General features: G+C 41.6%; 2 protein-coding genes across 2 annotated transcripts; both read left to right on the top strand.

Annotated features, from left to right (window-relative positions):
• The first annotated feature begins 27,221 nt into the window (after nt 1–27,221).
• Nucleotides 27,222–33,933, top strand: LOC145409231 (uncharacterized). Its single transcript, XM_080279714.1, has 8 exons — nt 27,222–27,462; nt 27,801–27,938; nt 29,222–29,352; nt 31,367–31,622; nt 31,789–31,842; nt 32,258–32,370; nt 33,375–33,439; nt 33,792–33,933. Exons 1-8 carry the CDS (start codon nt 27,222–27,224, stop codon nt 33,931–33,933), a joined length of 1,140 nt encoding a protein of 379 aa, XP_080135840.1.
• Nucleotides 33,934–35,468: 1,535 nt separating this feature from the next.
• LOC145409230 (glycerophosphocholine cholinephosphodiesterase ENPP6-like) lies at nt 35,469–79,580 on the top strand. The gene is made up of 15 exons (XM_080279713.1): nt 35,469–35,519; nt 36,535–36,601; nt 40,729–40,800; nt 45,595–45,649; nt 49,211–49,356; nt 50,473–50,653; nt 52,708–52,849; nt 55,095–55,232; nt 56,009–56,170; nt 56,518–56,650; nt 59,185–59,313; nt 59,764–60,009; nt 75,472–75,527; nt 75,683–75,799; nt 79,434–79,580. Exons 1-15 carry the CDS (start codon nt 35,469–35,471, stop codon nt 79,578–79,580), a joined length of 1,842 nt encoding a protein of 613 aa, XP_080135839.1.
• The last annotated feature ends 54,902 nt before the right edge of the window (nt 79,581–134,482 follow it).

The raw sequence follows: 134,482 nt of genomic DNA, 5'->3' as shown, positions 1-134,482 counted from the left end.
TTACTTTACTATATATATATATATATATATATATATATATATAGAGAGAGAGAGAGAGAGAGAGAGAGAGAGAGATAGCAATATGCATTAAAATTTGCACAATGGACAATCAGATTCTTTCCCATATCTTCAGTTATATGAATATTTTCTCCTTGCAGTAGTATCTCTTGGTGCCGCCTTGCCGTCAGCCTCTACGTCTTTTCCCGGACGCAAAGTGCATCACTCCGGTATAATTCAGGGAGATACCATATGGCCTTTTCTACTTGTTTAAAATAGACCACCACCATACTATTTACTCATAGGAAGGAATCTAACTTGTAGTGAAGGGATTAATGATCGTTAAGCACTCCACTTCGAAAACCTCTCCTTACCTTAGTCGTCTGGTGACACGAAGTGTACGTTGAAAAAAACGTCCTATGATTATAAGGGTTAATGTATTTTCTACGGACAATTATTAACGCGTCAACTCACTGTCCATGTTCTGTGGTCCACATACGGGATGAAGTTTGCACTGATGTGCACCTTCAACATAGACACAGAAAGTAATGGCTACTGTACAAGGCAGTAGACATTAAAATTATTATTCGAAAATTAGTACCACTTACACAGGGTACTGCGTTAACAATTCTCCTTATATAAGTCTCTCTTTCTCTCCCTCTCTCTCAGCAACACACTGGCGGAAGAACTTATCCGGATCCTGGGCACTCATCTTTTGCGCCCCCGAAGGAGCAGATCTTGTAATCGAGCTGGTTTGTATGCATTTATCCATACACACACACACACATACATATCTATCTATCTATATCTATCTATTTATCTATCTATATATGCAGTTTAGCTTTCTGAAAATACTTTCTGGGCATGCTGTAAATAATTTTGGTGAAATTGTATCTCCCTGACGCACGCCCTTCTCCAACCATCCATCCATCATCCAATCCTACGTTGCCCCATGAGGAGCGTAGAAGCCCGGGGCTAGGCAAGTTGGTCCTGACATATAAGATGAGAGTGATCAGCCTCACTCATCCCTGAGTGGCATTATGTGAGCAATAAACCCCAACCATCCCTTGGATATAAATCTTCACCGGCTCAGTCCGATTGGAGTGCCTTCATTACCCACTAAACCACCAGGCGCCATAATTTGGTTATAAGGTTACCACCCAGAGTAGCAAATGGTTTCCTGGTGAATAGGAAACTATTCGGCTTGTCACTCAGTGTTGAGTCACTCACAGGCAGAAGGAAGAGGAAAGAATGAAAGAAAGAAAGACAGAGGAGGGAGGCAGAAGGACGTGGAAAGAATGAAGTAAAGAAAGACAGAAGAGGAAGGAAAGAATTGAGGGAGGAGAGGAAAGGGCAGACACCCGAGAGCAGCGCTATATCGGGTGAGTGGATGGTGAGCGCCCCCACCACGCCCATCTCAACCTTAATTTTTTCCTAGACTTTATGTACTTTAACTGTAGCAGTTCCTTCTTTATATATGTTTTCGAGCTGTTTTACAATGTTCTCATTTCCTCACTATTCTCGCAGTGAATTTACAATTGCTGTGTGCTCCACTGAGTCAAAAGCCTTTCCGTAATCAACAGAACCTTGGCACAGTGGTTTATTATGTTCTGTAGTTTTCTCAATTAGCTGATTCATTGTGTGTAAATGATCAGTAGTTGAATACCCCAGTCGGAGTCCTGTCTGTTCACGAGGTTGGTTTTCATCCAAATTTGTTGTTATTCGGCTCGTAAGGCCTTAAGTGAAGGGCTTGTACATGACTGATAATTATGGGTCGATAGTTACTCAAATCTTTTGAGTCGGCGTTTGTAAAGCAAAATAACTATTGCATTACACCACGTTTTGGGAATTTTCTTTTTTATACATTGAGTAAATAAGGTGGGAGAACCTATTTTGTACTTCTACTCCTGCATCCAACAGTAAATTTGGTACTATTCCAGCTTCTCTCGGAACTTTCCTTCTTTTCATGTTTTTAAGAGAAATGCTGACTTCGTCCGGTGATACCTCAGGTATTTCACGGGTGTCAACTGAAAAGTTACCTATTGGTACTATTGTTTTTGAGGCATACAGTTGTTTGTAAAATTCTTCAAGTCGCTTCACCCTGTTTTCTCTGCTTCTAATAATTTCACCTTTTTTGTCTTTCAGTGATATAATTTGTTACTTTCCTAGTGCCATTTTACTTAAGATCTGTTTAAAGATATGAGATGCGTAAGTTTCTTCGTCACATCAAGTTAGTATTCCTTTAAAGATTATAGTCATATTCCCCGAAAAAGGAGTATGTAAGTCCTATAAAGCAGAATGGGTACACTTACCCCCAAGAATGGGAGGAGACGCCATCACTTGACTAAGGAGGCTAAACGCGAACAAGTGAGAGCCATGGGGTCTCAGGATCTTTTGTTACTGGTTTCCTCATTTGTGCCTTGAGGCCCTCTGTATTCCACGGACAACGCCTCTTTCTCTTGCGCCTTCCGCCGCCGCGCCGCAGCCGCTCACCGCCTCTCATTTTCAAGGCGCCTTTTTTCGGCTTCCTTTAGCCTCTTCTTTTCAAGCTCCTTCATTCTGGCAGCAGCGGCTTTGTCTCGGAATTCAATATCCCGTCTGAGTTGATCTTCCTTCTTTTTTCGCTCCTCTTCAACCCTCCTCTGGGTTTCATTCCTCCTTTGCTGGGCCTTCCTCCTCTCTTCGAGCGCAGCATTACGCTTGCGTTCGGCCGCATGTCTTCTTTCCTACGCTTCTTTAAGCATTTGCTTCGCGTCCTTAACCCTGGTTGGGGCAAAAGCCGGGGACCTAGGACCTGCAGAGGAGGAGGAAGAGGGTGGGAGGCTCGACGACGAGGTCGAGGTAGAAGTGAAGTCGGATGGACCAAGGTGACGGTTTGGATAAGGACCACCCATTACAATGCGAGGCACAAAATGGGGAGGAGAAGTTGATGAGGATGAGGACGTAGAAGGAAGACATTCTCTCTCTCTTACCTCAGGGACTCAGGAGGAGGTGGTTGTGGGGGTGGGGATGGCGAAGGTGGGCGTGAAGGAAACCGTCTTCTCACGCCAATGCCGCACCCCGATGCGATCCGACAGGGAGTAAAGCTCCCGAGGATTCACAGTCTTACGCTCAATGGGGGTCTGGTCGCCCCTGGATCCCCACGACTTGGCTCCCGCTTGTCCACTTGCCCACTCCACACTCGACTCCGACACACACACACTCCCTGACCCACCCCTAATCCTACTCGGGTTCTCGCATGCCATTTTTTTACGTACAATAGTTTTCCTTTTTTTTTTTTTTTTTTAATCTGCTGCTAAGTTTTTGAAAGGCCTATGTCCTGCTGTGTAATGTCTGATGATTGAGTTGCATACACACACACAAATATATATATATATATATATATATATATATATATATATATATATATATATATATATATATATATATATATATATATATATATATATATATTTATATCTTTTGTGGTAGGTGGGGCGCTCACCATCCACTCACTCGACGTGTTGCTGCTTTGGGTGTCTGTCCTTTCCTGTCTTCCTTCCTTCCTCTTCTTTCTCTCCTTCATTTTTTCCTCTTCCTCCTACCTATGGGTGACGCTATACTGAGTGACAAACCAAATGGTTTCCTGTACTCCAGGAAACCATTTACTACGCTGCGTGGTAACTATTTAATTATGGCACCTGGTGGGTTAGGGAGTAAGGCACTCCAATCGGATTGTGCCGGTACAGGTTTTTGTCCAAGGAATGGTTGGGGTTTATTGTTCAAGTAATGCCACTTAGGGATGAGTGAGGCTGGTCACTCTCATCATAAATGTCTAGACCAACTTGCCTAGTCCCAGGCTCCTGCGTTCCTCATTGGGCAACATAGGATTGGATGATGGATAAATATATATATATATATATATATATATATATATATATATATATATCACTCCACATCTTTCACGAATCACATTATTTCGTATCCTATCCATTCTCTGTACTCCACATACATTCCTCAACATTCCAATCTCCACTGCTCTCACTCTTTACTTCATTTTCATGCCACACCATAGTCTCACAACCATAATGTTAAAGTTGGCACTAACGCTCCTTCATGTAAGCCTCGTGCAGCTTCAACACTCAAGCCTCTGTTTCTTATCAAGGTCTTCATTGCACCATCTACTTTTCTTCCTTGTGTCACTCTACTTTCTGCTTCTTTTGTACATATTTCTCTCTTCTCTATCAATGTACCCTGGTATTTGAACTCAGTCACCAATTCCAATCTCTCTCCGTTCACTGTAACATTGCAGAGGGAGTCACCCTTTTCAGTAACCATCAGTTTACTCTTTTCTACATTTACTCTCAAGGCACGACGCTCACAGACATCAACAAAACTCTGCACTAGTCTATCAAGTTCTTGTCCGGTATTTGCAAGTAGTACTGCATCATCAGCATACAACAAATTCGAGATACTCCATCCATCACCACTGACTGCATCCCCCTCTCCATTACTCGCGTTTTTACCTCTCTCATCACCCCATACATATATATATTGAACAACCATGGGGACATCACACAACCTTGTCAGAAGCCCACACCTATCGTGAACCATTCACTTTGATGCCCATTAACCCTTACACATGCTTCACCATTATCATAAAAACCTTGACGGCACCTAGTAGCTTACAATCTACACCGAACATGCGCAAAACCTTCCATAGTCCTTCTGTCTACTTTGTTGTATGTTTTTCCAGATCCATGAATGCCATAAACACCTTATAGTCCTTCTCATAAGCCTTCTCCACAATCTCTCTCACTGAAAATATTTGATTCACACATTCTCTACCACACCTGAAACCACCCTGTTCATCACTAACTAGGACTTCTGATTTCTCTTACTTTCTCTATAATAATTTTTCCATATACCTTCCCAACTACCCTCACTATATATATATATATATATATATATATATATATATATATATATATATGTGTGTGTGTGTGTGTGTGTGTGTGTGAGAGAGAGAGAGAGAGAGAGAGAGAGAGAGAGAGAGAGAGAGAGAGAGAGAGAGAGAGAGACCTTTAGTTGGCATGCAGTGTTTGCATTTTTAAAGTCTGTTTAAATTGCAACGAGAATGTAAAAAATGTCTTGTATTAACATGGTTAGACTAAAAATATAAAAGCTCTTACCCTCTTCGTAAACATTCACACCTAGGATACCCAAATATGTTACGCAATGAGTTTAAACTTGGCTGGTACTTGACGCTCAGACGTATTTTTAACTCTGGGTATTGCCAGTTACAGTGGGTCCCGGTCATAACTACACGAGCCGAAAATATGAAACATTTAATATGCTGGCCAAGAATTCTAGGCAGATTTAGCATGAGTAAACACGAGACATGAATGTCACGAGACAGCTGAACTTAGTCATGCAGGTTAAAGATGCAAGCAGAGATATATACAGATAGTACAGGGTATACCTCGTTTGAGTTAGTCCCTAAATCGTCAAGCCTTAGGAGGTTTCTCATTGGCGAAGGAAATTGTTACTAGAATAACAAGTCTGTAAGTCCTCATTTGTGGGTTTAGGGTTACAGCAACAATGTGTATGAATGAGTTACGTTTTTAAAACACTGTAGTAGGCGCTAAGCCTACTCAGTAAATCAGTGAATAACCCTTGCTACCAAAAGATTGTTTTCAACTTAGGGGAGACGCTGGCAACAACTAATTAAAAAATCGGGCGTTGCATGACCTGATCATGCATTTTATAGGTTACCCCAAAGTAGCCTGGATCCCTCCCCACCCCCAAGAATTTGGGTATGCACGATATATGAATGAATACTTAACCCCATCAGCACGGTTATCTTTTCCTCAAATTCTTGCTATCTCCAGGCAACTATTTCAGTTGATGGAAGACGTTTCGAACTGAAAAGATAAGGCATATTCTTCAGTTACGAGAAATAATCTCTCCTAAAGGAAATAGTATCGTTAGACGACAACAAGACTTAATTAGATATGACATCATCTGACTGAAGTGGTTAATGTAGAAATTTAACGAGGTCGGCGCCAGTGTTGCGGGCAGCGGCACTCGGCCTGTCACACCCTTTGCAATACCTCCTCCATCACCCTCGCACCTCACACCTCGCATCCATACACATCATTCCTCGCCCACTCATGATTTTTAAGCTCCCCCAGTGCCATTTACACGGGCGCTTGATGTTTGGGTGTTATGATACGAGTGGCAAAACATAACACTAGTGAAACTCTGGCGCCTGGTATGATAGCCTAACTCTGCACCTCGCCACACCACTCACTCTGCTACACTCCGACACACCGCCCTTCTAACATATAACCACGTGGAAATTATTTCAATTTATCACCTACCTAACCCGCTCCTCCTTTCCTCATGCATGTCTGTCTGTCTGTCTGTTTGTATGTATGTATGAATGTAGGCAGGTGGGTAGGTAGGTAGGTATGTTTATCTCTCTACTTACCTACATTTTGAACTGCATATGCATTATATGAATAAATAAATCACTAATATATATAAATACTGTATATGTCATCATCATCATCATCATCATCACGAATTCCTTGACTGGGCCAATCTTTGCCACGTTCTTTCTGCAAAATTCTCTATCTCATCTCTCCACCTCCTGTCTGGCCTTTTTCTGCTACGCTTACAATCTCTTGTTGTCCAGTCAGTCAACCTCTTGCTCCATCGATTATCCCTATTCTTGCTACATAGCCTGCCCACCTCCATTTCTGTTCTTTCACAATTTCTGTAATATCTTTGGCTTTAACTTGCTCTCTCACCCAAGTTGATGATTTCCTGTCTCTTAAAGATATTCCCAACATTGATCTTTCCATTGCTCTCTGACAACGGATTAATTTATTTCCCATCGATTTTGTCAGTCCAGGTCTCACAACCATACGTCATAACTGGAATTATACATTGGTTATATACTTTTCTTTTGATACAAACTGGCAAGCTACGTTTCATAATCTCTCGCTCACTCTCTCTCTCTCTCTCTCTCTCTCCATACCTCATATATATATAACGATGTAGCTATCAATGTTTCTATCTATCCACCTATCTCTATATATTTGTGTGTGTGTGTGTGTGTGTGTGTGTGTGTGTGTGTGTGTGTGTGTGTGTGTGTGTGTGTGTGTGTGTGTGTGTGTGTGTGTTGTAATATTCACAGGGGAAAAGAAAACCCGGAATTCTCCGAATGCTTTCGTGTATATATATATTTTCAGGGCTTCAGGGGAGAACAAAATGCATAGGACTGAGTACAACTGCAATATATACACAGAGAAAACAGGCAAATAAGCCCGTCTCCGGCTACACGCTTAAGGGGTCACCTCCTCACCCACGGACCCAGTTTCCTCCATAGACTTATTTTCACCGATAGAGTCATTTTCACCCCTGTCCCCATTTTTCCTACTAAACTAATTTCCCAGTCGACTTATTGTCTTCCATCGACCTATTTTCACCAACGACTTTCATCCCTCATGACCCCATTTTTCCAAGAACCTTTTTCTCCCCTGTACCTTATTTTACGTCATGGACCTATTTTTTCCTAAAGACCTATTTTACCCAAAGACTTATTTTCTCCAGGCAGCCGTACTAACTCATGAACGTATTCTCCCCTTGGATCATTTTTACTTTTGAACCCATTTTCCCCCCAAAGGCCTACTGTTCCCAGTGACCTATGTTCTCCATGGACCTATTTTGCTTGATCTATTTTTCCTCTGCAGACCTATTTTCTCCATGTACCAGTCTTTCCCCATGGACCCACGTTCTCCCCATGGGAACACGGCTAATCCCCACATGGACATACTTCTTCCATCACCCTGTTTTTCTATGGACCATTTTTTTTTTTTAACCTGTCGAAAAGAAGTTTCCACTTGCTGCCATTTCCCCCAAGGACATATTCCGGTATGGACATATTTTCATACGTGGACTCATTTCGAGTATGTACCAATTTACTTTATGGACCTCTTCCCCCGTGGACTTATTTTTCCCATCCACTCCAAAACCCATCTACCAGTATTTACCCACTTACCCATTGTAATAAGCCCGTTTCCTGCCTTAACATCCAGAAAACCACGCATTCACCTAAACACACATCCACCCAACCACGGATTCACAAAGGCCACCCACGCAATCATCCACAAAGCCTATCCACCCTGACCACCCATCCACCCACTCGCTTCAACCACCCACCCCACCTGCTCTGGCCACAGCACCTGTGCATCTGTCCACCCACCCAACCTCCAAGGTTGGACCACAAGCAGGATGACTTCTAAGTCTATACACACACACACACACACACACACACACACACACACACACACACACACACACACACACACACACACACACACACACACACACACACACACACACACACACACACACACACACACACACACACACACACACACACACACACACACACACGCACGCAGGCACACATGCATGCACGCACGCGCGCGCTAGGTGCGTTAGAGTTCAGGTTATCATAATAAGCAGACATGCAACAGTCCATGAATTTGCCATTCTAGGAAAGATCAAGCTAAGCTATCAGACAGATGACCAAACTGGTGGAGATGGTGGCGCACCTAGACCTTTACTTGAACCAGGTTATCTTGTTCGCTACGAACACGAGATCTCTATTTACTCGTTCTCTCTCCAGACAGTCTTTATCAAATTAAAAAGCTTTTAGGACTAGAGGCCTTAGACGTCTCCTGCATTAATAGATTCTTTATAGGAGCTGAATTCCAAGCTAATCTTTATCTTCTGAGAGAAAGAACATTTAAATGAATAAGAAGTCCTCAGTTGAAATGATTGATGCAGTTGTGTCAAGTTATGACAGGGTAGGGAAGGGGGGAGAGTAGCGCCGATCAGGTTACCCCATTAAGCAAACAATGATCAGCCTTGAATCTGCAGGACCAACACTGTATTTTAATGTAAAAATGCAGATGTGAATTGAGGAAGGTTCGTTGTACTCATGTATTCTCTACTTGCCCAGAACCAGTCTATGATATGGTGAATTATACCGTGCATGACATTCATTTATTCATAATACAGCTTAACCCTTATATTATCATCCAGCCTTCGCCACCACTATGCATTATTTGTGAACTATATTGTATAGGTCAACCATACTCTCATGTAATTTAGTCCTTATAATATTCACTTGTCCGACGAAGTATGTTGTGTGCAACAGTCATTGTACGACATAGCTTATTCAGAAAGAAGAAGAAGAAGAAGAAGAAGAAGACGAAGGCGAAGACGAAGAAGATGGAGGCTCCAGGAACGATGAATGATTCAGCACAAAAGAGGACGAACAGCATGCTTCATGAAATAGGCCACACAATAATTCACATATCATTCAGGTCTTCGAAACCCTGGATCTACCTGACACGCGTATCCATTGACACATTTTAAAATACTTGCTAATTTAAGCGTGAGTACCACATGCTTCAGTAACTCGTATCAGCATCCCACATATCGAATATTTCCACACTGTGATCGCCAACCTCATGATGATTAGACTGCCTTTATATCTACACAGTACGTATTATAATAATTAATGATTTTTGTAATCTCCCTTCATATCTGGCCAACAGAGGTCCCTGCCTAACCTATGTCATAAACATGAGAGCACCTCATCTGTATCTAAAGTAACCAAACTAAAAACCGTTTATCAAGGTAATTTTGAGAATGGATTCGTTCTGGCAAGCAAATGCCACTGACAGAGGTACTGTACTTTGGTTGAGATAGCAACCATAGGCATGGCGAAGAGTTTTCTGGCATCAGATCCTGTGCCAGCAGTAAGAGACAGTGTCGGATTTTGTTTCATCCATCTTTGAAAGATGCTGAATCACACACACACACACACACACACACACACACACACACACACACACACACACACACACACACACACACACACACACACACACACACACACACACACACACACACCAACCAACCATTGATATTTCTTTCTTTCTTTCTCACTATTCTTTTTTTGTGTGACTATTATTGTGCTCAGCAAAAGTTCTTGCCTTTCCAGCCAAGTATGTACCTTGTATCGTATTTTTGCCTATGCCTGGCGATATTATTCAGCTGAGGAGAGACCCCGTCCAGGTTTCTGTTCCCAATAAAGTGAGAAAAAAACCCACCCATACAAAGGCATGACTAAGTTTAAACTTATAAAGGCATGACTTGACCTAAACAGAGGCAATGAGAGCACCTCCAGACGCTGCCCTCCATAAATAAAGCTGCGGGGCCACTGTAGGCTATCAGGGTGGCCATCAGGGTGTGCTAGTGTTACCTGGCCTTCTTGGGCGCGGCTGGCATGCTACCGCCTCACTTCACCTCACCTCACCTCACCTCATCTCACCTCATCTCACAGTTGCCGGGGTGGCGGGTCGCAGGGGAGGGGGTCAGAAGGCTCTTGTCTCTCTCTCTCTCTCTCTCTCTCTCTCACACACACACACACACACACACACACACACACACACACACACACACACACACACACACAAACACACACACACCGAAACGCACTAACTGGTAGTCTATGGACACAGTGAGGTCCATACATCCACATTTAGGTTTATGCACATATAGTACACAAACACATATAGCAGCACGCAGAAATGCAGTTGCACAAACACAGATTCATAGTATAGAAACAAAAGCCTGCACAAATTCATGGTGTTCATACTGGGATTTATATCTTAAGATACTTAATCGAGGCCTTGTATGTATATTATGAAAATTTAATAATGAACATTTTCCATCAACAACACGCCGTTATAAATCCAAGGATATCTACAAAGTCTAGTTTGGAGGTTAGCAAAATTTGGTAATAGCTTTTTAGAATAATGGTTGGCAGGTGCAAAGCAATGGCGTTTAAAACAGGTATACAGACAATGTTGCATCAAGAACTGAGGCAGCAGAACTAATAATAATGGACGCAAAGAGGATAAAAAGCAGAAAAGTGAATATTTAGGAAGGTACATCCCAAGTAACTTAAGAGCAGTGATAACTAAAAAGCACTCAGAGAGCATACACTTCCGCCAATGCCATTGCCGTAATAATGAATCCGGATCTGGATGTCCGTGGAGATATTGTGTGGAATACCTAGGATCCGGATCCACCCCCAAATTTAAACAGTTCTTTTTTTGGCCCATCGCTCACCATTCCACCAAATTTCATTGCCATTCATTGAGAACTTATGGAGAAATCGTCTGGACAAACAGGCAGGCAAACATAAGCGAATACATAACCTCCTCCAACTTCGTTGGAGGAGATAACAAATAGAAGAGTAAACATGGAAGCAAAGATACTTATTAACAGTAAATTAAGTTCGTTCACCTTACTACTTTGTAGATTTTTGTTGATTTGCAGCAGATTCCACTCAGTTCGTCAGCAGAATCTGACAATACTTCTGTTCAACATCCTTCCCATAGTACTTTTTCATAACTCGCACCATATTCTAGGGATATTTTCTACCTACTGCTTAGCTTTCAAGATGGAGAATCGACAATTTTAGGTCGAGTGTGCGATTTAATTGGCATGCTGTTCTACCACTATAGTATTATTTCATTTTTCTGGCTTTCTGTACCCTACCTCACCCTACTTCCAGGTGAGAAAAAGAGGCAGGATGATGATGATGATGATAAAAATGCAAAAGAGTGTAGTTCCTTCGCTAAGTGGGTGGTGGCGGAGGAGCACAGCCTAATTAATATAGGTGTATGCGTACCAACAGCGCAAAGTCATTAAAGCAGATAGCTACTAAAGGTTTAAAACTGGAGGAGAGGGGTTTGTGCAACCTCCAACATCCTTTCTGGAGTACAAGAGTAAAGTAAGTTATCAAAAAAACACCTCTGAAGTAGAATGACTAGAAAGGAAAAGGGGACGAGCCTACTGAACTGATTGTTGGGGAATGTGATGTGTGGGATGATGGTTGGGTGATGGAAGGAAGAACGTAGTGTGGAGGAAGTTTAACCCTTTCACTACGATGACGTCTTGTAACAACTTGATCACTTTTACCTGGAAAATATGGAGAGGTTACATAGACTACAGCCTTCATCAACCAATGCATTACTTAAATGTTTTCTTAATGTGAACAAAATTAGTTGAATAAAATCGTCTGGCGTTAGCTGCAGTAGATTATTAAAGTTGAGCCGACCATATATAGGAAAAAAAGATACCTAAAAAAAGAAAAAAGTTTGATTAATAGGTCATTGCTATTCTAAGGATCCCAACTGAAGTGCCATGGAGTAAAGGTTGCAGCCAGCGTTTGACCTACTTTACTATGAATCATCGTGGCCTTTTAATTTGTTCTGACCCTGGCAAGGTGTCAAACGTCCAGGTTAGACACAACAACCACAGATGTGACCTTATTTAGCTGAACCAAGTGAAAGCTGCAGCTGATGCCGTGCTGTCATTTCGTTTAACACCTTTTGGCTACTATGATTCATTTTCAGCCGAATATTAACCTCTGGCGTTATCTGGAATAAAATGTTTGAGTTGGCCCTACCATGAAAGTGCTAATGACGCCAATATGAATACTCTCACTATTCCGTGACTCATTCGTAATTAAATATAACCATAGCTGGAAGAAAATATTACTGTTGTTCCGGAAAGGAAAAGATTAATTTCAGTCATTTAATTTCTTCTTATGAAACCTAATACACTAAGGAGCGTTTTCCAGAAATATACCTGCAGTTATTAAAAGTTATTACATCTCATACAACACCAAGGAAAGAAGCAATATGACACAGCGATTTCCGAATAAAATCATCATATTTGGGAGGTACTTGTGTTCACAATGTTCGTATCTGCGTCCAGACTTCTCTGTATATCGTCTTTCATATATTACTTATATAACCTTGCCTCTATATGAGAACATCAGAATTTCGTTAGACTGAGTACACGTTTTTCCGGCCTGTGGTTCCACATCGATTCGTAACTGTCATATAAACTGATCATTCAAAGCCTCAATCAAAAAGCATCGTTCATGAACAACCATCGGACATACTTCCCTCAGGAGATACCTTACACAAAGAGATTCAAGTGTTCTTAATCAGATTGTGATGCAGTCACTACCCTTCCTTGCTACAATATCAACACAGTATACATTTCACAGGTTATTCACAACGCCCGAGCTTCAGAGCGTCCTTGCACATCACAACACTCCTCACGCACCACACCATCAAACACAGACAATCCTTCAACATTGCCTCAACAAAAATCCTCTGGGAGCGACAGCTTGAAATGACTGGTTTCGTGCAGCACACTGGATTCAAAACGAGGTGGGTTGTAACAAGAAGAACAATAACAACAACCTACTTACAAAGCAGAGTTATGACAAGAGAGTAACACTTATTATGTATGTGCTGCTGGGTATTACGCAGAGTACTTTAAGAAACAGCTAACTAAAAAGTCATTAAAGAGTAATTTGACAAACTAATGTTTTGTGGCCACCTCTACCGGATCCTAACAAATATACAACCAAATCAGTAAAAAATCTGGCGATGTTTGGCAACTCCCTATTTCGTGAGAGTTGGTGACGCTTGGCAACTCCCGGACTGGAAGGAGACAGCTGAGTCCCACAAAGTGAAAAGCTTGTATATCTTGAAAACCGGGCCTCCTAGAGCAAAACCTTTGCCTGCTCCTTTCTGAAACTAACCCATCTGGTTTTGTTATCCTGTACACATTCCTAGAGGTTAAACTTCAATATCTCAGAATTCTATAACTTACATAATCTCACGACAATGAACGAGTCTCATGGTATGACATCAACCTATGTTTGGTGATGGGCGCCAGGCTAGCTGATGTAAGATAATTGGTCCTTAGAGACACGGTAACTCAGTTACTCAGTAAATCAGTAACTCACTGACTAAGGCATTTATAGAACTGACCTCTGAGGGGGTCTGGCAAAAACAGTTTGCTAAATTTTATAAATTTCTTAGGCCCACCACATATTGATCATTGATTATTTTATAATATTTTGGAATCGTTGTCTGAATATTAAATTGCTAAAAATTAATTTGTGGATGATAATCCTCGGAGAGATAGTTATGTCTTAAATAGTATTCTTTCCTAGACATGATATACCCGATATTATATATATATATATAAATATATAAATATATATATATATATATATATATATATATATATATATATATATATATATATATATATATATATATATATATATATATATAAAATGTTTATGCATTAGTCATGAAACTTCATCCCCTTTATCCTTTGGGACTGGAAATTACGGTTCAAAATAATTCAGAGTGTGAAAAATGAAATCGATTTACACATAATAAGCCTTCACTGGAGTACAATATTAAAACGAATTCCTGGATGATGTGCATCATAACTGGTGTTCACAATGTTGTCTCTGACAGAAATTTCTCAACTTCCATGAGCCCATATAAATTTACTTAGAACAACAACGACGAGTTAATTTTATGGGCTAGAACGAGATTCTAAGGAATAAAGAGAGAAAAGCACAAAGAAATAGATTTGGTCAGAAAGAAACTATTCCACTGATAATTGTATGTTTCTGTGTATTTCATCCATCCATCCATCATCCAATCGTATGTCGCCCCATGAAGAGCGTAGGAACCCGAGGCTAGGCAAGTTGGTCCTGACATTTAAGATGAGAGTGATCAGCCTCACTCATCCCTGAGTGGCATTATGTGAGCAATAAACCCCAACCATCCCGTGGATATAAACCTACACAGGCTCAATCCGACTGGAGCACCTTAATTGCCCAATAAACCCCAGGTGCCATAATGTACTTATATGGTCGCCTCCCAGCGTAGTAAATGGTTTCCTGGTGTACAGGAAACCATTTGGCTTGTCACTCAGTGTTGAGTAACCCATAGGCAGAGGGAAGAGGAAAGAAAGAAGGAAAGAAAGACAGAAGAAGGAGTGTAAAGTCACCCGTAGGCAGAAGAAAGAGGAAATAATGAAGGAAAGAAGGACAGAAGGGGAAGGAAAGATGAGAGGAAAGGGCAGACACTCAAAGCAGCACTACATCGCGTGAGTGGATGGTGAGCAACACCACCTACCACTATGTCCCTGTGTAACGCGACAAAATAAACAGATATAACAGAACGACTAAGAAAGGAGTGAGAGCAGCATTCATATTTTCCGAACAAAGTGGCACCCTCATTTGTTCAACATTGAGTATAGTGCACAAGTAGTTTTCCTTTAGCTAATGTGTGTGTGTGTGTGTGTGTGTGTGTGTGTGTGTGTGTGTGTGTGTGTGTGTGTGTGTGTGAGAGAGAGAGAGAGAGAGAGAGAGAGAGAGAGAGAGAGAGAGAGAGAGAGTTTGAACGTAACTAAACCACAGAGTTTCATTGTACAGGAAGCGAATTCATATCGGCCAGGAACTGTAGTGTTTGTTGAATAAGCAATTTCTCCATATGCAGGTATCTTCCTCCTTTTGAATAAATCACGACAATGAGTTTAAAACATATAAAAAATATTTTAAAATATCGGTAAAATCTTATTTAATTCTTCCCAAACCGTACGTTCATAATACACAAGTAAGGAGATAAATTTAAGATAATGTTGAAGCTCCTGCATATTTATTTACAGACCTGCAAATATCTTTCAGTACCCGAATGGACAAGAGCATTGACGCTGTAGTTTGCAGTAAAGGTACAAAAATATTAACTCAGCCAAAGCAGCACTGATCCATCACACGAACCACCGGCTGAGGAATACGTGTCGAGATTTAATAATGCCTCATGTTAATTCTGATGACCATCTGATAGGTTGTGTTGTATTGCATGGCATCATTCTTTTGCTAATCAAGGACACATCTTAAGCATACACTATTATTTTTGTCCTAATGAAGTGTCGCGGCAAAATCTACGAATGACGTCAGTGTGGAGCAATGCGGGGGCTTCTCATGCCACCTGTCCCACCTGACCTCTCTTGCTCACTCCTCCACTCTGCCGCTCCCTCACCCCACTCCAAAGCCCGTATTCTCGTCAGCTTAGGAGTTATTCTAGCACTTTCCTAGGTGCGCATTTTCGTTATATCTGATACTTGTCAAACAAAGCGTAATAAGTGATTATTAATCCTTTGAAAACAGTGACGTGTATCTTCAGTTTATTCTTGCTGCTTCCGTTAATCTTATTCGTCTCAGGAGAGACGTCTTGTAATGAAAGGGGTATAGAAAGTTATGACTAACACATCTAGTTAAAAAAAAAAAATCTCTCCGAACTTATTTAAATCGTCTGTTGGTATTAAAAAATAATGAGTCTGTGCAGCGAAGTTATTAACAGCTCATACACACAAGAAAATTCGTATGAAAGAGGTACTAAGGACCTCACTAAGGCCAAGAGAATGCACGTCCAAGACACACTCCACATACACCCCTTATTATCAAAGACTTACACAGCCCTCTCCCTTCCCCCCCAAATTTATCCAACACATGCATTATTGTCGACGTTATAATCTCCCATAATTACATGTTCAGTCCCATGGTCCTTATCAGCCCACTCCAAAACACTCTCCTCATACACCCCCCGTCCTGGGATTCTTCCTCACACATTTTGTTGTTCTTCTGATTTGTGATCTTCCCCAACTAAGCCTTCGCATCCTTTCTCTCCCTACATGGTTTTTTTCACCCCACTCTAAGACACTCTCCTCATCCACCTTCTTTTCTCCAACACTTTTTCACTGTATGAAATTCATTGTGTGTGCATGTGTACAGTATATATATATATATATATATATATATATATATATATATATGTGTGTGTGTGTGTGTGTGTGTGCGTGTGCATGTATATGAGAAACACACATTGCACGTGCGTACATATGAGAAAAGTCTTTGACACTCTAGCCGAGAATCGAACCCGGGATATCTAGACAGAAGCCAGGCACCGTTATCACTACTCCACGGCATAATGTAGTGATAACGTTGCCTCGGTTCTGTCCAGAGGTCTCGGGTTCGATTCCCGGCTAGAGCATCATCTCTCTCTCTCTCTCTCTCTCTCTCTGTATATATAATGTTCATTTTTGTGGTTCTTCTCTATTCGCCCTTGTCTAATAAACACTCCCTTGAGTGTTTAGTAGTGTTAGTTAAGAAGCTGTCAGCTAGATAATGACAGGGTTCAAAATCTGGTGAGGGCAGCTGGGCGTACGTCACCAGGAGCCCATCCACTCACTGTTGGTTTGTAGGTAACATGAATACCTAAGGTAATATTTAAGGGACGTTATTCTGGTAACCTGGGTGAAACTGTGCTCTTAAATCCCAGAACATCGTGTGAATAACCCGACAAATGATCAAAGACCTAAATTATGGAGATGGGCACAGGGGTTTGGCGCTTCATGAAGTCCCCTCTCACCTTTACCTTTTATGCATTCTTAGGCATACTTTCATAGCTACGTGTTCAGTCACATGGCCCATCCTCCCTCACCCAGTTTTCCTCATTCTTAGATAATTCCATCATCCACCCCGTTTCCTCCAAATTGAAAACTTACTCATACATTCTTTGATACAGTCTCCTACACTTACAGTACATATTCAGACCTGTGATAGTTCTCCTTGAATTCAGCTTTTCTTTGACCTACAGTCAACTGCATAACATTCCATGCCACGGCCCTCCCCACAGTTTTCAGTAATAGGGATAGATACCGACTAATCTTTTGTGTTTGCATTGGTGTATCATAATTCTGCCCTTCATAATTTGCCTCGTATATTTTTCATTATACGGTATCTCACACAATTACATTCTTTTCTTCTTAGCCTGCACCAAGAGTTTCGAGCACTTACATATCACACTTCCACTTTACTCTGTCCCACCTACCCTAAACACACACACACACACACACACACACACACACACACACACACACACACACACACACACACACACACACACTCTACCTTAATACCGCATTCTTCCACTCCCTCTTACTCCTAGAACTGGCTACCACTCCCATCCTTCTCCTTTCTCGTCAGATGGATGCGAGACGAGTGGCATGCCTTATAACCCCACCCATCTCACCCATCTGTTCCCCGTTGATTAAGTTATTCTGTCAGCGTATGACAGGAGTACATGTCATGCATTAGTCCTCTCAGTGTCATAGTTCACCGTCATTATTTAGAACCACAACACGAAGGAGTACCCAAACAGCACAGCACCCACTGACACCAACAGGACTAACAGCCGAGTTTTTTTTACTTTGCCCTATGACCATGACTTTCTACAGATTTCTATATAAATTTAAGTATTTAATTCTTGCCTTATCCTTAACACCTTCACAAAATTCGACTTAAATTTAAAAACTGTTTTAGGTGACTTTGCTTAGTAACCTTGACCTTTGATCTTTCCCTGTGACCTTGATCTTTGACTAATTGTTCTCAAAATCAAATCGCTTTATTCTTGTTTTAACTTGAAATCTTTGCTAAGGTATAGTCTGTTAAATAAGAACAGTTTAAGTTAACTTTGCCACGTGACCTTGACCTTTGACCTATTATTATAAAAAACAATAGATCAATCCTTTGGGTTATCCTCAGCCCAATCAGCACACTTGATTCAAATCAGATTAAAACTGTTTCAGTTATTTTGATCACACATCGACGGACGGGTTGACTTTGGTCTTGTCGTGTGAGCCTGACCTTTAATAAGTCGCTCATAAAACAGAATCCCTTAGTTTTTGCTTGACTTCAGTATTCACTCCAAGTCTGGCTCATATAAAATCAGAACTGAGTTGACCTTGCACTGTGGCCTTGGATTTCGACCCATCTCTGTAATCTTGATCTCCAGCAAATTTTCTAGAAACTGAATCCGTTTAGTCTTGCCTTAGCTTCAGCTATTCTACAAGGTTTGGTCAAAATCGGATGAAAACTGTTTAAGCTGATCTTGCCCTGTGAAGCTGACCTTTGACCTATTGATGTACAAAAAATGGACTTCCTGGCTGACCCTCAGCCCTTACACTAAGTTTGGTTACAATCGAATCATATTGAATTATTTTGTTAACAAGCACACACACACACTGATCGAACTTTGCTCTTGCCCTGTGACCTCGACCTTTGATTGAGTGTTCTCAAACTTAACTGCTTTTTGCCCTATCCTCAACTCTTGTAAGTCAAAATTGGATAAAAACTGTTAAACATAATTTTCCTACGTCTTTAATCCAGTATTGTGACACTCACCTTTGATTTACTGTTCTCAAAAACAAAAGGTTTGAACATCAGCCCTTCCACAAAGTTTGGTAAAAGACAAAACTGTTTGTTTCTTTTTTGTTAAAACACACACACACACACACACACACACACACACACACCGAGCGCGGGTGTAATAATGAAGTTGTTCGTTGTTCTGAAACTATTAATGTGCAGACAAAAGCCTGTGCAGACACAGAAGAGGTATGCTTACAGTATGTATCTTATGATAACCAACAAGTTAATTCAGAGGAATAAAATTTTTAGTATATCATGACATTCATACCACCAATGCCACTATCACCACCACCATCATCATCAGTATCATGATCATTATCATCATCCCTACCTCTTTCCTAACCCCAGAATGAGATGAGGTATGGTCCAAAGCTCAAGAAAAAATCCCTGGCCCTAGGCAGGTACAGAATCCATATCCAGAGAATAAGAAATAGAAAGTGGGGAATCCGTTGATCTTGGCCACCTCCTCCATTTTGCCAAGGTCCCCAGGGAATACATGAGTGTGTGTGTGTGTGTGTGTGTGTGTGTGTGTGTGTGTGTAGAAGGGGGGGAGCTTCTCTTTTACTCCTCGGTAAGCGTATTGTTTAAAGCATAATATAACTGAGTTCTCACCAGTTACTGTTAGCTTGATATATGCCTAGTCATCCTTCAGGGGGATAGAAAACCAGCTGGGGAAGAATTAAATGAAGACTTTCACACTTAAATATTCTCTTCTGAAGGGGGGAGTTGTACAGGACACAATCCTAGATGACAGCTTAAATTATGGCTAACAATGAACGAACAAGTGCATTCAGTCAACAAAGCTTCAGCTTCCTTTAGTATTTCTCCAGAATAAAAAGAAACCATCAAAGTATTAATAAAGAAAAGGAATGAAAGTCAGCAGAAGAACAAAAATCCACATAGTAGTAATGTAGCAAAATGTATGTGAATCCAGAATGAGAAAAAATCGTCATAGGAACGAATAGGTTAACGGCAAATGACTGATTCCGTCACCAAATGGGGGTCCTTCACAAGCTGAACCATAATCGCCTAGGAGTTAAGTAGATGAAATAAAGGTATCGTGTCATTGTAGTGAAGAAATAGCACGCCACAGGTTCTTCTCATTCCAGTTTGGTATAAGCTGCATGAAATGGGTTGCAGGTAAGATTAGCGAAGTATCTGATCCCTTACATTTTTTTTTTTTTTTTTTTTTTTTTTTTGCCTATCGACCATTGAGGCCGGAGCCCCTGGTCATTAAGGCAATTTATATATATATGTATATATATTCACACATATACATATATATATGAACATATATACATACATACATACATACATACACACACCCATGCATATGAACATACACACTTTCATGCACACGTACATACAGTATATATATAATAATTTTTATTTTATTATTTTGTTGTAATTTTATTTTTATTATTTTTTTTTAATAATTTTTCAATTTTTTTAACCTTATATTACTTATAAACTAAAATAGCTAATGTAAAGACCCTAAAACTAATCACCTAACAGACAAATCGCTAACCTATACTAAATCCTACAGAGACAAATAGCTAGACCTACACTAATGGTAAAAATACATCGACTAACAGAACACCATCGACTGCAGATATGTAATGCCTTTCTACATTACATACCTGCACTCATCACCTGGTGACTGTCAGTCGAGGCACAACCTAATATAGGGGACATCAATATATGAAAGAGAACCAGACGAGTCAGGAACATTTCCATATACGTCAGCTGTCAGCCCTAATTAGAAAAACTTAAGCAAGATGGTATAATGTATTTACATAATTTGTACAAAAAGTGAAGAACCTCGGCCAGCAGACCACCATCGACTGCAAGTGCCCAATACCTTTCTATATTGCACACTTGCACTCATCAGCTGGTGACTGTTAGTCGAGGAACTTGGCTTAATGTAGGGGACATCTATATTAGAAATAGATCAGTGGGAGGAGGAACTATTTCAAATATGTCAACTGTCAACCCTAATTAATATTACAATATATACATATTTACTGTTGATAAAAACCATAACCACACAGTAAAAAAGTCACATCACTCTGATCAGTCCGGTCTCTCTCAAGAAAGTCATCAATTTATCAGTCATATCAATGTCCCCATCTCCCAGGGTGGTGGAAAGGGTGAAGGGGACGTCTGCTGCACCGCAGTAATTTATAAGTGAAGTACGTTCACGAATAAATCGCCGACAGCGCAGGATGATATGACTGATAGATAACACCGCATCACAGATGTCACAGTGCGGTGGGAAGCGTCTTTCCATATAAGGTTTCATGTGTGTTACAACGGTGGCATTAAGCCGTAATCGTGCCAACACTTTTTCTTCCAGGCGACTGGGGCGGTTGGCGGTATCCCAGTCGCCCAGGTACGGCTTACAGGTTGGAATATTTAGTCTGATCCCTTACATGAAATTCTGATTCCTTTAAGCACGGCCGTTCCAGCAAATGTTTGATTTTATTAGTGTTATTATTTCATTATAATCATTATTATGCTTCGCCATATAAATGGCGATGATATTGTTTTCGTAAATATTATTATTATTTTCTTGGCACTTTTTTTTTCTTAGACTATACAGGAAGGTATCCCAGGGTAACGCAAGTACTTGTGTTAAATAAAAATGACCTTGACCTATTTTTAAAGGGCATATACTCATTTTCGGTGAGTACACTGCATATTTGAAACTGAAATATCTAAGCAACTAATTGAAATACAGCTATTCGGTTGAAAATCCTATGGTAAAAAAGTTTGCTGAGAATTTTGGCTGAGTATTTTGCCATTTAATCTACCGGGAAGTACCAAATTCAAATCTGCTCAGTTTTCTTTGAAGCACCTTTTACAGAAAACCACAAAAGTTGTGAAGCTGTAAGTTTACTGGATAATAGCTGCGATCCCTCTTATCATCTGAAGGAATATTGTTACAGTTAAACATGAAGTTAGGCAGTTTTTGCGACAAGTGCAAAATGTACCCATGCATTTTTCCACACCTTTGTCTTCAGATCATGTTGATATTACACAAGAAGCTACTTTAGGTTAATCTAAGTACATGTTCCAAATATGAATGACCTTGAACTACTTTGAAAGGTCACAGACTTGTTTATGATGCCAGAATTTCATACCTTAGATACCATAAATAGTTATGGCGAAGCTTCCTCATATATGGCTACCCATGGGTAACTGGTTATTGTTATTATTATTATTATTATTATTATTATTATTATTATTGATCTATTAATTTTTTCATTCACTCATTCATACCCTACTTTTATATTTCCTTATTTCCTTCTTGGGATGTGCAATCATACTGGCTGCCGAATAACCACATCCTCAAACCGTTCGTATTTCCAGACGCTATGTGCTTTTTTTTTTTTTTGGGGGGGGAGAAGGGAAAGGGATGAGGAAGAGTAGAGAATGGGTTGGGGTGGGAGGGGGTATGGCAATATATTACATTTCTCCCAAAGAATATGTGTAAAATTATCGGGTAGGTCAAAAACTTGGGCACAGTTTCTTTCTCCCTTATCTCTGTTAACTCAACATTGTATCTCCCGACGAGGATATAAATCAGACTATTGCGGATTGTGCTGTAAGAGGGGACTTCGACTTAAAAAAAAAAAAAAAAATGATTGACTTACACTTATATAATCGATAGGTATCGATCCTCCTTCTCCTGCTCATCTTTCTCCTTCACCCACTGTGCTACCCATAACTGTTGTCCTTAGTTTTGTCCTATAAGTGCGACTGAGGCCTAATATCAACAAAATAACATGCTATATGCATGAGTTTGAAGTGAGTCTTAGCAACGAATCTTTCACATTATTTTCTTCTTGATAACGTCACCCCTAGGCTACCAGATTTCCAGCTGGATACCTTCGGTACCTTGACGTTTTTGTCTTAGTCTATCCTTTCTTCCTTCAGGAAATATGATGTGGGTTTGGAGAGACGTCCGGTAGTGAACGGGTTAAAAACAAACTCCTTTAACCCATTGACTACACACACACACACACACACACATACACACACACACACACACACACACCGAATATATATATCAGGTGGTACTGCGAAGAAACTAAGATTCATTTTCCGGTTGCAGAGGATAACTACGGTACGCCTCAAACGGCAATTTTGCTTCTTCTTTTTTTTCGTAACTCAATTAATTATGATCCTTTAGTACATCCAAACGAAAGGATAATAGCGCATTATTGTGTACAGTAATCCAGTAATACCACCAATTTCACGCCAGAACACTCAAAACTTTAATTGTTGAACACTTCCGTGAAGAAATTAACTCTTCCACTTCATTGACGTCTCAAGCATGTTTTCGTCACCCAGCGACAATTTAATTAAGATTAAAGGAAACTTTTCGAACAGGAGAAGTTACATGTTTGCCTCCCTTACTTTCTTCTCTATGTGGATTATCTTCTAATGAGGATGTAAATAGTCTAGAGACACCAGAAATGTACTAAAAATGACGCCTTCTTATTCAAGCCGTAAACGAAAAAAAATAGTATGCAGAAGGGGCGGCTGTGTAGAGAGTGGTGTGGCTGTATTGAAAAACATTGTAGGGCAAAGGACGACTGGGTAGAAAGAGGCAAGTTGTGTAAAACGGAAAACAGCTGTGGAGGATTTAGGTCTGTATGTAAGAAGTGGGGCTTGTGTAGAAATGCCAGACGTATGAAAAGAGCTGACGGATTATGTAAATTAAAATAACATGCTATAATGTGGGCTGGGTTGAGAATGACAAAGCAATGTAATGAGAAGAAAGAATGTGTTCATAAAGGAAGGCTGTATAAGGGAGAGGTGTTGTGAAGAACTTATAATTGTATGCACGAAACAGGGCCTGTATAAATTAGTAGAGGGCAAAAGGATGATGTTGCTGGAAACGATGTACAAAGGACAGGAAATTTACACAGAATTCAGAACTATATAGAGAAAGGTAGAGGTACGTATAGAATACATGGGTTATGTAGAGAGAAGAGAGGCTGTATATAATGGGATAGAACTAAACTGAGGGATAGACCGAGTTTTGCAGAGGAGGTCATGGGTGGAGCAAAAGACTTGTGTGAAGAGAAAGAATTTTGCCTAGGGTCGGTTCTGAAACATAAACAGAATGTTATATAGACACGAAGTTATGCAAAGAAAGGTAAACGGTTGTTTGTGGTAATATGGGATTACATGGAGAGAAAGAAGTGTGAATAAAGGTTTACGTTGACAGACCTGTGATAATAGACATTTCTGTAATGAAAATAATGAGCTGTGTTAGAAGTGACAATGTTAACTAGAATGAAGAAAGATTAATATGAGGAATGGCTTTGTAGCAAGAGTTTTGGCTGGTTTATATACAATGAAATTATACTGACGATGGCGATTTTATCTGGAGTAAAATATCTCGTGACAGCATTAGAGACAATGGCAAGGAAACCACTCACCTATCTCGGGTGTGCGATTCATAAGTCAGTTTAACAGCCAAATACCTATGCACTGTTAGGTAAAGAGACACCAAGGAAACGACTCTCGACTCGACTGAATGTTTCGATGCTTTCCTTGTCAGTCACACATCATTTACATCAGAAAGGTATAGTTATATCTATTGATCTTTCCTGCATATAATCTAGAAAATATTGTCACCTAATATAATCCGTTGGTGGTAAGTTTTCGTCACCTGTCGGTTTATCACATTCTAGCCTACTCTGTTTTTTCCCTTCATAATTTGTTTCAAAATCATCATCATACTCATCCCAACCCTAATTTCAGTTTAAAAGATAAGACGAGTTAGAATTTAGAGGATAAGGTCGCGAAAACAGAAGTAGCAGAAACATCATACAGATAACAGAGCGAAATGGGCGACACGCAGATCATCAAGTCACCGGAATTCTGTTCCCTCTCGAAAACTTACGGTTAACGGAAAAAACAAAACGGTAACAGCCACTCCCTCATCACTGTTACTAGCTCATTACCCTTGTGAGGTTTAAGGATACAAGACGTGGCTATTCTAATCCAGAAAGTTGATGGTAAATGAGCCATTTGTTCCTCTGGTGACATAATATGATCGGAAAGCCTCCAGTCACTTCCTGATGATCTGAACCCATGGACAGCGCATCTGCGGGCGTATTGTCGTTAGTTGAGCAGCCTTTCTAACACCTCGTTCTTAGCGCTTTGTTTAGAACATTACACCTTGCTTTGAGCTTGTATGATACTTATGACTAATTTAAGACTGAATAAAACCGTACAAGAGAATATGAAACTGTCGTAGGAAGAAATAACGGGTAAGGAAAGGGTGTCGGGGAACTTCCTTAATCGACGAGAATACAGACCCTAACCTACACGTCGACTGGCGGGTTGGACCACTAGACCACCAGGCGTCCTACGCAGGATAATGATCAGTGACGTCAATCCCTGACCGAGAAGACGTCTCTTATTTTCTTCTTGATATCTCTAGACTTCACTCATATCAGGAGACACATTTCGGGGCATTTCGGGGTTGCGTTATTAGATGTAGCCTAAACTAACCCCTTCAGTACTAAATTACTCGCAGAAGCTCAAAAAATCCACTACACAGATGGTCTGTTAAGCTGGAAAAAAATGGTCAAGAAGCACCAAAATGACAAAAATTATGTCCTTAGGGTGAAGAGGCTGAATTATAGCGCTCCTTTGCCTCTCTTCTCAGAAAGTGACTGAGGAAAAAAATGTAGCATAAGACTAGATCCAAATGCTAAAACCTCAGCGAATTTCAGGTCACAGTAGCTGATATTCTGATGGAATAAAGAAACCAACATATCAGTTTGTGCAAAACTGGGACAGTCATTTAAACACAAACTCCATTAGACTTTACTTTCTCAGAAATCTCTGTTTCTATATTTCATTATTCATCACCACTTTCACGTTCTTTTTCTCGTACGTAGAACAACTAGCCTGAGCTATCAACCCTTCATTCATAAGGGATCACTCAGCTATTGAAAAAGTCTGACAGCCAGAAAAACACACAAAACACATCTGCAGACTAAAGAGGTTATCTATGGATTACCCATAAATCGTTGCTGCTCTTTTGGCATTAGCACTTACTGATCATAATCCTACCAAAGACAAGAGCAAGCACATGTTGACATAATTATGTTAATGACTGCAATGATGGGAAGTGCAAACACTTTTTTCTGTTAGATAAGTGTTTGAATCACTCGTGTTTTCAGTACTTACATCGCCTTCAGTATCACAAGCTTCCACTTGTACTTACAGATTTATAAAATTTGTCTACTGTGTAAAGCGAGTTAGATTTGAGCCAGCATGGGCCATTTTCATAGCAAAAACTACGCTAAATGCAACAATCTCGACAGAAAATGTAAAATAAAGAATGAAGAGTGACGTGAGCCGACATTTATAGCGATGAGACCAGTACTTTCATTACGGTGAAGGGGTGGGGTAGTGTGAGGTGGGGTTGGCTGGTGTGGTGTGATGCGGAGAGGAGTAGGGTGTGGTGTAGCCTGGTGTGATTTGTGTAGTGTTGTGTTGTGTTGAGGTGGTGTGGTGTGGCAAGGTGTGCTGCTGGGTTGACTGGTGAGGTGTAGTGTAATGCATAATGTGTGGTGTGGAATGGTGTGATGTGATGCTGTGTTGTAGTGTGGTGTGGTGTGGTGCAGTGTTGGGGTGGTGAATTACGGTGTGGGGTAATGTGGTGTTGTGTGATGATGGTGTGATTATGATGTGGCGTGGGTGGTGTGATGTGAAGTGGGTGGTATTGAGTGGTGGAAAACCGGTGTGGTGTGGTGTGGACAAGGTGTGGTTTGGTGTGAAACAGGTGTGGAGTGGTGTGAAATAGATGTGGTGTGGTGAAAAACAGATGTGATGTGGTGTGGCGTGGAGCAGATGTGGTGTGGTGGAGTTTAATATAGAGTAGATGTGGTGTGGTGTGGTATGGGTAATGTGATGTGATGTGCAACAGTTGTGGTGTGTAGCGGGGTGATCCAGTAATATGGACAAGTATCTCCCAGTCGCTGTTGGGTGGTCACCCTTGGGTCCGGGCCTGGTATGCCCTCCCGTTCCCATTGTTCCTTACCCCAGCCTTGCCCTCCACACCAGGACAATGAATGAATCCAGGTGGGTCCCATTCATTTTACGTGTGTGGGCGTGCCCGCAGGGAGCCTGGGGCTCCATGGACCGAGATGGGCCGAACTGGGCACGGCTGGTTGGAATTCTCTTCACAAAGGGAACAAGTGGGTGGGAAGGAGGGTGGCACCTCCCACTCACCGCCCCCTGCCTCAACTATTAGGAGCGGCGGCGCGACCCAGGTTCCAGTAGCTCTGCTCCCGTGGCCACACTCACGCTGCTTCCCACCAGCACAATCAACCTCCAGATTTATCTGTTATGGCCGGCCTCAGTCCTACCGCGATCTTGCTCCTGTTTTTCTTTCTGACATCCTCTCTGTTCTTGGGTACGGTACTTGCAACTTTCGGCCCTCGTACACACTTTATATGTATATGCCCACATATTTACGCACACGTACATATAGTATATTATATTGTACTAAGGTGCATATCATTACCTGTTGCAGCTGACGTGAATGGTGGAGGTGGTGACGTGAACGAGTTGTCCCTGGAGCCAGTCTTGCCACAGCCAGACGCCTCATCCAGAAGACAGACCTCAGGCTGCTGCGTCCGGGAAAGGAAGATGAAAAACGTAGGCCTATCAGGTACGCCATCAGGCTGCCTCACATCTTACAATACTGAGGAGCGTCCTGACCTCTTGGCACAGTGTTCCGTACTCCATTATTTGTGCCATGATCCCGTATATAGTTCTTGACATTCATTATGGAAATCATCCTGCACACGCCTGGAAAAAGAAAAAAAAACAAGATTTGTTAGGTTATTGGACTGCCCTCTGTTTCAGCGTCAAACATTTAACCCTTTAAAGACAATGACGACTTCTAGCCTTTTATTATAGCTACAACCATATTGCATTCAGGTCAGAGGACCCCCCTGTAGTGAAGGCATCAGAACAAGCTCCACGAACTCTATCGTTATGAAATGTCTCCAGTAAGCAAAAAGTAATCTTTTAGTCATTATCATCATCATCATCTAATCCAGTGTTGCCCCATGAGAAGCGTAGGAGCCCAGGGCTAGGCAAGTTAGTCCTAACATTTAAGATGTGAATGACCATTCTCACTCATCCCTGATTGGCACTACGTGAGCAATAAACCCCAACCACCCCCTGGATATAAACCTATACTGGCTCTACCCGACTGGAGCGCCCTAATTACCCATTAAATCACCAGGCTTCATAATTTGGTTGTATGGTTACTACCCAGGGTGATAAATGGTTTTCCTGGTGCACAGGAAACCATTCGGCTTGTCACTCAGTGCGGAGTCGCCCCTAACGGAAGGAATAGGAAAGAATGAAGGAAAGAAAGACAGAACAGGACAGAAAGATGGAAGGAAGAGAGGAAAAGACGGCATTCAAGAGCAGCACTACATCGAATAAGTGAATGATAAGTGCCCCCACCTACCACTCACAAGACGCTAATAGGATTAAATTCTACATGTTTCTTTTCCTTTTGTCTCCCATTGACAAACGATGTTAATCTTTTATGATAGGCTATGACTCATTTATCACACAGTACAGTTAGTTCCTCTACAAGAGCAAAAGAATGAACAGGTCTAGTCACCAACACATACTTGAATCAGACTTATCAAACTTCATCAGGATTTTAGATTGTCACAGATATGTGTATCTCGCGATGGTTTGCATTAACATAGCTAACCTTACCTACCATAAATATGAACCTCCTAATGCAGCCCCATTACTGGTAAAATCTTATTGTGACACTTGAAATATTCGGGCTGTTGGACCAGTTCGAATTATTATATTTTCCATGTAGTCAAATTATATAGGCAACGCATCACTTATGCATGGCATACAGAATCTGCTTCCAGCGGTAAAGTTTCACCCATCTCATTGGTGTTTTCCGTGTTTCAGAAGCCACAGGTGAAGACATCCTTGTGGACGTGGGTCACTGTCGCAGACGCTGTGGCGGCAAGAGGAGGCAGATGAAGAAAGACGAGTTGGAAAGCCTAATGCTGGAGAACCCAACAATGGATCCACGGTTGGTACGTCACTATCTCACCTGGAGAGTGTGGTATGAAAACTAAGAGAACTGAGTATCCTTCGGAGGTCTGGTGAGCATATCACAGAAAAGTCGAACCATTCAATTATAGTTTTGGCCATGATTTTCTATTTTCAATAATTTTTAGACAAAAAAAAAAAAAAAAAGAAACATTCTTGGTTACTGAATATATGGTTAACCCTTTCAGTCCTATTAGTGTAGTTTATTTTTGCTGATCCCAAGCGATTTCAAGCAGTGTGGCGGAACCTCGTATTAGTGTGTTAATGAAAACTTTAACAAACCCTCCTGCTTGAAAAGTTTCTCCAAAGCCAAATAAAATCTCTTGAACATAACAAGAATTTTATGAGAAACGTGTTTTCGGGCTGATAATATTAAAGGTTGAAGCTCCATGATTTAAGTTACTGTATCACCACGAACGCAAAAGTGACAATGTATCTCAGAGTGTTTGAAAAAAGAAAACGAATGAATTCACCCATTTGATCTAGCATTATAGCCTTGTAAGGACAACGTAACAACAGCATGCATCACCACTAGCCGAACAGATGTGAGGTGTAAATACGTACTAATCCAGTGCTATCTTCCGGAAGGATGACTAAGAATCCCTAAGTAACAGTCATACATGGATTTCCTTGCTGTCGAAGATTACCAAGGAAATGTGAGTGTGTGTGTGTGTGTGTGTGTGTGTGTGTGTGTGTGTGTGTGTGTGTGTGTGTGTGTGTGTGTGTGTGTGTGTGTGTGTGTGTGTGTGTGTGTGTGTGTGCGCGTGTGTGTGTGTATGTATTTTTGTGTCCACAGTTTTTGGTACACATACATTGTACCTGTAACAGTCCGTGTGTGGTCCACCGCAGGACTGAACTTTTTTTGTGAAGGAAGAGTGATAATCAAATCCAGAAGACACTCGTTGGTACATACAGTTGGCTTTGCTTTCTAGGAACACGAATTGCTTTGTTGTTAACAGCGTACAATTAAGGGTGAAGAGTAAAAACAAAGGTTTTTAGCGCCAGGGGTCACGCCATCCATAACTGGTCTTTGATGCATATCATATTCCACCTCCAGTACTGTCTACTGCACCTAACCGAGGTCAGTTTACAAGCAATACTCTAGCTCTTTCCGTGTTAACTATCGGTATGGTGTACGCGCGAATCAGTGAACTGAGAAATACTTGCATGTTTCTATGGCTGTTGCATTTTTTATGACAAAATGATTTTCTGCTCATCTGCGCCCTGGTGCAAAGAAGTGAGGATGAATATAAGACTATAATATGACGATTAATCAGTTTGTATACGACAATAAATTGAAGAACACTGGGAACATGTTGGGGAAGGGAAGTTTCAAGTGTTTTTTGTGTTGTTAAAGAAGTGTGATGCTGTGTAACGTGTGTAAGGGTAGCATGTCATATACTGAACTAGGGAGGATTATTTTGGAACGGTTAATGGATTAATGAACTAGTATATACATTCTCCGAAGTATGGTACTCTTAAGTTGTTGCATAACCGATTTCGATCTCGAATTAGTACTGTGGAATAAGGACGGTGCAGTGAGTATAACAACAAAAAGGTTACTAAAAATAATGTTAGGACAAAAGGTCCTTCTCTGTTAAGGGTAGTAAGATTAAAACGAGAATTCTGTGGCTGTAGATGGTAAACTTAGAATGACAAGTTCCTGTAGTGCGACAGGTCCTTAGTTGTGGTGGTAAGGTTAAAGCAATACATCTTTGGCTGCAGGTGGTAAGGTTAGAGCGACAGGTTCCTGACTGCAGGTGGTAATGTTGGAGCAAAAGATCTCTGGTTGTTGGTAGTAAGGAACAGGTCCCTGGTTGCAGATGGCATGGTTAGAGTGACAGGTCCCTGGTTGCAGGTGGTAGGGTTAGAGCGACAGGTCCTTGGTTGCAGTTGGTAAGGTTAAAGTGACAGGTCCCTGGTTGCAGGTGGTAAGGTTAGAGCGACAGGTCCCTGGTTGCAGGTGGTAAGGTTAGAGCGACAGGTTCCTGGTTGCAGCTGTTCTTGCTGCACTCTGGATCTCGGCGTGGGGTGGAGTCCTGTCCGGGGAACCAAGTGTGCGAGGAATCAGGGTGGCGGGTGGAGCGAGTGTCGACGACGGAGGGAGTGGTAAGTGTAACGGTGACGGAGGGGTGCCAGTGCCAGCCTCGACCACACTCCTGCAGCCGCCAGCCCAGGCCCGTCACCCTCCACAAGGGCACACCACTTCAAGCCACTCTGGACCTGGGACACTGTCAGGGGCACTGCCCGCAAGGTCAGTACATCTTTCATTACTTCAGTCTTCATAGGATGAAGCATAGACTTATTATCATATTCCAGTGATTTAAATGCTGTAAGTCAATGTAGGTTAATTATAGACGATAAAATGCAGTACGCTGACATTATCAGATAAATGAAATATAGCAATATATTACTTGCAGACTTAGGCTGTCGAGCGACCAAGTCGAGGACAGTGTCAGTGGATGGACCAAATGGTAAGTACAGCATCATCGCATTTGCTTTCCACTCGCATAGTTTATTGTTGATGTGCACTCTAAACTGAGTGCTTATATTTGTAACTACAAAGTAATTTGTATAATTCCTTAATTTAGCAGTTGACTGAGTTCAACTTATCTTAAAATTAGTTACATAATTTCATTTTTAATTGATATTTTTTTATCTGTATAACCAGCTTTTCCGTCTCCATTACTATCAGTACTTTTTTATTTTGCTTTTGTATGTCATAGATTCTTAGCTCAACATCAGGTAATGGTATTATGCTCCTTAGCCTTTCACATTATCTCATGGTTCTGTAGTCATTGCTATCTTCCTTTGCACAGTTATCTCTCTGAAAACAGAAAAATTGTTCCTCAGTTAAATATGTGTGTAGTATGTATATGTGTGTGCCAGGTGTGGAGTGCGTGAGTGTGGTGGAGGAGTGCGGGTGTGAGGGGGAGTGTTACCGTGCAACCAAGCTACTCCACGTCTACAACTACACCACACCTACTGTCCCCGAACCACAGGTATGTCAGAACTCCCACTAGTCTTGGCTTTCACTAATCATTCCCGCGTCATTAATCTCGGCAATTACTATTCTCGGTTGTGTACCTGGTCTTATCTATGTCAATAGTCTTGATTATGTTACTTTTCTTGGTTGTAACTAGTCTTATCTACCACTACTGTTAGCTCTGTCACTACTCTGGTCTATAGCACTACTCTTCACCTTATCTCTGCTCTTGGCAGAATCTCTACACTTGACATTATCATTACTTTGGCCATACCACTACATTTGGCCATGTCAGCATCCATTGCTGTATCACTGCTCTTGGCCGCCTTATCATTGTTGGCCATATCAATAATCTCGGTTGAATCACTAGTCTTGACTACATCACAATACTTGGCCGTATTATTGCTCATGGACTAATCACTACCTGGATTTGCTGTGTCACTACTCATGGCTGTCATTGGTTTTGAATATTAAAAAGTATCAGATTCACGTGAGTTAGTAGACTTAAAGGTACAGTAATTTCCAAAGTTGTGGGCGAGATTCCCGTATCAAGTTAGTTCCTATTCGCAGCACCATTTCCTTAGTATGTAAGATTCGTCATAATTCTTTAAGAGGAAACCTCTTAAGCCGAAATGAATGATCTGTCGGCTACAAGAAATAATTACTAGAAAATTTATCTTACTGAGTTAATATCGTTTATTTTCACTGTCTTGGGAAGCTCAGTCTTTCTTAATGGTCTTGGCTTCTTTCCAGTCCGGGCATAGTTCAGATCATTTCCATTTCTGACTAGTGTTAAATGATTTGTTTTGGAGGGGGGGGGGATCGATTAGCATTATGCATTTTCAACCAACAATACTACATTATTGCAGTTCAGTGCCCTCGTATCTTCTTAAAACGGAACTTTCAACGGTAAGTTCTAGTTTCCCAAATATTCAGACTCTCAACTAAATTAATACGATGATGAGCGTAGTAACACGATGTAGCATCGCTTTACTTAAATCACGTTGGTGTATTTATCAGGTAATCGACGTCGGCACGTGCATCGGACAGTGTGATACTGCGCCGGAGGACCAGTGCGTTGTCAGGTGAGAGCTACGTGCACTTAATTCTCAAGTTATGATCAAGGTCGGTAAGAGAAATCATAATGGTTCGCAGTGCTGATCCATTGGCGGTTACTGAAGAAAATGGAGTTGCCCATGCTTGAGTCTACAAAAGTGGACTAACAGATAGTTCTGTTTCCCGGAACTTACGCAAAAACTACTCTTAATAAGATACTGGTAGTTGGTATTACATCTTTAACATCTTAAACTATATTATTCCTTAAAAAGCAAAGTAAAGATGGCTTTTAACAGTCAATATTTTTTATCTCTTAAATTTAATTTTATGGGAAAGTCTTCCTATAGGGATGATTATAACTTTTTTTCCCCTCACTGACAGGGAGGTGAGTGGAGAGTGCCTGATGTCCCTTGTTAAGAAGAGTTCCAGATGTTCCCCCACTGGGCTGAGTCGAATTCAAGTGTTTGAGAGAGACGGTACCACCCGCACCCTCACCACCGTCACACACTGCGGCTGTCAGTAACACCATCATCCCCACGGCTTGGCTCTCCTGTTTTATTGGACGACCAAGGGCGTAACAAGGATTGTAGGACGGAACTGTTCCCATTATGTAACAATGTTCGGAAGGGGGATTTACAGAAAACAAAAGCGAAAAATCCTCTCCATATGCTCCTGGGACGTTCCGTTTTTTGCCCATACCCGGTCCTATTATTATCGGCGGTATTTATTGAACTGGAATATGCAGTAAAACTTTTATTTTTATTTTTTACTCCCTCCCCCCTCTTTGCAAGAAATGTCCCATGTGCATTCTTGCTTATCCGTAGTAGTTTGAAGAGAATTTATATATATTATGGTGATGCAAGCGTAAACTGATTCGTCATAAGTCCAAGACAGATCAACATCTGTAATACTTATGTTTTCTTTACAGCAATTTGTTCAATTTTTGTTAACCTTAAAGCTCATATTAAGGAAATACGTTATTCGGTACAACACTCCATGTTCTTACTTTTCCCCGTCGTTTTCTGCAACCTTCGAAACTGCGTCTTGATTATTAAATACACCATCGCATAACAGTCGATAACAAATGATAAAGTAAAAACAGTTCGTGTAATGATTAGAATCTGCACAGAATGAATATAGAGTATCAGTGAATTGGCGAGAACAGGGTCTTCGTATTCTTACGGAAGAAAATGTCACGCTGAACCTGAATTATGCTCAATGATCCTGTAGTGGAAAGCATTAAATGTACTGTACAGCACTTACGGATAGACATAATATTACATCTGAAGTAATAGTAGGCCTACAGTGAGAAAATTAAGTATCTTCTCAAAGTATTGTAGTTGCTTTGCGGGAAAAACAAAGCATCCGAAACACTATTGTTTCAGGACAGACTTTGGATATGCTTCGTTAATTTAAGTATTATGAATACAAAGCTGGGAGGATGGGTGATTCTCTCACTGTAAATTCCATTTTTCATCTCTTTTCGGTGGTGTTTTGCCAGCTAGATTACCGTTCACACCTGTTCCACCAATGACCATAGTTATTCGTAATCGGCCAAATCTGTGTGCGGTGCCCCAGTGGAGTCATGAGCATGTAGGTGGGTTGAATATTAATGTACCGTATTGTTATCAAGAAAAACAACTCAAAAATACTGGTTAAAAGATAAAAAAAAATTGCGTCTGTAAATATATGATGCATTTAATGCAAAAAACTCGCATATTAGGTTTATCTCAAATAAACTTCATGCACTCTTGGATCACCCTCAGTCAGAAACAACTTGCCTGCGTTGTAATGCAGGTTCTTTACTTGTAATGTGTAATGAATGAAAACAAATTGCCAAAATTAAATATATTAACTGTTCTAGGACCTGAAAAGTAAGCTTTCTCGGCAGTAAGCAATAGAAATACTGTACACTGTATCTTTCCGCACACGATCCATACAGAAGTCAAATGGCTTATCACATGCATGAACAAGGATTATTTATATTAGGTATGATTTCACGAGAGGGTAGGGTTCACTAAGGGCACCGCACTGGCCCCATTTGAGGCTACAGCCGTCATGATGCTAACCACACTTCTCTCCTCAGCAGCTCTCACCCCGCAGATTACGGTCTGCCCTTACACAGATTTGGATTTGCTGAACACAGATTTCATTTTTAGGAATGATGTTTTCAATTAGCCACCGGGATTTCTGAAAGCGTGATGTACTTGAACTATTGCTTGGTTTCCTGTACATTTGTATACGAGAAGCGCATCGTAACTTACACGCTGCCTATTCTCTCTCTCTCTCTCTCTGTAGTGATATAGAAGACACATCATTTTAGCAAGATATTAATCTGTGGTGGTGAGACCTGCAGAAGAGTTCAAGTGGCTTTAACAACAAAGAGGCTTATCTGTACAACACTGAAATTTACCAAATAAAATTATGAAGAATTTCCACACATTGTATCAGTCTTCCTACAGCAATAATATCCTCATCCTCATCATTATCATCATCATAATCATCATCATCATCGTTATCATCATCATACTTCCCCTTATACTCATCTGACAACAAAAAGATTAACCTGGCTATTGTTTAACCCTCTGACTGTCAAGCTTACTCCTAGCTCATGAAAATCACCTGGAATCAACCTGCATAAAACACACAAATTTCTCAATAACTGCGGGTGTGTAAAGATGCGAGGACCATAAACAAACTTGTGAAGATGAACTGGCCGGAGATGATTTTCGGCCATGATGATCTCCTTCTATCATGTACTGAGCAAGGACTTAAATGTACTGTATAATCGGTGGCAAAAATTTTGTTGCCCCTCCTGCTTCTCCCCCCCTCCCTCTCTCTCTCTTTCTCTCTCTCTCTCTCTCTCTCTCTGGACTTTGACAACCGGCTTCAAGAATCCACAGCAACCGACTGTATTACTACGACTACTGCAGCTACTACTACTATTACTACAGCTAGGTTCATCTGAAATTGGAACCCAGTAGACTGCAGGCTAAAGTTGCCCTTCTGTTATAACCCATCCTTCTCCTCTTGGGGAATAGAGACTGAATGAGACGTTTGTATAATCGGGCAATGGAACAACCTAGTTATATCAGTGCCATAGCGTGAAGGTGTATTTTTCCAGCACCGCGACCAACGCGGATGCGAAACAGCGGCGGTAACAACACTTAGTATCACTGCCCTTCATAAAGGTAATGGCAAAATGTAGGAATGAACGACTGACTCACTCACCAGTACGTAGTATGGAGAAAGAAGCCAGAGTGAGTGGAGGAGAGCTAAGCTGGAGCTGCGTTTTTGTTGGCTTCGGGATATTTCTAACACCTTTTCCTGAGCGATTTCTTTTTGCGTTATAGCTTTAAAATCCTCATGAATATCACTTACGTAAACTATGTCAATAACAAAGGAAATATAAATCAACCTACAACGAGAAAACAATAAGGTGTACTATATAACTCGAAGCCTGAGGTAAAGGGTGAAACTAAGAATTCCATGGGGACGAAAATACAGGCACTGTGGCATACCAATAAAAACAGAGAATTATATAATAAAAGCAAACTCTTCTAAGACAAAGAGTACAAAATTCGTAGATGAGAAATAACGCTTCTACCTCATTTAGCGCCTTCACTGTATCGCAGTTTTTATTTTATCCGTCCGACCCCTGTATGACTTTATTCAGCTTAAGAAAAACTCTTCTGACTAATTTTGTTATATATATTCTTAATTTACTCCTTCGCTGCTAGATGTCCTTCCTAAGTTGCATAAAATCGTCTGTCGGCAGGAAGAATAAATCGAACACAGACGTTATCGTAACTGCTCCTGCCAACTTCTACGAGACTTCTTATTAGAAATGAGTTGTTCAAAGCGGAGAGTTACATTCGCGGAATGATCCGAGAGAGACATTAGTTGAATGATCTGAGAGAGAGAGAGAGAGAGAATCAGTCAACCAACCAGCAAGGCGGAGAGACGGGGAGAAAGGATAAATTAATTATTGAGTCACAGAAGTCACGAAATAGAACAATACTTGCATTAATTACAGTGAGGAAGACAGACACAGCCAGTCAGCCAGCCAGAGCGAGAAACGTGGGAACGGTATAGGTCAATCCATGAGTCACTGAACTCACGAAATACTGCAGATCAATACTTGCATCGCTCAGAGGAAGGAGGCGAGAGTTCAATAGTTTCACGTCCCGAAGCACAGGGGTTCAGCACACCTCTCTCCTCCAGGTTCTCCTCCTCATATTCTTCCTCCTCCTCCTCTTCCTCCTCCTCTTCCTCTTCCTCCTCCTCTTCCTCTTCCTCCTCCTCTTCCTCCTCCTCCTCGTCTTCTTCCTCGTCTTACTCCTTCTCATCTTCCTATCTTTCATCATCTTAATTCTCCTTTTCCACAATCTTTCTTCTTAGAAACGTGGGTGATACTGACGGGAAGGAAGAACGTAGGAAAAAGCCGTTGTACCTCTTTAGAGATAAAAAGAAAAAAACTTTCTTCGTGATTAAGCAATTTTATATTTATACTTGTTATATATCTCTGAGTAACTATATTCTGCTTAAGGGAGAAGCTCTAACCTGGAGGACTTGGTTATAATCTTCCCGAAGCAAAATAAAACGGAGTAGAAAAAAAAAAAAAAAAAAAAAACTCCCTCTAATTGAGTAGATGGCACTTTTACCTATGCTCCACTTCTCAAAATTTTATCCATGATTTTCTTCCATTACCATCCTGCCCATAGTGATTAACGGACAATGCATGTTCTTGTTTTTGGAGGAAGGACGAACCCATTCAGGCAAAGGACGCAATTTTTAGTATATTCTTGCCATCTCCTGACGATTTTATTCACCACAGTACTGACTTTGAGAACTGGAGGACATAGGCTTCGTTGACCCTTTCCCTAGAAAACGTTGCCCTTAAGCTGAATAAAATAGTGTGACAATTGCAGGAATAAAATCTACAGTGCATCAACGTACAGAAAAGGTCAAGTGTTTTTGTAAGTGCTGACGTCATTGTACTATTCGAAACGTGCATTATTTTGGCTCACAGATGGCATGAAAATGGAAAAAAATTATTGTGAATTGTGAACTGAGTGGGAGAAATTATGACGATACAAGTGACAGGAATGATGGTGAAATAATTGGAGAGAATGACTGTGAAAGAAAAATGATGGTGAGCGAAATGAACTGCGAATGACGGTGAAATAAGTGATACGTAATCTGTTGAAGCGACTGATAAGGATGATAGGGGAGTAACTGATAAGAATGATGACCAACTATCCGACGCGTATCATGGTTAAATAAGAATGCTGGAGAAGTAAATGCTAATGAGAATGGAATATCGGATAAAGATAATGGTGAAATAATATAAGAATAATGGTGACACAAATTATAGGAATCGTGGTGAAATACTCGAAGCTGATAAAAATGACGAAATAACCGATACCAATGACGGTGTGCACAGTGAGAGGAAAGATAGGGAAGTTGTTGGTAAGAATAGTGGAGGACTAAGAATGATGGTGAAGTAGCTGTTATGAATGACGGTGAGATAAGAATGATAGTGAAGGAAATGAACTTTTTTTTTTTTTTTGGTGAATGATGGTGAATTACTTGAAACGAATGATGGTGAGATAAGAATATCTGTGAAAAAATTTATTGTTTGGGGGGAAAGATGGCGAATTGCTTGAAGCGAATGATGGAGTAATAAGAATGAAAATGATAGTAAAGGATCGTGAATGATGGTGAAATAGTTGATACAAATGATGGTGAAATGGAAAATATTATAGGTGAAAGAAATGACGCCACAATATTTCTCGCTTCTTTACCCTCTTTAACTAGAGGACGTCCTTTATAAGTTGTTCTTCCTACCACCAGAAGATTTTCTTTAGTTTAGAAAAGTCCTTTAACACTGAAGGGGTCTGTGATGCTTATACATAACCCCTTCAGTTTAAAAATATACAATATATTTATAAACAAAACTCAACCCTTGAATCCTGTGGGTCCTTTTCGTTTTAAGTTTCCTACCAGATGATTTTATTCAACTTACGATAATCTCTTTCTAATTGAAGAGGTTTATTAAGGCAATATCTTACAGTTCTAAAACCTCCTCCAAAGCTTAATAGCCGTCGAGAGATGACAATAACAATACGAGTAAACGTCCCGGTGCTTAGTGGGTTAAATTATCTGGTAACTGAAATAATGAAACATAACAGGCATCCTTGGGCTCACTTGTAATTTTCAATATATTGTTATCTGGGAAGCAATTTTTTAATGAATAATTTCTTCACTCTGGGGACACCATTTGTAGTTTATTCTTGTCCCTGCCAGATTTTATTCAGGTCAAGAGACTCACTACGTTGTGTAGGGGTTAATAATTGTTACACCTAACTCGAGCTCAAGAAGTCTGTATTAATCTGATTATGATCTCAAAATGGAAAGAATATAATGACAGCGTCATCAGAGTGAACTGGTGAACAAGTAAAATGCTCATGTCAGATACGATGTTGTGAAATAGTAGTCACATGTCAGTGAACTGTCTCAGGGTCCTGTGACCCAGCTCTGGATCAGTAAAGTAACCAGGAGTCAAGTGGAGTAGATACCAAAGTTTTTCCGATCAAGGGATGGTTAATGGTGACAGCATTGTCTCTCAGGCTACCATAACTCACTCGTAGCTGAATGAAATCGTCTTACATTTTTAACTGGAATAAGATATTGGAATTGTCCTGAGCATGAGAGGGTAAAATTTCGTGTCTTCGAGTGAGGGAGCATTGTTGACCCATTGTGATAAAGAATGTAAATACTTGCTGCTACAAAACGAGGTTATTCAGCACTGGAAGTGTACCCAAGCAGTAACTAAATTGATAAGGACTTTATTTAACCTCTCCAGGCAGAGTAGTCTCTGCTAAGCTGGATAAAAGGCTTTGTGATACCAGTAATACAGCACGAGGTAACACTCAGTGCAACACTTGCACCCGACAAAGGGTATAAAAGGCCGAATATTCGACCGTGCCCGTGACCTTGACCTTTGATAAACTGTTCACAATAGGTTACTTCATTATTGTCTGACCCTAAATACTCCCGCTTAATCTGGTTTAACAGCAGACGGTCTTATCCAGCCAAGAGTGAGTGTTTGTGACTGAGAGCACTGACAATGGTACCATTAACCCTCCAATGGTCGGGACAGCTCTAGTATTCTATTCCACATGAGGGAGACTCATAATGGCCTCCAGGGTTAATGTTTTAGTGCTACCTGAAAAGAAAAGTTTATTTTTCAGTTTTCCCCCTACTGTACACTACATTTGTATGGAAAAAAATTAAGACTTTAAAGAACATCCAGGACTTTTAACCGGGACTGCTTTTATTTCATTCAAAGCTGTAGTAGTAGTAGTTGTAGCAGCAGCAGTTGGGGAGGCGGTGGCTCAATCGGTAGTGAGGTGGCCTGCAGTCCTACCGGACCCAGGTTCATATCCCCGCTGGGGCAGGGAACAGTTTAGGAATTTGAATTTCACTAAATCAGACTTTACTTATCTACCAAAAGACCCACCGACACGTCGTAAAAATACCGCCGCTAATACCAATACACCAGTCCTGTATGAGACAGCCCTAGCATGTATTCAATATGGACGTTGGGACTTAGCGCCGAAGTGGTGACATGAAGAGATGAATGGCATGTAGGAGGACTTCTGGGCCTTGATAGCAGGCTGTGAAGCCTATGGTTAGAGTCGGAAACATAAAAAGAAAACAAGTAGTAGTAATAGTAGTAGTTGTTGTTGTTGTAGCAGTAGTGGTAGTAGTGGTAGAAGTAGTAGTAGTATTTGTTGTTGTTTTTGTTGTAGCAGTAGTGGTAGTAGTAGTAGTGGTAAAAGTAGTAGTAGTAATAGAAGTAGTAGTTTTAATAGTAGTACTACTACGACTACTGCTGCCGCTACTCATACATCCCCTATACACTTCACAGGCAAAATAGAGTAAATAATAAAGATGAAAATGCCACAAAAAAAGTCAAAACATTACATAACTGATACGAAGGCATGATAAGGTTAATACTGCCTCAGATCTTATATGAGCTGGAGCCCTGAACAACGCACCCGTTCGCTCCACCTAACTCCAGCTGATATGAGGGAGGCTGGTGTTGCTCGACAGTACGGTACTTTCTTTAACTCTTTCAGTCCGGGGGCATCTCATGTTATCTGCCTGGTATGTACAAATGATAATATTCCGGTTAGGAGAGACCATTCGAACAGGAGAAGTTAGAAATTGTCTTTCATTAACCCCTTCAGAGGTGCTGCAAAGAGACGCCTTCATATGGTGGCACCTGTATAACTGGACGTCTACACTGCCCGATTGTACAAACGTCCCTATCCTCCTAAAAGAAGATGGTGTACTGCAGGAGGAGGACAACTTCTGCCAGCAGCTCACTGAATTCAAGGTTCAGATGAACCTGGACTACTACTACTACTACTACCACTACTATTACCACCACCACTACCATTAATCTCTTCAATGAGAACGGTTCCTTCTAAACTCACTCAAATAGCTTGGAGGCAGCAAAAATAGGAAAGAACTAGAAAGTACTAAGACAGCGCATAACTCTGCCAATGCCGTTGCCATTAAAGAGGATCCGGATCCGGATCCGCCCAAAAATTTAATCAATTTTTTCTTAACTCATGGCCCACTCTTTCATAAAATTTCATTGAAATTCATTGAGAATCTTTGGAGGTATTGTGCGGGATACATAGGATCTGGATCCGGATCCGGGTCCTCCCAAAATTTAATCAATTCTTTCTTGGCCCATGGCCCACCCTCCGCAATATTTAATTGAAATTCATTATGAAATTTTGGAGATACTGTGAGGACAAAAAACAGGCAAACATAGGGGAATTCATAACCTCCTCCAACTTCGATGGAGGAGTCAATAGGACATAGTAGGGCTGAACTGGACTAACACATAACATCCAGGAAATCACTGTATTCCCAGGAGCGATAATCCCATAAAAGGTGGCCACAAACAAATTCATCTCACCCTGTCGTCTGTCACCAGGCTGTCCGATCTCCAGCTCACACCTTTCTCTCTCATACTCGAATATTTCTCTGCCTCGACTTTCAATCTTTTTCTCAATCTTCTTCCTTTCATTCCCCTTCCACCTCGCTCACACCCTCCTAGCCATTCAGTACCGTAAGAGGTGGACACAAACGAATCCATGTCATCCTGTCCTCTGCCATCAGGCTGTCCAATCTCCAGTTCACACCCTCCTCTCTCACATATCTATCATCTCCATCCCTCCATCTTATTCTCGGTCGCCCAGTGTCCCTACCATGTCAACTTCTCTCACATACACTTTCCTCGTCAGTCTATCATTCTCCATCATTTCCACATGGCCAAACCAACTAACAGTAATTCTCGTAATGCTCCCAGCACACCAAATCAACGCCACAACTCTCTAGCACTTTCTGTTTGTCTCTCCGTATAACTCCATACACTTCTCTCAGTTCCGGACCCATTATAAATTAGAAGATAATGAGCAAGTTAATCTCTTTGTCACCATGACACCTATTTATCTCACTCTTGTTATCACTAGACTTTATTCGTCTTAACAAGTGCCTGCTGTAGCTTAGAAGCTCACCCCTGCACTGCGAGGGTGAAATTTAAATTTTTTATTATGTTCTTGCTGTCTTCAAAATGGTGCTGGAGATGGACGCTTTCTTCTTGTGGCACCAATATAATAGACGGCTCAACTGTCTGCTTATATAAACGTCCCTCAACAACTTCCCTATCCTCCGAAAGGAGGATAATGGATTTAAGTCTGCAGTCCACTGGGTTCACATATCAGATGTGCCTGGGGCCACAAGAACAACAACAACGACGATGACGACGACGACGAAGAGAACGACATATCTCCGAACTATATCACTCGTATAGGAATGGCCAATGAAGGCTGTACCAAGTCCTTATAATTCGAGCAGTCCCTCCTGAGCTGATTATAATGTTCATGAGGTAACAAATGTTAAATGAATGCAGGTTTTCTCTCGCTGTAGGAGTGAAAGAAGGCTTCACTTCACTTTTTTTACCTTTTTATGCTTCCGACTGTGGGAAAAGGTGTAGCAGCCCTTTCCCTGAGGCTCTGCAGTCCTTCTACGAATCATACTCCTTCTACATGTTATCACTTCCGCGCTAACACGTACCATCTATATTGAATGCATGCTAGGGCTCTCTCAAAGAAGACTGGTCTATTGGTATTGGCGGGGATATTTCTACATGACGGTTGGTGTTATGGTAGATCAGCAAATTCTGCTTTAATGAAAGTTAGATCCTTAAAATGTTCATTTCCCCAGTTGGGATTTCAACCCGCGTACATTAGGACAGCAGGTCATCTATCTACGAACTCGACTACCGTCTCCTAAGATGAATAGAATTTTTTAATGTAAGAAGTAAGTAGGAAAGGCGTCGTTGAATGGAAATGGCTACTCCTTTACGGTATTACTCTTTTCACTCCGACCAGTCCTAAAATTGCAGTCTCCTCATCTTGCATGCTGAATTTTAAGAAAAGCTTAATGCCAAAACAGGGTGCTATCTCTAGTGAGAGGATGCACAGTTATATAATTTTCTTTTTCTGCCACAGAGCTATGTGACATTACCTGCCATAGAACGAAAATCTGGTCCAATTTAACGTGAAAAAAACGTTAATTACATTCTTCCGCTTTAATTTTACAAATCTGACTCATCATAAAATTTCAATGCATCATTTCTTCCTTCACTACATCGACGTTCTTCCTATTTTAGTAATCCTGTCTCTAGATCATGATATTCAGTTCAAGAGTGACTTTTCAAAAAGGATGACTTTGCAGTAGCATTCGTTCATCCACTCAATAGGAAAATACTTACGGTATTCCCAAAAGTAACAAAAACGCCTCGTAGCGGGATTAAAAGAAGAAAAATGTCCTCGGTTTGAAGATGCTATTAATAACTGGAGTAATGAGAATCACCATTTCATTATTCGATGTTTTCCACTTTCACCTTGCACTTCACACCTCTCATGATCGCGACGACTCTAGTGTTCTATTCCATCTAACGCCAGATATTTTTATTGAGCTGAGTGAGTCAAAGGAGTATGAAATTGTTAGTAATATAACTGCTAGTCCCCTCAAGGTCAAGTCTAGTGACTTATTCAGCTGAAAGTAGCTTATAATGCCCTTAAGGTTCTTACAAAGAGATACTGGATAAGTTATCATAAGTGGTGGTGATAGAATTGTGTATGGGGGGGCAGAGGGTGTGTGTGGCGGGGAAAGGGTATCTGAGGGGAGAGGAAGCGCGCGCGCGCGCGCGCGCGCGTGTGTGTGTGTGTGTGTGTGTGTGTGTGTGTGTGTGTGTGTGTGTGTGTGTGTGTGTGTGTGTGTGTGTGTGTGTGTGTGTGTGTGTGTGTGTGTGTGTGTGTGTGTGTGTGTGTGTGTGTGTGTGTGTGTGTGTGTGAGGGAGGAGACGGGTGTTCAGTAAAATGTTTTTATTTATTTCATCATTGAGACAAAAGTTTCCTAGACAACAGCATCATATTGAAATAAGTAACCACCCATTAGTCTGTCAAATTATTGCTAGTATCAGCTCAGAACCGAAAATGAAGCCACGTTGAAGCCTTGTAGTACATTAACAGATATCATCCTATAAAGCTACATATTGAAAGACATGTATTTTCCTTGCTCGTGATAACATTAACAGATAGCAGTAGTTACTATTAGGAGATATTGCTTTACCAAATGGTGACGTCTTTGTTTTTTGTTTTTTTTCTGTTCATTTGAAACTATTGTCTCCTCGATAACACACACACACAGACACAGACACACACACACTGTTTCACAGGCATGACACACACGCACTTTTGTTTTATAGTTAGGATCATTGCGAGAAGAAGGCGAACTATACACGTGCTAAGAATCTGCTAAACCACTGTTTTATGTTTCATTTTCTGACTGTGTCTGACTATGAGCATAAGCAAAGCAGCCTGATCCCTTGGACTCAGCCGTCCTTCTACTTGCCACAAACCTACACATGTTACATATGTGAAGATAAGTTCAAGGATAATGCCCTAGAGCAGCTGATGTAGGGCACTTAGATGATGTACGTTTTCAGTTGCCGCTAAGTAGTTTTTGAGAAGGGAAACTATAGTCAGTATGTCCTCAAGTCTTCTACAGCTTCTGTCTGTATTCCTCCTGCTTCGTGCAACGCTCACCGATACACGCCATCCTCTCATCCTCATCCTCCTCGATGGGTAAGTGCAGATCGAACTGAGTGTTGTTTTAGCTCAAATATTTTAACTCCCTGTTCGATCATTCTCCTTTACGGTATACTGACCACTTCAGTTCGATGACGTATTTTTATCCCATTATTGGTACTACCAGATGAAACCATTAAGCTTTTAACTCCGATGATGTATTTTGTAGTTCATTCGTCCCACCTCAAGACGATTTTATTCAGCTTACGAAGGGTTTTTGTTGGTGAAGGCATATCTAACCCCTCCAGTTCGAAAAGTCTATCTTAAGGTTAGTCTAATCGTCTGGTAATAGTTACATCAAAACTATAACACACGTCATTGATGTAAAGGGGTTAAGTTCTAGAGAGTTGCTGGAACCGGAGACGTTAGGTATATCCTGCATCATTGTCTTCACTACTAGAGATCTGTCCTGAGGTGAAAGTCATAGTCTGGTGGTGGCGATAATAAAATAAACAATTACATCGTCCAGCTGGAGGGGTTAAAAAAATCATTTCCATCTCCCTTTGAGTGAATTAGCTCTAAACCCACCGACTGTGAAGCCTTTATCTGAGAAAGTTCAAGATGGATTAATCGCCCCACAATGATGGTCTTTTTTTTTTTCTTCATTGTGTATTTTATATTTTCACACATTTTTCCAGCATATCAGAAACTTTCCAAACTGAGTGGGTTAGATACAACCTTCTTTCATCCCACCAATACGAGCAGCCTTTCCGTTGTAACAGTAACAGTAATAGTAGTAGTCCTATGTTCATCTGAAAAGTGAGCCCAGCAGATTGCAGGTTAAGTTACCCCCATACTGCAGGTCATCCTCCTCCTTCGGGAGATAGGGAGCTGAGGAACTTTTGTATAACCAGACAGTTGTGTCGCATGGTTATATCGGTGCCATCACATGGAGGTGTCCTTCTCTGTAAAAAGTCTATCTATCTATCTATCTATTGCCAGACGCCATAATCCCGTACGGGGTGGCCATTTGACTTTGAGTTATTTGTTTTACAGGGAGGGGCACTAACCCTCCACCAACCCACTTGACACGTAGGGACCACGTATAGTTTGGTTATATGGTTACCACCCAGCCTTGTAAATGGTTTCTTGGCTTACAGGAAACCATTTGGCTTGTCACTCAATGTAAAGCCACCTGTAACGGAAAGAAAAACATTAAGTAGTGACAGGAAAGATGGGAGAAATAGGAAGAGAGGAGGGCAGGCACAGAAAAAGAATGATAAAAGCTAAGGAAGAAGTAGGCAGCACTACATCAAGTGAGTGGATGATGGTCGCCACCACCTACCACTTCTGTAAAAAGTGCCTAATGGAAAACTGACTATAGGAAGAGAGAATTTATCGTACTGAGGAGTTGAGCTGAATTAGGTAAGGCTAGGGTTTGTTAAGTTACGTAATAATTGTGATTAAGGCAGATTAGGTAATGATGGGTTTCGTTTCGGAAGAAACCTTTTACGGTCGTATTATTAAAACTGAGTACACAAAGGTGTAAGGATGCCTTTTTTTTTTTTCCGGTCATATTTGGAATTTGTTAGATGTTATAAGCCTTCATCCCACATTACAGAGTGTAGTCAGCAACGAGACAAAAAGTTTAGACACGTTCTGTCCTCATCAATGCTTCAGAAATTTTCGTTAAAAAATTGAGGCTAGGCAACAACTTAACGCATTCAGTTTTCCTTCTATGGCCACTGCTTCAAATCCGATCTTCATCTAGATGTAATATAATGTATGCGTCCAGTGAATGGTGAGAAGCAGCTCCAATTCTTTAAATTTTCCTGGAGTCACTTTGCTAGATAGTGATGAATTACAATTACATAAGTACAGATGTCTCCTAGGAACTGCTGAATGGTTGAGGAAGTTACCTGAAAAGACGTGCGTTCGATCTCAGGCTGGAACAGAGAATAGTTTCATGATTTGCATATCGTTAAAACTGACTTGACTATGCTGCTTTAACCTTAATTTGGCTCAGATTTTCGTCCTTTTGTACCTCATTTCATGTAGCTCTGTGGTAGAAAAAAGGCAATACTACCTCTCTGCATCCTTTATGATGCACCTTTTCCTGATTAACAGCATACTCTAGAACTAAATTCTTGTTGCAACTCAGAGTTCAAGTTGAAGATATGGCTATTTTAAGCAAGGTTAGAGAACAATGAAGATACTCTTTCACAAGTACCACCAACGTATTACAGAAAAATAAACTCTGCTGCCATCACACCAGCCGTGAACGAGACATCCGTGGCATGTACTGAATTCGAAAGCAGGGTGTTAGTGCTGAAATGGTGGCTTGTGAAGGAGCGTAGCACGTAGAAAGGCTGCTGGTCCTTAGCCAACGAACTGTGAAGCCTATGTTTGAAGTCGTACAAATTAATTAAAAAAACGCAGGTGATTTTCAAACTCCCTGCTCCATCACTGCGTTTCACAGGCAAATTGATACAAGAAGTCATCCAGGAAGCGTTAATGAAAGTACATATCTTTTCCCTAATTTAAAAAAAAAGTAATAGTGACTTTAATCGGTTCACTACGAGGATGTTTTCGTCTGTATATTTTAATCGTGCTATGGCCAAACAATTCTTTTTTTTTTTCTTTTTTTTTCTAAGGGGAGATTTTATTCGAACTAAGGGGGTTACTTATGGCATCCACCAACCTCCTCACTATAAATGGTCTTCCCTAAACCATCCTAGCAATGCATGATCTAACGAACTAACTCAAGAACTATCAAACCAACCGTCAACTAATTATAACTACATAATCTACCATCTAATTGTCCTTTTAACAATGCTATGTTCACTTTAACTTGGCGCAAAATTGTTGGCACCCCATCCTGAATGAGCTCTACCAGACATTAGCATTTGACTGCGATGAGAGTGGGATCGAAGTGCTATGGAAAAGAATGTTGAGTTAAAGTATTGTTTTATTCCACCTCTAAACTACGAGAAATAAACTGCAAGAAGACGAAAATCTCCGCCAGGTTAACGTGACAGCTATAAGTGTATAACAAACTGCATAACTAAATAACTACCTTAGGTTTTAGTGGGAAAATAACTGCAAAAGGAAGAAAATCTCTACTACTTAAAGCGAATGAACTATAATCACCCCCCTAACTAACAGGGTGCATAGCTAACGATATTTTTTGCAACTTAGCTTGGCCTAGATGTTCATTCCTTTGCAGCTAAGTGGCTACGAAACAGAAAAACACAATACCACGACTGTGCATCCTTTTCGCAGTACTTCTTCCCGCCTGTACTGGTTTCACTCTAACTTGTCCTAGATTTTCGTCCTTTTGCACCTTATTTCTTGTACCCCAGTGTCAGAAAGAGACAATTCTACAGCTCTACATTTCCATCTATAGCACTTCTTTGTGACTAACATCAAATTCTAGTGTTAATTTGCTGTTGTTACTCAGCATTCAACATGGAGAGATGGAAATTTTAGGTGAAGTTAAAGTCAAAAGAGTATAGTAATATTATGTTAGTGTAAATATTTTGCTTCAGACTAATACCCAAGATGGATGGCAATTTTAGGCCAAGTAAAAGTAAAAAAGGCAATGACTAACTGCCTCAGGTTTCGCTGGGACTACACCGAGGTTCATGGTGGTGATGAGGGGCTGCGTGGCTTCGAGGAGATGGCCAAGGAGGGGACGAGGGCCACTCACCTCAACCCCGTCTTTCCCACCAATTCTTTTCCTAACTGGCACACCATAGTGACAGGTGAGGGTCGAGGAACGGCAGGATGAGGTGGGGGTAATGGGTTTTAGATGTTAGATTACACCTTGCACATTTTAAGAGAGAGAGAGAGAGAGAGAGAGAGAGATTTTTGTTGTTCTTGACGCCCTCTGTCAAGTGAGCCTTGAAGAAAAACACAAGTAATCAGCTTTTAAAGCAGAAATTAAAGGAGATACCTCTCCCAGCTCCTCGGTGTATACTCTCAGGGTTATGAGGAGAACTTGGGGTTAGAAAACAAAGTCGAAGAACAAGGTGGAAACATGAACTACAAAAATACCTGGGAGAAAAAGAGGGACCTTGGAGTGACGAGGGAAAATAACAACAAATGAAGATAAAGATGGCTGATTACGTAATGTGGTGAGGGATGAGAGAAACATAGGCTTAGCGACAGACCTGCTTTTGAAGGAGGGGTTATCCTTATTTTAGAACAGAAAAACCTAATTTCGTTTCATCAACGACACCTCTCGAGTATATATATATATATATATATATATATATATATATATATATATATATATATATATATACAGTATACTGGAGAGGTGTCGTTGATGAAACGAAATTAGTTTATATATATATATATATATATATATATATATATATATATATATATATATATATATATATATATATGTGTGTGTGTATGTGTGTGTGTGTGTGTGTGTGTGTGTGTGTGTGTAAATATATAATCATGCATCAGAGTCTGAACATGAACCAGCAGGGATCAGTTAATATTATATAGATGGTGTTATCGAAAGCATACTTGACGTGCATCTGAGGCCTTTGAGCAACATTTTCTATACCCTAACCTGTCTGCACCTACAACTAAGATTGGATCTTACAGTATGGTGTACATTTGGCTGTTGTTTGTCATAGTCTGGATTAATTTTGGGGTGCTTTCGTACTCATTTTGTACGAAGGAGAACAAATAGCAAGAGATCTACGGTACTGATCCTTTCGAGGTTGTTTATTACAGGTGAAGTATTAATGCCAAGGACAAAACGCAAGAGTCTCTCTCTCTCTCTCTCTCTCTCTCTCTCCATAAATAAATAAATAAAGCATGGAGTCACAACTTATGCTCACAGGGTAAAAATCTTGCAGGTCTGTACCCAGAGAGCCACGGCATAGTGAGCAATTACATGATGGACCTGGACCGTAACCTCGAGTTCGTTTTGGAAAATCAGGAGACCACTGGCCACCCGGGCTGGTGGAGCGCTGCGGAGCCTCTTTGGATCACCGCCACCAAACACAATCTCAAAACGGCGCTGTTCCAGTGGTCAAGGTGAAGTGAGATGAAGGGAGGAAAGGGGATGTTGATAGATGGGTGAATGGTGAGGTGAAGAGAACTAGGGGAGGAAAAGAGAGGTAGATAGATGGATGAATGGTGAGGTGAAGAGTCCCAGAGGAGGAAAGTAGGGGTATGGATAGATGGTGAGGTGAAAAGAACTAGGATAAGAGAAGACGAGTTGATGAATGGATGATTGAATTAATGGATGGACGATAGGACGGGAGAAAGAAATTATGAATAAATTGATTAGTAAATAAAGGACGGAAGGATGTGTGGATGGATGGATGGATGGAAGGAAAGAACTAGAGAGAGAGAGAGAGAGAAAGAGAGAGAGAGGGGGGGGCGGTGGAAGAAGGGAGAGACAGAATTGATGAGCTGACTGACTGAAATCAAAAGAAAAGAAACAATTATGAAAGGAAGGATAGAGGGAAGGAGAATGGTACTGAGCAGTTGACTGATTGACTGACTGATGATAACAAACCTGGCAGCATAAGTAACCTAGCAAAGAGAAGGAAGGTAGGAAAGGAAAACAAAAGAGAGGGGTGAAGGGAACTGGTTGCTTCAGTGTGACGTGGGGGAGTTTCATACACTGCAATACGGCTTCACACACCTCAACATGTTTACTCACCTCATGCATCACACTATCACAACACAGATCTCAACATATCCTCAGTATCTCAATACAAGATCTTTAGAAGCGAGTGGTTGAAGTGGCCAATTTCGCACAGTCCACTTAATTCACGTCCAGAGGAGGCTGAGGCTGTAGCTACAACAACAACAACTAACTGATTGGTGACAACAGTCCTAGAGGAGTTAGACTTGTGCAAGTAAAGAAGGAAGGCAGAATGGAAGGAAGGATGGAAGGAAGGAGGGAGGGAGCGTTACACTGACTGATTAGATAACATAAGTATCTTCTGCAGTAAGACAAATCCAAGTAATGCAAACATATTACTGCTCTTGGTAGTTAATTTGCAATATTCTTTGATGCTCAAGACAAATTCCCGTACGGAAGGAGTTAACAATAATGTTTGCCTTCTCTTATCCACAGTGAGAAAAATAATTTTTAGATTCTATTATAAACAGTGAAGCGGTTGTTGGTTTTTTTTTTTTTTTTTTCACAAAATGAAGGAGTAAGATTATTTTTTTTTTTTTTACTTTCTTTACACTGTCACGTCCCTGTCCCACACTGCCACAGGCCCCAACAGCAGTAGTTCAGCATATAAAGGACGTTGCCCAGTGAGTTGTTCTTCCTAAGGTCAGCCTTTCGGTATGCAACAAGATCGGCTCAGGTGTGGTAGATAAACACTGGCTTCTCAAGTTCGCTGTCTTTATTTTTCAAATAATTACACCTAATGCTTAACAACTGAACTTCACTTTCTTCATAAGTACCGGAACTAAACAGTCTTCACTAACTGCATTGACATTGAACTGACACTAAATTAAATTCATACTGAATTGAAATTCCTGTAGTCCTTACCCCGTCCTTATATAAGTTTCCTATATACTAGAATTATCTACTACATTCTCGGAGAAGCAACAAATATCCAGAGTTTTCTTACACTGCATAATACTCCAAATTATTTAGCATACAAACTGAGATAAAATTACATAATTAAACAATCATATAAATAAAACATTATAGAGAAAAAGAACATAAAAATTACTGTACAACTTACAAAATACCTCCACTCACAAATAGCAGGCTATCTGGCAACTGTGACTCACAACCGAACTACGAGAATTACTGAGAACCTTCCAGTACTACCTGACTAGCAAATCAAGCTTCTTAACAATGCATAACAAAGTGGTTAGAAAAACTGATTTCACTCTTTTCATACACTATTGCACGGTCTATAAACAGGGCGAGGTCAGATTAAAATAAGTACTTTCATACATGATGAGGTTAGAAAAAATGTACTCTCTCTCTCTCTCTCTCTCACACACACACACACACACACACACACACATACTGAGCGAATTAGATAAACAATGCTAATTCTCTTTTATACACACTGGCAGGCTAACATCTGCCCAACATCTTCCTACAGGTGTGACGTTCAATGGGAGTCTAAATTGCCAAAGCTCTGCGAGCCATTCTACTACGATGCAGCTGGGGATACGGCAAATTTCACGAAGCGCCTAACCCGAGCCTTGTCTATGATCCAACATGACAACTACGACCTGATCATGGTAGGTCATCATCATCATCGTCCTTCTCGTCCTCCTCCTCCTCCTCCTCTTCATCATTATCCTCCTCTTCTTCCTCCTCCTCCTCCTCATCATCATCATCATCATTATCATCATCATCATCATCGTCATCATCATCATCATCATCATCCTGACCCTTTATCCCACATAACCACCCACAAGTCTCAGCGGCACACTTTTTTTTTTCTTTTTGGTAGGAAAATATAAATTGGTGTATATCGGCAAAGCACGAGAATAGACAGCTTTGAATCATTTTCAACGAAATGTTTGTCTCAGCGTTATTCCGGTGCTTTCGGCGACAAGAAGTGCCATCTCCTAGATCTATCAATATTGGTGTTCCTCAGGGCTCTGTCCTATCACCAACTCTCTTCCTTTTATTCATAAATGATCTTCTAAGCTGCATCTAACCCTATCCACTCGTACACTGATGATTCCACCCTTCACCTTTCCATTCGGTTCCCGCAACGTCCATCTCAGCAGTTACTTCAACAAACAAGGGATGAGGCTATGGCACACTTAATGTCTGACTTGGCTCGTATCTCTGACTGTGGTAAAAATAATCTTGTTGTTTTCAGTGCATCAAAGACTCACTTTTTACACCTATCAATGCGACAAAATCTTCCGCAGGAGTACCCACTAATGTTTAATAATATCCAGCTCAATCCTGCATCATCCTTGAACATGCTTGGGGTTTCATTCACTCGGGATTTATCTTGGAAAGATCATATTACATCTCTTGTAAAATCTGCTTCCAAGAGATTGGGTGTGCTAAGCTGACTCCATGCCTTCTTCACCCCTTCACAGTTGTTGACTTTATACACGAGTTTTATTCGCCCCTGTGTAGTGTACAACTCTCATGTGTGGGGAGGCTCCCCATATACGGTTCCTCTGAATTGGGTGAAGTTAAAGGATTTACGTCTCATTTACTCTCCTCCTCTTACTGGCTCCCTTCAACCTCTGTCTCTTCGCCGCACTGTTACCTCTTTATCTGTTTTCTATCGCTACTTCCATGGTCACTGCTCCTCTTAACTGATTGCTTGCATCCCTCCACATCTAGCAACAAAGTCTCATCCCTTTTCTGTCCAACTCGCTAATGCAAGAGTTAACCGTTACTCCCAGTCTTTCATTTCTGCAACAGGTCAGCTCAGGAATTGTCTCCGTCTGTCTGTATTTCCTACTTCCTATGATCTCCAGTCTTTCAAACGCAGTGTGTCCAGGCATCTCAATATGAACGGATCTTGAATTTGGCTCTCTTATGTGTTGTTTTTTTTTTTTTTTTCTTAGAGAGAACTGTTTTGCGGGCTTCTAGCCTTTGGTTCCCTCTTCATCGCATTAAAAAAAATAATTGTGTTCTGAAACGCTATTCCAATCTCCTTGAACCCTATCAATACGAGGACATCTTTTTATCTCTAAGCTTTCCTAAATCCAGATGATTTTATTTACCTTAAGAAAGCCTCCTGGTAATAAAGCATCTCATAAAGGCTCCTGGTCGAGAACCCCGTCGTGTGTTGAATGAAAAAAAAAATACGTAACTAACTAAATAAATAAGTAAATAAATGAAAATAGATTGTGCTGTCAGCTTAATAGGTAATATAGATATGATGAGAGACTGATCATGGTCCCTTCAGCTTGTATCTCTTAGCACTTTACTGATCGAGACAAATCCATATGTCAGATCTGCATCCTGCTGAGAATGATTCATAAATGCCTGAGAGAGTTAACATACGTACTCCTGGGTAACAGGCACTGGATGATGATGATGATGATGATGATTATGATGATGATGGTAATGATTCCACGAAAAAATATCTTATTTAAATTTTGCCATTTTATGTGCTAGTGTTAAACAGAGTTGTATACGCCATCACGGACCAATAAATTTGCATGATATAACAACAACAATGATTTTCAATCCTTGAATGACTAGAAGCCACTCCCATGCTGAATAACATCATCTTGTAGTAGCAATAATAAACAATTAATATCTTTGTCTTCCTTAGAGAGTTACTAGCTGTAGATGCAACTCCAAGATCACCCGAACGGTGAAATGCAGATCGATGTTGCCCATCCTCTTTTCTGGGGACAGAGAGGAAACTGAGGGCCGCTGGAATAACCGGACAGCTTCACCGCCCCGTCATACTGAGGCCACCACGTGAAGACGACCCTCTCCAGCACCAGAGGGTAACTACAGACTGTTTATAAAACTCATACCGCTTACTGGCCTCAGGTTTATGAGGGCGGTGTGGACACTCTTGGCCACAAGTACGGGCCACAGTCTTCGCAAGTGAACGGCGCAGTCCAGGACGTGGACGCAGCCCTACATAAACTTTGGCAGGACATGGACAACAGGGACATGTTGCACTCGGTATGTATAGCCTTAGTTCCTCAAGTGAATATGGGTCAAGTGGTGTCACTAATATGAATGTATGCAGGTGAGGATGTTTTCATGGTTCCATGGTATTACTGTCAACAATGGCTTTAATATTAACTGAACAATATCTCCCGCCAATAAAAGATTCTTCGCACCCCCCCCTCCCCCCAGACATGCACACTGACTAAGTACGATTACATGATGCTTTTATCCTATCGTGTGTAAAGGTAAACTCAGAAATGGAGCTTGACGATTTTTCCATTACGTTTTTAGGCTCAACGTTTTTACTACCCACCACTAGGATTTGTGTACTACAATCTTTCAGTTTTGCTACGGCGGTAATCTGGGCAACTACAATGTTTGAGGTGTTAATATTGTATAGATGATTTTTAAGGATTCCATCTTACTAATGTCAGCATTAACCCTCCATGGTTTCTATAAATCACTCAGTTACAGACACACACACACACACACACACACACATACAAAAAAAAAAAAGAAGAAAGAAACTGAATAAATAAAAATCTCCTGGCCTTTTCTTGAATGGGATAATAAACTTGTGTCAAACTATCAAAAAGTTCATTGCTCCGGCACTAATGTTTATAGGGTCCCATACTCATTCTCAATTGAATAAAATAATCTGGCGTTAGCTGATATAAAATAAGAGAGAAAAGACTTGCCAATTTGCAGTCTAACCTAACTTGACCTAATGTAACCTAACTTAGTTTTATCAGTTTTACGTAATCTAACCGAATTTTACGTGATCTAAGACCAATGTGGTGGTTGTGAGCGACCATGGGATGACGGGGACGCAGCCAGGGCAGCTGGAGGAGGTGGATGTGGGTGGGTGTGTGGCGGGGCAGCTGGTGGAGGCTGTGCTGGAGAGGGGTGGATTCGTCAACATTAGGCCAGCACCGGGACATATACACAAGGTGTGATAGTGTGGGTGTAGTGGAGTATGATGTTGAATGTGGTGGTGGTGGTGGCAGTGTTGACAGTTGTGTGTGTGTGTGTGTGTGTGTGTGTGTGTGTGTGTGTGTGTGTGTGTGTGTGTGTGTGTGTGTGTGTGTGTGTGTGTGTGTGTGTGTGTGTGTGTGTGTGTGTGTGTGTGTGTGTGTGTGTGTGTGTGTGTGTTGTCCAGTCTCTTCTAACCTCAAAGTTCGAAAAGTCATTCATAAACTGAATAAAGTCGTTTGGCGGTAGGACGGAGAATCTGAACAAGACGTGATTATCAGAATTTTGAAATAAGCAGGCTATAGCTGCATATTGTGTGGTGCAGGTGGTGGAGGCAATACGTGAGTGTCCAGGTGTAAAGGGTAAAGTGGACGTGTACACCAAGGAGGAGGTGCCTCATCGCTACCACTACCGCAACAATAGACTCATCCATCAGGTCGTACTCATAGCCAGACCAGGTGAGTCTAACCTATAACAACCTCATCCTTCCAGTGTCCAAGATACGAGTACCTAAGTAATTTGGTTTATGGGGTTCTAATTATTTCGGCAAGAAGACCCACTTCCCACAAACCCCTCTCTCTCTCTTTCCTCAGCTCCTCATTTACTTTTACCAGAGTCGCATGACTAGGTATATGAGAGCAACGAGAGCTTATGGTAGTTTGTTAAAGGAAAATTTGAATAAATCCTCTCAAACCAATAAATCTACAGCACCCAATTTAATAGGTATACTCCCATTGCCCTTTCCCACCTTCCACTACAATCCAGTAAACCTCACCCATTCCCTTGTTGCCCACGCCCATTTCCTTTCTCATTCTTTTGGGTCATTTTCAGATATGAGCACTCAGTCCAGTAACTTTCCAGTACCCATTATCACAGGATAAACTTTCCTGTCCCATCGCCAACGTACATAAAACTTTAGTGCATTCCACTTAATCATTGGCTCACCACGCCCATTCTTTTCACTTCCGCCTTTAACAGTTTTATGGCGCCACGCTGGTAACGCCGTTAATGGAAGAACCTGTTACTCATTGCCACACGATGTGAGTACAGCCTGTACCAGTGTCATCCTTTCAAAATTCAGGCTGAGGATGACTGACTCTATTTATGCAATGAAATCGTTTATGAAAAGCGAGTGATGCCTGAAATTCATTGTGTGCCAGCTGGTCGACACCTGACAAATATTTTCTTCCCATGATAGATGTGGGTACGCACAACATCCACCTACTCGATGCGTTACTACCTTTTGGTGTTTCCACACTGAGTAATAAACCAAATGTTCTCTTCTACATGAGAAAGAAAAATATTACTGTGGATAGTAACCACATACATTGTAAGTGGATATCTGGTGGTCATTTGAATTAAATCATGCCTGCCGCACCTTGTCGATAAGGGTTAGAGCCCAAGGGATTTCTGGAGTTTGTTGTTAACTCAGGGTTGTGTTACTGATCACCTTTGTGTTCAATGTTTAGTCTTAATACTGTACCTTAGCTCTGGGCTGGGGTTACTCCATTAACTATACACCTACTCTCATGTGAAAATGATTCTTAGAATGTGTATAGAGTTCTCCCAGAGAGCTTAAGATCACCAAAGACTTGATTCTGATTTCACTATCTATTTGCTACATATTGCTTGGCCTCCCACATGGTAAATGATGATGACGATGATGATGATGACATGTCTCATGAGATTCAGCTTTACACAGTCACAGACCTCATGAAGGACAGCGAGGACCGGGAATCAAAGGAAGGACTTTCTTCTCAGTGGTTTTTATGGAAGTGACTGGAGGTGGTGGTTGGTCAGATCCAAGTTCGTTCCAGGGTCGCATGACCCGTCTATGAGCATCAGTTATGACAGTCGGATATAGGCCCGTATGCCAATGATTCTGTATCGCTTTTGCCATAGTGGTTTATTCTGCACATTACACCTCAATGTTCTTTTGTACAATTTTTGATGGAAGCTATGTCGATATTGAGGGGATATAAATAACAAGAAAATGGTAACGTGTGCTATGCAAATGAATCACTTACGGAGAGATGCTACTAGGTCTTCTGTGCTGCCATAGTCCCCTGTTCCTACTCTCACCATCTGTTTTCTAATCTGGATAGCAGAGTGGAAATTATTCTTCAAGTGAGGGATAGAAGTAAGCAAGCGAGAACGCTATCACATGTAGATGGTCCACCTAACATTCCTACTATCAGACTTGTGGTAAGGCGCGGACGCGTATACCACGCACAGCATTAAAAGTGTGCCATTTTGGAGACAGTGAAAGTTATAAAGGATATAAGAATATCTTTGGAATGGTTATGTAACAGGTGTTGCTGAAGCATTTTTTCTTTTCTTTTTTAATTAAAGTTCATCATCATTTGCTGGAAAGAAGCCAAAAAAGGCCAAAATGAACACGAAAACTGTGCCATGCCGGGAATTATTAGTGCAAAGCGGACATACGCACATCAGTGGAAAGCTCATCAGAAAGTAATAGGCACTGTTTCACCATATATATATATATATATATATATATATATATATATATATATATATATAAATGACCACCATACTGCTGAAAAACGGTGACAAACTTAGAACCCGAAACTGGATTATCTTGGAAAATATTCTAGATTCGGTTGACCTACGCTTATCACTGGAAGGCTATGGAAAAGTTAATGATGTTACTTCAGTGGCTTTCCTGAAAATCCCCTCCCTCCCCCCCCCTCAACCTCTAAAATGGAAAGATCCAAACTGAGCACCAAACATGGGTCATATAGGAAAGTACCAAAGCTAAGGTGGACCTACGCACACTGTTCGAAGGTTAAAAAGCAGAATTATCACATTTTCTCATTTAAACACGTTCTACAGTTTCAACTATGGACGTCTACACTTATAAGCTAGAATCATCATTGTGACATGGGGAAATACCACGCTTCGCCAGGGCATAAAAATGATGGTGATGATGATGATGGTGATGATGACAGTGATGACTCTCTTCCTTTCACAGGGTACAGCATCAGTCTGACGGGTAAATGGGAGGTGGAGAAAATGAAGGGTCTGAAGGGCAACCACGGCTACGATGACACTCTAGGCCACAACCCCGACATGCGCGGGATCCTTTACGCCCGCGGTCCAGGTCAGGCTCCCCTACAATGAATGTCAGTCTTTCCTTCCCAGACGTACTGTTTAAACGAGAGAGAGAGAGAGAGAGAGAGAGAGAGAGAGAGAGAGAGAGAGAGAGAGAGAGAGAGAGAGAGATCTGTAATTTCTGTGGCAAGTGACTTTCTCCTCATCGGTGCAAAATTCAGTTTGAAGGGGATGCATAATATAGATAGCAGAAAATAAATAAGCACCATAGATATACCGTAATACTCGTTGTAGTGATGGGGTCAGCTCCTACATGTAATATAGCCTGGTTGTGGAGTGAATGATAACGCTCCTACTGTATATGGCTGTAGGGACTGAATACAGGGGATGGTTTCGATTTATTGGCCACATAATACCACTCAGGATCATTCTTCTCTCTCTCTCTCTCTCTCTCTCTCTCTCTCTCTCTCTCATCTCCTAAATCACATCTCCATTTCAGCTTTCGCCAAGGGTGTGGAGACAAACCCAGTGAATCAGGTGGATGTCTATGGTCTTCTCTGTCGCGCCCTTGCCCTTCCCTCACGCCCCAACAACGGTACCCTCGCCCACGTCGCCCCCTTCTTCGCCACCGACCCCACCCACCACCAGCATCCTCACCTCGTCATTGCCACCGTGACCCTCTCACTCCTCACGCTGTTTCTTTCGCTTCTCTTCCTCAAGTCTGGGAAGTTTGGGGCGTCTTTGCGTTTGAAATAAGCTCGAAGTTTCCATATCTCCCTCATCTCTTCTACTGTACTACGTCTCTCAGTTTCCCCTCTGCTCCCCCCCCCCTTCCCCTCTATCTCACTCCCCTCTACATCATCCTTTTTTCTACCCCTTTACCCTGTTTTTTTTTCTCTCTCTCTCTTCTTTCCCCAACTCAGCTCTCCCTACGCCTTCTCTGTCTGTCTGTCTGTCTGTCTGTCTCTCTCTCTCTCTCTCTCTCTCTCTCTCTGTCACGCACACACACACACCAACCTAATTTACATAAACGCAAATGCCCCATCTTTGTCCATGCCTGAAGAAGCAAATCGGGCCTAATTATTGTATGAATTGACAAGAAAAATATGAATGTATATGAAGATGTTAACACTGCACAATAGAATGGTTGCACTGATTTATCTGCTATTTATTTATTTTTTTATTGATTTATCTATTATTTATTTTGGTTCATGATGGAATGTCTCCCGCTGGTGTGTGAAAAGCATATTACAAAAAGAAAAAAAGCGAAACGGTCAAATAGATCCGCTTGCGAGATGGGGCTAGAATTTAGAACATCTGAGTGATATTTAAATGACTGTGTGGGCCCTTTGACTGGAGATGTTTGATAGTTACTACAACACTTCATGTCTGAAAAATCTTACCTGCCTCCGTCCTGTATGGGGTGGTATGATTGTGACAGTTATGATGATAAGTGGATCTGCCTTGTTAACATGGACTGGTTGAGATCTTTGCCAGACTACTGTATTAGTTGGTGTATGATTTCGAAACTGTTTGGCAGGCAAGTAATTTAAAATGAGTAGCTTGCCAGGAGTTATGAAAATACAACACTGAAAAAAGGGAAGAGTTGCTAGATGATTACTCGGGCATTTAGAGGTTAATTTTAAGTTTAATTAAGTTGCTATACGAGCCACTTCTTCCAAGGAAATTCACCAGCACTTGAAATATAGTAATTGTACGGTTTTACAGTTACAAGATTTTTGACATCACTCATTCAATAAAAATATAATTGGCAGGAGTGGCAACAAACTAAACCCTTTAGTCATCCATTACAACACCTCTCTCAGGAACTTAGCTGCTCTAAAAGAGTAAAGCTTTCAGATGCCTCTAAAACGTTTGTCAGAAGTCAGCTGCCTTCAGGATAACGGCAATCCTTTATATAATCTATGAGCCACATAGGAAAACGGCATATTAAAATTGTTGAACAGCTCCCGATGAACAAAGGCACAAAAGATCATCTTCACTTCGCAGTACATTTTAGCTTGTGATGGAAGTTTAGTAATTCAGTAAATCACTTCGGTTAGCCAAATAGGGTCTGTTGGGTGACCTATAATTATACAAAGCTCTTCTTATTTGGATGATTTCTCGTGTGTTGAGAGAATGGTTCAGCCAGCTTTACCAGTCTGTGCTGCAACATTTATTTATTAGCTACTCACACTGCCACACCCACGGCCACACCAGATGAATTTCCAATGGAGCGATATTTATAGAGCACCCTATACAAGTACAATGAAAGTTTAGAACATAATATGAACAGAATCAGGGGCAGTGTTCATAATCTTCAGTGTCACACTAGCAAAGCAGAAAGTGCACTGAAAACAGAAACTTAAAAATTAAAAGCTCCTCAGAAATGAAGAATGACGATAGATTTATTTGCAAGGAGGATAACTTCCTCTCTGCAGTGTTGCTGAATCTAAGATAATTAAAATTTAACTGAGGCGATGACAACACGGCAGATAGCGAATGTTTTGGATAATAATTTACCTATGACTTTGCCACTTGTGTTAGTTGCCCCATAAAATTTCCGTTTTCTTCAAGGTATACCTAAGAAAGAATGGCAAGTCTTAGGTGGACTTCAAGCGCGAACTCGCTACCAGTATAGGCTATTGATTTATTCTGTTAATTTCAATTTGGCCTTCAGCAACAACGCTTTCCACAGCGCTTGGGCTAGCACTGAACACAAAATAAAGAATGTAACACAAAAATATATTTCACAATTTCTCAGTAAAAAGAACTACTTTGGAGCTGTGCTACGAAATTACGAAATCGGCAGTCACTTACTGAATCGGTACAGAATCGGAACTTTTATCCAGAAAATATTATAATTTTTATCAACATATAGGATCATACACACCTAATTATCTGGAACCCTGTCAAAAAATTTTGTTTGATTTAATGTTAAAAATCGGGATTCAGATTCAGAGCAAAAATGTGCTTGAGTGTTTCGACTTTAGATCCCCAAATCGCTTGAACAGACTACTATTTTGCATAAATATTGACTTAAAATGCAAATACAAGTATTGACAAACATATTTTAACCTATTTAGCGATGTTCTGGTGATTATCCTTACTTTTTTTTCTTTTTTAGGATTTGCAGGTTGTGGTTTTCGGCTATATTTAGAGCATTGCTGTGATCACGTCTTTGAGCTATATCTTGGTATCTGGCATAAACTCTGGTAGTTAAGTACTATTTAGAGTTATGTTACTAAAGCTGTGCCTAAAAGAAGTAATGAGAACAGGCCTGCACTTAGTGTTGGTGGTGGTAGTGGTTGAGGAGAAACAAAATTTTTCCTGGTGGGGCTCGATACTTGCCTTAGCGAACCTCACGTCCCCTCTCTCTGTTAAATTCTCCCCACGATATATCGGGATTTCTAGTCGCCCAATGATTTACGTTGGAAAAAAAGCTGAAATTACAATCGTACACTTAACCTTTGAATCCAGTGATGTAGTTTTATACTTATTATCTCAGAAAATAATATAGATATTCAATTTGGGGGAGCCCTAAACTGTAGGGGTTAGATATAGCCTTCATTAATCCTTTCACTTCAGAGATCGTTATTGAGTACAGGCATGGAGATAATAGTGAAAAATATGTATTACCTAATTCTGGGAGTTAGGCAATGATAATGATTCTTACAAACAGCCTGTAAGAAAGATTATTAATTGAACTTTTATTTATCCTAGAATAATAATCATTTAAAGAAACTATTTACCGGTCCAAGCAAAATTTTCTTTTCCTACTGTATATTCCATTATTAAAGAATGCTATAATTTATAATATTTGTTAATTTCCATCCTAAGCAAATGTTGCATTAAGCATTAGTTACAGTATGGGATTATCTCTGTTATGCATGATGTCGAATATTTGCCTAGTAGTTATTTCGGTGGACACCCATATCATGACATCTTACACGCTTTACTTTAAGCAGTAGAAGCACCTTACCTAATCAGTCCTTGCTGATAGTCTTATATATTTCTTGTTATTACTGGGATGGTAAATGAATGCGTCTTGCTAAATCTGTTTCCCAGTTTTTCGCAACGTTGTGCTGTCAGCTCTTGTTTGATTCATCAGCGTAATGGCGGAAGGGACTATCGTGGTCTGTGACAGCTAAACCTAACCTAACCTAGCTTAACTTTACTTGATAAATTAACCTGACCTAAACCAGTCTCCGATTGGGAAATGGGAAACAAAATCCACCTTTGAGTACGTCTAATTTTCTATTACGTCGGAAACAAACAGTAGGTACGGCGATGGTACAATAAAGAAGCGTTCGGCTTAAGGAACGTGATGACAAACGGGGGAAAATTTTCAGCAAGAAAATGTCATTTACCACCCTGAAAACAGAAAAATACATAAATCAAACTGGAGGAATATAAACTGAATTGGTAAGGTCTTTTTGCTACTTAAAGTAAAACGTACTGTACATATACCGTGACTACTTCCAAAGTAGGTAATTGCATAAACACTCAGCATGGATTGAGCACAGCTCTAAGTGTTCATTATATTTACCATCTCGTTTTGGTCTGGAGAGAGCCTGTTTCTTGTTTCTTCCTTATTTTTAGTAGTGGTTATCATAGAGTTGTTAATCTCAGCTGATACCTTCGTTAGCTTTGGGCTATTTTTTATAATTTCTTTCGCTTCCTTTCTTATGCTTTTCTCTTTGACCTTGTTTTGTAACTTTTGTCTCACTGTCACGACCTCAGCATATGTACATTATAGCACACCTGTGCAATTTCTCATCACTCCATTTGCCTGATTTGTCTTCTATTCAGTATCCCTGTTTTGTTCTATCAGACTGCTAGCATGCTTAAATTACATCTAGCCAGATGTCTTCCCGCGGTGAAGCTTCCATGGAGGGAGTGTGTTGTGTCGGTGTCCCTGTGTCCCTGCTGCCTGACTCTTCGTTCTGGCTTGTGGGTCCAGCATAGCATCACACACCACACCCACCACAACTAACACTACCGCCAACTGAAGCTTGCCTGTCTGTATACGGCATTAAGAGCTCGATATTTACACGCACTCACACACACACATACACACACACACACACAAACCAGTCAACATCACCAACTGAAGTTATATTTTTATTCACACACACACACACACACACACACACACCACCACCACCGACGCCAGCAACTGAAACCCTCTCACCCATCATCAAAATTCAATCTTCTTACCATATATCCGAGAGGACGTTCCATTTTTGAGGTGTCTGGGTCTTATGTCGGGCTGTCCTCTCTCCACCCCCTATATATCACTGCCCAATCACCGCCAACTGAACTGTTTTAGTGGTATGGAGTTTCCAGGTGTTAGACTGGCCTCATTTTTTTTTCAAGGTAGTTTTTATTATCTGATGCCAGCAGTGAAAATGATATTGGTTAGTAAAAAAACTCGTATATACATACATACATACATACATACATGTATACTCCTACAAATTCATACTTAAATGCATAAATGCATACATAATAAGGGTTGGCAGAGGTATGCGCCCTCAGCCTCCCTTTGCTCGCTCTCCACTTGATGCACATACATTCATCTGATAAGTCTCCCATTCTCCATCCTCTCCACATGGCCAAACCATCTCAATGTATTTCTCTTAAAATTTCCGATCACATCCTCATCACCACTGCAACGCTCCTTTACTTTCTCACTTGTCTGTCTGTATTTCAACGCAACTCCACATCCACATCAACATGACCATCGCAACGCTCCTTGATTTCCTGGTTTGTCTGTATGTCTCCACGGAACTCCACATCCACATCAACACCACAACTCTACTTCCTCCTTTGTCTGTCTCTTTAGTCATAAGCTCAAATTCTGTTTTAAACTTACGCTTTCTTCAGCTTATCCTCTCTTTGCGTTCTTTCTAAGACTTTCATTGTCTAACGTTCTCTCTTAATCTCCCGTTTTCATTCATCGCCTGATTGAGTCGTTGGTTAGGCGTTAGGTTTAGATTTTCGAATAGAGAGGCATCCGAGTATCGAGGCGAATTCTTGACGTCACATTCGATGCGTCCAGTGAAGGCTGTGCTCTTAAGGTGGAAGCAGTAGACGGCTTCTCTGGGACATTTTTTCTTCATTAAGGGTAATTAATATGTACAAATACTCATAGTATCTTAATATAGACTACTATCCATTTCAGAGGCGGAGTTGCGCTGTTTTTCGCAAATATCTCCTAAGCGAATCGTTGGATCAGTATGATATTTCAACACAGTAGGCTACTTTTGACATCCGGGCCTAATTTATGACCCTTAAACCATACTGCTACATATGTTACATTAGGAGTTTACTGAAGGATATTAAGCCTAATCCAGTCATCAAATCTAAGGTGTTACACAAAATCGGACGAGTGCGACTGTGTGGGGTAGCTCCTCCACTAACACCCTGAACAACCCTCTGACCATTCCTTCCCTACCCCCCAATATCGCGTTCACCCCCTCCCCGTTTCCCTCTTCACTCCCAGTCACACCATCCCTCTCCCATCTTTGCACTTCCGTTTTCTTTTTTCATTCTAATTGCATACATAATATTTGAATATGACAGTATGTATATACTTATCATACATTAGTAATATTATTTAACAGTTACCTACTGTTGTGTGTGGCCATGAAAACCAAAGTGGGTCAAACGACCATAAAATCATTGGCTAATTACGTTGTTATGGCCGTATCATTACCGATGTATCTACGGTTACCAAAAATATGAAGTCAGTTTTGTTTTTGGGCAACCAAATAAAATCGTTCATGGTTGCTTTATTTGTTCATCTTTTATTTTCAATAAGCAATTTATGCTTTCATTGAATATCCTCAGTCTCCCGTATCACTTCCCCCCTCTCTGAGGTACCCCCCCTTCCCCTTCCAACTTAATAAATGTAATGGAATGTATGTAATAGTATTTACAATAAAATGACGATGTATGTATGTATATATTAATGAATATTACGCATCATATACAATAGAGCATTGGAGTTTATAATTTTGTAATAATATAAATAGAGACAGGTAAAACAATATATATCAACTGGACCATGTTGACATTTTAGGATGAATACACAGTATTGTAATAATAGTAATAACTTCTCCGAGAAGGTTCAGGCAACAAGTGATACAATTTGTAATTCGTGAATTTCAATGGTTGACCATAAACACTGCAAACATATAGGCATAGCTTCTATTACATGTACGTAATCATCCTGATGTACAGTACTTTCTACGCAAAATACGACTTGCATCCATTGCAAATAATCATATCAATACGTGTACAACTACATAACAGTCTTACATTATAATACAGTGCTGGGATAATGAGGGAGGGACACAAGAGTGATGAAGGAGGCGAGGAGCTCGGGGAGAATAGGAGGGATAACGAGGACGAGAAGGGGGAGAAGTAGGGGTAGTTAAGGAATAGTTTGGGAGGGTGTTGGGGGGGCAACACTTTCCTTCGAATGCGTCAACATGACTAGTCGACTTTCTGTTATTTTTCACGAGTAAACTCCTCACATAACATAAATAGCAATATGGTTTAAGGGTCATAAATTAGGCCCGGATGTCAAAAGTAGTGTGTTGAAATACCATACTGATCCAACAATTAGTTTAGGAGATATTTGCGATAAACAGCGCAACTCCGCCTCTGAAATGGATAGTAGGTTAATATGCGTGTGAGCCTATACGAGTTAATTTAAGTTTGGAGGGTAGGTGTAGTGTGAATTTGTTTCAAGTAGAGCCGTGCTGTGGAGGAAGGAGTACCGATTGATTTTCTGGGACCTAAGTAATTAAGAAAATCACGATATACTGTTTAGAACAGTCTCATATGCCAGTTAGTAAACATGGATGGACTTAGGCCAGAATGAGAGGTGTCTTACTAGGTTAGTGTGCTTTCCGAAATACAAACTGTCTGAGAAGCATGTGGTTGAGTATGGTTCTTTGATAGTTTCATAATGGTTCATCTAGGTGGCATAGGGGCTTCACAGCAACTCTTACTTTGCGACTTATTCTGAAAACTATCACGATACGCGCCGTAATCTGTTGCAGGCCAAGGACACAGGGCAGAGGCAAAATTCGGCCAGTAAACCAGCTAGCTAGCGCAGGTATTGTTTTATCTAAGTGCTTGTTGCAGAATGTAATTCTGATGCTATTATTGTTATTATTACTACAGTTACAATGATTATTGTTGCTAGTATCGTTATTGCTATTGGTATGGCTACTGGTATTATTACTGCTGCTCTGTTATTGGTATTGCTATGATCATGATTCTCCGGCAAACATACGTCTTATGTTTGCTGCTTAAAGTAAAATGTACATTTACCTAATTTTCCTATTGGTATTAGTGCTGATACTATGATTGCTATTATTATGGCTATTATTACTCATTACTGTTATTATTTCTGTTGTTACAATTGTTATAATAATCAAAACAGCTACTATTATTCCGTTACTAATTTTGTTCTTTTCAGTTGAGTTTTGACCAGGATGGCTAAAGAAGTAAGGACAAGACAACACAACAGGACAGAAGTCAAAGGCTCAAGAAAATCGCAGCTGCAGTACCAACGCAATCGCCACAACCACCCGCCCATAACCTCCCCCCCGCCACAACCACTAATTGCCGCCTCCACCGCCACCACCACCATTAATGATCTATCATCACCACCGATTAAACACCCGCATCACCACCACCTCAACACCCGCATCACCACCACCTCAGCACCTGCATCACTACCACCACACCACCACAGCCAGCACCACCACCACCATGCTCAACAATGTTACCGTTATTATTTCTGTCTTTACCACTTCAGTGAACTAGTTAGTGGTGTAATGATAAACTGTAAACGTAGCAGAACATTTACATTTCCCAGAATTTTGTTGAGATGGTTATGATGGAGAATGTTCTGTTCCTATTCGCTGTCTGAAGAGCCTGTGTTAATGACTTTATTTTTTCAGATTGACATGGACCTGAAGAGTTGACGATGAAGAGAGAAAAGAGGATAAATGACAAGACAGGAGAACAGAAGATAGAACACAAATTGAGAAGAACCACTATAACCACAACTACCACAACCCCAACCATCATAACCTCGCCTCACCCCCACCACCACTCGAAAGTAAGGTTATTCTACTTGATTCTGCATGCAGGTATTTTGTACTGCTGGTGTACCTTGCTTTTGATTAATTTTGAAAGGATTTAACTGATTTTTTTTTTTTAAATAATTCAATGGCACTTTTTGATTTTTTGGATTATAATCTACCTTTTCTCAAAGTATATGTTCACTGACTTTCATTTGCATACTGTCTAAAGTATTTCCAAACACTTACACACTCGTACACACAAAAACATAAGCATACATGCACACACAGTCACACAAGTGCGCCTGCGCTCACTGACGTACACGCTAGCATACATGCAAATGAACACACATGCACACATATACACATACATATTTATACATGCATGTATCAGCTTGGAAACATATTCATACGCACTGGCAAGCATGCATACATATTTTAATACATACATATTTATACGCACTGGCATGCTTGCATATAACATACATGCATACAAAAATTTACACGTACACCCACGCACCAAAGTTTCTGTATCCCCCTCGGTGGAAGGAAGTGTTAGTCAAGGTTAGGGAGAGGGCAGGCGAACGGACAACCGTGAGTGGTAGTTTGGTACTGAGCTATGAGAAGAATGATGAGAAACGTAATGGCATTGGATTCGAAAAATTTTCAAGCTATTCACCTGCAAAACATTATGCGTTCGTAACATACATAGCATATAACATTGACTACTATATTATCATGGAGTCCTGTGAAACTGGTCCAGACCCGGCCCAACTGTATCGGATCCGCATCATACAAATAAAGCACCGAGTGCGATGTATATAAGCTGCGACTAGTTATCACTGCAGTGATAATTCCTGTGAATGTTATTCTTGGACTGTCTATAGCTATACTGTAATGTACTGTAGAATGATTATTGATTTAATGCTGATTACCACAGTAGATGTGCGGATGTTATAAAAGTTAAAAGTATTTTATGTGGACGAGAAAACCACATTGTCATGGGCAACGGAGACCATTCACCAATACTTAACTAAAACAAGACGAAATTAGAAACAACACAAAATATTATGGGACAACGAAGATACAGCTGTGGTATCCTGCTCCTCCTCATTAGCCAGTCCTTAATTATTGCCTCACCTCATACGTGCATTATTTAATTCAATCTCTGCCTCTTCTATTTCTCTTACATCCCGTTATCCTCTTAACTGCGAGCCGTCATGTTCCTTAGGGGGTTTCTAGTCGTCCGGGCCTCTAACTCCTACTGTATTATTGTATTTGTTACATCATCACTCGCACACAAAGCTAGCACAAGACTGCTGAATGTTACTACCATTATTGGCACTGCCACTGCTAACCCCCCTTTTCCAACTGATTGTGTCTAATTTCCCTCACAATACTGCTACTGGTACTCCTACTACTAATCCATTAAAAATCTGTATAATAATTCAGATGATTGTCTTTTATGTCCGTGTGTATCTGCTAACCACATTGCCCCTGTCCCATAGTCGACAACTCGTCACTTACCCCCATAGCTACCCCTTGTTGTACCCCTCCCCCCTCTCCCCGTGTTCGGATGTTTCGGCCACGGACGTTTGGGCCACGGACGTTTGGGCCACGGACGTTTGGGCCACGGACGTTTGGGCCACGGACGTTTGGGCCACGGACGTTTGGGCCACGGACGTTTGGGCCACGGACGTTTGGGCCACGGACGTTTGGGCCACGGACGTTTCGGCCACGGACGTTTGGGCCACGGACGTTTGAGCCGTTGGCCACCACCCTAGGACGTTTTGGCCACGGAATGTATAGCATAGGTTATTAGGTTAGGTAATGTTCAAAACACTTCAAAACGTCTTAGGTTGGTGGTCCATGGCCCAAACGTCCGTGGCCGAAACGGCCTACATTCCTCTCCCCCAGCCACCATCGACCTACTCCTCCCACACTGCGACACCACACTACCCCTTACCTCATCCCTGGGCCATCAGGCCTGTTGTCCACCCGTTTACAGGTGAATATGCGTGGTATGCATTAATAATAATAATCATGATAATAACAGCTACAACATAGATGTGCTGTTTTCCTAATATTACATATAAAAATTGCAGCCCCAAATCGTGCCTATATTACTGAGCACTGATATATTAACCAAAGATCCGACCACAGACCGTTCTCATGATTACCACTGGACCTTCCCTATGGCACTTCACCATGGTAATACAACCCATTGTAGTCTTTTGTGGGATCACTACAGCTGTTTGGGAAAATCAACATAGTGCACGACATGCCTACAACCCAGTAAAATATGCTTGTGAAGTTTCACTGACATCCATCAAATTGCATAGAAGAAGTTAGTGGACAAACAAACAAACGACTGGACAAGGCCGAATGTCTGGCATCAGTATATGACGACCTAACAAAACTTACCACCCTGCTTTGCAGGTGTGATCATAGCAATAATAATAATAATAATAATAATAATAATAATAATAATAATTAATAATAATATAATAATAATAATAATAATAATAATAATAATAATATAATAATAATAATAATAATATAATAATAACAGTAGTAGTTGTAGTAGTAGTAGTAGTAGTAGCAGTAATAGTAGTAGTAGTAGTAGTAGCAGTAATAGTAGTAGCAGCAGAAGTAGAAGTAATTACATGTTATTAGGCACGATATAGAGGACAAGCACCATAATCATCCCGATAAAACACGTGAACAAAGCTTTGACATATGAATCCAAACAGTGCTATAATATGCTGTAATGATAGGGTTATAGTAATACTAACTAAATGTTAGACAGCAACCCACCCTTCTGTCATGGCAAACCGATACTGCATTGCATCAACACATGATTTTCATTGTTTGGCCTCCTCTGTATTGTGCCTAATAACATTATTGTAATTTTTTATAATAATGATAATAATAATAATAATAATAATTAATAATAATAATTAATAGTAAGTATTATTATTAATTATTATTATTATTATTATTTATTATTATTATTATTATTTATTATATTTATCATTATTATTATTATTATTATTATTATTCCTATATCTATGATTGCGCCTGCAAAGCAGGATGGTAAGTTTTGTTAGGTCGTCATATACTGATGCCAGACATTCGGCCTTGTCCAGTCGTTTGTTTGTTTGTCCACTAACTACTTCTATGTAATTTGATGGATGTCAGTGAAACTTCACAAGCGTATTTTACTGGGTTGTAGGCATGTCGTGCACTATGTTGTTTTTCCCAAACAGTTGTAGTGATCCCACAAAAGACTACAATGGGTTGTATTACCATGATGAAGTGCCATAGGGAAAGTCCAGTGGTAATCATGAGAACGGTCTGTGATCGGATCTTTGGTTAATATGTCAGTGCCTCGTTATACAGGCACATTCTGGGTCTGCAATTTTTATATGTCAGGAAGACTACACATCTGTTGTTGTTATCATAATTGTTATTATTAATGCATACCACGTATATTCCCCGGTAAAAAGGTGGACAACAGACCTGATGGCCCAGGGATGAGGTGAGGGGTAGTGTGGTGTCGCAGTGGGGGAGAAGGGGGGTCGATGGTGGCTGGGAAGAGGGGGGTGCAACTGGTGTAGATGTGGGGGTAAGTGACGAGTTGTTGACGATGGAACAGAGGCAATGTGGTTAGCAGATACACACGGACACAAGGACAATCATATGTATTATTACGCAGATTTATAGTGGATTACTAGTAGGAGGAGCAGTATTAGTACTGAGGGAAATTAGGCACAACCAGTGGGAAAACGGGGTTAGTAAGTGGTACTGCCAATAATGGCAATGACAGATACAGCAATCTTGTGCTAACTTTGGGTGGGAGTGATGATGTGAGAAATATTATAATACCGTAGTGGTTATAAGACCGGACGACTAGAAATCCCCTAAGGAATATGACGGCTCGCAGTAAGAGGATAACGGGGAGTAAGAGTAGTAGAAGAGGCAGAGATTGAAATAAAATAACGCACGTATGATGTGAAGCAACAATTAAGGACTGGATAACGAGGTGGAGCAGGATACCACAGCTGTATCTTCGTTGTCTCATAATATTTTTTCTAATTTCGCCTTGTTATAGTTAATTATTGGTGAATGCTCTCCGCTGCCCATGACAATGTGGTTTATTTGTCCACATAAAATAGTTTTAACATATACAACCATCCGCATATCTACTGTGGTAATCAGAATTAAATCAACAATCATTCTATATTATAGCTATAGACAATCCAGGAATAACATTCACAAAAATTATCACTGCAGTGATAATAACCAGTCGCTGCTTATATGCAACGGGCTCGGTGCTTTATTTGTATGATGAGGATCCGAAAATGATGGGTCGTGTCTGGACCAGTTTCACAGAACTCCATAACAACTTAGTAGTCTGTTATAATATATGCAATGTATGTTACGAACGCATTATGTTTTGCAGGCAAAGAGCACGGAAATGTTTCGAATCCATCAAATTTCTTACCATTCTTCTCGTAGCTCAATACCAAACTACCACTCACGGTTGTCCGCTCGCCTGCCCTCTCTCTAACCCTGACTTCCACTTCCTTCCACCGAGGGGGATACAGAAACTTTGGTGTGTGTTTGGTGCAGACACACACACGTTCATAAATGCTCACGTACGAAAGTACTTTCATATATATATAACTACACATACGAATGTACATCTGTTCTTGAATACTATTCACATAGACACGCCAACATTCATATATACGTACATATATACATGCATACATTTCATGCACAAGTACTGTCCATTCGTATATACAAACGCACATTCATACCGGCACATATTAATACATATATAAACGCATATATTCATGAATAAGTACATATGTTCGTACATACATAATTGCGTACGTACATAATACACAAGAAGATGCGTACACATTAATGCAGATGCGCATATCTGCATATACAAAAACATATATGAACACATGAATTTACATACCTATATAAATATATATTTTGCATCTGCATCAGTGCACACTTCATATAAATACCCATCCAAATGCACATTGGCATGCACTCATACATACGCAATCATACATTAATGGACATCATATACACATGAATACACACATGCTTTTCAGGTAATACACATGTACACACAGAAATGTGGATACATGCACGCATACACACACGCTTACACGTATTCATTCAGTCATTCATCCTTATGCGTTTCCGCTGATAAATATTTTTACTGCTATACACACTTCCCTGATTGTCAATCCCTTCTCTCTGTTACCATTATTATTATATTCTTCGTATATGAAGACGATCTGATTCCCATCAGGATAGACTTTTAGTATACGAAGCATTGACTATATCTTTATTAACCCTAGGATTTCTCTAGCTGAATAAAACCGTTCGTGGTAGTAGGAATAAGATACAGTACTCACTCTCTCTCTCTCTCCTCTTCTTTCTTTTTCTCATTTCTCTCCCTCTCTCTCTCTCTCTCTCTCTCTCTCTCTAACTTCCAACTTTTCACCAAATTCCCCCTCATTACACTGTTTCTCCTCCCCCTCAAATTTTATTGCAGTCTCCATCATCCCTTCCGCATAGATAAAGAACAAAAGGAGACTAACATGGTGCTTCCAAAAAAGTAAAGTCTCCTAGAAAGAAGTGTTAGGGAGTACCCTTACTAGACCAATACGTGCCCATATCTAAGCGCTCCGGTTCGAAAAAATCTGAGGTGAGTAAAACGTCTGGAGTTAGCAAGTATTATATTAAACCTTTTCAGAGTTTATTTTAGCGCATTCTTGGTTTATTCTTTATCTCTGGACGGCTTTATTTAGCTTGAGGGAGACTACTCGAACTGTAAGGGCTCATAATCTGGTCGGTTAAACAAACACCCAAACATCTCTTCCTCACCGAATTATTATTTTATACAACTGGCTGATATCGTTTTGTATGTTAATTATGCATAGTATGGCCATGTTTGAAGGATTTGTAAAACCCAGAACAGGACAGTAGGGAGTAATAAGCAAAATAAATCGCATAAGGAGAGGTGTTAAGGAGCTTCCTTAACTGACGAGAATACCGGCTACAACCTTCATTAACCCTTTCACTACTGCTCTCTTAAGTCTGAATTAAGTCGCCTCAAGATGGCAAAGATAAATAAATTACGTCACGGCTTCAAAGTCAGCTTTCTCGTCGGTTGGAAGTTCCCTATTACCTCATCCTTTGTGGTTAGTTTTTTATACGGCTGGTTAATATCTGTGTATGTTATGGAGAGTATGGCGATATTGGAAGATTTTTGCTTAACACGGAAAAGTATAATAGGGTGTAATAAGCAAACTAAACTTTTAGGAGGAGGTGTTAGGGAGCCTCCTTATCCGACGAGAATTTCGGCCAAAGTGGTCGCAAAATAGTCTCGAACCAGCAAAAAATGTCAGAAATTGGTTATTTTAGTGAAGAGGTCAAGGTGTGTATGCTGAAGTGGTGACGGAAGTTTTTGTAATAGCTATGGTGTGGCGTGAAGTGTATCTAAGTGGCACAGGAGCCATTGTACCTCTTCCTATGCGATTTATTTTGCCTCTTTCACCTACTATAGATTCAGATTGTCCTGTAAACTGTCGACAAGAGATAGAAAGAGCACAGAAGTGGATATCAAGGTGCAAAATGTAAATAGCTATGTAAAAAGCGTTACGAATTCTCTTATGCCACTTTGAATATAGCCCTGTGAATTATATGGTTGTGTTGTTTGATTGTGTACATGCGTGTGTAGGCTATGTATGTGTGTAAAGGTATGCTTATGTATGGGGCTTATAGTTTCATATATAAAGGCTCCAACATGCTCGCATGCTTTGGCCTTGGTCACATAATGGCGGCTCTTCATGTTGCTCGATGTCTATCAGCCTCCCCATTCAGTCCCTTATCCCTGAGGTCACCCTGTACTCTCTGGCTTCGGCTATCCTGTCATTCTCTGACTAGATATATCTGTCCTGTGTACTTATCCCCTAATTCTACTTACTATGAAAAAGTCTTTAACTGTCTTATTTCTATGATGGAACGCATCATATAAATTTTTCCTTTCTCTGAAATCTCCATTCTAGGTGATCTCCGCGTTCCCAACAGCTTTGGCTATCCTTTCATTTCATTGATCCACCTGGTGAGCATGCAACATCTTTTCTACCCATAATGACAGAGAGCAACTTGTACAGCTCTCTACCCATATCCCTGACCACCTTGGAGTGAATTTAAACATAACTTGACATTTTCGTTACAAATAATGCTTCTGCTAATGCTGTTTGTGTTTTCTCTCAGCTGGGCTCCTCCGATCACAGCCTTAATACCTTAACATGTCTTATCGCTCCATCAAGGCCTGTGGACCCTCCTAAGAAGCGACGGCCATGGCGCTTTGGAGTTGCTGATTGGGAGCCCGTCAGGCAGTATTACTTTGATTTTCCTTGGAATAATTATTGCTTCCATGGCCAAGAGCAATGTAAGTTTGCCTTGCACATTACGGGGGCTATTCTCCCGGATATGGAAGCATAGATTCCTTTCTTTTATCCTGTGACAAAAAAAAAAAAAAAAAAAAATTGGTTAAAGCAAACTAACTTGTTCTAATGCTTTCCACTACAAGAGGGCCCACATAAGGTGCTGGAGCCAACCCACCCTTGAGTCTCATCTCTTTTATGTTTTTGCCCGGAATCGGGCTACAGTAAGTCTGTTCTTTGCTCTCCTAAAACATGATTCATACTAAATGCTCTAAACTCTCCTACTCCAATTCTTCATGCTCCTTCTGGCACCTTGTCAAAAACCCTTCGAACAACTTTATTTCATTATCATCCCCTCCTGTTTTCCGCTCTGATGGCTCTGTAGCTGTTACTTCTACTGATAAAACAGAACTCTTCACTCAAACTTTCTCCTTCAATTCAACCTTAGATGATTCAAGTGCTATTCCTCCATCGCTGCCCCCCCCCCTCCCCTCCACCCCTTGACATTCTCATGGCTGACATTAAAATTTCTTCAACTGATGTATTTTCTGCTAACACTGCACCTCAATACTAACAAGGTATATAGGCTTCATGGGGTCCCTCTTGTTGTCCTCAAGAAGTTTGCTTGTGTGTTTCCACCCCGTCTAGGTAAACAATTTAGCCTTTGTCTGTCAGCCTGTACCTTTCCTTCTCAGTGGAAGTTTGCTCTCAGTCAGTTTGTCCCAAATAGGAGTGACTATACCCGGCCCTCTAACTATTGCCCAATTGCTTTAACATCCTGTTTTTCTAAAGTTTTTGAATCTCTTCATAAGAAAAAAAAAAAAAGCATATTTCCTATCAGAATTTTCTTTCCCATCGTCAGTATGGGTTCCGCCATGGACGCCCCACTGGCTATCTTGTCACCTTCCTTTCAGACTCATGGGCATCCTCCTTTTGGGACTTAAGTGAAAGCTTTACCATTGCATTCGACAAATTGGAGACTTTCGATCGAGTGTGATCTCTTTGATTTCCAAACTGTCCTCTTACGATTTATGTTCTTCTGCCTGTGCCTTCATCTCTTGCTTCCTTTCTGGTCCTTCTTTAGCTCCTGTTGTGGACTGTAACCGTTCTCATAGAGCTTAATGGTGCTGTTCCTCAGGGTGTTGCCTTATCTCCAGCTCACTTTCTTCTATTCATCATTGACCTAAGCTGGACATCTAGCTTTATCCACTCATATGCTGATGACTCCACCCTTCACTCATCCATCAGCTTCTCTCAGCGTCCAACTCAGCAGTTACTTCAGCGGACAAGGTTTGAGGCTATGGCACAAACAATGTTTGACTTTGCTCGTATCTCTGATTGGGGCAGAAGCAATCTTGTTCTTTTTAATGCCTTAGAAAATCAGTTCTTACCACTTTCAACCCGTCAAAATCTTTTGAAGGAGTATCCTCTGATTTTTAACAATATCCAACTTTTGAGCTTCTGGGGGTTTCATTTTCTCGGGATTTATCGTGGAAAGGTCGTGTTACCTCTCTTGTACATTCTGTTTCCGAGAGACTGGGTATGCTAAGCCGACTCCTTGCCTTCTTTACCCCTGCACAGTTGTTGACTTTAGACAGGGGCTTTATTCAGCCCTGTGTAGAATACAACTCATGTGTGGGGAGGCTCTACACATACAGCTCTTCTCAACGAGGTGGAGCATAGGTTATTCGTCTTAACTCTGCTCCTTTTACTGGCTCCCTTCATCCTGTCTCCACGCTGCACTGTTGGATCTTTATCTCTTTCCTGCCGCTAGGTAAATGGTCACTGTTCCTCTGAACTGTCTCCTTGCATCCTTCAACCACTATAGCAGGCGCGTAGCACCCGTCTAGCAGCAAACTCTCATCCATTTTCTGTCCAACTCTTAACTGCAAGAGTTAACTTTGTCCCATTCCTTCTTGTATGCAACAGGTCAACTCTGAAACTGTCTTTCTCCCTCGGTATTCCTACTTCCTATGACTTCCAGTCTATTGAATGAAGTGTGTGTCCAGGAATTTCGATATGAACGGATCTTGAATTGGGCTTTCTGTTATTTTGTGTTTTTCTTGGAGGGAGAGTCCTTGAGGGCTTGCAGCCTTTGGCGCTTTCTTCCTTGCATTAAAAAAAAATTACTTTGTTCTACTATAGGTCTGTTTGGGTCCGCCTTTGGCAACCCTACCCTCAGCGTTGACATATCACACCTTCCCCATCCAACTGTCATCTTCCATCCTCTTAACTTGTTCAAATTCTAATCTACACCTCATCTACGCTAGTATAAGTACATTCAAGTTCCATCCTTCCTCTCAATTCTTCAGTCGCAGTCCTAACCCCCCAGGCCTTTCATTCAAGTGCACAGTGCACATCCATCTAATAATTATCAGTCTGTGTGTTTCATCCAACTAACATCCTCTTCTTTTACTGCTCAGATCTCATTACCATACAGCATTACAGTTATATCCTGCAAGCAAGGAGCCTTTAGCTTGGAGGGAGAACCCTCTCAGTGTCAGGAGATGCATAAGCTCCCAGGATTTCCTCCACCCACTTTTTAATCTAGCCACAGATCTAGCTCCTGACCCACCTCCATCACATAACATATCCCGCAAATAAAAAACTCCTCCACACACTCAAGAGATTCTCCAGCACAATCAATCCTTTTACGTCTGAATCTCGACATGCTCTTCCCAGCATACTGCACGTAAGAAATCGGCATTATCTGGTAGCCTTCCTCAAATAATATTACATCCTTATGCACCCTCTTATCACAAACACTGCACAAGATGGAGTTACTTCCCACACCCTTGTGGAAAACTGCACGTGGTCACACTACCTCTGCTTTGACAGTACCGTCACCAGCCCCTGATATCATTGCTTTTGTTTTATCCACATTTGCTCTCAAGCCCTTGTCTCCCATTCCGTCTCTCCACTCGTTAATTTTTCACCTGCCTCCCTTCCATTCTCGGCAAACACCATAATGTCATCAGCAGACATTTCCCAACGGAGTCCATATCAAAAGGTACATGACAGAGTTTTGATCACCATGTTAAGCAATAAAGGGCTTAAGACTGACTCCTGATGTACGCCAACATTCACGAAATATTCATCACTGAACTCTTTCGCTTTCACCTGGGTGCAGGCACGCTTGCACATTGCCATAGCTACTCTAACCAGGAACTCCTCGATCTCAGGCTTTCTCATTTCCCATTCACCACCTCCTTAGGAACTCTGTCAAAGGCTTTCTCCAAATCAAGAAATACAAACTACAGCTCCCCTGTTTTTCCAATGTATTTTACCTGAAGTTGGACAGTGAATATGGCATCAATGGTCCCTTTGTCTGGCATAAATCCAAACTGCATCTCAATATTCACTCTTTTCCTTAACACACCTTCTAGGACACCCTCCATTATCTTCATTGTCTGGTCCAAAAGTTTTTTGCCTGTATGACTTGCTCTTTCCTAGACTTTAACCCATTCCCTTATACATATTTTCAATTACACTCTCCAGCCAGCCACGTAGCACGACACGCTCATATATAATCGAATGTTATCAAATCAGTAACTAAACACACTCATGTATCTCCTAAGGTCTTCATCATTTCAGCAGTCAACCCAGACACACACCCCGCCCTCCTGAACTGCATCCTGCGCATTGCACTGCTCTCATCTGCAGGGTCACGTAAAGGCCATGGGCCAAACATTGGATCTACCGACTCCAAACCGTCCCTATTCTAGTCAAATCCTTCATAACGCAACTGGTTATAATGCTTTCTCCAAACATCTTTATTATCCTCACTGTCCACAACCATCTTTCCTTTATGGTTATTCACACACTCCTCACTCATGATATCCCTGTTTTCTCTCCTCATCAGAGCTGCTGCCTTAAATTTCACATTCTTCCTTTCGGCACTATTGAAGATATCCAGCAGAAGTCTGAGACTCGGATTTTTCCCTGTATACATCCTTTCTGGCCCTACATTTGGCTGCCACGTATTCCTCTCTGTTACAATCCATTCTCCATTCCTTGAAAAGAGTTCCCTTCTCCTTAACTGCGGCTTGTACACCCTCATCCCAACACCAGACAACCTTGTGTTGCTGGGCCCGTTGTCCATCCACACTGCATTAGTAACTCTAAAGAAACTGTTTTTGAGAGCTATGTGCTGCTCATTAACATTGTCTACAGCTTTGTTCAGCTACGAATCTACACATCTCGCTATAGAAAGCGTCACTTACTGCTTGGTTTTTCAGCTTCCATATTTTCCTCTTGGATGTCTAGGTCCTTTTCTTCACCACCTGCTCCTTCAGCACCGTGTCACAAATCTGTAATTTGTTTTGCTGCACACACACTTCATTCTTCATAACTTTTTCATCCTTCACTAGACTTCTCTCAAACTTGCTGATCAGGAAATAATCAATCTGGCTACTGTTACTTCCAAACTCATATGTAATCAGCTTGCTCTCTTTTCCTAAAAATTTTAGCGTGTTGTACACAACCATTGCTTCCTAAGACTATTTTATCCTTTCCCCTTCCGCATATCTCATAACATATGCGCATTCCTCGAATTCCCTGTGCACCCCATCATATCCCTGAGCTGCGACACCCAAATGACCGATGAAATTATCATCAGAACGACAATCTAATTATCCCTCATAACACCAACCTCATATATCAAATCATTCCTAAATCTGTCCTTTTCTTCATCATCCAAGGCAACCTGAGGGGCATACGCCAAATCAAATGTAACCAGGAGTTTTCCAAATAATGCTTTCCATGCTATAATCCTTTCATTTTACTCTCATTACATCCATAGCACATTCCATTCATTTCTCTTCAGTCAGCATACTCACACCACCATATCGTCTACATTTCTCTTCCAAAATACGTGCATTCCATCCCAACAGTCATCCCAACTGACCTTCCCCTGAACCTTACTTCCCATAAGCAGCAATCATCTCGAAATGAACGGATCTTGAATTTTTTTTCTTTTTTTTCTTGGAAGGAACAGTTTGCTGGCTCCTAGCCTTTGGTTCCTTCTTCCTTGCATAAAAACACAAAAACTTCCTCCTGGTTAAAATCTCCATAATTTCGCCACCTTTACTCCTCAGGATACCTACATTCCAAGATGCCACACTGAACCTCTGGGTAATTTGGATTCCTCAGGCTTGCTCTTTTGTGGCTATGATTTAGTCATGATAGGTAAGTAAAGGAGAGGATGGCCCACAGGCCCTGCCCACCCACACAGCCCCAAGTCCAGGTAGGGGGTCAAAAACCCATTGCCCACCAGCCATGGCCAGTGGCTATGGCAGTAGCCTCATGGCACCCTGCTAGGACAGCTACAGGGACACCCTCCAAGCGCTCCTTGGCACTGTAGCTGCCCCACCATTATACATCCAATGATAGGGCCACCTCCTGGAACACTCCTCCCAGGCTCGGGCCCCTCCCTACTGTGTAGAAGCTGCAGCCTGGGAACCACAATGCCCTGTACCCTGTGGCACAGATCAAAGCACCATACCGTCCCGCCCCTAAAACTGCACCAACAGATCCCACACCATGTCTCCATCAAATCCACCACTAGGTAGCGAGGGCAGTGTTCTGGGTGCCTTACCTTGCTTGCACCAACTCCTGTGAAATAGTATGTCAAGTGCTTATAGTGTAGTACATAAAAGTGTTCACCTAATTGTTATTTTCCCCCACAGGAACTGATGGCAACCTCAGAGTATCACCCCCACGGTCTTTAAAAAATGGCAACCAAAGACAAGAAGACGGCAGTGCCAGATGACAAGGTCACCCAAGACAATGGGACGGCATTATGACGAAGAAACGACTGCAGACAACGAGATGGCACCCTAGAATGACTAATGACAACCTTCTATGGTGATATGGGAACAAGAGATGACAACACAAGAGAACAAGATGGCAACCATGGAGAGCAAGAATGGCAACCCAAAGATCCCATCAGCTTCTTGGTCAAAAGTGGCATACGAGGCTTCCAAGCACCTTTCCTTGAGCAATGTATTTTTCTTTCATTTTCGATAGTTTGCATCAGTAACAGGATTCATGTGAAATGTGAAGACTAAATTGTTAAGGAAGAGTTGTTAGAAGCCTCCAGATCCACATACCAGCTTGGAGTGTGTATTTGTAGGTGATATATATCAGGGATGACAGAAGCAGTTATGGCTGCGTTTGTATACTGTTACTCTGGTAGGCAATCCAGGCCATTGTCACATTTAATATTCCTTTACTTCCCCAGGCGATGGAGAAGTGTATGAGATTGAAAGCGTTAGGAGAAATACACTGAGGTCGTTTGGCCATGTGGAGGGGATGGGGAGCAAGATGCTAACGAGGGGAATGTATGTGAGTGAGTGGAGGGGGGACAGGGGGGAGACCGAGGATGAGATGGAGGAATGGAGATGTATATGAGGGAGGGGTGTGTAGGCTGGTGTGAGGGCAACGAAATGGCGGAAGACAGGGCGACATGGAGGCTGTTTGTTTGTGGCCACCCCTTATGGGACTTACGCGTCTGACTATAGACAGCCTGACTAACTGATTGATGCTAGAGAGGAGAGACAGAATCGGAGCCGGCTGAGACTAATGTTCCTGTATTTCTCCAAGCTAGAGACCGATGGTGGGGAGAAAGGAGAGACTGATGCTAGGGAGAGAGGAGAGACTGATGATAGGGAGAGAGGAAAGACTGATGGTAGGGAGAGAGGAGAGACATGCCAGGGAGAGAGGAGAGACTGATGGTAGGGAGAGAGGAGAGACATGCCAGGGAGAGAGGAGAGACTGATGGTAGGGAGAGAGGAGTGTCTGATGGTAGACAGGGAGGAAAGACTGATGCTAGGGAGAGAGGAGAGACTGATGCTAGGGAGGGAGGAGAGACTGATGCTAGAGAGGGAGGAGAGACTGATGCTAGGGAGGGAGGAGAGACTGATGCTAGGGAGGGAGGAGAGACTGATGCTAGGGAGGGAGGAGAGACTGATGCTAGGGAGGGAGGAGAGACTGATTGTAGAGAGAAAGGAGAGATTGATGGTAGGAGAGAGAGGGGAGTCTGGTGCTAGGGATGGAGGAGAGACTGATGCTAGGGAGGGAGGAGAGATTGATTGTAGGGAGAAAGGAGAGAGTGGTGGTAAGAGAGAGAGGGGAGTCTGGTGCTAGGGAGGGAGGAGAGACTGTAGGGAGAAAGGAGAGATTGATGGTAGGAAGAGAGGGGAGTCTGATGCTAGGGAGGGAGGAGAGACTGAAGGTAGGGAGAGGGGAGAGACTGATGGTTGGGAGGGTGGAGATACTGATGCTGGGGAGAGAGGAGGGACTGATGCTGGGGAGAGAGTAATGTTCCTGTATTTCGCGAGAGAGAGAGAGAGAGAGAGAGAGAGAGAGAGAGAGAGAGAGAGAGGCTGCAAGTTGTATTTTTCTTTGTATTTTTCCTCTGCGGTGTGATGTGTGTTATTCTGGAGTGTGTGGGTTAGTGAGGAGGAGAGCAAGCGAGGTGCAGATGGAGATAGCTTATTTCACTGATATGCTCTGATAATACACAAATTATTATGTGACATATTTAGTTTTTGCAATACACTTATATATACTTAGATAATTACCAACTTTTCCCGCCAGAGTAACTTAGCATACTGTTGTCATAGTTACTAATGTACAGCCGGCTCCAGAAGTAGTGTTACCTCTGCCATCCCACTCTTGCTCATGTGGCAACGACGCACTAATTGTTTGGGTAGGAGGCAGCCAGCAGTGATTTTTTTTATAGCTTGATACAGTAAATCGACATATTAACATAAGGTTGAATGATCTACGGAGGATATACTATGGAATCTCTGTAAGGGTATGTGGTGTTATTTACAGTATATATATAATAATGTATGTGAAGAAGAAAGTGGTGGTGGAGTGGATGAGGTAGGGCGATGGAGGGGATGAGGTAAGGGAAGGGAGAGAGGGGAGAGGAGAAAATAAGGAGATGGTGGTGGTGAAGCACCGAGGCACAGTGAGTGGGAGACGAAGTGAGGAAGGGAAAGGGAATGAAGCTATCCCACGAATCAGCTGGGATATTATGAGTAATAATGACATTATCCAACATACCTTGGTCATTGTCTTACATGCCTCCAGGGATAGAAGAGTAGGAGCTTATGGGGACATCCAGGCCCAAAAACTAAAGGGCTTAGTAGTCCTAAACTATAGGGTGTTCGTATCCCTGCACTTCATTAGTTGTTTTGCCTCTTCATTCTCACTTCGGCACTCCCGTTCTAACTTCCCTCCCTCTCTCCCTTCCCGTACTGCAGGTAACACCACATACCCTTACAGAGATTTCATATTATATTATAGCCTCCGTGGATCATTCAACCGCATGTTATTGTCAGTTTACTGTACCAAACTACAAGAAAAATTTCTGCTGTCTGCCTCCTACTCACAAAAGCAGTGCGCCGTTGCTCCATGAGCAAGAGCTGGGTGGCAGGGGGTAACAAAACACATGTAACCGACTGTGCATTGTAAATATGCTTGTAAGTAAAGTGAAAATAATAAAAGAAGGTGCATATCAAATTTTTTCAACCTTTTATGGCACGGCTAGTATATATTAGACCATAATGGAACTGGGTAAAAAGTCTACGGAAATACCAACCCATGTCTCAATTTTAAGTTTTTTTTTTTTTTTTTTTTTAGAACTAGGGGGGTATGGTAGAAACGCTACGGATGTAAGTACCTACATTTCAACTTTAAATCTTTAGATTTCACTAATATGGATAGCAAAACTAGGCATTCCATCGCTTGTGTTCTGTTAATGGATAACTACAGTAATTTTCTGCTTAATGGTTAGCTACAGTAGTTTGTAAAGGTATGACAACTTGGTTCGTGTACTTGTTCGTTAAGAAAAATCCCTAACACCTCTTCCTTAACGATTTAGTTTTGGATGTGGTTGGTTAGTATCTTTTGTATGTTATTTATATAGAGTATGGCCACACAGGATTTATGTAACACAGAACTGGGCAGTAAGGTATAATAAGCAAAATAAATCATTTAGGAAAAGGTGTCTGAGAGCTTCCTTAACCAACGAGAATACCAGCTCCCAACTGCTATTTACTGCCATGTTAAGTGACTATCCCTAATAGCTTCATCTTAGTTGTATCATCCTCCACAATGCTAGTCTCACATAGTATAGCAGTGTTTCTTGCTACGTCCAGGCTATTTCTTGCTGCTGTCAGGCTTTTTCATACAGCTTGAGGGAGATACCTGGTGATGCTCCAGTAGACCAGTCCTCCAGGCCGTCTTTTAGTTATTTTTATTTTATTTGTGTCAGTTACTCAGGATTATGATTTATATAACTACTATTTTATTTGTCTATTACCAGGCGCCTTAATCCCATAAGGAGTGGCCACAAATAAAGCTCCTCCATGTCGTCCTGTCCTCTGCCATTTCACTGCCTTCCCTCTCAACTTACACCTCCCTCTCTACAATACCATCTTATACCAGCACTTTTCATACCATGTTTTATACCAGCACTGTCTAGTTACCAATTCATACAGATTATCCTCATAACTTAGGTTCATAAAGATGCAAAGAATACTCTTGAAAGTTCCCTTCCTACCTACGGAACAGCTTTGCCAACTTTGTAATAGAAAGCATTAGGAGAAATACACTGAGGTGGTTTGGCCTTCTAGAAAAGATGGAGAAATTGACTAGGAGAATGTATGAGTGATGATGAGATGAAGGAATAGAATAGGGAGGTCACTGAGAGGAGGTGTAAGTTGGGAGGAGGGCAGCAAAATGTTAGGGGACAGGGCGATGTGAAGGCGATTTGTTTATGGCCATTAAGACCGAGAATGGGATGAAGGGATGGAGTAGAGAGGTATATGAGAGGGAATGCAAGTTGGGAGGAGGGCAACGAAATAGTAGGTGACAGGACAACATGGGAGGCAGAGGATGAGATGGAGGGGTGGAGCAGAGAGGTACGAGTAAATGAGATGGGGAGCGTATGTTTAGGGAGGGCAATGAAATGGCAGGGGCAGGGATACATGGAGGCGATATGTTTTGTCGCCACTCCTTGGTGGGATTTTGGCATCTGACCATAGATAGACTGAAGTTCCACCACTATCACTGGAACAGATTTGCCAGCTTCCGCTTGGTATGTTTTCTGCCAAGTTCTCAGACCATATTCCAAGACTTATGAAGAGAGCTGCCTGTGTTTTAGGAATAGGGCTGCCTGTGTTAGAAAAAGGGCTGCCTGTGTTACGAGGTAGGCTGCTACGTTATCAAAGCTACTGCAGGTAGTTTACAAGTGGTACCCTTTTGCCCAAGCCATTTTCAGCGTAGTTATTGTTATTCCTTTGGCTTATGACTTAAAGGAGATCCAAATACCCATTCCTTTTGCACCTTTTGCACTGCTATCAAAACCTTTCTAAGTTCCAAGCTAATTTCATAGTCATCCTTGTCAAAATCCATGAGAGTTTTCCTATTAGGTAAACACTGCCCCCTAATCAGAGCTTAATGCCAGCCCTGAATATGGCCCAGAGACAGGATACTCTACATCTTCGTGACTAGCATTGCATCTAATTAGTCTTAAATGTTCTAAGTGGCTCTAGAGATATCGTAACATCTTTCCGTTAGCGACTTAATATATGCAGTACAGGTCAGTTTATTACTGGTACCAAATAACTAAAATACAGTACCTGTTCCGGCCGCAATCCTTATGGGGGCGTGGTGGCAGAATAAGTAGAGAGGTGGCCTCCCACCAAGGAAACCCGGGTTCAATTCCCGAGTGAGGAATATTAAAAAATGTGGCAGTGTCCGTAGTGACATGTCATTTGGATCCGGGTTCGACTCTCGGTTGACATAGTGGTTATTTGAGGCACTTTGGCAGCCACTAGGTTTGACTTGGTGGTGTGTGGTGGAGATGGGCAGCCACGTAGTTGGCCTGCTGAGGTGTGTGTGTGTGTGTGTGTGTGTGCGGGGGGGGGGGAATGTAAAAGTCTACACTCACACAAGACAGACATACACATACACTAAGATCGACAGAAACACACGACACAGACTGTACATCCCACTGACAGTCACACAAAGGACACGTGCATAACGGTAGGGTGTGGATGGGAAGGGGGTTTTATTTCTAAGTCCAAAAAAGCCATTGGATTTTTTGGACTTCGAAATAAAACCCCCATTCCCTCCACGCCCTACCTGTATGCATACGTCATGTGTGACAGTGTCTCTTACTGTATGTATGCATGTGTGTGTAAGCGCTTCTTTATGCGTAGCAGGCCACTGCGGACACTACCACAATAATTATTAAACATTCCTCTATTTCCCCAGGATTCGAACCCGGGTCTACTCCATCAGTAGGCCAAACCTATTCAGACTTAGCCATCGTGGTCACATTGACAATGCGTCCGGAACTTCTACTGTATTTTCCTCAATTGTAATATGCAAAAACATGGAGATATGACAGTGTAACTAGCAGAATAACTTGCTAAGTAAGAGTTGTTACGATCTAGAACCATTTAGAATACATAAGACTGTAATTTAATGCTAGACACGAAGTAGTGTATCGTGTACATCCTTAAATATCGTACAGGGAGAATAAAAATGAAGCTTAATATCTTTATTCCTTTATTATTTTGAATAATTTACAACACGTTCCTCACCTTCACTGTGTTATTTTTATTTACCTTGGCTCCCAGGCTCCTATAACACTCAGCTGGACCAAATCGCCTGTTGTCAGCTGTAAAGAAATGCCAGAGTTATTCTAATCATGCGGAGGTTAATGCTGACAGTGTATTAACTGTCTAAGACTCCTCAGACTCACTATCAGCTCAGTAAAATCCTCTGGTTTAACTGCAGTGTCATTAGAATTGTCCCGAGGATCAAGGGGTTAATAAATGCTTACGTTAACCCTCTAATGCAGGGGAGTACTCTATGTCCAGCTGATGGGGTGACTATGCTGTTCGGCTGAGAGAGATTCATAGGAGCCTGGGAGAGATAATACGATACTTTACTCACTTTATCTTGGCTAAAAATGCATTTGCCATCTTTCCATCTTGATTTCTGAACTGTATCAATACATTAACACAAGAATACGATGCTAGCCACGAAGAAATGCTATAACATGGATGCAAGGTAGTAGTATTGTCTCATTCTGCCTCTGAGATACGGGAAATAACCTACAAAAGGACAAAATATTCCACCCAGTTAATCTATACTTACTACTCTGCATTCAAAACAGAGAGAGTGAGAAAGATGGCAGTTTAAGTCCAAGCTGGAGTAAAAGGAGAGGTCTCGTCCGCTTGACCTTCTTTCGTCGCAGCAATGCAGCGGTGGCGCCATCTTATGAGTGGAATGCGAGAATTCCAGGCTAATTCAGCACGAGGACGCATATATTTTTTTTTCTTTTTGAAATGGAGTGGTTAGACATGAATTTCACTGAGCCCTTCCGCAAGGCAAGGTTACCTAAAGCTAAGTAGCATCATCTGAAGGTATCAAAAATAAAATACAAAACGTCTACATGATATAAAAATATCTGTCCACCTCCAGGACTCGATCCTTGGCGCCTAGAACAGCGCATTCCACCTGCTGACGTAATTTTTTACTCTATCATTGCTAAGCTTCAGACGATTTCAAAATCTTAAGAAAACCCTTTCAAGATGATGTGACTGAAACTGTCTTAACACCTAGACTAAGAACGACTTACTTTGTTCAAACTAATATCACACCCCACCTAACTCCACACCAACCCACAGCACCCCACTCAACCCCGATCCTACTCCCCTACACTCCACCCAACCCCGCACCTACCCCACTGCACCCCACTCAACCCCGATCCTACCCCATTGCATCCCACCCAAACCCGATCCTATTCCACTGCACCCCATCCAACCCCGATCCTACCCCATTTCATCCCACCCAAACCCGATCCTATTCCACTGCACCCCACCCAACCCCGATCCTACCCCACTGCACCCGACTCGACTCCAATCCTACCTCACTGCACCCCATCCAACCCAGATCCTACCTCACTGCACCCCACGAAACACCACCATTAACCCACTGCACCCCACCAAACGCCACCACTACCTCACTGCACCCCATCAAACAACACCATTACCCCCATTGAACCCAACCCAACACCACCATTATCCCACTGCACCCCAGTCGGTCTCGCTCCTTCCCCACTGCACTCTACCAAATACCCCTCCTACCCCACTACACCCAAACCAAAGCCTCTCCTACTCAACACCACCATTACCCCACTGCACCCCAGTCGGTCTCGCTCCTTCCCCACTGCACTCTACCAAATACCCCTCCTACCCCACTACACCCAAACCAAAGCCTCTCCTACTCCAGTGTACCCAACCAAACACTTCCATTACATCACTGCAAACCACAAAACCACTCTCCAACCCCAATGTACCCCACCAAAACCTGCTCCTTCCCAACCGTACCCGACCCAGCTTCGGTTCTACCGCAGAGCAGCTCACACAACCCTGCTCCTATTCCACTGCACCCCACCTAGTCCAGATCCTAACCCCCTACACCCCACCCAATCCTGACTTACCCCATTGCACCCCACCCAATCCCGATCCTACCTCAATGCACCCCACCAAGCACCACCATTACCCCAGTGCACCGAACCAAACACCATCTTTACCCCACTGCACCCGACCCAATCTCGCTGTTACTCCTACTCCTCTGAACTCCACTAAACCAGGTCTCCTACCTCACTGCACTCCACCAAAACCCTCGCCTACCATGCTGCACCCAAGCCAACCCTACTCCTACCCCACTGTACCCCATCAATCACTGCCATCACTCCACTGCACTACATAAAACCCCTTTCCTATCTCATAGTACCTCACCAAAGCCTGCTCCTACCCAACTGTACCCCACCCAACCTCAGTACTACCGCCCTGCAGCCCACCGAACAACGCCCCTAACTCACAGTATCCCACTGAACCCCACCCAGTCCCGATCCAACCCGACCCCTCCCGCTAAACCCCATTTTTCTCCTACTGCAACCCACCCATGTACGCCATTGTTTCACTGCACCTCACCCAACCCCTATCCTACTCCACTGCACCCCACCAAACCTCGATCCTACCCCACTGCACCTCACCCAACCCCGATCTTACCCCACTGCACCCCACCCAACCTCGATCCTACCCCACTGCACCTCACCCAACCCCGATCCTACCCCACTGCAACCCACACAACCCCGATCCTACCCCAATGCACCCCACCCAAACCCGCAAGTATTTAACCCCTCCAGTTCGAAAGGCTGCCGTAGGATATTGCCTGAAGATGAAAAGAAAAAACTAGATAACAAAGTGGTGGTAAATAGATTAAATTAACGTCGGGTAGAGGCAGGGTAGGGTAAGGAAGAGTAGGATAGGGCAGGGTAGGGTAGAGAAGAGTAGATTAGGGTGGGGTAAGGTGGGGTAGGGTAGGGTAGGGTAGGGTGGGGTAGAGAAGAATCGGGTAGGGTAATGTAAGGTAGGCTAGAGTAAAGTAGGTTTGGGTAGGGTAAGGTAAGGTAGGCTAGAGTAAAGTAGGTTTGGGTAGGGTAAAGAAGGTTAGGGTAGGGTAGGGTGTGGTAGGGTGAGGTAGAGTAGGGTAGGGTAGAAAAGAGTCGGGTAGGGTAAGGTTGGGTAGGGTAAGGTTGGGTAGGGTAAGGTAGTGTAAGGTAGAGTAGGGTAGAGTCGGGTAGGGTAGGGTAGGGTCGGGTAGGGTAGGGTACGATAGGATAAGGTAGGGTAGGGTAGGGTGGGATAGGGTAGGGTTGAGTAGTGTAAGGTAGGGTAGGGGAGTGTAAGATCGGATAGAGTAGAGTGGGGTGGGGTAGGGCAGAGTAGAGTAGCACAGGGTAGGGTAAGGTTGAGTAGGTTAGGTTAGGGAAGGGTAGAGAAAGATAGGATTCCAGAGTTAATCTTTCATTACAGTTCGGGAATTAAGATGGAGAGACGACAATTTTAACCCAAGTGAAACTGGAAAAGGTTTTTAAACAATGATACACAAACAGAAGGAACAAATCAATATAAACATAAAAAAAATATTAATACAAATTATGAAATACTTCCAGCCTCCAAAATTCTATAAATTTTTTTGGTTCAATAAATCTCTTGAAAACTTTTGAAAACAGGGTGATTAAAAAACCTTATCCCTTGCATGGGTTGTGGAGTGCCTGGGGATGCAGTGTTGGGTAGGTTTTTGATATGAGGTTGGGTAGGGGAGGTAGGTAAGTAGGTTCGGTCGGTAGGGTAGGGTAGGTTAGAGGACAGTAGTGTACGGTAGGGTAGGGTAAGGTAGGATAATGTAGTGTAGGGTAGGGTATGTTGGGGTTGGGTAGGGTACTGGACAGGATTGTAGGGCAGGGTAGGTTAGGGTAGGGTAGGGTAGGGTAGGGTAGGGTAAAGTAATGTGGGATAGGGTAGGGCACTGTAGTGTTAAGTAGGGCAGGGTAGGTTAGGGTAGAGGATAGCAGTGTACTGTAGGGTAGGGTAAAATAGGAAAGCAAGGTAGCTCAGATTTGGTAGGGTAAAGTAGTGTGGGATAGGGTAAGGTAATCTAGTGTTGGGTAGGGTAGGGTAAAATAGTGTAGGGTAGGGCAGGGTAGGTTAAGATAGTGAATAGTAGTGTAGGGTAGGGTAAAATAGGGAAACAAAGTAGATTAGGTCTGGTAGGGTAGAATCAGATGGGGTAGGTTAGATGAAGTAGGGTATGGTAGTCAAACAAAGTAGGTTAGGTTTGGTGGGGCAATGTAGGGTAGATTAGGGTAGGATATAGTCAGACAAGGCAGGGTAGGGTCGGGTACGGTGGTCAGTAAACGTGGATTAGTTTTGATAAGGTAGTTCAGGTAGGGTAGTTCATTTTTCAAACTGGAGGGTTTCAATACAAATTTCACTGAACCCTTCCTTAAGACAAGCCTACTTAACAGCTGAATAAAATCGTCTGAAGGTAACAATAATAAAATATATAACGTCAGAATGATGTAAAAAATATCTTGCTACCTCCGAGACTCAGACCTAGGCGCGTAAAACACAGCGCACTGCTTTACTGACGTCATTTTTTACTCTTATTTTTTGCTTGCTTCTGATGATTTCATGCAGCTTAAGAAAACCCTCTCAGGAAACTGGGACACACACTGTGAAATGTTTATACTGATGGGGGACAGGTGTTGTGGAGCCTAATTAACTTTATCGTGACACCTGTATGTTTTTACTTGCCACCTGTGGATATAATTAATGATGAGATTATCTACCCTACGATCAGAAAAACCTCCTGGTGTGTGCGTGTGTGTGTGTGTGTGTGTGTGTGAGAGAGAGAGAGAGAGAGAGAGAGCAGAACATGAGTAAGATGTCACCATAACCAAAGGATTGATGAAATAAAGTGAAAATGGTTTGTGTGCATGTGTGTGTGTGTGTGTGTGTGTGTGTGTGTGTGTGTGTCATTATGAAGTGTAGTAATGTGTTGTAGTGCGAACTGTAGCAATGTGAAATTGTCTGTCTATCCATTTGTCCAGCTTTCCACTCATACATCCATTTATCTATCCATCTAACCATTTATCTATCTATCTATCTGTTTTATCTAAAGCTAACCTAACAGGTGAATAATAGTGACATCTTATCGACAGAAATACGACTTAGCTTTTCACGGAGATAAGTGAAGGCTGGCTGGCCTACTGACTGGCTTTCTGGCTGGATTTCTTCCCGGCTTCCTTCCTGGCCTTTTCCTGTCTTTTTCCTGGCTTTCTTCCTGGCTTTTTCCTGACTTTGTCATGCGCGAATTCTCCCTGGCATTTTCCTTCTCTTTCTTCCCGGTTGGCTTTCATCCCTGACTCTCTTTCTGGCTTTCTTCCTGGCTGGCTTTCTTCCTGGGTTTCATCCTAGCTTTCTTCGTGGCTGGTTTCTTCCTGGCTTCCTTTCTTCCTGTTTTTTCTTCCTGGTTGGTGTGTTTCCTGGCTTCCTTCCTGTTTTTCTTCCTGGGTTTTTTCCCTGCTTTCTTACTGGCTTGTTGTGGGTTTCTTGCGATTTCGTACTTCTATCTGTTGACAAAAATCATCATCATCATCAACATCATCATCATCATCATCATCATCATCATCAGAGGGTTAGTGCCCCTCCCCTTAAAATCACTAACTCAAAGGCAAACGACCATCCCTTATGGGACTGTGGCCTCTGGCTATAGATAGATAGATAGAGATATATATAATGATGATGATGATTATTATTATTATTAAAATCTCCACATTCTGTTGAGTCCTTCTTGACAATGTAAATATTATTTCTTATTTTGGGAAGATCTAGAGTGCTGGCATTCCAAGACCTTTCGAGATAGAGACTTGAAATAATCAGGAGAGAAGTATCTTTGTTGCAGGCTTCTTTTAGCCTTTTTTTTTTTTCCCTAGCAATAGCGCCCTCTATGTTATTATTTTTTTTTTTTTCCAAATATTGCCCCCCTGCGCAGCAAAAACTACTGAATCGATCGCTTTGCAAATGTTCCAGTATGTAGTCGTCAACAAATACAAGTGAACCTGGACATTGATACTGAGATCTAACAAATATTTTTTGAGGTACTGAGGAAAATCAAAATGGCCGCCTCATGCCTGAAAGTGCTATATCGAAAGTATTTGTCCGATTTTGACCAAACTGTCATGAATGAACATGATTTGCACACTATGAATGACCTTGATTTTTATCTTGATCTCAGTCTCATTGGTCAAAATCCGTAAAAATATTTGAGTCATGCCAAAAGTCCCTTGATATAGTCGGTCTACAGTGATAAAAGTATTTTCATCTGGAATGTCGAGTTCTTTGAATAATGCTTCAGAAATTTCAGAATTCTAGTTATTATTATCATCATCATCATCATCATCATCATCATCATCGTCAACATTATTATTATTATTATTATTATAATTATAATAATAATAATAATAATAATAATAATAATAATAATAATTATTATTATTATTATTATTATTATTATCTATAGCCCGACGCCCTAATCCCCCAAAGGGTGGCCGCAGACAAAACGCCTCCAAGTCGCTCTGTCACCCACCATTTGACTACCCTCCCCACAACTCACCCCCCCCCTCCCTCATATACCTCTCAACTCCATCCCTCCACCTCATCCTCGGTCTACCCCTACCTCTCCCTCCCTCCACCTCACCTACATACACCCTCTTAGTCAGTCTTTCATTCTCCATTCTCTTCACATGTCCAAACCACCTCAGTGTATTTCTCCTAATCATCTCAACCACATCCCCATCCACCCCACAACGTTCCTTCACTTCTTCATTCGTCAACCTGTCCCTCCACGTCACCCCACATGCTCCTCTCAAGTAACTCATTTCCACTGCTCTCACTCTTGACTTGTTCCCCTCTTGCAAGGTCCATGCCTCGCTTCAATACGTCAGGGTAACGATCACAATATTATCATGCAGTGACTTCTTAACTTCCATACTCACCTCCCTATTTCTCATCACTGCTTTCAGTGAACCAACAACCTTCCTTCCCTGCTGTACCCTTTTACGCACTTCATTCCCCAAAGTTCCATCCTTACTCATCACACTACCCAAGTACTTGAATGCACTTACATTCTCCATATCCTCACCATCCAAACCTCACTGCACACTCTGTGACTTCATTCCTCTCAAACACCATAACTTTACTTTTGTTTACATTAACTTTCAGATTCCTCCTCCTACACACTGTCCCAAATTCATTCACCAAACCTTGCAACTTCCATTCATCTTCACTCAACAATACTGTATCATCAGCAATCATCAACACCGGAATCTTCCAAATCTCACCCTCATTCATTAGAGCCACCCCCACATCCACTGCCCTACCTAGCACCTCCTTTACAACCCCATCCATGTATATATTTAACAGCCATGGAGACATCACACAACCCTGTTTCAGTCCCACATTGAGATCAAAGAACTCACTCAGCTCACCATCCACTCGCACCGTAGCCCTAGCTCCCTCGTACAGTACATACTCTTCACGGCACTCAACAATTTCCCCTCCACTCCGTATATTCTTAATACCTTCCACATACCCTGCCTATCTATTCTGTCATAAGCTTTCTCCAAGTCCATGAAGGCAGCATACACTTTCCTTCCCTTCTCTAGATACTTCTCCACTAAACATCTTAGAACAAATATCTGATCTACATACCCTTCTCCCTTCCTAAATCCCCCTTGTTCTTCTCCAGCTAGCTCCTCTGTCATATGCCTAACTCTGTCAATGAGTATTCTACCATATATTTTACCAGTCACACTAAGGCAAATACCCCTATGGTTACCACATAATTCTCTCTCCCCTTTTCCTTTGTATAAAGGAACAACTATACCTGATTTCCAGTCCTCTGGAACCCTTCCCTCTTCCCAAGCCAATCTACACAACTTCCATATCCACTCCACAACAATCTCACCCCCATACCTAAGCAGTTCATTATTATTATTATTATTAATATTATTATTATTATTATTATTATTATTATTATTACTGCCTTCTCTCCATCTTCAGTGCTTATAATTACTGTACCAATAGATTAGCGCTCGAATACGATGCTTGTTCCGAAGAAGTGCAGTGTAAGTGGAGTCGCAGCATTGCCCTGTTCTCCCACTGAGCTACATGAAAGAAACTATTATATGATGCTAGTCACGAAGAAGTGCTGTGAGGTCTCGCTATCACCCGTCCTCTGATTAGAAAGTAAGGTTCTCAACAGAAGGAGCCATAACAGTAAATGAATTAAAGTTCTATTAGCTGTCCTTCGTAATCTACTATGGACGAAATATATATTTTTTTAATCTATGGATAGCCAGATGCCTTAATTTCGAAAGGGGAAACCACTAACAAACTGCATCCATGTCTCCTTGTCCTCCAGCATCAGTCTGTCCTCTCTTCAGCTCAGATTATCCACATTCATATACCTTTCGACAGCATCCTTCCACTTCTTCCTCGGTCTCCGTCTGCCTCTCTCACGCTCCCCCAAACTCACATACACTCTCCTAGCCAGTCTCTCATTCCCTATTACCTCCACATGGCCAGATCATCTCAGGGTACATCTCCCAACATTGTCTAGTACATCCACTTCAACATTACAACCCTCCTTCACATCATCATTGTCAGTCTGTCTCTCCACCTAACCCCACATTCACATCAACACGCAACGCTCCTTCACATCCTCATTTGTGTATCACTACGCGTAACTCCACATCCACATCAACTTCACAACGCCCGTCCACCTCCTCATTTGTCTGCCTAACTCAACATCCACATCAACACCACAACGCTTCTTTATTTCCTCATTTGTTTGTCTGTCTCTTCACTTAACTCCACAGCCACATCAACACCACAACGCTCCTTCACTTCCTCATTTGTCTGTCTTCCTCTTCACATAATTCCACATTCACATCAACATCACAACGCTCGTTTATTTCCTCATTTGTCTGTCTCTGCACATTACATCCCCATCAACACCACAACGCTCCTTCATATGCTCATTTGCCTGTCTGTTTCTTCACCTAACTCCACATGCTCCACATTCACATGTAGACCACAAAGCCCCATTAGTTCCTCATTTGTTTATCTGTCACTCCACATCACTCGACATCCACGTCAACATCACAACCCTCCTTCACTTCTTCATTCATCTGCCTGTCTCTCCACGTAACTCCACATCCACATAAACACCACAACGTTCCTTTACTTCTTTGCCTCTCTCTCTCTCTACCTAACTCCACGTCCACGAACACCACAATGTTCATTCACTTCCTCATTTGTCTGTCTGTCTCTCCATGTAATTCCACACTCCTCTCAGATAACTTAATTCCACACCACTTTTACCACTAAGAAGACGATTTCGTTCTTCTGAAAGAAGTGGTAGCTATCAAAGAACTGATGAACAATATCCTCGCTCACCTTTGTTTGTATCGGCAAGATGGAGAGGCTATTTAGACACCATTGACACTGACAAAAATATACGCCCAGTTCCAGCGTCCGGTGACTGACCGGATTCGAAGCTTCAGTGGTTCACTGAGTTCCAGTTCGAGACAGAAGACTCGTTTTTATCCTGCTGAGTAAAATTTATCTTAAATATCATTCCAGCGATCCTTTTTTCACCTTGGCCTAAAATTGACATCTCTCCATCCTAAATGCCGAGTTGTAACAATAGACTTGAATATTACGCTAGTCACGACGAAATGATATTTCATGGACACAGAACCAACTTTTTCTGTTTATCTACCTGTCTATCTATCTATATACTTGCCATTGACCTACGTGAATTAAGTTACAAAATTACTAATATCTGGACGTCATTGGTTTGAATTAATAAGAATCATGTCGGAATATATATTTCATTGTTAGAAGAACAGTAAAAGCAAAGAACTGTGAAATTTACTACTGTAGATTTCTTTTAATGGCTACAATTGCTAGGATTGCTAGAAGTGGTATATTGGCGAGAAATGCCAGGTTTATTAGATATGCAGTGTTGTTTGCATGTTAGGAAGCTGGAACCAAAGGCTAGAAGCTCTCAAGACTGTTCCTGCCAAGAAAAAATAAAACAGGATAACAGAGAGCCAAATTTAAGATCCGTTCATTTCGAGATGCCTGGACACAATGCATTAAAAAGACTAGAGGTCATAGGAAGTAGGAAACACAGAGGAAGACAGTTTCAAAGTTGATCTGTTGCATGCACGAAGGACTGAGAGTAGTGGTTAACTCTTGCATTAGAGAGATGGACAGAAAAGGGATGAGAGTTTGCTACTAGACGGGTGCTACGCGCCTGCCGTAGTGGTTGAGTGATGCAAGCTGACAGTTCATAGGAACAGTAACCGTTGGAGTAACGATAGCAAAGAGATAAAAATGCGGCAGTGCGGCGAAGAGACAGGCCGAAGGGAGTCGGGAAGAGAAGGAGAGTTAATGAGACGAGAAACCTTTGACTCCATCTTGTTGTGAGGAGCTGTATGTTGGGAACCTCCCCACACATGAGAGTTGTACTCCACACATGAGCGAATTAATTTCCTGTATAAAGTCACCAACTGTGGTGGGGTAAGTAAGGCGCGGAGTTTTCTAGATTTGCTAGAAACAAACAAAGAAAAGTACAAACAAACGTACAAAGGTACCGATAAAACCAGCGGGTCCTCTGCCCTGGTATAAAAATATCCTTCATCTCCATTTGTAACCCCGAGTGGGCGATGGTGTACTGCCTGAGAAAAGGAGGGAGAGAGAGAGAGAGAGAGAGAGAGAGAGAGAGAGAGAGAGAGAGAGAGAGAGAGAGTGAGACAGTAACATTTATTTGCATTTGATAAATTTCTGTGCCTACTAGTCACTCTCATGACCTCGTCCTTTTGCTGACGTTGCAACAAGTCTTCCAGGACGCAGTTGCTTTAGAGCTGTAGGCTCCCTTCATGTCATGAACACGAGGCTTCGCTTATGTTTATACCTCCATTAATTTGATTACTCCTACTGATGGTTGTGAGGGTTGTTGTCACTAATTAATCAGTACTGTACACTGCCGCTAACCCACAGGTACTGCCGCTAACCCACAGTGTTAACACAATATGCAGCCATGTCCTCCCCTGCACCCTTGCAATACACGGCCATGACTCCCCTGCCCTGCTATTCCTGCCATCCCTTACCGGTCCTGCCATCACTGTCCTGTCACCCCTTACCTGCCCAGCCATAACTGTCCTGTCATCCCTGTCCTGTCCTTTTATCCTTGTCCTGTCCTCTCGTCCTTGTCCTGTTCTGTCATCTCTGTCCTGTCCTGCTATTCCTGTCCTATCCTGTCATCCCTGTCCTGTCCAGCTATCCCTGTCCTATCCTGTCATCCTTGTCCTGCCATCTCTGTTTTGTCCTGCCATCCCTGTCTTGTCCTGTCATCCCTGTCCTGTCATCCCTGTCCTGCCATCCCTGTCCTGTCCTGCCAAACCCCTACTCTGCCAACCCTGTCAAGTCCTGGCTTACCATCTCATACCTGACCTGCATCCTTGCACTGTCCTCCCTTCCCCTACACCCTTGCTGTGTCCTGCCATAATCTCCCCTGCACCCTTGCAATACACTGCCATAATCTCCCCTGCACCCTTGCAATACACAGCCATACCCTTCCCTGCACTCTTGCTATTCCTTACCATCCCTGTCCTGTCCTGTCCTGCCAACATCGCCATTTACCTCTGTCCTATCGACCCTGTCATGCCATCACTTACCTGCCCTGCACCCTTGCACTGTCCTCTCCTGTTATGTCTTGCTGTTTCTGCCCTACAATCCCTCACCTGTCCTGCCCTGCCGTCCCTCGTCTGTCCTTCCTTCCACTCTTGCCATGCCCAGCCATCAATGCCCTGTCTTGCAGTTCCTATCCTTCCTTCACAGTCCTGTGATTTCTTATACTGTCCTGCCGTCTCTTACCTCTCCTGCCTCTGACCTGCCCTGCACTATTGCCCTGTCGGCCTCTGCTATAATATTCCTGCTCTTCCATCCCTGCTATGTCCTGCTGTTCTTGCCCTGCCCTTTGTCTGCCACACTCACCTTTCTTTGTTGTACTCTCCTTCTTATGCCCAGGAACTGGCCCTGTTCTCTCGTCTGCTGCTCTCTTCTTCCCTCCTTTGCCTTGCCCTTTATGTAATTTTAGTTTTTTATATTTCTATAGTAAATTTGTTTCTTAGTTTCTATAACTATCAAACCACAAGGAAGATTTTATCTTCTGAATATATGTTCAGGCTTAGCTTTTGTATGTTCTTAAGTCCTGTTTCATGTTTTCTGAATGCCGATATTTTACCAAGAGTCTTGTATAATCTATATTTTTCCAAATTGAGAAAGTTCCAGTTCATGTTTTCTTTGTTCTAAGGTATCTTCTCAAATTGCAAAATTTTGCTAGACTCAAAAGTTTCAGTACAAAAATTTGTTATGTCCATCAAGAATCTTCTTTCTATATATAGTACGAAGTCTCTCCTTCGTACTTTTCATTTGTTCATTGGTATTATTCTCTTTCTCATATCTTTCAAAGTCCAAATTATATATATATATATATATGCATATAAGTGATGTGCAAAAAAGGTATATAATAAAGACATAGTAGTATAATATATTAGTTTTATTTCAAATAGATATACAGAAGAGTGGTGGAGGTCAAAAAAATAATGTCTCGGTAAATGAGACAGAAAAATACGTATTGGTAACCCAAGCTGAGAGTTGCCAGTCCATATTTTCGTGGCCCATGTATCGAGAGGGTCAACACCCTGGCCTAAGATACTTCCAAGAGCGTGCCCTGCTCGTCACTTTGCTATATACCATGTTTTATATTGCTCTGCCCTGCTAATGCCGAGCAGAGCTATACAAGTAAACATGACATACAACAAAGGATGAGAAGGGCTTTGTTAACATGCACTGCTGATGTGCAACCATGCAACCTGTGATTGCATTAATGCATGTTAAAGGTCAATACAAAAATATTTTCGCACACAAAAATCGCACCCTACTCATCTGACATGCCACAGTTATAGTACCGATTACTCCCATGTCACTTAAAAACTGAGCAATGTAACTTAGTCAAGATGGTATATATCAGAGGAATGTGAAGGGCCAATAACCCCTTCAGTACGAGGACTATTCCTCCTGACTCCACACCATTTTACTCCGCTTTTATTCCTGCTGACACCACATGATTTTATTCAGCTTAAGGGGGCGACACACTGTAGGGTGTAGGGCAATCCAAGAAAAGCAGCTATGGAAGGGCATGGCTTGGTATAGCAAAGGAGTGACATATACTGGAGGGGGGTAAGGCAGGAGATGGCTGGGAATGGCAAGGGGGTGAATTCATACTGGAGGGATAGGAGCAGGGCAGGTATGGGAGGGCATGGCTGGGTATAGCAAGGGGGCAGGGATGACAGGACAAAGGAGGGATGATACGAGAAATCCTTCCTTAGCTGAATAAAATAGTCTGGCAGCAGCAAGAATAAACTTTAATAAAATCACCTGGGATGTTGCAACAATAAACTCAGAACAGAAATCACGGTACTGAAGGGGTTCAAAGATACTAACATGCACTGGTTGTGATGCTTGTTGAATAACCATTGAGCTACTCACATTCCGCTGAGCATGAGAATTTTATACTCTTCGCTAACTTAGGCCAATTTTTCATTCTTTTCCAGCTGTGCTACAAATCCTTTTCATAGAATACATGTCTGTGACTAGCATCATGTATGAAGATTCTACTACTACAACTTGTAATTCAGGCTGGAAAGATTTCAATTTTAGGCCAAGTTCAAGTTCAGAGTATAATCTCAGCAAACAAATAAATCTTTAAATCTTTAACTGAGCACTTCTACATGACTAGCATACGAGTATAAACTAGTCTGGGAACAAAATGACTGAACTACTTGGACTGTGAAAAAAAAAATGAAGACTTTCTGTATATACATCTATTGTATTTACTTTCCACAGCACTTCTTGACTAGAACTAACGAGGATTTTCTGTATATACAGCTATAGTTTTCACCCTAACTTGGCCAAGACATACTTTTTAACAGCATACTTCACTTAATTCAGTAATAAATGAAGACAGCAAAGGCTCTACATCCTTTCCACAGCACTTTCTCATGACTAGCATCACCACTTTTAATCTACAGTTATAGCAAAATGACTAAGTTTCAAAGAAATAATTTTAGCATAAAGTTTAACCATTTCCAAAGCACATCTTCCTGATCAGCGTGACAATTCTTGGCCAAATGTAAACCTTTTTCACAGCAGTTTGTGACTAGTATGGCAATTTTAGGCCAAGTTGAAGCAAAAAAGAGATGCAGTTTTAACACATTACCAATCTTCTGGGAACATAAAGCATTTCCCGTGACAGCTGGGTTGAATTGCTGGGCTGAATTGCTGTCTTGATACCATCTCTAACCATCTTGTTAGAAGTTATCTCGCCTCCTGCAAATGTAGCAAAACATTAGCTGGTGGAACTGATCCACTCCCGAACTGAAATACTAAGCTGTGTTTGCTGAAGCACCAGACACTTAAACCCACTGGACCATCAAGCACTTAAACACTACACCACCAGGCACCCAAACCCACTATACCACAAGGCACCCAAACCCACAATACCACCGCGCATCCAAACCCACTAAACCACCAGGCATCCAAACCCACTAAACAACCAGTCTCCTAAACACGATAACCTGAACACACTAACACGAATATACTCAAACACCTGCCAACTGGTTCCTTAAACAGACAAGACCTAATATTCCAAAGCACATCTAGCTGGATCACCTAAACCCACTAGATGACCTGGCATATACAGTAAACAGTTACAAACACTCCCACCAAACAAATTCCTAACATCAGCCACTGGGAACACTTTAACTCACTAAACAATGACAACGACGATGACAATGGCCAAATTAAGGAAGGCAAAAACTGTAAACACTGCTAACACAATTAAAAATAATCCACAATATTCCCTGTGCTTTATAAATATCTCTCAATTTATCTATCAAAGTAATTCGAGACTTTTTTTTTTTTTTTTTACCGGGATTGCATGAGAAATCTAGAACGGTAAAAACAAAAAATCTTTCCAAACTGAACAAAGCCAATATCAATTCATTAAAAGATGCTTGAACACTGCATTTAGAAGATTGTCACAGGCAGAAGGAGAAACAGCCACAGACTGAAGGAGGAACAGTCACAGGAATGAATTCATACTGAGGTATACTTCTAATTTCTTAACTCCCCTAGCACTTCTTCCTTAGTGATTTCTGGTTTTATTCTTGCTACCACCAGGCAGTTTCACAACTTAGGGAGGACCTATGGCTCTGATGCCCTCATTCTTAAGGAAGCTCCCCTAGCACCTCTTATTTTTGGTTTTATTCTTGCTACCACTAGGCAAATTTACAACTTAGTGATGGCCTATGGCTCTCATGTTTGAAAGATTTTTATAACAGTAGAACAGTAAGGCTTAATATGCAAAAGAGATTGCTTAAGAAAAAGTGTTAGGGGTTAATGAAGGCTATTACCTTTCAATTCAAAATGTATTTGATGAATATAATCTGGAAAAACGAAGAAAACAGTCATTTGTGTGAGGATATAAGTACTAATGGAACTTAATAGCATAAATTTGTATTAAAGATAAGGCTTTACAACGAACACTGCTGTCCCTGGAATAAATAACTAAGGAAGAGGTGTTAGGGAGCTTCCTTTTAAATGGTGGGGGATTAAGCTGATTCTGGATTAACCCCTAGAATAAATTACCAAGGAAGAAGTGTCAGGGAGCCTCCTGACAATTTATTTCTGTCAACCCCCATTGATTTTGTTCCGTTTAGAGGATATTTTTGTATTTTTGTATTGGGGGAGGCGGTGGCAGAATCGGTAGAGAGGCGGCCTGCAGTCCTGATGGACCCAGGTTCGAATCCCGGCTGGGGCAGGGAACAGTTTAAGGATTTGAATTTCATAGAAGCAGACTTTCCTTGTCTACCAGATGACCCGCCGATATGTCATAAAAGTACCCCCGCTAATACCAATACGCAGTCCTGTATGAGACAGCCCTAGCATATATTCAATATGGACAGTGGGTGTTAGCGCCCAAGTGGTGACATGTGGAGGTGTAGGAGGACTACTGGGCCTTGGGATAGGCTACTGCCCCCGAGATATAGGCCCTGAAGCCTTTGCCCAGAGTCGGACACATTAAAAAAAAAAAAAAATAAAAAAAAAAATAAAGGTTAAATCTTCTACAACAGCTACATAACTAATAGCATATTAAAACTATATTACGTAGTTAAACACAAGATGGAAGGGGTGGTGATGATGGCTGTTAGGCTGGCCATTTTAACTACACCAAACGAAGATCTTTCCATTTCGCAACAGTGAGTTTTAAAGTTTCAGCAATACTCTTGCAATTTTAGCTTCCTAAGCTATTTAGTTGTAGGCTCTAGTGAATTCTAACTTAATAACACTTATTGAAGCAAGTAATTGGCAAGCAGTGCAACTAACTGGCAATCAGCAAAAGTTAGTACCGTGGGAAGCTTACAAGAAAACCATAAAACCTGACATAATACACTCCGCTAGGTCCATCAATAGTTATTTCAATAGACTGTCATCTGAAATGATTATGTACCAAGAACACATTAAGTGTACTCACCATTTCAGTATCCAGATGAGTTGCTTCCCCATGCCAAAGGTGATGGTGGTTGTGTACAACAGACATCATACCAGCAGGGGTAGCTTCCTCTGCTATTAAGCTGCTCTCCCCTCCAACTGCCCTGAAGTACAAATATGCCTTAGAATTCATTAACCCTTTAACAACAATGACAATGATATCCCAACTCTAGTTAATTCTTATGCTAAAGGACTTAACTGAAGGCTATATCTAACCCATCCATCAACGAGGCAATCAGTTAGTATTCTTGCCGTACAGGTATGTATGTCCCTCAAAAGGAGGGATTCATGTGCAGATAAACATGAACCCACAACTGAGTTAATGGCTCTAGTAAAGTTTTTCACTGAAAAATATTCGCCAAATTTTGCATAGTAACTAGGGCATATATTCCTATACAGTATATTGCTACTTCCTTATTCAAGGTAAGCTAATGCTGACTAAGTGAACTATCTACGATAATCTTCAGTTTCCATCATCCCAATCTTTTTCGCCTAAGGATGGGGTGAGGCAGGGTACAGGAAGCAAGAATAGATAAACATTAAGGAGAGCAGTTATTTCTAGATAACAGTCTCTCTACTCACCTATGGATGCGATGAGGCACAGTTTAGAAAAAGAGGGAGTACTAGCCAACATTTCCTTCATTCGTTGAGTTATAAAGGCTCTAAAATACTTGCAAACGTCAGCCTAGGTCACCTAATGGCAGCTCTCCATACTGCTTGATCTCTAGCAGCTCCTCATTCAGTCCTTATCCCTGAGGTCACACTGGTCTCATCCCATTTTCTTTTTTTTTTTTAGTCTGTCTTTCAACTCGACCCTCAGTATTCACTCCTCTCACACTCTGCACCCAGTTGTCATCCACAATCCTCTCTACATTCCCAAACCATCTTAATCTACCCCTTCTCAGTCTACTCTTTCCTCTCAACTCTGCCTCAGCGTTCACACCTTTCACCCTCTTAACATACCTTGTGAAATGGACCACATTAAAATTCTATTACTACACCTACATATTTATTTTACTTCTGCTCTCAGCCACACTGCATAAAACAATTAGGTCTCAAAGTTTCAAGCACAACCATTCTATAATACTTCTTGCATGGTCGACAGTATACTGTATTCTGTTAACTTTAACATCAGTATCTTCATGAATAATGCGATTAACAATTACGCTACTCAAAGAAGTGTAGTGCTGTGGCAAAGGCGTAAGCAAGGTAGTGACATTCTGACATTAAGTTCTAAACTACAAGAAGACAAAAATCTAACAAAATATGAAAAAAAAAAAAACTACATATCATTCCAGTTTCTTAAGAGAAAAATTACCTTACTAGAAAATTCTTACCTGATGGAACTGGTCCAATCTCAACTTCAAAGCGTAATTAACCACACAAAATTTCATTAACTTTAGTTACGGATGTAGGAATGAGTCTCGGTTACTATAACCAGTTTTCACTGGACAGAACTAACACTCCCACAATACTGTGATTGCTTGAATTCAGTAATTAATCCATCGCAAGACACCTTAATTCCTTAGGGGATGGGTACAAACGTACTGCTTCCACGTTGCAAAGTCAATCATTTGACTGCCCTCCCTCCAACTCACACACCCCTCTCCTATCTGTTTCTCAACTCCATCCCTCCATCTCATTCTTGGTTATAATGTAGGAAGGAGTTCTTGGGCAATTCAGCCTTCCATAATTACCTGGCTGCACTAACTATTGTACTGCTCAGGGAAGTTATCAGGTTAAAAGTATGCACAACAGTACTGCACTTATCTGAGCAGACTTCTGCCACTCTCCTCCAGGCTGTCAAGGTTTCTCCCTACTTGAGTTTTCCAAAGAGTCTCACATCACTCCTCGAACCAGAATCAGCCTGCCTTCACGCACGCACAGACACACGCGCACCGCACACACGCGCACACACGCACATGCACACGCGCACACACGCACACGCACACGCGCACACGCACACGCACAAGCACGCACGCACACACACACATAAAGTGTGGTTGTATGGACTTTGATAAGCAGTAGTTATGAGTTAGGAATAAGTCCTTGGTTACCAAACGGCTTTTACTCTAACTTGGCTTGAAACTGCCATATCTCCATCTTGAATGGCAAATCCGCACACAGACCCGTTTCCACAAACACAACTCTCTTGCCTTTCTGTTGTCAACTCTTACGACTTAGGTTATCTGAGTGAGCTTTAAAAATACTCGGGAGTGTTTACAAGCTATAATCTATGCATCTCCATAAAAGCGCTTAATGGAAAGTAAAAGGAAAAACATCTTACCAAACCGTAAACAGCCTTCACAAGTCACGGTTCAAGCCAGACTGACCAAACCCGGCGAATTTTATCTACTCCCAAATTCTTTCCTTCCGCTTGTTCCCTCCCCCTCCCCCCTCCTTCCCTGCCTCCTCCCCTCCATTAACTTGCCGGTGACCACCACCTTCCTCCCTTCACACCCCTTCTTCCTCCATCCCTCCTTTCCTTCACCTTCCTCCCTCTCCCCATTTTTCCTTTTCCACAGTTTCCTTTCCTTCCTTTCCCCTCCTTGTCTTTCCACCTCTCGTCTTTCTCCTTCCCTCCACCTCTTCCTCCTTCCTGAAAAACACACTTCCTCCATCCCCAACTCCCCCTTCTTCCCCCTCCCCTCCTGCCTCCCCCTCCTCCCTTCCCCCCCTTACCTCCTCCCTCCCTCTCCTTCTTTCTTCCCCCCTTACGTCCTCTGTCCCCCTCCATCCCCCCTCCCTCTTTCCACAGATACCTCTACCCTTCTCTTCCCTCCTTTCTCCCTTTCAACCCCTCCTTCTTCCCCTCCCCCCTCTCGTTCTTCCAAAATTTGTATTTCCTGAACATTCGATATTTTATATATTCACACACACACACACACACACACACACACACACACACACATATTATCCAAAGGATAATGATTACACCAGTATTTATGGTGGTATAATTTCAAACAGGATTATCACCACTGCATTTACTACTACCAACCACCATCATTATCACTGTTAACCACCACCATTACCACCACCACCTCCACCATCTGCCACAGTTATTACCACCGCCACTACCACCAACTACCACCATTACTGTGGTAGGTAGGTAGATAGGTAGGTGGGCAGGCAGACACATGGGCACTGTGGTAGGTGGGTAATTAGCTGGGTGGGCACTGTGGTATGTCAGTAGCCATGTAATGGGCAGGCATGTAGATTGGTAGATAGCAGGGCACTGCATAAGACTGATATAGATTACCCTACTTACGAGATGTATGGACCTAAGACTAGGCTAGGCTACCGTGGTACAGTACATTTAAGGGTAGCTGATCAGAGTACTTCCCTTGTTGACATTCACCACCACCACTAGGTGGGCTTTAAGCACAGTTTTAGAGAGAGAGAGAGAGAGAGAGAGAGAGGTATGGTGAGGCGAGTCTCTCGAGTCCCTCCAGTAAATGTTTGAGTTTCTCCACCACCGCTGTCATCACCACCATGAAATGCACCCACGTTACCTGTTTAAGCACAGATTTGGTAACGTAATCTCTCTAGTCTAGACAGTACAAATAACATCATCAACCCAAATGCCAGCGTTTATCCCAGACACCAAGAAATAGCCCAGTTGTCGTACTACTGCCTAAACACCCCTGCAAATCATCAGAATTATTTGTTGGTAAATAAGTAAGGATAATTACTAAAATACCGGTAAATAAGTTAGAATATGCCTTTACTTACATTTATTTGCATTTAAAATCAATGTTTATGGAAAACAGATGTCTGTCAAGGCGAGATGGCGATCTAAAGACGAGGTACTTCCGCAAACTTCAGCACACTTTCACTCTGAATCTTGATTTTTTAAAATTAATAGTTCAACACAATTATTTGACCTGATTTCAAATAATTAGGCGTGTATGAACCTATACGGTGATAAAGATTTTAATATTTTCCAATTAAAAGTGCCGCGTCTGCACCGAGTCTGTGCAGATTCAGTAAATGACCGCCGATGGGGTAATTCGTCGCACCCTGGTTTTACGTAGACGACTTTACGGTGTTGAAGATAAAATCAGGACGCCAGAAGTTTTTAGAAATAGCAAGATTAAAGTTTTTGTCGAGAACTGTCAGTCATTCAAACAATGCAATAAAGGCATTCTATCTTGAAACGTATTTTATTTAGGTAAAACAAAGTCACCAATTAACATGTCACTTACTGAAAGATCCTGTTTTGTTCCTCATAAGATTTTTCTCGTAAATCATCCCTTTAGGTAAGCACTTAGATGGTACTAGTGCTAAATAAAATAGTCTAACATTAGCAGGCTCAAAATACAGGACTATGAGACTGGTAATAGAACAGTACTAAACAGTATTAACACTCTACCACTTCTATGCACATTCTTAGTTTATTAAAATCGCCTGACAACAGAAATATACAGTATAAGGCATGGCCAAGATGATATATATATATTTTTTTTAATAGTACCAAGAACCTGTGATTCACTCTCAGCTGAAGAAAATCGTCTGGCATAAGCAAGACTAAGAAAAAGTGACGGAGCGGCCTTGAGAGGGTTAAAAATTGTCACGGGAAAATGAATATGAGACATTCTGGTCGCTTTGGTGGGAGATTTCTCGTGTGTTGCGGGAACGGTGAAGTCAGTGTTACTAATCTCTGTGGTGCAACATATATTCACTGCCAGCTCACTTCTACGCCCATGGCCACACCAGCAAAATGATCCATAGCCACAACATACAAGATACCTCCAGGTGGGTTTCCAGTGGAGCGATACTTGCGGACCACACCGTGTAAGTACAATGAGTGTCTAAAACATGAAATGAACAGAAACAGGGCCAGACGTTTATTACTTCAGTATCACTCTAGAAAAGTATAATGGCCATTGAGAAGAGAAAGAACTAAATGATTAAAAGTTCCTCAAAAATGAATAATGGATGATTATTATTTTTGCAAGATGTATGGCTTGCTCTCTGAAATATGCTGCTGAATCTCAAATTATTAAAAATTATTTGAGATGACGACACAACAGATATTGAGTATTTTGGATAATCTATATCTAACTACAGTATAATGTGAATAGTATTTTTGTGCAAGTTCTATCTATCTATCTATTGCCAGACGCCTCAATCCCGTTTGGGGTGGCCACAAACAAATCGCCTCCAAGTCGCCCTGTCCCCCGCCATTTCACTCCCCTGCTCCCAACTCACACCCCCCTCTCTCATATACCTCTCCACCCCATCCCTCCATCTCATCCTCGGTCTCCCCCTCCCTCTTCCACCCTCCACCTCACTCACATACACTCTCTTCGTTAGTCTTTCACCCTCCATCCTCTCCACATGGCCAAACCACCTCAGTGTGTTCCTCACAACGCTTCCTATCACATCCACATCCACACCACAACGCTCCTTTATATCCTCATTCGTCAGCCTGTCTCTCCACGTGACTCCATAGGCTTCTCTTAAATAACTCATTTCCACTGCTCTCACTCTTGACTTGTGTCCTTCCAACAATGTCCAAGCTTCACTTCCGTACGTTAGAGTTGGTATCACAATACTGTCATGTAGTAACTTTTTTACTTCCATGCTCACTTCCCTGTTTCTTATCACTGCTTTCAAGGAACCAGCAACCTTTCTTCCCTGCTGTACCCTTTCAAGCACTTCACCCTCCAAACCTCCATCCTTACTCATCACACTACCCAAATACTTAAACGTACTCACATTTTCCAATTCCTCACCATCCAACCTCGCTGTACATTCACTGACTTCACCTCTCTCAAAGACCATCACTTTACTCTTCCCTACATTCACCTTTAGGTTCCGTTTCTTACACACTCTTTCAAACTCATCCACCAAGCCTTGCAGCTCCCCTTCGTCTTCACTCAACAACACAGTATCATCTGCAAACAACAGTACAGGGAGTTTCCAAACACTATCCTCTCTCACCAGGGCCACTCCAGCATCCACTACCCTACCTTGTACCTCTTTTATTACCCCATCCATGTACAGATTGAACAACCATGGAGACATGACACATCCCTGTTTCAAACCAACTTTCAAAGAGAAAAATTCACTTAGTTCACCATCCACACGCACTGCAGCCTTCGCACCATCGTACATACTCTTCACAGCATTCAACAACTTCCCATCTACTCCACATATTCTTAACACTTTCCACAATCCTTGTCTATCCACCCTCTCATATGCTTTCTCCAAATCCATGAAAGCCGCATACAACTTCTTTCCCTTCTCTAGAAACTTTTCCACTAAAGATCTAAGAATGAATATCTGATCTACACAACCTCTTCCCTTCCTAAAGCCTCCCTGTTCTTCTCCAACTAATTTCTCTGTTCTTTCTCTTACTCTGTCTATAAGTATCCTACCATACACTTTTCCTATTATACTAAGAAGACAAATGCCCCTATGATTACCACACACTTCTTTTTCCCCTTTTCCTTTGTACAAAGGAATAATTATACCAGACTTCCAATCCTCCGGGACTCTACCTTCCTCCCAGGCCAATCTGCACATCTTCCACATCCATTCTACTGCTATCTCTCCCCCATGCTTCAGCATTTCACCACACACTCCATCAATTCCTGGGGCTTTCCCCGATTTAACTATCTTCATTGCTTCCACAACTTCTAACCTACTAATTTCTTCCTGTCTTCTCACCTCCCTCCTTCTCCCAGCCATTCCCCAGCCACTTATACTCGCATTACTTCCATCCTCTACGTTCAACAATTCCTTAAAGTGTTCTCTCCAACTGCTCACTTTTTCTCCCTTCTCCACTAGTAATCTACCATTTTTATCTTTCACTCCCCTGCTAACTTCACTTCCACCCTGTCTTACTGTTTTCACTTCTCTCCAGAACATTTTCTTACAGTCCCTCCACTTTACACTCAAATTCCTTCCAAATTCCTCATCCACTCTCTTCTTACTCTCTCTTACTAATCTTTTCACCTCTCTCCTTTCCACATATAACTCTCTCTTCCGCCTCTCAACTTCTTCCACGCCCCTATTTCTCATCCATTCATTGTATGCTTTCTTCTTTTGTGCCACAGCCTGTTTACCTCTTCAGTCCACCACGCTGTTCCTTGCACCCCCCTCCGTCTTTCTTCCTTCCACACACCACATCACATGCTGCACATATTTCTTCTGTAAATATCTTACACACACCTTCCACGTCTCCCATCTGCTCCAATTCATATTTGCCCAATCGTTCCTCCACTTCTCTCTTATACTCTGCCTTTTTCTCATCCTCTTGTAACCTTTCCACTCTCCTTGCAACTACTCCTTCCTCTCGTCTTTCCCTTCTTTTATTCCTCCACCTTACTTGCATCCTAATTCTGGCCACCACCAAGTAGTGGTCAGAAAGTCCACTCCCCCAACCTCTATACACTCTTGCATCCTTTACACATCTTCGCATCCTTTCATCCACACACACATAATCAATCATTGCCTTCCTTTCATTCAGTTCACCACCCACCCTTCTCATCACTCGCCATGTATACCTGTGGATCATTTTATGCCTGAAGAGGGTATTGGCTATCACCAACCCCCTCCCAGCACAAATGTCCACTAACGCACTCCCATTCTCATCTATCTCAGCAGGCACACCCCACTCACCAACTATTCCATCCACCTTCACATTACCAACTTTACCATTCATATCACCAATCAAAAACACTCTCTCAAGTTACCCAATAAAATTTACGTTTTCTTTGTAGCATTCCTAACAAAGAATGATAATTTTTATATAGACTTCAAGTACAAACTATTTCCCAGTGTAAATTTTGTTTCCTTGGCTTAAGTTTATTAATTTCTATTTGGCCTTCAACAACTAAGCTCTCCACAGCGTTGAGGCTTGCGATGACTAGTAAATAAGGAATAAAAGTACAGAAATATATCTGACAATTCCCCAATCAAACGAAATGAATTGGAGAAATCATAGTTGTTTCTGGTTTGGGTGTTTCACACGGCCAACTTTTCCATGATATTTTGACTAAGCTTTATTAATTCCTTTATTTGGAACAGGACGGCCGAGAGCCATCACCAGGCCCGGGCCGAGATTATCGAGAACGGGTCCCTCTCCCTCTCAAAACTGTGCATATATTATACTCTAAGTCTGGCTCACGGGTCGACTAATCAGTAACCAGTGTGTCACTGCTCACTGCTGTACTGTACAGCCAAAAGAACCGTAGTGTGCCATAGCACCGTCCCCTCCCTTTTCAGAAAACAATAATAATAATCTATCTATCTATCTATCTTGCCAGACGCCTTAATCCCGTCAGGGGTGGCCACAGACAAATCGCCTCCATGTCGCCCTGTCCCCCGCCATATCATAATAAATACAATGGAATTTTAGTACGTAGTGTAAAAAAAAAAAAAAAAATGAGAAACACTATTTAGCAACGGAAGGAAACAAGCCAATACATTAAAGTTTACTATAATTTGTTATGTATTCATGCAGTACTTTATAAATATAAATTGCACTCCATTTACTTATTACACGACGCATATTACAGGGTTATTTACGTTAATTCCATTAATTCTGAAAAAAAAAAAAAAGACGAAAATTGATTATACTGTACACAGAGTATTATTGTTTCTCTCTGTCATTTATTAGCAAAGCAGCAACTACAGACACATAACATGATGTGTTGTAATAGTTTAACAAACTAAAAACTTAAATATCTTTGAAGGCGCGGACACAAACTCAGGTCCGGGCCTCGAAGATTGTCCACAGTTGCCTTCCCCCCCCCCCCTCTCCTCGGCCCTGATCATGAATGAAGGTAAATACATTAGTAAGTAGAACTCGATATTCAGTCTCACCAAGAATCGTGCGTCATCCGTTTACTCTACAACTTTTTTCAGAGAGAAGGGGTAGGTTTATGTTAAGCATAGATTCACGTAGACGATTTCCCTGTGCTCAAGAGAAAAGCAAGACGTTCTGATTTTCAGAAATATCACGAGTAACGCTTCTGTCAAGTCCTGTAAATCAATCGTCAGTCAATTATCAGTCAAACAGTCAGTCAATCAGTAAGGTCTTCTATCTGTAAACGTATTTTATTTAGCTCAAAGAAAGTAGTCTATAATATTAGCATGTCGCGTACTTAAGGATTCTGTTTTGTTCTTCACAACATATTTCTGGTAAATCATCATTTCAGGTAAGCACCCAGATGCTGCTTGAACTGAATAAAATCGTCTGAAATTAACAGGATCAAAATACAAGGCTGTAGTTCTGTAGCAGTATTAACACTCAAAAACTTCTATGCTAACTCTCAGCTTAATAAAATTGTCTGACGTTAGCAGAAATATACAGTATAAGGCATGACCAAGAGGATGTTACTAGTACAATACCAAGAACCTGTGATTCACTCTGCTGAAGAGAATCGTCTGGCGTCAGCAGGAATAGGAAAGAACGAGAGACCATAAGAGGGTTAAGAATTACTGTATGTTATGAGAGACTGATTATGTGACATTCTGTGTTCATAAATAAACTTTTGTATTATTCGTAGAATTATGTTATGTGAGAATGAATATGGGACATTCTGTGTTCATGATCAAACATTTGTATTATTCGTAAAATTGTGTTCTGAGAGAATGAATATGAGACATTGTGCGTTCATAATTATTGTATTATTCGTATGTCCTCTTATGGTTCTTAATCCTCATTTTCTAATGATACTGGGAAATCCGGTTTGGGTGACGTTACTACTACTACTACTACTACTACTACTATTTTTAATCACCTTCGTCCATTTAGGAATTATATTGTGAAGATTAAATCCAATCTTCATAATACAGTTCACCATATGGAACTGTAATATGAAGGTTAACACTGACCCTTAGATTACAATCCGTTGGCCCCAAGCACGTCAACGGCTGTGGTTACCAACCATCTACAACTACTTTTATTACTTTATTTTCATTCATTAACGTTACAGTGTCAATAATGACATTAATCTGTTGGAGTCGCTGGTCTATGCGACTCTCGACCACAATAGCTCCGTAATCCATACCCATCACATTAGAGACAGGCCTGAGAGCTGATGATCTTGTGCCCCTGAGGCATAGAAGTGCAGTCCTCACGAGGAGGAATGACAGTCGGCATTTCATCTAGACCATGACAGATCTCTGAGGTTGACGCTTCTTCTCAGAAAGAACCTCTGCCAGTCTCGAGTAGAATATCACCGCCTCTGGACCTATCCCATCTGATGTGAACAAAGGGAAGTGAATCGACCGTGGTCCACATGTCGGATCCTATCTTGATAGATTCTGTTTTTTTCTTGTTCATTTCTTTTGTATGCAGCCTCGAGAGACAGTTCACGCTGACATGCTGCCATAGGATCAAATTTTCTAATGTCGAAGAAAGTCCTCTGCCCACGTGTCCAGAAGCCTCGAGCACTGACATCCATTCTTGCATCATTTGATGTTTTGTTGTTCTGTGGATGAAGTGCTCACCTTTTAGAGGTGACATAATTGCATATTTCCTGTAACATTTTCACAGTAAGGTCGCGTACTTCATGTCGAATGCATGGTTTGCATCAAAGATAGTGCCACAGGCACAGTGTTGAGGTAGGTTCTCTATGGGCCACCCTCTTTTGTCTGACGCCAAGCTGAAAGATTAAGGGATATAAATATAGGATAAAACAATGACAAATTAAACTGAACCAAAATGAGAAAACAACGATAAATTATTATTTTTTTAATAATAAAGTTTCTGCATTTAATCTGTGGTTGGTGAGAGTACTCACCGTCCACTCACTCGATGTAGTGCTGCTCTCTGGTGTCTGCCCTTTCCTCTCCTCCATCCTTCTTTCCTTCCATCCTCTTCTGCCTTTCTCTCCTTCATTCTTTCCTCGTCCTTCTGCCTACAGGTGACTTTACACTCCCTCTTCTGTCTTTCTTTCCTTCATTCTTTCCTCTTCCTTCTGCCTGTGGGTGACTCTACACTGAGTGACAAGCCAAATGGATTCCTGTACACCACCAAATCATTTGCTATCCTGGGTGGTAACCTTATAACCAAATTTGGGCGCCTGGTGGTTTAGTGGGTAATTAAGGCGCTCCAATCGGATTGAGCCGACGAAGGTTTATATCCAAAGGATGGTTGGGGTTTATTGCTCACGTAATGCCACTCAAGGATGAGTGAGGTTCGTCACTCTTATCTTAAATGTCAGAACCAACTTGCCCAGCCCCGGGCTCGTACGCTCCTCATGGGGCAATGTAGGATTGAATGACGGATGGATGGATTCTGCATTTAATGTTCATCCCCACAAAAGAGGCTACGAGAATAATCAAAATATACTGTATCCCATACAGTATCTAAAACTTACTATTTCATGTGGTTTGCTGCGCCTCCCCTGATTCCCTCTCCTCCGTTGTCTCCGAGGTGTTGCTGTAACAGTCATATGAACATTCCTTAGTACAAATTTGCAACGGAATTAGATTTTTGGCTTACATTGTTGCTGGTGTGGGTTGCGGGGATGGTGGGGGTGGCGGCTGGTGCGGGTTGCGGGATGGTGGGGGTGGTGACTGGCGCGGGTTGCGGTGGTGGTGGGGGTGATGGCTGGTGCGGGTTGCGGTGGTGGTGGGTGTGGTGGCTGGTGAGGGTTGCGGGGTGGTGTGGGTGGTGGCTGCTGTGGGCTGTGGGATGAGGGTGGCGTCATTACCTGTGGTTCCTGCGCAGCCAGCTCATCAGCGAGCTAGTCAGCTTCTTGTAATGTGAGATATAGATGAACAATAGGCAAGGCTTTATAGAGCTCAGGCAAGATAGAATGTAAACAAATGTACCTCCCTATATAGCAGTTTACTTGCACATTACCAAAAGTCTGTCAACTCAGTCAAAAACTCTTCTTCGGCCATGTTTTTTTTGTTTTTTTCTTCAAGAATAATATAGCAGACAAATAGCAAACTGTAAGTCACATGTTAACAAATTGCAAGGACACCACAAAAGGAGTACTGTACTTAGCTAACTCTGCTTAGTAACTGTACTTACAGAACCTAACCAACAGAGTGACTGAAGCTAGGCATCTAAGCTTGAATCTATACAGCCATGCATAAGTCTCTCAAATGGGGCAAATAACGCAACAACTTCTGATTCCCTCAACTGAAAAAAAAAAAATGTTTAAAAGACTGACAGTGAGCTGAGGTGACTTAGATGTAACCAATAAGATTAATGCATGTTAACCAATGAGATTTAGGTGTGAATATTTTTTGACCAATAAGTAGTAATGAGCCGAGTGTGGGGTGATCAAAACATGGATTAAATATTTTAGAGATTGTTCGCGGGAAGGTGATGACCCATGCTTGTAAACTTGTACATGAAGAAAATAAAATACAGAGTGACATGCACTCCATTAATTAATCTTAAAACTAAATGCATACTAATGAGTTCGTGCACTCCCTCTCCCTCTCCCTCTCGTATGCACGCACACACACATAATAATTATACATAATTATACATACACATAATATTGTGCATATACCTGTATAAGTGCACAAACACATGCACATACACATGCACATATACTAGCTATACATGTACATGTACAGGTATGACTACTTAGGATGCAATGTCGTGAGTAATAGTCAGCCACACAAGGGAAAGGTAACTAGCTAGCACCCACGTATCCACCGTCTCATTCCTCCTGAAACTACAAATGCCAAAATGTCATTGGCCGCATTTCCTGCAGTAGAGTGAGCCTCAGTAAGATGAATGATTGCCCCAAAAAGGAAATCATGAGCACAAACTTTCATGTGCATGTACATGTGCTAATGAACATGCCAGTCATCTGTGGGTATGTGACATGTGCACACTGAATTGCAGTAGCACACAGAGTAGAGCAGCAACTCACCAAGAGTGAGATAATGTGTGGTAGTGTACACTATCAGCTGAAAGAAGTTAGTTGAAACTTGCACAACACAGCTATCCCTGACAGCCCAGAGATCTCATTTTTCAACAGCTGACATTGCCTGGAAGTGCTCGGGAGTGTGTGTATGCAGCAAGTACACAGACCTTTCTGCAACATTAAGTGGCACTCTGTGCTCCAAACTGTGAGGAGGGTACAGCCACGAACCATTGTACTGTGTTGAAAACGTGTACTCATTGGTGTTTACTAAATGAACAAATGCGTCTCAATTATGGCTGTACGTACGGCCATGTGTGCATCCTCTGACCCAGTGACAACATACGAGAGAGAACGAAAAAGACAGTTTCCGTATCCGACAATGGGTCTTATTTATGTGAAATATGGTCTGGGGAATACACTATCAGAAGCCCCAGATCCAAACCGATTAGCCTTAATGTACTCAACACCCAACTTCTGACATGCTTGCCGTTACCAATCTGAGTTAAAAGGATGAAATAACATGTTAGGTCACTCACTTTGCTGGCCACTAGATCTTCCTTCAGTCACCAGTGGCTTTTTTCCACATCAGCATTTCTAGAAGTGAATGTTTTTTTCCGTGGCTGTTTTATGGCGCTCTTGATAAAAGCCAGTTTACATTTTTTTGGTTCAATGTTGCAGCTACCACTAAGCTCTCGGTTTCCACTGATACGTGGCAGATCATAGCAAGGCAAATTTGGTCTAAACAATCTGCGCACTCGATTTGCTTCCTCCAGAGAGCGTGAGCTCACCATGATTGACTCTGAGTCGAAATCAGTCAGATGCATTCCCGAGAGTGTTCTTACACGAGACAGTGCGACGTATGCCATCCATGGACTGAAGACATTTTTGGAGAGATCCAAAATGGCACAGTTCAGGGACCAGCCTTGACACCTGTGGATCGTGATGGTATACGCTAGAATGAATGGAAATTGTTCTCTACAACATAGTACTTCTTCATGACAGAGAACTTGCTCTTAACACATTCAATATCATGTTCACAGTTTGTACTGTCAAACTACACAGAGATATGGTGAACCATTATCTTGGTTATAGTACCAAGTGCACCATTCACGAGTCCAAGACTAGTGTCATTGTTCCTACTCAGCATCACTCGAGCTCCAACAGCAATACACAGCACAGCTTCCAACCCAGCCATGAGATTTGAGTCCTTGTTGAGCTTCTCGAGTTGTTGTTGTTCTGTCTTTGAGCTCCGACTGTGGGGACCACTGGTCTCATCGCAGCAGTCTTTACACGATAATTCCACAGTCTGCGAGAGCAGATTGTTGAGCTCTGCCTTGTTGAAGCCATCAAAGGGAGCTCGTTTCGGGAATAGGTACACGGGGGACTTCCCTGCGCACTGCAGTTCCCTGAACTTGTCCCCTACGGAACTTGTCAGAACAATGCTTTGCAGAACTGCAAAAGATTCATCTGAGAGACTGCCGTGTCGAACTTCGTCATGTATTGCACAAAAGTCTGCATCCATTTGACGTTGGTTGATGGTCAGTTCACCAAACGTGACAGTGTCTTCCCGTATTTTGACGGACGTCATGCAACATACCTTTGACATAGTGTCTTTGTTACTCAGCCTGTCAAACACCAGTCCCCCACTCCCAGGAGGGAGCTGAAGAGGGTCTCCAACAAAGAGTGTTAATGGAGCTGAACCACTCATCATTCTCAAACATCTCCCGAGAATCAAATGCATGTATGATAGGTTAATACCGGAAACCATGGACATACCGTCAACAATTATCAACTTGAGGCTACGAAATGTATGCCTAAGAAATTTTTGTGTTTCTTTAGGTAGTGACAGTAGCCTGCAGGCCTTCCTTCGTGTTGAATGGGAAGCTGGAAGAGACAATGGGGTGTCACCCAACCGACGTGGAAAGCAGCTAATCCTGTTGGTGCTGCTATGGCACAGAACACAGTCAGGATTACGTGGACAGTTCCATATGGCATCTGACTGCATCCTCAGTGCCCCGATGAGAAAGGACTTACCAGTTCCTTCAACACCACTGACAAATATATGCATAGGCTGAAAGGCATTGAACTTGCATAAACCTTTCTCGTGCCTCTGCTGGTGAACGAGGTGGTCAGGCATGTGGTGAAAGGCGTGTGCCTGGTCCGCACTGAACATTCTGATGTGGACTTCCAGGGAGACTGTGTTGCTGGATTTGTGTTGCACGTCATCCAAGTCACCGACTGCGGACTTGGCCTCACTAACAACACAAGGGCCTAACTCAAAATGTTCATCAGCATTTTCTTTTGGCTCCTTTTCATTACCATGTCTGGCATTGCTAATTGTCTTTTCTTTTGCCCGGGCCTCCAATATCTGCTGCAGTTTGTCATGGTGCATGTGAGCATTAGAGCTGACACTGCTGACACGAGAGAAAGCTCGTTCGCTCACCAGGTCAGCCTCATTTCTGAAAGGCACAAAGAGCAGCACCAGAGAATAAAAGCAATCTTCTCTCTGACTTTCCTTGTTCGGATCAAATAGCCTGTGATCCAGGACGAATGGCTTTGAACGCTTCCTGTAGACAAGTTTACCATTCTCGTCTACTCCACTCTTCTCGTACAGACTGACAAAGTCATAGAAGCAAGTGCCCTCCAGCTCCTCTGGCCTAAGTGGATAGTAGTAGTCAATGACATTGTTCTCGAAAATGTCCGAGGAGTTGGGCTAATATTATCTGTGAGGCTCAAGCTGTTTGTGACTCTTTATTCTGCGCTTTCTCTTGTGTGGAAATGCAGCACCAATCCGCTTGATTCTGTCGGACTTTCCACACAAGTGCTAACTAAGAAGGAGATCACTGGCTTCGTAGAGGCCACACTCTCTGGAGCGTAAGCTTCGAATTCCAGAGCTCCAAACCCAACAGTAAATGCTATTTTCAGAGGCAACTTCTTGCCAAAGCTCAGGTATGTTGCTCCTTTCTGCTTTTGTGATATACCCAGTCACATAGTGAGAGATGGCAAGAGACTTCTTGGCAATGAACTGAGAGTCCAAGTTTGTGTTTTACAGTAGGAGCAACAGTGGATTGCAGTAATTGATTCGAACCTTACTCTCTGACAGAGGAAGAAGGTAAAGTTCCTGGATTTGAGCGAATCATCTACAGTGTTTAACCAGTCTGTCTCCTCTGCCTCACGAGAATAAGCAAACCGGCATCTGGTGACAAATTCTTTCCCGTACTTTTTGATTCTCTTGCAGTATTGGCTGCACTTATGTCACAGGTACTTGGTCACCAGCCTGTGCAGTTCTGGATTGGTATTCTCGTCCGGAATTATGGACGTGATTCGCACTTCAGTCCAACTGAGGACTTGCTCCGGACGTTCCTTACCAGTCATAGATGCACCTTCACTCCACACTACAGCGTGGTAGTGTGGAGCTCCACGTGCTTGATACTCCTTTTTGAAGAAGTAGTGTGCGACAGCCCCCAAAACAGGTTCCATCAAGAGAACAGTGTTAAAATGCATGGAATTTCTGTGATAATTTTCTGGACACAGAAATTAGGTCTTCCGTGCAGAGTTTTCCAATGGGATAACTCTGTGGAACATTGTTGACTTTGTGCAGGTAGCAAGCAATTTCCTGGGATTCGTACTCTACACAGGAGAAAGTCAAGAACAGTGTAGAGGAGCTCCACTCACAGAGCATGCACCACAGCTCACTTGACCTCAAAAACCAGTACTACTTACTCCCTCTGGCAGACTGAATTATGGTAGATAACGTTTGCCTCAGTATTCTGATCAGGTTTTTAGACAGTCTGTCAAAGAACACCTGAACAGGCATGGCTCGCTGGCGGGTACCTTTCATGAGGTTGTATACACCAGCTGAGAGCTCTCTCATCTCCTTTTGCCAGAGAAGAAAGAAAACATACCGAGGATTCTTCCTGAACCGAGAGTCCTTGTTGAGCAAGCAAGATTTGGCATATTCATTGAAAGAGAGTTATCACGTTTCTGGAGTGAAACTCGTCAAATCTGCCACTAGGGAAAAATAGTGGAATGCACATGACATCAAGGAATTTCTGACTATTGTCTAGAGGACTTTCACACAGCAATTTGTACTGGTCGATATCAAAGGTCGTTGAAAGCCACTCTTTCAGTGTGCGAATGATGTAGCACTGAAACTCTGACATGTCCTCCTTTCGCTTTTTGTTGACAAATTGGAGAAAGAAACTCCGATTAAACTTAGAGAGGAATATTGACTTTGTCTTGTGACCTTAATCGACCGACTGCTCTAAAAACTGAACTACTTTCTCTTTGCCAACCCTTAGCCCTTCAACCAAGTTTGCTTAAAATCTGAAAGAAACTTTGACTAATAGTTCACAGACAGACATGCATTAACCCACATGTCCAGCAAAGAATGAAAACCATCCTCATTTCGCAAGAGAGGGTGTAGTAATAGTAGTAGTAGTAGTAGTAGTAGTAGTAGTAGTAGTAGTAGAAGTAGTAGTAGTAGTAGTAGTAGAAGTAGTAGTAGTAGTAGAAGTAGTAGTAGTAGTAGTAGTAGTGGTAGTAGTAGTAGTAGTAGTAGTAGTAACGTGCAGTTTAAAAGAAATAATATAAAATGGGATGTAGTCAAAGAATTCTCTCTCTCTCTCTCTCTCTCTCTCTCTCTCTCTCACGCACACACACACACACACACACACACACACACACACACACACACACACACACACACACACACACACACACACACACACACATCCATATAATCTTAAACTGCTAATCTTTGGCACAAGTCGTTGATAAGATCTGCTCAACAGTAGGAAGCTCCCGTTTTATTTAAGAGGAAATTATTTTTACTACAAAGAATACTCGTCATTTATAACAATCTGAAGTAAGTAAGTTCCTAATTAGTATTGCTTGTTTTACTATATACATTTATTAGCGCATTGTATTATTGAAGTCATTATCACTGATTTATGAAAAGCCATCACTATCAGTGAACAAATGAGAGTTGCCATTCATTACGATAACAATGTTCAAATATTACTCTTCATTAACAGCACAAGCATTATCATTCGCAATACAATGGACTTATTTACCCGTCTGACGCTTTATTTATTTCACTGTAGCTGCCACCAGACGATTTGATGTAGCTGTGGGAGGCTGCCTCTCAGGACGGAAAGATTCATCCTCTCGTGGTAAAACCGATATTACAAAGTTGCTCATGTGACTGGCAGCACAAACGTCCTCCAGCTCACTTCCTACATAATTCCTAGAAATAAGAATGCTGGGTTACAGGAGGAGGGAAACCTCAGCCTTCAGTCCAATGGGTTGCTTTCAGATGACCATGAGGTTGCTACTACTACTACTACTATTACTACTACTCCTACTACTACTACTGCCACTACTACTACTATTGCTACTACTGCTACTAAACTGGTGGTGGTGGTGGTGGTGGTGATGTTGGTGGTGATTTTACCACAATTGTCACTGTTGCTACTACTGCTAATACTACTGCCACTACTACTACTACTACGACTACTACCTCCTACTATTTCTCACTCTTATTTGAATAAAAGCTTTTGGGATAATTTGGAATACAACAATTGAGACCTTCCGTCCATGATAGGATAAAACCGCTCACGTTACAAAACCCCGTTCTCTCCCAGTGATTAAGATGTAAGTCGTGAACACGTCCAACGTGGTAGCATAGCACTGGGGGTTGCTTTAATCCTCTGACCCTTAAGATACATGTCTACTGATCAAAGTCGTCTGGTATTACCCCAAATATTATTTCTTGGTACACCAGTAGCATAGAAAAAGTAACTCGAGGTAGTTTTTGAGGCTATAACTGCTGCATTATTACTCTGTTGAACAAAATATTCTACAGGTTTTCTTAACTGAGCAAAATATTCTATTGTTGGCTTGAATAAAATGCGACAATACACCAATCGTAGCAACAAGGTCAAGAGATGATGCTTCCTGATCACGGCAATGACTCACGTTACCCTCTAAACAATGCCTCGCACTCCTCGCTGCTGCCAGTCAATTACATTGTAATCATCGAAACGCAGCATGAGTAATTCAGCAGGATGGTGGACTCAAATTAGGTTCCGTGGGTTCTCACTTGGAATATTAACTTTTGAGTCAAGGAAGGTACTCCACTTCACTGCCACTCATATCCAAGTGTAACTGAGAAGGAAGGCACCTAAACATCCCCCAGATTACAACGCACAATCATTGAATTTAGACTCCACCTTGTTTCTTCAGTTTTGGCCTCGAACAGGCATCGGTAACCATTGCCTTGCCGAAGAAAAGAAAGTTTCATGATAGGTCCAGGAATAAAACCTTAGAGCTCTCGGCTGAGAGCTTATTATGCCATTTATGTAAATTTTTTACTCCTTATCGCTGCAGTTTGCTGCACCGCTATTCTCCGGGGCTGAAAGGTCACTTAAGCAAGCTCACTGAGCCGTATGGATACGGGAGAAGCAGTGGGGAAGGGCAATAATGATAACCACGCTAGGCAAGTTTATCTTGTACATCTTTATATAACAAGAAGAATAATATGCAGCATTTAAGTTGCCACGAAGCCTGACTTGGTTTAATGAAAACTGCAGAAGGGAGTGGCAGCGGACGCATGCAGGGGGTGACAGAGAAATATGTAGCTCGACAACTTTCCTCCCAACACTGGAAATACAAAACTCGTAGTTTAACAAACTTTTCCAGGCGCAGGTCGGGTAGGGCGGTAACTCTCTGGTTCAGGAGTGACAAAGATGAATCGCAAAAAAGAAAAGTAAGCGTTATTTAACTTGAGGTGCGAGAGATTTTTCTCCAGCTAAGTAAAATTGTTTGGCGGTAGGAAAAATAAAGCTGAAAATATGAATGAGTTAGTTAATAGCTGGGCGAAAGAATTATAATAGGTTTGTTTTCATCTGGTAAAAATCCTTAACCTATTTCTGCCCGGTTAACGGCCAAATGTAGTCAGATAGAAGACTGACCCGAGTAGTGACCAAGGACACCCATTCCTACCTCACAACTAAGGTTCATCGAAGTTCACGTGACCACAGCGTAGAACCAAGGTTGTGGAGTTCCGCCAATTAAATACAAACCGACTCTAACACGGAAGGTATGCCAGGGGTATGTAGGGTGTAGTCACATTTTAAAAATTTGTGAAGTAATATTCCATCTCTCCAGAGCAGGTAAATACTGGGTTAGTTCTGTAAGACCACATATATGATCTGAAATAGTTACCAGGCGGTGTAAAATTGAACTGTTACTTGCAGCTGTACAGTGACGTATTTGTATTTTATGCTCTTTATGTCTACATAGTTTATTCCGCTGAAAAAAAATCGTAGTAGTGTAAAGGGCTTAATGAAGGTTATGTCTAAATCGTCCTTATCGTAATATCTCTCCTACGTAGAATATAATGATCTGGGAGTTTAATCTAGGTTATATCTTATCTACTGATTTCGAAAACATCTCTCCCTAACAATGCGAAAGGGTCAGCAGGTAGCAAGACTAAAACATGAAACGATTTTCCCTGGCTGAGAGAGAAGTGTGAGGTACAACTTTAATGAAACCTATAATGTAATCCGTCCAGTTAGAAAATTCTCTCCTGAGTAGAATAAAATAGTCATGATGTGGAAAGAACGAAATAACAACGCGTTTCCTGGCTGAATGGCGGCGTAAGGGGTAAAGTTGGAGTGGGCAGTTTCGAGCCCCTACTTGGATACTTGCATTTATGAGAGTACGATATTGTGACCAAACACCTCCTTGTTTGCTTCACAGGAAACGGAGTGTTTGAAACCACTTTGCATACATATGAAGAGGCAAATATTTTCCCTGGGTGGGTGGACGAGGAAAGAGTGTAGTTTGGGTTGCTCTAGGGAACTATGCCGCCAGATAAGAGAGCCTCTCGCCCACTGCCCAGGCCTAAGTAGTCGCAGGGGGATCATAATATTCTCGACCGCTCTCGCCACGCATGCCTCTCCTACACACCATCTTTGTCATTTCGGTCTGAGTTCTATCTTTGTCGGCTTAGGTGGCTTTTTTTTTTTTTTTTTTTTTTTTAACATCTCTTCCTTGCCAGTTTTATCTCTGCACATGACAGTCATTCTTCACCATGTTGTTTAGACGACCTCGATAAAAAATATTAACTGCATAAAAGAGATTACTGGATATAACATTCAAGATACATTGCAAAGAAAGAACTGCTATAAAGACTCAAGCCTCTGTAACATCTACATACACTTCCATGACAAGTATTATTGTGTGATTATCTCCTAAAGTCAGTTGGGTTTAAATTCTAACTTTGACGATATGATTCAGCTTTGGGGAGATTTTCCTTACTGAAACGGTTATGTAAAACCTTAATTATTCCGTAAATTACAAGTGCTATTCGCTAAGATGGATAAAATAATCTGAAGAGAGCAAGAATACATGATACAGACATCATTGGGTCTAAGGGGTTATACATTCACATGACCACTTCCACGTCTGATATTATTGTCTGATTATACTTTTTTTTTTATCATTTTTCTCATTTACTTTCACTTGAACAGATTAGCATGCATAATACCTTTGTTAATTATCTGCTATCCCTGGTCATTTTCACTTGACATCACTTCCATGATCGTTATTGTAGTCTGATTATACAGTATTGCGTACATTTTCCTCAATACACCTTCCCTGCCTCAGCCTCCACGTCAGGAAAAATTGCCTGGTTAAGTTTTCATTCACTCCCACCTGACTACGTTGCTTCATCTGAAACTAATACCTGAACATACTTTTTTTTTTTTTTTTACCTTATTCACAGTGTTTTGGCTGATGCTTATTTCAACGTCAGATACTACTGCCTGGTTATATTCTGCCATTTGCCTGATTGCAATGTCTTGGCTAATACTGTTGTGCAATTATACTCGTGCATTCAGTATAGATTATACTCACTCTCTTTAATTCTGTACAATATCAGATGCTATTGTCTAGGTCCACGTTATAGAACATACTTGACACTCATAACTATACACTATTTTCGACCACTCGTGTTGGAGTGACCTTTATTTTCAACCTAATTTTGCCTTTGCCTATAGAGAGAGGGATGCCGACAAGAAAACCAAGGCGCGTACATTAATAGTTCGGCCCTGACCTGGGATGCAGCTAAATAAATACATTATCTGGCCTTGGAGCACAGTTCCTTGAAGAGACAGGCGTGCTATGGAAACCCATGTCATTGGCGAAAAAGTATAATTAAACTTTCCCAAAATATCGAGTAATTTTACTAACCCCTTCAACCCAAAGACTGTTTTACTATGCCAAATATAATCGTCTAGCGCTAGTCAGAAGAAAAAAAAAAGAAAGATGTCCTTGGGCTTGCAAACAATATTGCTATCGCTTCTAGTTTCAAATTTATAACTGTCAGACTGTCGATTGCAGGTCAATCGGGCTGACAGTTATTGCTATGTCAGTCCCCTCCTACAGTATGATCTGTAACATTCGATATCAAAATCAGATCCCAGAGTATACTCTAGGGTGAACAAGAGCAATGTGGCCACAGACTGCGCCCAACTGTATAACCGGCCCGGATACCGAATTAAGGCCCTTCTAGCCGCGAGCATCATGTGCCAACCATTGGATAACAACTCTCCCCACTTGCGGTGTCGTATGATTTATTGTGTTAGTGTTGAATGCATCTATGAGTGTGATGAAGTTGTATACTTTGTTCAGTTTATTTAGGCATAAGGATGTCATCCTTCCATCTTGAAGGCCGAGCTATAGCAGGAGAATAACCCTAGAATATGATGCTAGTTCAGAAAAAAAATAAATGCTATGGAAAGGACGCAGCGTCGTCTTTCTCTACCACTGAGTCAAGCGCAATACGTTACAGAATGGTGAGTATTTCCGTCAAGTCAAGGAACCATTAATGGGAGAAAGTTGTGATGGTCAGGATATTTCATGATAACAGTGTGGCTAACCCCTTCCATCTGAAGAGAATTTTATTTTGTTGTGTATTGAATATTTACTTATGGTGGGGTAAAGTTGTCTTCAGTATCATGGTGTTCTCGTACACTGAATGAAATCTGGTAACGGCAAGGACAACACGCATGTGACGATCTTTGGCTGACGGATTCAGTATTGTTGTTGAAAAGGGGATAGATGCATTTCATAGTGAAGCAAACTCGACACACTATTTTTGGTTCTCTAGTGTCACTTCCCCCGTTCACATCCATACCAACTCGAAAGGTAGTTCGTTTTCCAGTATCACTGCACATATTCGTATACAAGCTCACTCAACAGTTTATTAATGGTTTCTCTATTAACACTTCAAACATTCAAGTCTACTACATAGTTTATAGCTGCTTTTTAAAAATTTCACTCCGCATACTCAAATTTAATCCAACTCGCCATATTCATATTCAGGCCCACTGGGCAGTATGTAATAATTTCTCTAATATTACCACATATCCGCACCTACTCGACTGTCAATAACTGCTATGCTAGTATCGCTCCCCATATTCACATTCAAGCCAACTGGATAATCTGTAATTGTTTGTCTAGCATCTCTGTAACTCTTTTATTCACACTTAAGGCATATTGATAATTATTCCTCTAGAAGCACTTCGCACATTCATATTCAAGTCTACACTACAATCTGTAACAGTTAGTTCCTTAAGGGCCAGCAGTCCTCCTAGGTGCCACACACCACAACATGTCACCACTTCGGCGCTAACACGCACCTTCCATACTGGATACCTACTGGGAATGTCTCACACAGGACTGGTGCATTGGTATTAGAGGGGGTGTTTTTAAATGTCGATGGGTCTGACGGTAGATTAGTCACGTCTGTTGTTACAAAATTCCAATTCATATTGTTCCCCGTCCATGCCGGCAAACGAACTTGTGTCCATCGGGACAGGAGACGGACTCTCTACTCTTGAACTCGGTGGACTGCGGGCTGACGTTTCCCTTCTGTAGTCCATCATCCTGCTTTAGGGAGGCAGGAAAGGAGCTGAGGAAAGTTTATGTAGCCGGCCAGTGCAGCCGCCCGGATATATCAATGCCACGACTTGAAGACGTTCCTTCTAAGTACTATATATTATTCTTGCCACCACCATCCGATTACACGCAACTAATATATACCTCGTAGTGAAATGGCTAGAGACAACCTATATTAAGCCAGTAGTTAAGCTTACATATATTTTATCCATATTACATCGAGACGATTTTATTCACGTTGGTAAAGACCCCGAAACTAAGGGGTTTAATCCTATCCATTTAATGTCGTCTGTTTTGTTATTTTAGATTTTAACCTTCTCATGATAAGGAAGGTTCCAGTACTTCATTTCCTGTAGAGCAAGACGATTGGATAAGTCCCAGGAAAGGACAGCTCTTATTCTATGTAAAGAAAGATGATTTTATTTATTCATTTCCCCCCTCCTTCTCTCTCTCTCTCTCTCTCTCTTCCCCAGCCTTGAGAATCCCGGAGGCAAGTAAGTGTTTCCATCGTACCTCCGTCAGGGTTCGATCCCACGGAAGCACTACCAATCTTCCTTCCTTCATGGAATTTTATATTATCGGCTCGATTATCAGGCTCTTAAAGTGCCGATAACGACCGCCGCCACGACTGCTTCCCGACGCGGCACCTCCAGCAGCCCGGATATATGGACCGGAGTCTATTCCACCAGAGTAACTTGGGGTAATATAAGAGGAAGCTTTCTCGGTGGTGGATTTTTCAGTGAACTTCTGTCTTTTCCCCGCATATGAACATGAAAATTGAATACACCTACACACATACTGGACACGCATAAAAGTTGATTATATCCACACAAACATACATCATGAACATACTCTGACACCTGGAATACACTCTCTCTCTCTCTCTCTCTGAACACCCAAATACACACGCCGTCTCCTTGAACACACACAGACTCCTTTCCGACGCGGCACCACCAGCAACCCGGATATAGGAACCGAACTCTATTCCAGCAGGGTAACTTGGCGGTAGCGTAAGAGGAAGCTTTCTCGGTGGTGAATTTTTAAGTGGATTGCAAGTTCTCCAAGACACACACACACACACACACACACACACACACACACACACACACACACACAAATAATCAAACACCCCCTCACATCCATCCTCAATACATGTACAAAAGTCATAGGAGCTGAACATGCTTACAACTTGAACACACGAACACACACAAGCCATTTGAGCAGCCAAGCACATACATATATCCCTGAACACACGCAGGCTATCTCCCAACGTGGCCATATTTTGCCTACCCTGGTATATTGGTACGAGGGCACAAGTGTGTTTCATTAGAGTCACTTGCAGGAGGAGTAAGAGACTTTATTTACTTATTCATTTTTTGTGTGAATTATTAAGAAAATTGTAGCCTCTCCCACGCACATGAGAATACATCTGCACACGCAGACACATATGTTATTGATGTATACATGTGCTCGTATGATTCATGGACACGCATATTTCTTGTACATGGTCATACATCTTGAACACACACACACACACACACACACACACACACACACACACACACACACACAACATGAATACTTGGACACACAACACATATACTCCCCGAACAAAAGCCACTACCTTCCAACGCGGCATCTCCAGAAACTTGGATTTACGTGCAGGAGTGTATTCTTCCAGGTTAACTTCCCGCTTGTGTAAAGGCAATTTTTCTTGCTGGTGGGTCTTGGAATGAGGTACAGTCGGGATCAAAAGCCATGTCTCCTCTCCCGTTTTTGTCTTCACAGTCTTTGACAGTCAGTGTGGCTAATCTGCGGTAAAGACATTGATAAATAAAGTTATCAGTGTCAGTTGTTGCGAATTTACCACACTAGTTCATGGGGAGAAAAGCAGGAGAGGTAACAAGACTCTTGATGTCGACTGTAAAATCTCTCCCGCGCATTCGAGAATTAGTCTTGAATACACCCACACACACATGCTCCTTCAATATAACCCAGACATCTTGAGCACACGATAACACGACTGCATTCTGAACACGGGAGAAAAACAGCAGCTTTCTCGGAGCGACTCTCTCTCTCTCTCTCTCTCTCTCTCTCACACACACACACACACACACACACACACACACACACACACACACACACAGTACCATATATCTTGAATATACCCAAACCTGAATACTTCACGAAAGCACGCATACTTTTGAAAACACCTAGACATGGAAATATAACATGACCGGCTCTTGAACATACCCACACACATTCACACACATGAATACATACTGAGCACCCTCATACGTACAGTATGGCACATATCTCGAACGCATGTATACATCTAGAACACACTCATGTCTTGAACACATGAACACACACAAATAGCTAACGTACCGTGAACACAAGCACACTGTCTCCCGAACGACCACTCTAGGTACCCGGATAGACTGTATAAGTGAGAGTTTATTTTACCGGGATACCTTTTCCTCGCTTTCCAGAAGAACAGCAGTCTCTTCCAAGCAAATATTCACAATCGTTTTCACACAGATACAAGTATACATCCATAGTCTCTTCCGATAAAATAATCGTACACATATACATTCATAGCCCTTCTAGGCAAATACACACCTACTTCCAGAGTCTCTCCCATGCAAATACACTCATACATCAGCATCCGGAAACACCTTGAACACCCATACACATTCATACAGTCTGAGCACACGCAGAAAGAAAGCTTTCCGAGGAGGGGAGGGTTGAACACAGACACAGGCAGATAAATCTTGAATACGTGCACAGCTGGAGAAATCCTGAACACACGCAAACACGAATACATCCACAACACGCGCAGAGGCAGCCTTTTCAATAATGGCTAAGTAAACCACAGACTCTCCCACTTATAGTACTCGGGTGTATATCCATAAACGCAAACTTCTTAAACACACACACACACACACACACACACACACACACACACACACACACACACACACACACACACACACACACACACACACACACATAAGCAAACGAATAAACAAAGAAACTAACAGAGACAGCTGCCTCGGTGGTTTATTAAGTGAACAAGTTTCTTATCTCTCTCACCCGCACACATGCATACATCGACGCAGATAGAGCTCTCTTGAACACGCACAACTTGTTAAATACATCCACACACGCAACCCCCATGAACACATGCAAATATCATGAAGAAACTCTCACTCGTGAGAATCTTAAACACAGGAATGCATGCTAAACACATGAAAACAGAGAATTTTCTAGCTAGCTTTTTCAATGAACAATTGTATCTTCAACACACAGACCGACAGATCGACCGCCAGACACACACACACACACACACACACACACACACACACACACACACACACACACAAATTTCTTAAAAATTTACGTGCACACAAAAATTTTACATATATATATATATATATATATATATATATCCTGAATACTTTCAAAGGGTCATACTCTACATCTTAAAAACATGAATCATGCATGCTCTTTTAGCGTTCTCACACAAAAATATGCAGAACCTTAACACCAACGCTCAAGAGGCATTTCTAGGTGCATATAAAACTTGCCCGTAAAGAAGAATGTTGCTTTCCTGAAAATATGAAGATAATTCATCAGCAAATGTCAGTTATTTTTCTTAAAAGTTCACAGGTATACAGGCTGGAGTTAAATACCATTAAATGTATACGACGATAATAAAAAAAAATAGTGTTGATAGAAATTTCGGTTAAATTTAGTAAGGAATTACGAGTACGCTCAAATTACCGGTAATACAGTTTTGGTTAAAAATATAGTAAGCACATGACCGGTGAGTGAGGTGATGAAAACATCCGCCACACCCTGAGGTCAATGAAATTAACATTCAGCTTACATCAAAACAGGAAGTAAGGAATTGTCATGCTAGGTCAGATAGAACGGAAATTAAAAATAATGCTGCCATTCACTAGGAAGTCATGTACATAGGAAGAATAACAACACAGCATCAAATTTCAGGATATGACTGAAGTGATTAACTCCTATCACAAAACGTCTCTGGCTTCATAAATAATGACATTTGAATAATTTGATATAATTATTTACACGCGCAGAGTATACTTATTCAGTCCAGGAAAGACGTATTTAATTGGAATGGTTAGATATAGCATTCACGAATCTCTCCACTGACTGGGTGCTCCCCTGTCCTGAAGAATAGAGTTTGGAGACAGCGAAAATAGCACCTAAAACAAGTAATTGTGCTGAAGAGGTTCATGTACGGCCGTGTAAACGAGATTAGAGTAACTGCTGAAGTAAATATTCTGGGATTAATTATGATACTTTTATTAAATAATTTCTTTTATGGTGATGGAGGATCAAGTATGTAGGGGAGCTTTTATTTTCTTGCTATCCCTCCCTACACGTCTGCATTAGAATTAAGGCTGAATTTCCTTAGTGTACTCTCTCTCTCTCTCTCTCTCTCTCTCTCTCTCTCTCTCTCTCTCTCTCTCTCTCTCTCAGCAGCATCCCGTGATCTGAGTTTACTGAGTTTTCAATAGCTATGTATTGCCTCTCCTTCCCTTGTACTTTTTCACGACCATCGCCCTTGAGAGAGAGAGAGAGAGCATATGAGATGAAAGAAATGAAGTTAAAAAACACTACTGAAGCTGACTTTGAGGCAGTTGGAGAACTTAGAGAATAAAATGGGAAAGAGATTATGAGACAGCATGAGAGAGAAGGGAACATCAGAGAAAATACAGCTGTTGAGGTAAAGAACATGAAGGAAGACAAAGAATACGGTTGGCAAGGAAGACAAGACAGGGACAAGAATTAGGTAAAAACGTAAGAGAAAACAAAGAATGAGGTAAAGAATATGTGTGAAGAGGAAGAATGAGGCAAACAGAGAACGTGAATACGGGGCGAATGAGTCAAAGAAAATGATAGAAGAGAAAGGACGAAAATGGAAAGCAAAAATAATAAAACTGAGACGCTAAATGCATACAAGACGCAATAATAGTGGGACTGGAAAGAAAACAATAACCCTGTGAAAGCAAAGGTAATGTAAAAAAAAAAAAACTGAGAAAAGAACAGAAAAAAAAGATAGAAAAGGAAGAAAGGAGAGAAAAGTCAGGGAAAAGAGGAAAAGGGAATTAAGACAGGCAGTGTATAAAGCTGAAAAATACTGCTTGGTGAAATCGATGACAATGTGCCAAGGAAAGGAGGAGGAGGAGGAGGAGGAGGAGGAGGAGGAGAAGGAGGAGGAGATGGAGGAGGAGGAGGATGAGGATGAGGAGGAGGAGGAGGAGGTGGAGGAAGAAGAGAAGAAGAAAAGAAGAGGAAAAACAGAAGATAAACAGGAAGAAGAGGAAGAAGAAGAAGAAAAAGAAGATGATGAGAATAAAGAAGAGAAAGATAAGGAAGAAAAGAAGAAGAAGAAGAAGATGAAGAAGAAGAACAAGAAGAAAAGAAAAAGAAACAGAAGAGGAAGAAGAAGAAGAAGGTGATGATGATGATGTTGATGAGAACAAAAAAGAAAAAGATAAAGAAGAAAATGAAGAAGAAGAAGAAGAAGAGAAAGAAGAAAGAGAAGAAGAAGCAGCAGAGGAAGAAGAAGAAGAGGAAGCAGGAACACAGAGAAACAGACGTAAGCCCGAAAGCCCGAGATATTGGCTCATTTGGCAAGCCCAGGAAGCAGAAGTTAGTGCAAGTTCTTAGGCTCATATTCTGGGCTGGAGCGAGTTAGTGGTTCTCCTGCTCACTCCGCCGCTGTCTCCCACCTCTTATTATTACCACCAGTCAGACTTACGTTCCCGGGAGGTGGGCTAGTTTTAAAGCAGGGCGGAAGATTGCTTGGACATCTTGAAGTGGGGGGAAGGAGAGTGTGTGTGTGTGTGTGTGTGTGTGTGTGTGTGTGTGTGTGTGTGTGTGTGTGTGTGTGTGTGTGTGTGTGTGTGTGTGTGTGTGTGTGTGTAATAATAATCCATCCATCATTCAGTCTAACATTACCCCATGATAATCGGTTTATTAGTGATTTCGAAGCCTTTTGGCTGAAAATTTAGAAGTAAATTTGTCTAAATGTGCTAGTACTAAATATTAACTGATGAATGCCAGTCTTAGCTGGAGGAGATAACGTAGGGTGACACATATTCTTACTGCTATAGTATGGATATTATGTACGGTGATTTAGCAGTGCCACTGGCAAATGTAATGTGCGATAATGCTTGATGTACCCAAGTATACATCTAAAGCTAATTTTGTTTACTTCATATATTTCATTGTATATTTCGTAGTTTAGATAACAGTATGATGGATATTCATTGTGTAGTGTTGTGGGACTCAAATACTGGACTTTGGTTCAAATTCAGACAGTGACAAGAGCTGGTGCCCCAGTGACTTCCTTCACGGAAAATACAGAATACAGATCATATGCAAGAGGTTAACATTTCTGATTAATGGATGAGTTTCTTTCACAAGATGGCTTAATTTATATAGTTATCTACTTAAATTTCGCTTAACTAATGAAATAATGTCCTAAGACGTGGATATTACTGTATATACTTTTTCCTTTATGAAATATATACATAAAAAAAAAAAAAATAGAACATTTCGTGTTTACAAGACAGACGTGTTAGACGGCTGTTCAACAGAGACCATTAATTTTCCAAACTACTCCCAGTGCTC

This window comes from Coenobita brevimanus, chromosome 80 (assembly GCF_032717465.1).
Source record: "Coenobita brevimanus isolate Jiangsu-jjx chromosome 80, ASM3271746v2, whole genome shotgun sequence".
NCBI classification, from domain to species: Eukaryota; Metazoa; Arthropoda; class Malacostraca; order Decapoda; family Coenobitidae; genus Coenobita; species Coenobita brevimanus.
Note: the sequence above shows the minus strand (reverse complement) of the source record. Positions and strands in the feature narration are given on the sequence as shown.

What these genes read in the sequence shown, in the direction of transcription:
- LOC145409231 (XM_080279714.1), top strand. Translation starts at nt 27,222, where the DNA reads ATGGACAAGTATCTCCCAGTCGCTGTTGGGTGGTCACCCTTGGGTCCG. An exon ending in TCAGGGGCACTGCCCGCAAG is followed by an intron (nt 31,623 to 31,788) that starts GTCAGTACATCT and finishes TATTACTTGCAG; the next exon opens with ACTTAGGCTGTCGAGCGACC. An exon ending in GTCAGTGGATGGACCAAATG is followed by an intron (nt 31,843 to 32,257) that starts GTAAGTACAGCA and finishes TGTGTGTGCCAG; the next exon opens with GTGTGGAGTGCGTGAGTGTG.
- LOC145409230 (XM_080279713.1), top strand. Translation starts at nt 35,469, where the DNA reads ATGATGCTAACCACACTTCTCTCCTCAGCAGCTCTCACCCCGCAGATT. An exon ending in ATCCTCATCCTCCTCGATGG is followed by an intron (nt 45,650 to 49,210) that starts GTAAGTGCAGAT and finishes TAACTGCCTCAG; the next exon opens with GTTTCGCTGGGACTACACCG. An exon ending in CACCGGGACATATACACAAG is followed by an intron (nt 56,171 to 56,517) that starts GTGTGATAGTGT and finishes TGTGTGGTGCAG; the next exon opens with GTGGTGGAGGCAATACGTGA.